The 130,070-nt window shown below is 41.9% G+C and overlaps 1 protein-coding gene across 2 annotated transcripts; it reads right to left on the reverse strand.

Annotated features, from left to right (window-relative positions):
• Nucleotides 1-17,431: 17,431 nt before the first annotated feature.
• On the reverse strand, nt 17,432-120,737 carry KCNJ6 (potassium inwardly rectifying channel subfamily J member 6). Of its 2 annotated transcripts, XM_083438717.1 has the most exons (4): nt 119,570-120,737; nt 80,082-80,142; nt 36,433-37,350; nt 17,432-18,272 (listed from the first exon to the last, which is right to left on the reverse strand). In XM_083438717.1, the coding sequence occupies exons 2-4, from the start codon at nt 80,104-80,106 to the stop codon at nt 17,947-17,949; spliced, it is 1,269 nt and encodes a 422-aa protein (XP_083294843.1). In that variant the 5' UTR covers nt 80,107-80,142; nt 119,570-120,737; the 3' UTR covers nt 17,432-17,946. The 2 variants fall into 2 exon arrangements, with proteins under 2 accessions (XP_083294843.1, XP_083294844.1); XM_083438718.1 differs by lacking the exon at nt 80,082-80,142.
• Nucleotides 120,738-130,070: the final 9,333 nt, after the last annotated feature.

Here is a 130,070-nt window from a genome sequence, read left to right on the forward strand (position 1 = left end):
TTGCAAATTGTATACAGTTTTGCATCCACTATTTCCTTTTGTCTAACTTAGTTCATAAAGCAGGTTATATATGTACTCAGTACTCCAGATCTGAAGCTGGGGCTAGACTAGTCTAAGGGCACAATCCATCCCCATAAAGGTTCAGCCTACTTGGAGGAATTGGCAAAGGGCTTGATGGAGCTCTGTGAACCCTCAAGCTTGTAGTCTCATGCTAGTGCCATTACCAAGAATTAGGAGACACATGCAAGATGGGGATACAGGTAGAGACTGCATGAATCTTATTCCCATAGTGCATGTATGTTTGCCTTGGGGAGTTCACTCAAACAAGCTGTACTGAGAGTGTTGCTGGTCCTTCCATGCAGCTATGCCTGTATTAGGGCTAGATTGTGTTAGAAGGGCAGGTTTTGATCTTGGTAGCTGAGTAGATTCTAGCATGCAGAAGGCATGGCACAGCCCTTGAATGAGTTGCAGAAAGGGGAGAGGCGGTAAGGATTGGGGGAAGGACTGCCCATATTCAGTCATCTTTCACAGCAGTGCAACACCCCATACCTGCAGCTGAACTCTCATTGCCTTTTTAATCAGTTTGGTTTACAATAGGAAGTTCCAGGTTTCATTTGTATCGCCACAATTACTGCTGTTTTTTTGCTTCAAGCAAAGTCAGCTGATGCATTTTCTTCCAGCACTGGCTCTGTATTGTGCTTTTGTGCCTTATACCTTTGAGCCATCTTTGTCTTCTTTTCTTTTCCAGTTCTTCATGCAATTGTCCTTTTCTAACTCCACCCTTTTTGAAATATTCCCAGAATTTTTTTTACTTCCTTTCCAGCCTGGTCTCCCTTTGGTTTGGGCATTAATTCCATCTCAAAATTGCTATAGTATTGCATTATCACATGCCCCAGATAGAGCATGTGGCCCTATTCAATAATTTGTGTATAATGTATAGCTTCTTCAAGAGTTTTGATCATTTGCTTGTCATTGCACCATTTCTTGATCATCTAGTGTTAGTAAAGCTAGTTTGCTTTATTTATGCTATGCACAATGAATAGCAACTGGAAATGCAACTAAAAATTAGTGATCAGATGAATTACAATTGGAAATGTAACTAGAAACTAGTAATCAGAGAAGTCCACATAGATTGTTTCTTATTTTTAGCATTTTCCCATTGACAGCCCAGCAGGTATTATCAATGCATTTGCCATGAAGACCAAAGTAAAAAAAGGACAGATGCTTCTCCCCTAAAATTGTATCTCTTGACCAGTTATCCTAGTAAAATAACAAAAGAATAAAATGGAACAGTTGCAAAGTAAGAAATAAATGAAACCCAAGCTTCTAGATCAAATACTTCCAATCATTCCTGATGGAATTTCTTTTTCATGATCCCACATCTTGTCCTAGTGATTATCCAAGCTAGCTGAAAAAACCCAAATTCTTCACTTTGCATATATGCAGAGACCTAGTTCCTCACTGCTAGGTTGAGTATCTTAATTTTTGTAAAGTCTACATAAATGTTTAGAGTGCTTGTTCTTTTATGTACTCAACAGAAGTTTGAACATGGTACATGGGAACTGTTACCACAACTGAAGGTACAGTAATTAGTTCCATTCGTTTTACTGATTTGGGTCAATTTTGACTTTTCGATGTCTACAGTTCAAGGGATTTATAAAAATGTACAAAACCCAACAGTATACTGGGGCACCCAAAAATAGCAAGTACACCCAAAGCTCTGCATTGCTCCCTCAAAATTTGCAAAGCTATAATCTACACAAACTCAGTAAGTATTGAGTTAATTAACATCCCACACACTGCTAACTGTATGCGTAGGGTCAGAGACAGACATAGGAATATGTATTGTAAACCCTCAATGGTCTGGTTCGCACATCACAGTAAGCCAGATTGTGGCATACTGTAACTGCATGAAGGTACTGTCTCCCGCCAATGAGCTTGCATATGCTTTGTGCCTCCTTTGGCTTTTTAGGTCAGCAAGGGACAGAAGTTTTTTAAAAGTTACTCAGCTTTTCTATTACAGTTTATTTAAATAAGACAGAAGTAAAGGCCAGCACAGCTCTTACTGTTAAAAGAAAGTGCATATTGAACAATCGGCAACATAACGCAAAACATAACACTAGAAATCTCATTTTCCACCATGCATGTGCTGATGTGTTAGCACATAAAATCCCTCCTAGCTTACCCGCAGCAAAAAAAGAAAATACAGAACAATAGCTTAATAATTCTCACTTAGAATTAGATCTGATTTAGAGGACTGAATACACAACTAGCCAGAGTGTGTTTATGTTCAGATATGTTCCATTTGCAGAATTGGTCTTTTAAAAACCACCGGCATTAATGCAAATATGATGTGTTATGCACATTATTTTATTGTTTAATGCTATTGTAACAGTATACAAATATTTCCCAGGGCAGTTTACAACCAAATTTTTTTAATATAAAAAAATATACAATCGTGTAATCACAACTGACATTAAAAACACAATTAAAATGAACGTGCTTTCCAAATCCACCAAAGGAGTCAACAAACAATTTTAGCAGCGGGTTTTTCTTGATTAAGTTGTTGCTGTTCCAGAATGAGCATAGGGAGCCTTCTAACTTGGGTAAACCAACTTTTCCATTTCTGCCTCCAGTGTCCGGGTGAAAGGGACTTTGCCCTTGTACTCTTAAGTGGTGGAGTAATGCATAAACAATATTGCAAGGCTGGGGGCCGTAGGGTCTAAGTTTATAGACTTCCAAAATCCACCATCTCTGACGGTTGGCCATTCTGCCTACATCTGGAGCGCCACAGGTTATTCCCACCTGCTCTAATAAGAAAACGTAAGCTACATTGTGACTATCAATATTGATGAAATATTTACCCCCTAATGTAAAGGAATTAGATTCTGAAGTTATTTTTTTAAAAAAATCACTATGGAAATAGCCTCAGCAATATTTTTTAAGAGAAGGATTTCAATTTTTCAGAAATCTATTTTTAAAGCATTCACTTTCCTATTAAGAGAATTTATTCTGTGCTTCCTCGCTACTGCCATCTAGAGGTGGGTGATTTATAGCGCATGAGGGTACATAAAAACGGTGTGATGTGGTTTTCACCACCAAACCAGACAAAATTGATACTGATCCTTCAACTATGGTTTGTTTCAATAAAAAGAAAAGCTTAACTGCTGGCCTCTATAGCAGATTTTTTTTTTACCCTTTATTATAGTGCTGACAGTGTCCATTTTTGCTGTAGTTGCAGCTAAACTGCATCAGAAATTCATAGATGCTAAAATGGTTTTGGTCATGGTAAGGAAGAAGATTCACTACTTTATTACATTTATGATGTTTTTAGTCATCTTTTTGAATGGATTGCATTTTTTAATACTGTGGCCTATGATTTTAACAATAAAATTTGATTGATAGAAAAAAAAATCTGACCAGAGATTTAGATTTAGTTTAGTTTGAGAGATTGGATCTAGATAAATGGGCCGACGATTGCAGTCTATGCCTCAGGTTCCTGTAGCTATGATGCATGCCTATTTTATGGAGATGTTGTGAGGAAAACTGGGTAAAAGACTATTTGTTGTTACATGGAAAGGATGTTTAGCAAAATATTTTTGGAAGGAAGCAGTTTAATTCATCCTTTCTCACATATGCACAGTCTCCCCCACCAGAAGAAATTATTCAGTTATCGTCATTGTGACATGTTGTCTAAGCCACTGGATGAATTCTAAGATAGGAGACACATTAGATGCCATTATGGCATTATTTCAAATTAAAGGATTACTATATAAGCATTTTGGATGGCAGGAGAGATTATCAGTGATGCATTACAAGCAAGGAGAGCTGACAGTCTGATTTGTTAGGTTTTAAATAAAACAATTCCTATCCCTAATGTTGATTTCTTGAGATACTTTTTTAAATTTAAGATTTATTGAGCTATTCTTTTGGGCATTTGAGAAAACCTGGTTTTTTTACCTGCACTGTGGAAAAAGGGAATGAAGGGACTGTAGGCATTAGTGAGGTTACTGAAGTTTAATTATCATTTTCATTACTCTTACTGATTTGGAAATAATAGTATCTCTTATCATTCTAATATCCAGTGGAACCTAAAATAGGTCTAAAATGAGAGGATGTGTGTTTTAAATTGTGCAAATTCTATTGCTCGTAATGCATCCCAGAGTTGAAATTGGTGGGTTTAAAAATCTACCAAAGCAGTTTACAAGTAAAATCAAGACCCAATGAAAAAATACATATTTTAAGTACAAAACCCAATCGGGATCCTTCCCAGAAGGCAATTGGTGGTTGATGACCTATGGGATGGGACCAAACTGTCCGGATGGAAAAGGAGCAGACCTCAAGGATTACCTTTGCTTGTGACCTCTGCAGGCTATACTCCTGCACTCGTTGGTTTGCTATGTAGTCTTGAGAAATCAGCTGGATGCTAGATGACTCGAGCTATACTTACTTGGAGGGAGACAGTGAAATACACAAAATGTTTCAAATCTAGAATTTTCTAGAAGAACAGGAACAATAAAGGGGACTCTCAAGAGGAGTTCTTTAGTTGTTGTTTTGAAAAATACCGAACTGATTATTTTGGTAAGACAATTCTCCATGCTAGCTCTAACAACAAATACATCATTATTTCTTCTTCTTCTTCTTCTTCTTCTTCTTCTTCTTCTTCTTCTTCTTCTTCTTCTTCTTCTTCTTCTCCTTCTCCTTCTTCTTCCTCTTCTCCTCCCCCTCCCACAAAAGCAACTCTTGCTGTGGAAGACCTATTGCATGAGCCCATGGAGAGCTTCTGTGAGTCAGAATAGAATAGTACTGGGGAAGACTGCAAATTCTTTGTTCTGGTCTAGGGCAGCTTCCTATGTTCCTAAATCTGAATTTCATGTTCTTGAGTGTTAAGGTTTCCCATTTCTAACATAAGCACCTTACAAGTAAGGTCTTCCTCTAACTACATTTCCCAGAGATGGAGAAGCATTGAGTCCCAAAGGCAGCTTCCATTTAACAGATTGTGCCAGGCCAAGCCCCAAGCCCCTTTTTATTTTTTGCTTTTAATATTTGCAAGAATTAAAAGTGCTGCTGCTTAAAGGCAGTCTTAAGCAAGCAGAGGCTTAAGAAATAAGCCTTATGTCTCTTGACGTAGTTTATGACGGAACTGAACCCTCCCCCAATTGTTTTTGTATGACAAACTGGATATGTAATCCTTTTTCTGGTGGTTTCATCTCTCTTAGTCTAAAGTGTTTTCATTCTCACATCTTATCCTATTACTATATAGGCACGGATCCAGAGAACCCTGATTCAATAATCACAAAGGAGAATAATACTTGTTCTTTTTGAACCGCAGCCCCCCCCCCATATGGTGTCTGGAATGTCACGACAACGTTGTGATGCGGCAAAAGAGCCAAGCTGTTCAAAGAGAATGACATTTTGACTTGGCTACCAAAGAGCTCCTTGTATGAACTAAAATACAACGGCTTGGAACATAGTAAGATGCCTTACGCTGACTAGGGCCATTGGTCCTCCTAGCTCAATGTTGTCAACAGTTTTGCTGCAGCTCTCTACAGTTTCAGATGAGGAATATTCCCATTCTTGCCAGAAGATGCCTCACAGTGAAACGGGGGCTTCCTGCAGACAAAACAAGCTCTGTCACTGAGCTATGGCTCTTCTCTACAATATTCTCTACAATATTCTCTGGATGTTCCCACTGGTGGAACAGAGGGAGGGAATGTTCACCTCTTTCCCACTGTAGGCTACTACAATCCCTGAATGTCTTCAGATTATGGGGTTACCCTACAGAACAGCATGGGAGCTGGCTCTGGGACCTGTGAGAGAACATGGGGGCATGGTGGAGATTGCCTCCATCTTGCCTTTCACCATCAGATGTTTCCACGGGACAGGGGTCCCTTCCATTAACAGAGAGAGCCCTTCTGCTAATGGAACAACTCAGGATCCAGCCAATGTGTGTGCATGCATAGAGCTTTATGTGAGTGCTGATCACAGTGGCAGGCAGAATGATAGACTTTTACTAATAACGGGTGGTATAAATGTATCTAGTTCTCTCTTCTAAAAGAGGAAGGATGTTAGAAAAGTTACTGACAGCATTATGAGTACATGTCAAAATATGTTCAATTTCTGTTTCCAGAACAGGACTGAATCACTTACAGCACTGCAGTACCTTTGCCTTGGTTTGCATAATAATGCAAAAGCCAATATTAAAATCTGCAAATATACAAAATTTCCATCATCTAATAAAAGGGGCAGCAGGGATTTTTTAAAAACATGTAAGGTATTAGCAATATGTACTGGATTTTTAGCGAGCAAACATCCTACAGAGAAAGGGTTAAACATCTCCTGGCTCTTTAGCTGCTGCTCTGATTAAATTTGGGATCTCCTGGGGATGTATAAATGTTTTTTTTAAAGGAAAATGTTGGGGAATATATTATATGTCTCCCACACCGTCTCTAGTTGGGCCCTCAACTGCATTTTGGAATTGAGGATTACAGTTTGTGCAATCCATCAACAAGCACTGGTTCACATAGACTGCCTTCAGAGGTAATGCTAAGCCATTAATTTTATTTCACAAAATTTATTATTGTGAATTGCTTAATTCTGATGAAACCTCAAAGTGGTTTAACTGACTACAGATGCAATCAAACTCCATGTTCAGGTTCTAGTTCCTAGTATCTTAGTGTTTATATCATTTTTGAGATCATGTTTAATAGAAAGAAGCCAGAAAAGGTTAGGTGTGACTGAGTCTTATGGAAATCTAAGGAAGAAAGTAAAGGCTTACCTTAAGTCACATTGATTTCAATGGGGTTTGTACTCTGATCATATTAACAGGGAAATTCATCTCACTAAAACCAACAGGACTTCCTCTCAGGTAAATTTAAGCTTTTGTCATAACTTTTTCTACTATAGCCTGCTGCATTTCTCTTCATGTCTAACCTTTTTCTCACAAGGAATCCATATACAGTCGTACCTCAGGTTACATACGCTTCAGGTTACATACGCTTCAGGTTACAGACTCCACTAACCCAAAAATAGTGCTTCAGGTTAAGAACTTTGCTTCAAGATGGCGCGGCGGCAGCAGGAGGCCTCATTAGCTAAAGTGGTGCTTATGCATTAGCAAAGTTCTTAAGCTGAGGTACTATTTCTGGGTTAGCGGAGTCTGTAACCTGAAGTGTAACCCGAGGTACCACTGTAGCTTGGTTGTGCTCAGGTAAGGAAGAATCAAACATTGATATGTGGTGACAGAGGCCCCCCCCCCCAGAGAAAATTGCCACCACAAACATGACAAACCACCCAGAAAAAAACTAAACAAAAAACACAAATGAGCTTCCATTCTAGAGCTTCCATTCTAGTAGTGACTGTGGATAAATACTGAGCAATGTTGTGTGGATGCTGCAAAAAAGAAAAAAAGAAAAAGTGTGTGAATTGCCCTGATATCACAGTAAACCTCTGTCATTGATGCACCTACAGTTAATACTTCCAATGAATTTACTTAGTTCGACAAGACCGACTTGTGTTTTCTTGCCATCTCCCAAATTAGAAATGCATTTTCCTGTTTAGCTTTGCATGGACAAGCATGCATGGGAGTTTGACTCCTTTTACAGGATTTTAGTAATCTGCACTGTAATTTGGCCATAATTCTCCTTCAACTTTATTAAGAAATCTTGTTCCAAGTATTTCAAGGGACAGGTTTTAACAAACAAAAATGATATATTTCTGCTCAAAATAAAAAAAGGCAACATAGCCATCTGAAGGTTAGCAAGAGGCAATAATGGTTTTCTTAAAATCCACTCGTTTGTAGTGCAAATGCTCACTTCCTTCATATTCTCCTGTTCATTTCAAAACAGATAGATAGACAGACACACACACACACGCATGCACGTACGCACGCACGCACGCACGCACACTCCACTAAAGCATAATCACTTACTGGCATCTGGGGCCCCCTGTTTCTTTGATATATTATATGAGGGCTGTCCCAACACCCAGGGGTGGAGGAAGCTGCTTGGGTGCCTGGGGCGGCGCACCTGGGGGTGGGGTGAGTCATCCATAGGGGTGGGCACACCGCAGGGCCTCCAGAGTCTGCCTGCCTCCTTCCATTCAGCCTCCCTACAGCTGGGGAGGAGGCAGCGGGCTGACCATTTGGGCAGTGGGGAGCCTGCGCGCGTCCAAACCACTATGTCTCTCCCAGGAGAGACACGTGACTCGGGTGCGCTGCAGGCCCCACGGTGAGTGCCACCCAGCATTTTGTCACCCCCCTCAGTGGTGACACCCAGGGCGGCCCGCACCCAGCACACACCCCTTCCTCCGCCCCTGCCAACACCCACTGCCAAAAGTAGCCACCTCATTCTAGCTCTGTAGAAGCATCCTTTCACCAGGTACAGAAATCATTCAGGGTAGTGCTGGTGTTTGCTCAAGCATGCCAACTCCACCCTCCCTTATCATCCTAGGAGGTGCTCTCCATGTGTGAAGTGGGGATGCTTCTGTACCTTTGAATGTTTCCTGCATGTTTTTAAACCCCATTTTTCTGAGGTTCTAAAATGCATGGGGAGCTCTGCGCATTTCTCTTGGTGCTCCAAAAGGTGAGGTTTAATATGGAGTATGTGACAAAATTCGTAGCCACATCAGTGCCCTGTGAAAGGGACTTGAGCACTGAAATTACTGCAGACAAGCTTGAATATGTCCCTTGGCTCTGCCAGCATTAATACATTAATGTGTTTTAAATTCATAATTGAAGAACACCAGCTGGCTGGGAGAACAGAACCATTGCACTTCCTGTTCCTGTTCCATGAAGACTCAGTTGAACTCAGAGGGTGTCAATAGATTGCCTGCTTCATAAATCTGAAGTAGGGTTGCAATCCTAATTGCCATTGTGAGAGAGTAACTGACCCTGGGTTCATTGGGGCTTGAGTAACTGGGTTTTTTTTGGGGGGGGGGGTTGGCTTACTATACTATCCTTTGCATCTTTATTTGGGAGTGTGACTAAGTTCTGTTCCATTCCACTGCTTTCAACAAGAATTTGTAATCCAGCTTTGGCTGGATTGTGACAAATTGCAGGGTAATTTTTTTAAGGCTGAGATTTTTACACTTAAGAATAACTGGGAAACAGTTTCATCAAGGTGCTGTAGAATGTGAATCATAGAACTGTAGAGTTGGAAGGGACCCCTAGGCTCATCTAGTTTTAAAAAAGTGGTTATTTGGTCATTGAAAACTTGGTAATTGGACAAAGATTTTTTTTTTTTTTGAAAATTGGTCAACTGCTCTACTATAGTAGATTGGACTTTATTTTAAAAGGTTTGTCCTCCTTTGTGTGGGATAACAAGCTTCATATAACCAACATGCTTAAGTCTAATTAATACATGAAGATCATTTCCCCTCACCTTGGGAGGAAGGTAATCAAGCTCATTGTTCGCCTCTTAGTCTACCTGAGAAGCTCAATGTGAGAAGGTCTGAGCTGGTTGCCCCAGTTCAGACTGCATGGCTCTAGCCAGCCTCCCCTGAGTTCCTATGCCAATAATTTAGGAACTTTACTGTAACTAAGCCAAGTTTTACTGCCTGTGTTTTCTGACTGCTATATGGATAAGCACATGAATCTGACCTTTGGAGAGGTTGTAAGTAAACCATTTTTTACTTACTAAACATCTGGTCTTTTTTTATGTTAAGGGAAGAGGGTAACTCTGGAAGAAGCTCACAAGTGCATATTTAAAAGGCCTAACAGATTATATTTCCATACTTTACTTTGCTGCATGTTTTATGATTTTAAATTTTTCCTTGCAACCAATACTTTGCAATCTGAATAATATCTCTCAAAGTCTCTGTGGAAAATGTTTTTTAAAAACTAGGAAATTCAGGCCTCAATTGAGGAACTGACTTGTGCTATAGAGATAAATATAATAGCTTTACAACCTGTTAATATCTGCAAGAGGAAAAACACTTGAAGCAACAAAGAATTAGAAAAAAACAAACACTTGTAAATATATTGGAAAAACTTTTCATCAGTGACTTGGGACTACAGTGCCAGAGCCCTTACTTATAATTAATATATTGAGGGTTCCTGAAGATAGGGAGCAGAGGCCTCTCAGTTCCCTGGACCTTCATCTTTCATTGTCTGCTATGGGGTATCACAGTAGACATTGTTAATTCCATTGAGGCTAGCAGGGTGGCAGACAGGCCAACAGTAGATAGAGCCAGAGTCAGACGTGCCAGCTTGACCATGGATGCCTGGGGGCGTGGGTGCATGGCCCTGGCACCAGAATTTGTGGGTGCACGGGACCCTTCATGGGGAATTCTGTGGGTGCTGGGGCACCCAGGGTCCCAGGGAATTGGCACCTATGGCCAGAGCCAATGATCCTTCACCCTGATGAGTTCTACAAAGGCAACCTTGTGAGGTTAAAGAGGAGGAAGGTGACAGGCATTGCCATGCTGTGGACTGAGTGCAGGTAAGAAGGAAGGCAGCTGGGGGCTGGCTGAGGCTGCTGGTTGAGACTGAGGTTGCTGAGGCAGTGTGCCATCTGGCTTACTGGGCACAGGTTCTCCATCCTGATGTAAAGGCAGCATCTGTTGAAAAAAGGGGTGGTGAATAATGCTGACCATGTCATGAGAAAAATAATGCAATACATATCTGAATCTGTGTTTTCACTTTTCTTCCATATAGTGGGGATATTGAAATGACAAGACAATGTGTTATTTCCTTATGTATTTTTTTCTTCTTCATCAGATAGGAACAGCATAATCATAGCCATGTATACTCAGAAGTGTCATACTGACTTGAGGTAAGTGGAGTTTGACATGCAGCCTGAATTATCAGAATGGCTGTTGCAAACTGCATGTCAGTATAGGTTGTAAATAAGTAAACATATGCAGAAATCCACAGGGATGCAGCAGTTTAGGGTACTGTTTTGCTCCTGTTGTGCTTGTGAAGTGAAAAGGAAACTGGATCTGCAAAATAAGGGTGATTTAAAGTATCTTCAGAACACAGGAGTGCCCGGCATGCTCTGGTCCATGGGGTCACGAAGAGTCGTACACGACTAAATGACTAAACAACAACAAAGTATCTTCTTAAGAAGGAATTTAAGTGGCATTAAACAGGGGCATTAAACAGAATGATTTTAACTGAACAACAGAAACCCTTTCTTGAACTTGCTAGTTTGCTTCTCAACCTGAACATTTATGCATGAAATGATGGTGTGAGACATCTACAATTCCTGAATTTTAGTTATGAGAATTGTCGGAAATGACATCAAATGCACAACGCAAACTTTCCTAGAAATGGACCAAACCAAATAGGGTGCAGTCCATGAAGGCATTCTCTAGTGCCTGGCCTTTGGAAACGAAAATGGAGCTATCCCAGGGCTCTAAGTGAATGTTTCTGGTGGACTGTGACCAAAGTCTATGAGCAACTGGCTTTTTAAAAATAAAAGAAAGGAAAGATAACAATTCCCCAAAGGAAACAATTGGAGACCCTCAGAGCCAACTGCACCATTCAAAAATGAATTTCACTGAACTTCAGTTAAATTAAGATTCTGTTCTTTTGAGTGTCAGACAAATTGGTTACATGTTAAAAGTAATTAATGACATATTTAAGTAAGAACTTCACTAAGCAGCAATAACATATGCATTGAAGCCAGAAATTTGGCTCCTGTAGTACTGAGTTTTGTTTGTAGAGGGCACCAGCGAACCTTCCAGATCACTGGTATGTATTGAGAAAAATCCTAAACCTGCATGCATTTAAGCCCAGGTGGAACTTGATTTATGCAAGTGGTTTTCATGCTCTAAGCGGGTAAGTTATTTACATGCATAAATCTTTGCAACACTATTGATCAAGATCATTTAGGGATTAGTTTTAGTACTGATGTAACTTTTTTTGCTCATGGCCAGAGCTTAATTAACCATAGAACATGAAATTAATGGTGGGCATTAACTGCAGTTAATTAATGTAATTCTGGTTCCATTAAAATCAACAGCAAGCTTCCCTTGATGGTTTTAATTCCACCAGGGGCCACAGAAAGATGAAAACCTGCACATGTTCCATTCAAGTGTGATGAAGATGCTTTTCTCTAGAAAGGGTCTGTACGAAGCAACGTTGAAATGAAAGCTGCACAGTAGTGGTACACAGTGGATTGCACCTTGCGGCACATGAATTGCCCTTTTGCTTCTAAAATTGTGGAAGATAATTTGAGGCAGGGAAATGGAAATATACAGGAAATACACATATAGGAATTTCAGCCGGAACTTGAGGCATACATTTTAGCAGCTGCATATGAAAAGCACGTCTATATGCTTCTGAAAATTTGTCTATTGGTACAAGGCAGTGCATGTCAACTTAGAAGTAAGTCCCACTGTGCTCAATAGGAATTACTCCCAATAAAGATGTACAGGATTGCTGCCTTAGATGGTGTAGTCATCCCTATTAAACATAAGATCCCACAAGTGTTATTGGTCAGAAAATCCACCCCGTTATTTAATAACCAAAGACTGCCAAACACTTTTTGTTCTCCCACACCTTGGTATGGATTAATTCTCTCGCCCTCCATTTATGTGATTTTAATATCTGGTTTCTGGTTTTTTTTGGGGGGGGAATTGTATATTGCTTTTCATTTATGTTGTGAGCCCCTTGTGTGAGGGAAGATGTGGGGCCAAAAGGCATAATATAAATACGTAAATACAGAATATAAAAGTAAATTAACTATGACAAATTTCTGGATCAATATGTATGTACTGAAAGAATGAAAAACACTACTCATTGTTGATTGGCTTTGAAAATCCATTGTTAATTAACAGCATTCCATTCTTCTCTGCTTTTCAACATTTCAGTGGAAATAATTGACACAAAATACATTGTTAAACTTCTTAATCAGTCATTGTAGAAAAATAGAAGTGTGTGGGACATTCTTAGTACAAAATTTTGGTGATGCCTCCCCGTTGAAAGCATCAGAAGCTTTGAGTTTTAAGCTTATATTACAAAAACGAGATTCCGTAAACTTTACATTGGATGCGTCATTGATAATAACAGAGACAATTTGAGAGAGACTTTTAAGCTTTGTGCCCTACTCACAACATTACAGCTTACACATGCATGTGTCAGAATGATGCAGATTCACTTTTTATGTGCTAAAGGTTGCAAAGAAAGCTCTAAGAGGACCTTCAGACCGAATTTTCATATGGGACGCTTTTAATCTTTTTTCAAACAAAACAAACCTTACTAAACCTGCCACAATTGATTACAGAAAGGACCCCAAAATCACAAGAGCAAAAAGCTTCTTTTCCCAAATAAGCTCACTTTTTTGGTTTTTGTTTTTTTGAAAATTCTTTCTCATGCATTCTCATTAGTAGAGTAAGTTGGATCTTTAGTAGAACCTTGTTGGAGCTTTCCACAGTTCTTTCTCCTGTAGATTCTCTGTTATAAGGCCAACTCTGATGTATGTTAACGCACCATCACAAAAATTTATGGAAAAGTCACTCTTAGTCCTCAGAGTTGTGACTGGAAGGAGAGGGCTAAACCAAGCCACCCTTGTCAAAAATATTTAAGATAAACAAAAATAGTCCTCTTTTTCTACACTCTGGGCCATGGGTAGGCAAACTAAGGCCTGGGGGCTGGATCCGGCCCAATCGCCTTCTAAATCTGGCCCGTGGACGGTCCAGGAATTAGCATGTTTTTACATGAGTAGAATGTATCCTTTTATTTAAAATGCATCTCTGGGTTATTTGTGGGGCATAGGAATTTGTCAAACCCCCCCCCCAATATAGTCCGCCCCACCTGGTCTGAGGAACAGTGGACTGGCCCCCTGCTGAAAAAGTTTGTGACCCCTGCTCTGGGCCCTCTCCCCTTAGTTTGGGGGCATGGCGGTGGCTATAACAATCCTATTATTATTATTAATAATAATAATCTAATAATTAAATTTCTATACCATTCTTCATCAAAAGTCCACAGGGTGGTTTCATAGAATTATAGAATTGTAGAGTTGGAAGGGACCATGAGGGTCATCTAGTCCAACCCCCTGCAATGCAGGAATCTTTGGCCCAACATGGGGCTTGAACCCTCAACCTTGAGAGTCTCATGCTCTACTGGGTGAGCTACTAAGGTGGATGGTTTATGTGAACTTAGCCAGTAACTTCCTCTGTCATGCAAACTCAGCCTTATAGACAGGTGCTTCATCCAGACAGGGAGACCCACAGGGTGTGTGGCTGTGGCTGTGATTGGGATGTTCATCTATTCCATTGAACCCAACATGGATGCATCACCTGGAATATATACCTGCACCTGGGGATCCAGGTTGCACATAGCAAAGTGCTATTAGAGTTGTGTTGGGATCTGGGTGAGCTATATAAACTTAAATAACTGGCACATTCCAACATGGTGATGGCATACAAAGGGCTTATGACTACATATTAACATTATCTACAATGAAACCAGCTTCCAAAAGTGGAAATGAAAGGAAGTAGTAATTCTATATCTTCCTGGTAAAACTTGTCAACCTGACACACACACACACACACACACACCCCACACCACCTTTTGGGGCATGGCCAGGGCAGTTAAAACTTATTTTGTGCAAGTGACCAGGAAATATTTTTCCAATTCTAATAAGCATAAGTGCAGCTGGTTTTATCAATCCAGCTCAGTGGCACAACATCTTCGGCTAGAACTGAACACAGCTCCTGGGAAGTGCAAATGACATATTTGTCATAACTCCATAAAACTTAAATAACTGGAATGGCATTAAGAGAAAATCAGCACATTGATGCAAACTAAATGTGAAAAATCTATCACAGTGCAAAATTTCTACCTGCCTACTAGTTTTCTCCTGAGTCATGTATTTTAAAACATGATTATATATATTTTCATACAAAAAATAATTGAACTTCTTCTCAATTTACTTTTAGTTTTCAGATTAGGCAGGCATAAACACAAAATTAAGGCTGTAGTTTGTTTGTTTTGTTTGAAAGGGCATTTGTACTATGGAGTTACAACCATTGTCCTCTATTTACACTGCCAACCTTCTGCCAACCTTACTCTGACTGAGCAGTAATATACTCTGGATGCTACCAAATTCAACAGAGTCAGTTCAGGATAAATGGTTTTGATTTGAATTGCACTACTTTATTTCTACAGAGAGATTTCCACATGCACAAATTACACAATGTGAGTTCCTTTGGGAGCTTAATCTATCCTCGACAAAAATCTATCCTAGTCTCACTGCCTTAGCAACTAAATGTGTACCATGCAGCAAGTTATGTCAATGTACCATTATGCCACCAGCAGACATGACCATTAGCAAATGCTGCTTTAGCCCCATTCATAGATTCATGGATCATGGTAAACCATGGTCTGAAACAAACCATGGCTGACAGTGAATGAGCAGTGTGTTTACATTGCTGCTATCCTGTGCCCACCCCACCGAGCTGGGAGGGGAATGAACTATATGTCTAGTTTAGCATTATACTTGAAGCAGGACTGGTCTATTGTTTCTCTCCAAACAAATCACAAGTAGTGAGCCAAGAACTGCCAAGAACAAATTTCGCCTTCTTGATTGGTTTGAAGAGAAGCAAACCACTAGTGATGGTTCTCATGCGGTACTAAGCCACCGCTAGGGTTGGCCTCATCCTGGCTTGGCAAAGTGAGGAACAGAGAGGTGTGATTATTATACTACTTATTAATGGTAAGTCGTCGTTTGGTTCAGACTATGGTTTACTGTGATGTGTGTACCTGGCCGTTAAGTTGTCATGCAAAAATGCTCAGCAACCCTGCAGTACTCAAGGTCTACTTATGGTGAGGGCAAGGCATAAATGGTTAGAATAGGATTAGTATTAATGCATTAATGCATAATAAATGTAAAAGGCTAATTCCACCTAACATACATATGGATTGATGTAACACATTTGCCATGTAAATGTTGGTGTGTGATGCTATGGCTATCCATATTTAATTGGGATTTGGGTGCCAAGATAGTACTTGGTAAGTTTTCTTAATGACCAAACAATAATAAAGAACTTTGGGGTGGGGCTGCCCAATGATTAAATCAATGTCTATGTCTATGCTACAATGTTCTTATCTGGTAGTATATTAATGGCTTGCCAGAGCGGAGTGCTCTCTTAGCCATGAATCCATGGATACGTAGCTAAACATTTTATTAGGTCTATTCCCTACAAGATAGCCTGAAAGCTTTTTGGTGGAAAATCTTTGCAAATTTTTCTTCTTCAAGAAAATATTATGGGAACAGAATAAAGACCTCTTCTATTTTGTTCTTTTGTTTTTGTCATAGCTAAAATGCTGATCTGAGCCATGAAAATGAACACAGTACTGTATGATATTGCTTGCTATGCCTTACACTGGTGTTTTTACTCGTTTTTTTGTTGGGAATTGCCCAGTGTGGCTGGGGCAACCCAGTCAGATGGGCAGCAAGTAAGTAAGTAAGTAAGTAAGTAAGTAAGTGATGAGGACCAAAACAATCCCAAACCTATTTCCTCAGGAGATAATTCAGCTTTGAATGCATGAACTGGTGGCAGTTGGGTCAGGGATGCTGTATAGCTGTTGCATCTACTCATTTGCAGTTGTCAACCACTGGGAGAATGTAACACTGGAAAGCACTTAAGGCACTACTCATTATAAGTAAAGATGGCAGAATGAGGCCTACAGATTGTGCTCATTGACATCACAGAAACGACACATGTGCAAGGCTGACATGCTGGCAGATCTTTGCAGGGAGTATTCAAGACATATGAAGTACCTATTACGATAATGAAATCCAGCTGAAGTCCAGTTGTTTTTTTCAGATAGAACATCAGCTGGAAATGTTCTCTGCTGAACTATGGTATAACATTCAAAACTTTTCATGGCTTATATAGGTTATATAGCTATAGATATAGCAAATTACACAGGTGTTTTTTGTTTTTTTTAGCTGAATGGTTTTGAAAACCAAAGTTTCCCAAAGTATTGCACTTAAAGGGTTAATAGCCCGACACAAAATCTCTGATAGACAAATGTCATACAAAAGGAATCCTTGCCTTGGACAAGAATCTGCCACAGTTAAATTCTACCTGTCCTGCCCAAGTAACCAGAAGTGGTTGTTTTTTTTTAACCATATAACATTACAAAGAAAACGATTGTTTTGTAAACAGTTTCACAGTTTATCAGGAATCATGTTGTAATTTTTCTGCCCTTATCCCCCCACCCCAGACCTATGGCTTTTTAGAGTCAGCTAAATCATCGCTTAAGAAAACAGTGAGGTACTCTAAGCAGCTGCCAGTCTGGTACAATGAGGAAATAGACATGCATTCATGGGGCAGTTATAAATGGGTGCCAAACTCTAATAAACGTCTGGTGTTAGAAGAGAACTGCCTTCCTCATGACAGGTGGTTGGGTTTTTGTTTTCTTTTTTGCATCCCATTATTTTCTAAATTATATCTCTAAACCTACATTAATTACACACGTATGTACATTATTTAGAGGTTCTTTACTACAGTACTTTTGTACATGCTGGGTTTATTACTAAACTGAAAGAGAAAGAAAATACATAAGGCATATGTACAGTATCTCATTGAATTTCAGGCCTTTCTCTTCACCTCCTTGGGTCTAAAAGCTGCAATGCAGGCATCTCATTCAAAACTGTCTTAGAATACAGTATATAAAAAACTGGAGTTAAAGCTCAGGACGTGAATGGACTTCACTTACAGTCACTGTGTTTTGCTTTTGGCCCAGGTTAACAAACTTCTGCCCTTTACCTTAGAAACCAGCCCCAAACCACACACCTGCATGTGTGAACACTGAGTTCTCCAGCTGAAAAAATAGAACAAGGATAAGAGATTACATGGCAACATTGCAGGGATATTGCAGCTTTAACCCAAATCTTTGCTTGCCTACAGGCAGGGAGGCTTGTCACACCTTAATCGGTCCTCCCTCTTTCCCCTATTAAAGGAAGATTAGTGGTACTCTGTCCCCACTGTTAAGTGCTAAACTTTGGACTCGTTCTCTAAGTTGGCCACATCACCATTCCTTTCAGTTTGTTCTTCGTGGTTCTTGGTTTCCTCTTCAGTATCCATTTCGGCACGCTGGTCTAATTGGCTGGACACAGACCAAGTGAGGGGTAATTCTGCACGGCTGGCCATCTCTGCCAGTTCTTTGGCACTATAAGATGGTGTATTGGTCTCATATGTATCATGAAAGCTATTGTAATCAACTTCATAAAATCCGTCCTCTAGCGTGAGAACAGGTGTAAAACGGTAACCCCACAGGATCTCACTGGTAACATAAGAACTTCGGGCTTGACACGTCATCCCTGGGGAAGAAAGGAAAGAGAAATCAGAAGCAACATGGCTCCTAGCAGGTCTGTTGTATGTTAAAGCTACGGTGCACACATAGCTATGATGGACAGGAACGTCATGCTAGATATGCAACACTAAATTTGCTGCACTGACAACCTATTAGTATGTGAAAATAATGATATAATAGTGAGTTTAGCAGGCCAACTTTATTGTATCCCTTTCCCCTTTTTCCATTACTGTATTATGATAACAGTTCAAAATTCTCTCTTCAGCGCAATTCTCTCCCCCTCCCCCAGTTGAACTCAACAAATATTTTCTCATTGGAAAATGGCTAGCAAAACGTTTGAGACCTTTAAAAAACAAAAAACCCCAAACACCTTATTTATCATTATGCTAATTTACCAATTCCCAAATGAAGAAGAAGTAGAATCTACTTGGTGCCCTCAGGCTAATGGTTTTAGTGGATGCCTTTGCTAAAAGAATTGAGCTATAACAGGGATGTACAACCGCTTGACCACGATTGACAGGTGGATCCCTGGGTGATATCTGCCCCGCTCCCTTGCTCTGTGGAAGACGGTGCTATTGCTGCCTGGTTTATTGTTTGGTGAGTGATTTATGCCCCCCCTCCAAGAAGCTCAAGAACTTTGGTGCCACCCCCCCTAAAATTAGCTGAACAGCTTTGCCCTGGCCCCCTAAAAAAGCTCAACAACTTTGGGTCCTCCCCCCCATGGGTAGATCACTGCCAGTTTTTTTTTATTCTGGGAGCAGATTGAAGTCTCTTGGGAGTTGGACGTCCCTGAACCACAAGATTCATCTATTCCCCCTTGCCCTGCTCCTGCATCCACAGTGGCCTAGAGGGTCTCTGAATTTTCTGGAGCAATTTTTTTCAGGTAGGGCCCATGCCCTGCCCCACTTAGTGGAAGATTCTGCTCCATCAAAAATCCTTCTGTGAGCACAAGGACATCACCAGGCTTCTGCTCACAGTGTTTAACTCCCTGGGTCTTCATTATCTACCATCACATTCAACTAAAGATGATAAAATTATCCACGATGCTTCATTTTTTAAGGCATGGATCTAGTTTTTATCCCATCCTGAGGTCTCTGGACAAATATTTATGCATTTATAAAAATACCAAAATTTCATTAAAAAATGCAAAGCATTTTTCAACTATACATATTTATAATAGAAACCATGTAAAAATAAAAATGATAGATCATCAGCAAACTATCACATAAAATTATTTCTCAATTTCTGCATCAGCCTGGCAGCGTAGAATACCGTACTTCTTAAAAAGTATAAAAATTAATACTTTTATTCTAAGTATAGCTTGCATCATTTCCTCTCACCTGTTGTGCCAGTCATTGGCCTGTCAGTGGAAAGGCAACCTCAAAGTTACAGAATCAGACAACTTTGAAGGTTGCTCCAGAAAATCTTGAGGACATAACACATTTGCATCCAAAAGTTTAACACAGGATTCCTAATGGGTCCCAAAACAACCATTCTGGTGTCTTGGTCTTTGTCCTGAAAAGGGCTCTCAAGTAATGTTTTCAAAAGAATTATCATAGAAGTGAAAATGGAGCCCAGCATTTAAGCACAGGCAGGCAGGTGGGTGGGTGGGTAGGCAGGGTCAACTGTTGGAACAATTTCATGCTGATGTGCAGTTTTAGATTGCTGCTCCTGATCGCAGAATCCTGAGCCCAGACCTTCTCCCCGATAAACATTTCAGGAACCCTGAAGCCCCTCTCTGGAGTTGGTTTGATTTTTCCTTCATTATGGGCTCCTCGGGTGACTGGACTAATTTCTGTTCTTCTCCCGCTGCTGATTATATGCTGTCACTTTGCTAGACTAAAACTTGGCTTCCTTACTGACAAAACAGTACATCTGTCATTGTTCTTTGGCAGGAGCCAGGCCCAGGCCTGTCTAGCCAGCCTTTGGCTTCTCCTCAAACCATGCTCCTTCCTAAATCATTAAATCATGTCCCTAGCTGGCTCCACTGTGCAGCCTCAAGTGGTTTTGCCTGAATGGAATGTATCCTGGAACTGAGTATGCTTGGATATGCCTGCAAAAAACTCTGGGAATTGTAGCTCTTCAAGGGCAAACTACAGTTCCCAGGATTATTTGGGGAAGAAATATGTTTCAATGCACTTTAAATAGGTATATGGTGGGTACACAGCCTGACAAGTGTCTGAGAAAGGCTATTCAAACCAATAGGCTACAGGTAGTGGTGGGGAGGGTGTTGCCTTTGTGGCATGTACAAAAAAATTGCTCCTTACATTATATATATATATATATCGTTTTAATGTTTTAATGGGTGTGATCAGCAGTATATTACTCCTGCCTTGTTGGAACAGACATCAGGATAAGATCTCAGATACATTGTCACCTGCAAATTGGAACGTTCCTCAGGTAAGTTGCATCTGCTTCCCCCCCTGAAAAATCCATGTGGATTTTGAGTCTTGACACACCATCCCTTTGTGTGTATTCCTCCTAAAGTGATCCCGTGGAAGAAAAAAATGTTGCCTTGCAAGGAAAAGGCCTGGAGAATAAACAAAAATATATTTTCCTTTGAACCAACTCATTTGGAATGAAAAGCAGTGGGGGGGAAACAAACAAACGGGACTTCAGGTTCATGTATTCAGGATGAGATCTGGAGTCATTTTGAAGAACTCCAAAGAAGAAGAGAAGAAAATACAAAAGGCAAAATGTGGTGAGTTAACTGTCCTTTCAAAGCCCCATATGCAGAAGAGTGCTAGCTTGAGTAAATATTCAGCTAGAGATGCCAGGAAGAGAAATCTTACTAAATGATGTATTTCTATTAGTACTATGGTATTGTTTATGTCTCCTCTTTCAAATCAAAGATTCTATTTTTTTTAAGGGGGGAAAGGGTAAATGTCCAGTGTTCCCTTAAAATCCACCTTCGCGTCTAACATGGCTGCATCTGTCTATGGTCGGTGATGAGGTCACGGAGGAGCTAATGCCAAATTGGTGTCAAAGAACAGCTGCTGCCATCACCTCTGAACTCCATGACTGACAATGACTTCTCTAAACAATTTCCTGTGAGGGTATGCAGCCAACAATACTCCATGCTGAATGTGCTGTGATGTGACCTGATGACAACTGTCATAGTTACATGGGGAAGGGCCGTACCTCAGCGGTAGAGCAACTTATTTGCAGGCAGTCAGCTCCCAGCATCTCTGGGCAGGGCTAGGAATGTCCCTTCCCTGCAACCTTGGAGGAGCCACCACCAGCTACTGTAGACAATACCAAGGTAGATGGACCAATAGGCTGACTCGGTATAAAGCAGCTTCCTATGTTCCTATCATTGTTGTGGAGTGAACAAAGTCAAGTGGTCCAAGACAATGAATCAGAGAATACAGAGATCTCTGTGTGATCATGTAATCACATATAATGTCACTGGATCTCACCACCTTAAACAGATGGACATTTTGAGATGTGTCCAAAATTGGAGCCACAATTGGGGTGGCTACTTATCCACCGCCAATAAAAATGGACCAGTTCTGCATTAGGTGACTTATATATAAAGATGCACATTTAGAAATGATTGTTGTAGATTACCTCTCCCCTGAGTGGAGAAGACTGTGACTAGGTGCCATATTCTCTCTTCAGTTTGTTGACAGGCAGATTCAAGGCCCTTGTCTCCCTTCTTCTGATTCTTTAAACTGGCCTTGGACTGGACAACCCTAACCAGAGGACTCCTACAAAGAGAGGATTGTCCTCTGATGGCAGCCCTCTAAAATGGAGGCCTGCCCTTTGTAAAGTAGGACACAGGGTGAGCTCTGCTACAGTGGTTGCACTTGGTAAGACTGGACACAAACATGGATGAGTTGTTTCAATTCAGCTGTAACTTTTGTCACTCTTTAGAGATTTTCATATTGCCCTGTTATTTCTAGATTAAATTAAACTTTTTAAACAAACAAACAAACAAACAAACTAACTAACTAACTAACTAACTAACTAACTAACATCCAACTGAGTTAATATACCTTGGAGAAGGGGGAACCTTAAATAGCACTTTAAAGCTATTTGATGTAATCTTGGCACAGTTATTTATTAATTATTTAGATTCCTACTTCATAATTCAAATAAAACATTATCAGAACTGCTTGCAATAAACTTAAAAACACAACTAAGTAATGAATACTAAAAAAAAAAAAAGAGAACTAAAACCAGCAACTCTATAAAACAGATCAGCATGAATTTACAAAAAAGGCCTGGGAAAATGGTTGAATATTTTGTTAGGGGCAAATGATGAGATATATAATACGTTTTGTACTGACACCTATGAAAGGTGTAGGGTGTTTTTTATTATTACAAAAAACCTAACTAACTAACTAAATAAATGGTATGTAGCTGCAGCTGTCTTTATTTTAGATAACATTTTTACATTTGTGGCACACTTGGTAACTGAGAGGGTTGACAAGATGTCAAATTCATTATATCATACAGGTGGATTCCACATCATGTATAAATCTGTATGCAGGAACTGGGAGTGCTTAGTTGAAAGAGGCCACTGTAGATCAATAGCCAGAGACGCGCCCTCAGCTCAGTGTCACATCATGGCTGCTTCCTCTTCTGTTTGTGGTTCAGGACGTTGCTGGAGCCCCTGCCTGGCTTTCATCAATTCTGTGGAGCGAAGTGCTTTGTTCAACCAGACAGATGTTAATGAGACATGATGTCTGGAAATGTAGCATAAAGCAAAGACGTGCTCTTCTGCCCTAGATCGTTTGGATACATGGCAAGCGGTGAAATTTGCCATTTAGTAGGGTCAGCCAGGCAGCGCAGAGGCAACACTGCGGCTTTAAAGTGAGGGAAATGAATGACAAAGAGGTGTGTGCTCAGAAATGATCGCAGGGAGCAGCAGTGTGGGAAGCTGGCATTCCCCAGAGAGGCGGAGCAAGGAGAGGCATAAGCAAAGGAAGAGAATGAAGGAAAGGGAATCTGGTACACTGGTTTTCAAAAGGAGTCTAGCGGAATCCTCAGAAGCTTGAGGAGCACTAGGCTCTGCTCACTGAGCAGAGCAGTAATGGAAGGAAAGATTCTCTGAAAGACAACTGCCCCTACAACCTGAAGGTGCTAGAGAGTGTTGTGTGAATTTCTTTTTGGGGGGTGGAGTGGGGAGAGGAAGAACTCACCCTTGTGTTGTTGGCAATGGTGAAGCTGCCCTTTATGAATCCTTTAAGAAATTTGCTTTCCCCACCACCTTACCTTTGGGGACCCAAACTCCACTCCCCACACAAAAAAACAAGTCAAAAGCTATTTGAGAAACTTCATCCTATCCCTAGTTTCAGTTTAGCCACCAAAATGAATAGAAGCAGGTAGGATGCAGCAGGGGAAAATGTTACTGCTAGTCTTGCTTGCCTTTTCCCACTTCCCCTGCCTTCCTGAGATTTCATCATCAATTGCTCGCACACTTTCAAGCCACAGCCTTAAGGACTTGACGCTTCTAAATGCAAGGCAATATCTTAAGAATGATGAGTCAGACCAAATCAGCAGTATGTTCACAGGGCCAATAATGATAGCATAAGGGTTCTGACACCTGGCAATGCTTGATTGGCCACCTTACATATTTCTAGGGGGTTGACCGGCTGAGTCTGTCACAAGCTTTCCTAGTCACTTAATAAATCGTTCTAGAGAAGAGTGAAGGGAGGAGCAACCAACCTTTCCAACATTAACTCCCCCCACCCCATCCCTTTGGTTACTTGAACCCTTGGTGACCAGTCAGATTGGCGGGGTACAAATAAAACAACAACAATAACAACAGCAAAAACTTTTCACTGAACCACAAAGTGAAAAAATAAAATAACGTTGTAATCTGAAATGTGCTAACTTCAAAGATAACACCATGAAAAAACAACAATGGGACTTAGTATAATGAAGGTATGTTGGGGTGGGAGCATTAATGTGAAATGTATCATTATTTCTGTTTCAGAAAACTAACATGTGGAAGAAATCTGTTCTCTCATTCCATCTGTACTTTGCCCAGTCGGTGAACCCCTCCGTATTTTTTTTTTCTGGTGCTGCCACTGAGGCTCCAACCCCATACACACATATACATGGGAGTAAATCCCACTGAACTTGGTGGAACTTAATTCTGAGCAGCCATGCCTAGGATTGCACCAAGTGACTTCCTTTGGGAAGAATGCAGCATAATATCATGAAAGCAGCTAGATCGACACAAGTGCTCCTGCTTCTGTATGTGTGTGGGGGTAATGTGGCGAGGTGGGAAGAGGGTCTTAATTTCCTCTACCATCAGTGAAACATGGATTGAGGGGGCCTCTTGCCTGCCTTATTTTTCTGTACGAATTCTGTCTCATCTTCTCTCCAGCTCTCTGGCGGGAATCCAGATAGAACAAGGCTCTTTTCATAAAAGCTTACTCCATCCTTTGGCCCTGGTTCAGGCCCCTGTTCCTCTCACTTTGGCTTCAGTGCAACTATTCCAAATAATTTGGAAGAAATTTTAGGGGAAGCTGAAAAGCAGTCTACAAAACATATGGAAGCACCTTCAGATGGTCACTCCCTATGGCAGGGGTCAGCAAACTTTTCAGCAGGGGGCTGGTCCATTGTCCCTCATACCTTGCGGGGGGCTGGACTATATTTTTTTGGGAAAATGATGCAAGAGCACCACGAGCCCCGGTGGCTGCTTAACTGTGTCTTGTAAGTGGCAGGGGCTGGTGAGGCGGTGGGACGATGAGTGGCAGGCGAAAGGGCTCCAGAGAGGGGCTGCTTAAAATGGCGGCCGCTCAAGAGCTGCTGGCACCAACAAAGCCCAGCCCCCTTCCTCCTCTAGGCAGGGCAGGGAGAAGCCAGGAGGAGGGAGGGAGAGAGGAGCCGCCGCCGCCGCCGCCCTGTGAGGGAGAGGGAAAGAACGTGCATGCTGGTGATCCACGTGGTGATTCCCAGACTGTCCATGGGCTGGATCCAGAAGGCAATTGGGCCTGATCCAGCCCGCGGACCTTAGTTTGCCGACCCATGACCTAAGGAGCACTGAGATTGTTGCCATAGCCACCTTGTCTACATGGGTGTTGTAGACAGTGAAAATTACTAACAGCACAATCCTAGATATGCCTACTTAAACATAAGACCCCTTGAGTTCAATTGGCAATACCATCTTGGCTGTGAGTCCTGGAGGACCTGCTTCCTGCCCTGTAGGCCTTTTGCCCACCTGGCCTGGGAGAGGAGGGCCCTGACTGACTCTAGCTACAAAAGACGAGGCTGCAACCTATTGGGCTGAGGTGTTGGTTAGGATATTTTTAAATTCTTGGGGGGTGGAGTGGGTGGGACGGGGTTGTTGATGTTATTAAAATAATCTTTGGCATCTTTATTTTAGATCTTATTATTTATGTGGAAATTGTTCAATTTGGTTGTGTGCTTTTTGATGTGCTTATTGTTATGACTACTTTTATTATATTTGTAATGCAAATCTTTTCATGCTGTAAGCCACCTTGTGCATGGTTGTACCCAGTGCTTTTTTTCTTTAAAAAATTGTTTAGGGGTACTCTCATTTTGACTCAAGAAAATAACAATTTTATCGTTCAAATTGGGAAAAATAAATACAGTAAATGGACAAAAGTACGAAGATTCACAAAATGTTTAGGGGTAGCGTATCCCTGCACCGCCCCCAAGAAAAAAGCACTGGTTGTACCTATGGAAAGGCTGCATACAAGTAACATGATGTATGTATGTAATGGTGAGTATACGAGACAGCACTTCCACCTGCAACACTCACGCAAACTGAGCAGGGCTTGGGAGAGTGAACTTGACGGTTATTAGTGGTACTTAACGGAGAAGGCATAAGAGAAAACATTGCCCCCTTTTTTGGTGCTAGCTAGTATTTATTGTGCTTTCCATGCTATTCCTCTGTTTTCTGAAGAAAGAGAGTGCCTCACAACCAACTCCAGACAGCATTGTTCTTAATGACAACAGAAGTCAAGCAATTGCAGAGTATCTTTCTCTGTGCTTTTATTATCATTGCCAAAGCAATGCTAATTTGGGAAGTGTTGATATAGGGGTTGGCATTCTGAACCCATGGCTGAACTTGTCTATTTTTCATTATCCTGACATTATCCTGTCAGTACTATGTGAAAATAAAAGAGCTGCAAGATTGAATGAATTGATTGGTGTGGTTAATTGATTAAAGTGTTGTTCTTTGATTAAAAATTCCTCAGTGTGATTTAAAAAGAAGGAGGAGAAGATGTTGATGATGAGGAGGATCTGCACTTTATGAGAGGAAACTGCCAATCAGTTTCACAGGATGATCCTATTGTCAACTGTTTCCTCTCTTAGCAGTTAGAATAATTACAGACATTTTCTGTCGTCACAGTAAATAGCTAATGGATGCATGTAGACAGATAGAAGAGTTTTCTGTAGCCCATGTAATTTCATTGAACTTTGGCACTGGATTCCATTGTTACTGATATTGTGCTTTCAGGACTTCAGGAATCCTCAGTGGATAAAAAGACCTAGAATTTTTGGAACTTCAGTTTAGCTAAAATAATGACTTCCTAAAGCAGAGACATCACCTTGCCAACAAAGGTCCATATAGTTAAAGCTATGGTTTTCCCAGTAGTGATGTATGGAAGTGAGAGCTGGACCATAAAGAAGGCTGATCGCCGAAGAATTGATGGTTTTGAATTATGGTGCTGGAGGAGACTCTTGAGACTGCAAGAAGATCAAACCTATCCATTTTTAAGGAAATCAGCCCTGAGTGCTCACTGGAAGGACACATCCTGAAGCTGAGGCTCCAATACTTTGGCCACCTCATGAGAAGAGAAGACTCCCTGGAAAAGACCCTGATGCTGGGAAAGATGGAGGGCACAAGGAGAAGGGGACGACAGAGGACGAGATGGTTGGACAGTGTTCTCGAAGCTACCAGCATGAGTTTGACCAAACTGCGGGAGGCAGTGGAAGACAGGAGTGCCTGGCGTGCTCTGGTCCATGGGGTCACGAAGAGTTGGACACAACTAAATGACTAATCAACAACAAAAACAGAATCTGAACTATACCATAGAATTTATTTGGTCTTTCCCCGTAGTTATTGACATGGACTGATTATCATAACGTGAAAATTACCTTTGTCATCTGAGGGGTGGTGAAGGAAATTTAACTGTCAGCAGGGAGGAGACAATTAGCAGACTTCAGAGAAGCAGTGGGACAGTTAAGACGTAGTTGCAAGAGAATAAGTAGGAAATGATGGATAGATCAGATCAGGCTATAATAAGCATATGGTGAAACTGAACAACAAATTACCATGAGATGCTGATGTGCTGTCTGCTGAGATTATGTGAACAAAGCAATGAGAAAGGTTTAATACAAGCCTTATAAGATCTCCTTCTTAAGATGATGGATACAGGTACCCATACTTTTGATTGCAAAGAAGTTTTTTGCATATGTTATTGTTGTGTGCTCAACATTTATTAGCAAATTGTGTGAATTTTGAGTATTGTAGCAATGTTTCATGTGTTGCTTTAATGTCACTTACAGAGCATATCGGTGGGAAATCAGGGACAAAAACTCCAACAAGATAGCATGCTATGGATTTGTTCCATACTATACATCACTCTAGTCAGTTGTGTCATGAGTTCTGGTGCAGAAATAATCAGAACATCAGTTTCATTTCATGCTGTTTAGTAATACACTATTGGGTTTACTCTGCAAGCAAGCAGGTACCAATTGGCTCTCCAAATGGAACCTTGGTTCTCGAACTTAATCTGTTCCGGGGGTCCGTTCAACTCCCAAAACAGTTTGAAAACCAAGGCGTGGCTTCTGATTGGCTGCAGGAGCTTCCTGCAGTCAATCGGAAGCAGCGGAAGCCGCGTTGGACATTCGGCTTCTGAAAAACGTTCACAAACTGGAACACATACTTCCGGGTTTGTGGTTTTCAGGAGCCGATTTGTTCGGGAGCCAAGCCATTCAGGAACCAAAGTACCACTGTACCTTCAGTGCCTATTTATTTATTTAAGAGTTTATATTCTGCCTTTTGATGAATGTTTCAAGCTAGCTAACAACAGACTATAAGCAGTGTAATAAAAACAAACACAATTAGAACAGCGGCAGGTGGTATTAAGACAATAACTTGGAATCCAGATTTCTATGACTCGAATTATGCTCTGGTTCAAATGAGGGGAGGTGCTATTTACCAATTTCCCCTTTCTCTTCTGCAGATCTGCTCCAGAGGGCCAGGGAACCCCCCAGAACAGCATGGATGGTGGTGCTACGGAGGAGAAATTAGCAAAAACCACTTTTCCCATGCCACAGATAGGAGGCTCTGGTGGATTAGAACTCTTCTGTAAACAGAAGGAGCTCTTCATGGACAGGCAAACCCAGCATCCAAGCCACTAAAGTTAACAGATTGGGAGTCATTAAAATACTTCTCACACTCTGGTAATCATAGTGTGGTTACTCCCACCCCAGTGTTGATAATGTTCAAAAGAGATTAACTACATGGAAGTGGCCTGGAAAGAAACACTGTCAATGGAAGTCACCATTTTGTTGGCCCAACGCATCTGATTGCTTCTAAGTTTCAAACATAGCTGGCATAAGTTAACAGGACTACTGAGCCTGAGTTCCAACTTTGGCACATTTGCTTGTCTTTGTCTAGGGATCCACAGGGACAGGGGCATCCTATTGATCCCACTAAACTTTTAAATTGCATTTGAAACTATTGATCTTGATGTTACATACAATTTTCTTAGCTAAAGACTGCTATGCAGTAAAAGCCTTTATTCAAGTCTATAAGTAAACAAGCAGCTTGTCATCAGAAGTGTGTGTGTGCGTGCGCGCGCGCACCCAGGAGGGGGGTGATTTCTTCAGTCATCTATGCCAATCCATACAACACCCACACACTGTTCCAAGCATGTAGAATTTAACAACTTGACTTGAAAATTGTTCATTTTCAGCTATCATGGAAATATATAACAGTTTCTTAAGCTAGCAGAGGAGACAGTGTCATTGAAGTCGAGCCAGTTATGTGGGAGTAAGATGATTAAGGTGGATGTTGTGTAGGTGGAAAAGGAATACTATAATTTTTATTTTTTTTTAAGATTGTGCTTCTAACACGTTTAATATTCTCTTCCAGAACGTCTGGAGTTCTTATTATGAAGGTATTGCCAACTGTGAATCTAGGCCTTAATTCATTGTCACACTACAGTCTGGGAGCCTAGTTACAGCTAGGCTAAATAAAAATGGTGCCCAGAAGCTATAAAATGAATACATCTCTCTCTCTCTCTCTCTCTCTCTCTCACACACACACACACACACACACTCCACTTGTTCTGCAAAGGGATACATTTCTAGCATGACCATAAGGCAGTTGAGATGTCTTAAGTCAGTGGGACAATAATTCACTGAAAAAGTTTCTTCTTCCTCTTCCTTAGACTGTGATTTACTTAAATTCTAGCTGCCTTCCACACAAGTCAGGAAGATGAACGCACACATACACACACACTGCTGTGAGTTTTGGGGAGGGGTAGGTTGTATGATTGAGCCCCCTTTTAATGGATTCAATTCCTAGAATAGCCAGACTAGCTTTCTGGTGAGGTAATGGTCCTCTAACTATGGAGCATTAAGAAACAAAGGAAATGACAGCAAATGGATGAGTCTCCCTCCTTTCATTTGCTGGTAGTTAGAAAGACAAAGGCCAGAGTTGAGAGTTTGAGTTATGTGAACTAGAAGATAGAAGCAAGGCTGCAGGCTGGGCAGAGGCGAGATAAGAGCTATGCTTGATTTCTGCTGGAATCAAAGGCTGTGGCTTTGGGAGAAGCAAGATCCTCTCAAGGTATTAATGCTGTGAACCTCTCCATTGTAGGCTCAAGTTGTACATATGTGTAAATAAACCACATAGCATAAAGACACCCCAGTCTCTGCTATCCTTCATTCCAAAGGAAACACAAACCCTGGGTAAGCGCCTGGAAGCCTCTGGAATTTTGTACTACTCAGAGATTGGGGTAGTGTGCAACAATATAATTGTTTGCAAGTAGCAGTGTGAAAAATCTGAAATCCCAGAATTTTATTTTTAATTTAGAGGGGGACCCGTAGCTATGATGCAGTGGTACTGAAAATGTTATCATTGACATTAGTGGCAGATTTGTTATTTGATTTGATTATTCGCATTTCAAATCCAAGGAAATCTACAGGGTATAAATGGACCATAAGATTTAAATGAGATTATGAAAAACAAAATAAAATATAAACATAAAGTTTTTCTTTTCTATAAACTTAATGGGACTTTGGCATCCATCACTGCCTATCAGGAAAAGCTCAGAGCCAAATCTCTGTCACAATCAATCAGAACTTACTGTCTTGCTCTAGCTCTTAAACACCTCAATTATCTTTTACCTGCAGTAAAAGCTTTTTGAAAGAAATTGTCAAACAAAGTAGGTTCTGCTCACCTCTGAAACAAAATATGTTTGAAACACAGAGTGCACCGCCCTTGTTTTGTGGAGGGAGAAAACAATTCCTGAGGGCATTAAGTCAGAATAAAATTCTAGTGCATTTCAATGAGGTTTTATCATATTGTTACTTTTTGTTTTATTTCATGGCTACCTACAATTTGTGTGTTTTGAGGTATTCTGCTTGGGCCAAGCAATCCTATGCTTAATGTATACTAGATCTGGACATGATGATGATGATTTATTCGACTTATTTGTTGCTTACATCAAAAAGGCCTTTAAGTGATTTGCAAAAACGTTAAAAGCTAAAAAGCAACACATTTTAATAAAGCTTTTCCAAAGAGCCACAAACAAACCCAGCAGAAAAACAACTAAGACCTCAGCAGCAAGAACATTTCATCCAGCGGGCCATCAACCAACTTGTCATGATCTGTCAAATGCCTGGGAAAAGAGATATGTTTTAACTTTGTGCCAGAAAGATGTTGTTGATGGTGCCCAGCATTGCTGCTGTTATGCTGGTGGAATGGCTGCAGAATCCTAAATCAGCTTAGCTGGGGAAGGGAAGATAGATAGGAAGAAAATACAACAATGGTGGGACAGCGACATTAACTGCCCCCATGTCCTTGGAAATACTCTCAGGCACAGAGTTGGGTGCTATCCAGCAGGGCTGATCTTTCAGGCAAAATAGCAGTGGGAGATTGATCTCATGGGTGCTGGGGGGAGGGATGAGCCCCCTTGTTCCATTACAGGAAAGACCTTTTCTTCAGCCCATGCCCTGTCAGATCCTAAGAATGTATTTCCAGTCTTCAGAGCTAGGAGCCTACTTCTGCCTCTCCTTCCAGGGCTTTGTTTTCCTCTGCTGGTAATAGGCAAAATGGTGGGTCTCTTGCCTTTCCCAGGGAGGTCCACTTCAGCTCACCAAACATTCTGTTCTGGATGCTACCAGCTCTCTTAAGCTACTGTAGGGGAGTGTTCGTATTAATAGATGTCCACCCTTCCAGATGCTTGGTATACCTGATTAAGCTCATTTGTAGGTGCAGATGGCTGCATTCAAGCCACCTGACCAGATCTTAGCAGATGGGAAGCAGTGTTCTGCTTAGCAATTTCATAGGTCAATTTTTTGGGGGAGTTATAATCAACACACACTTCTGAAATGACAGTTTATTTTCTTTCTTTAAAATGTTCCTCTGAAAAAGTGACCTGAATCTTTTGACATTAATTCACTCCACTTGCACTGTTTGGGTTTCAGATATGCAGTGTTTAAATACCCTGATACTTAAATCAGTGGAAAATTCTGCTGCTCTGGATATATTGTAGAAGCTTTTCTTCTTTCTATTTCTAATTCAGATGCTTTCACCAGAATATCTGTATTTATGACCTTCATATTTGGTAGCAAAATTAACTTGTCTTTAAGTTCCTTGGTGGAAGAGAAAGATAAGTTGCTGTTTTTCTTGCTGCCGTTGTTGTTAAGCCATTTATATCACAGTATTAGGAATCAATAGCTATGCTATTTGGCATGTCACAAAGTTGAAATAAACACTGCCTGTTCTTCAAATTCTGAATGTTGAAGTAACAGGATCCACAAAAAGACATACCTCAAACAGTGATAATACAGGATCAGATTTGAAACATGAGGGCCGCAAGCCTAAGTACTGGTTTAGAATTCAGGGATGAGAAGCTAGTGCCCCTCCAGATGTTGTTGGACTCCAGCTCCCATCAGCCCCAGAAAGCATGGCTATTAGTCAGGGGATGATGGGAGTTGTAGTCCAACAATCTCTGCCAAACCACAGGTTTTTTCATCCACACTTTATGTTTTCACATTGTACCCAGTCATAATGATGGTGTTCTTTATATTTAATTCAATGAAAAATAATAATGTGATAAGTCAGGTCTGCCAAATATTTTATAGTTTAGTTAGAATAGATCTGATTACATTACATTTCTGTGCAGAAAAAAAAGTTGAACTTACTCCTGGTACAGAATATTTGTATACTGTGAGACTCTACTTTCCCTTTTTAAAAAGAGCAGGTTTCTTGTTTTTATTGGCAGGAAAATAGGCACAGTATGGGGAACCTCCCAAATTTGTGGGAATTTCAGTATCCATTGGGAAGGGTTTCAGTGCTCTACATAGCTTCTTGCTCCCCACTCTATAATTCTATGATCTAGCTAAGAGTTCCTGCATTGCAGGGGTTGAACTAGATGACCCTCAGGGGGTCGTTATGAAATGTGAAATTGTGCTTAACTGCATACAGATTATAGGATTTGAGTTACCTTGATGTGAAACTTATGGCTTTTTAAAGTACAGAGGACACATAGCTCTGATGGTAGAGAACAACTGAAGTCATTCATTAGCACACTGTTAAAGGGACAATAATCCATCAGTCAACAGGGTGATAGTTAAGAGTCGAGCCAGCTTTGTAAGGTGGCAATCTATTTGATGGCCTCATTTGGTATCTAAATAACGGTCTGTGTGCACAGTTTACTGCTTTCCAAACACATTTTCCACAGCTGGTGAGCATGCTTTTTATGTAAGCGCAAACCCTTCTACAAACATTACGCTAGAGCTGTTCATCTGTCAGAAACATAAATGAAATTTCAAACAGATTTAGATGATTAGCTATAAAGAAATTACTTTTATACAGGTTTTTTTTAAAGAGTAATTTGAGCCTTAAAAAAAAAAAAACTCACATGTAATTATCTTATTTTTAAGCAAACAAAAATGTTTTTGACATAGTACAGAAAGCAGGGTGGAAAGAGTGTCCGTAACCCCCTGTGGTTACACATGGTTCAAATTCTTACATGTGGAACCACAACGAAACTTGATTGCTTTAGTTGGTGGATGGCAGGCACACACATCTGCTTCCAGTTCCGTTGTTGATGACAAAAACTACACTCTTGGATTACTTGATTGGGCTGATTTGGTTACAAGCAACACACAAGCAACACACAACTGTGAACTCGATTGGGCTGATTTGGTTACAAGCAACACACAAGTGTGAACATGCTAAGCAGTCCTCTCACTGAAGCCATGTGTGCCAGGGAGCTAAGCCATGGTCTGACTTAGCATTATGTCTGAACTTGGTTTAGCATTATGTCTAAAGCCTTGGTTACAGCTTGTGGCTTGTTTGGAATGAGACAAACCATAAACCCCAAACTATGACTGAGCTCCTGGTAGCATGGCAACAACAGGAGTGGGAAAGGAACAAAGTGGCCAGGATTGTCCCACTGTGCACCAGCAGTGCATGCTCGCTCATTCATGCTAAGCCAAAGTTTGGCTTTCAGTTATATTCAAGGTAGACTACTCTCTAATAAAGTCTGCCAAACCTTACTGAACCAGACAGTTTGGAGGATAGACCCAGCTCCGTCCAGCTGAACTTCTCTGTGGGGTTGCCAGTCCAGAAGATAAATGTGTTCTTTTAAAGTTTGCATTTTTATTTTTTTGAAAAATGGGACTATTTGTAAGTAGTACCAGCAGGGCCTGGAAGACAACCTTCCTTTGACAGACGGACAGACAGACAGACAGCCAGAGAAGCAGACAACTGTAGTAATATTCCACTTCACAGGATAACTTGTGAAGGTGTTGGGGTTGGGTTGTTAGTCTGCTTAATCTGCTCTAATTGTGCATGATTTAAATGGATAAGACATCTTGTTGTAAACTTGATTATTATTCACGCCTTCCCAGTTTTATTATAGGTCTTATGTAAGCCATCAAAGAATTATTTCCAATTCATCATTATAGTTCAAGGTAATCACCATCAACATTTCTAAACTACAGATTTAGGATTGTATTTTATTTCTTGTTGCCAATGTTCTCAAAGCAACATGGATTTGCAATATGCCTATCTTGACTGGTCACCTGTGCCTTTGCCTTGACATTTAGCAGGGTTTGTTTGTAGCTGCCTTTCCTTTTACTGTGCACACACCTGGTTTGTGCCATTATTCTCCTGCACTCTGCCTTGATGAATTTTTGATGAAATGCACTTCTGGGTTCCCAATGCCTATTACTGTCTTTTATTTGGAGAGAACAGTTTGCAGTGGCCCTGGCTGTGCCTCCTGTTTTTGCAGTGTCAGATCCATCAGTCTATTCAGACCAGCCTCTCCCTATATGACTTTGGTCACTTGGTTTTCTTTCTTGTTTGTGAATGCGCCTGTTTCTCTGACATAATCAGTAAGCTGTATGGCTCATCAAATTGAGTTTCCCTAGGGGGTAAAGTTAGCCTAGTTCTTCCTGAAGATGGCAGTTGTGATTCTGTAGCAACAACAATAGTAATAATAATAATAATAATAATAATAATAATAATAATAATAATAGAAGAAGCATTCTCATTGCTATGGCACCCGTGTGTTTTCTTAATGCCATGAAATGGAAGCATGACATGAACTACATGTGGTGGCTACCTGGGGAGCAAGAGAAGGGCTATGGCTTAGAAATCTGCTCTGGGCTTTCAGTCAGCACCCCCCCTGCAACTGTGGTTTCTGCTCCTATGGGGCCAAGACTTGAAAGGAGCCATCAGGCCATACAGTCCATCTACCTGCTGCCCCATCTCCAAGGATCAGCCTATGGAATCCAAAGCACAGGGTGCCACAGTTTGAGGGCATGTACATGGAAGACTGTCTTACAGAAGAATATGAATATATGAATTTTCCATCTAGCCCAGAACCACTTGCTACTCTGAGTGGTAGCAGCTATCTGAGGCTTCATTTTGAGGCGCCCACCCTGTGGAATGCCCTACCATCAGATTTCAACGAAATAAACAACTATCTCACTTTTAGAAGACAACTGAAGGCAGCTCTGTTTAGGGAAGTTTTTAATGTTTGATGTTTTTAATCTATTATTATTACCATTATTATTATTATTATTATTATTATTATTATTATTATTATTCTTGGAACCACCCGGAATGGCAGGGGAAACCCAGCCAGATGGGTGGAGTATAAATATATTATTATTATTATTATTATTATTATTATTATTATTATTATTATTACCTTCACAATCATTTTAAACAAACAAACTCCTTCTCAGGCATACTATGGGAAATATTTCATCTCTGACATGCTGGAAACTGGATCTGTTTAGGGATTTCCATATGTGTTTGGGGGGCTAGCTGAATGTGAAAATGTCCGAAAATGTGATTCTCTCTTTGAACCGAGATTAAACCAAATGTAAATATTGAATTGATCTGAGCTTGCAATTAACCAGAGTATGCTTTGGATTCTAAACCTAATAATGCATAGTCTGTAGCAAAAGAGTATCTGATTCCTGTGATGAAGTGAAGATAAAGCAATACTTTTCTTTTCCTGGCAGAATGAACCACCAGGTGGGCATCAGCAAATAATTTAGCACAACAGTTCTCAAAGAAAGCTAATTTGCTGCCCTGAATCTCACCTAGAATTTATCCTCACCGGGCAATGAGTCAGAGCATCAAACAGTGATGGGTGGATTGCAGGTCTTGGGGAAGAAAGAAGCAACTTTTTTCTCTCCCTCACCACACACTCCATTTACTTTAGAACTTCAAAAAGATCCAGTGCCCTCTAAACCCTACTCCGAGTTGTTATTTGTCCTGCTTGCATCATCACCTTTCAAGAATGAACCTTTTGCTCAACCTACATTTTTTAGGAGGCCGGAAGACACTCACTGGGACAAAACTGGAGAAGATTAGCATCTTGTATTTTCTCTCTGATTATATCTTACCTCTTTCATAATGCTTATGCACCTTTTAAAAATAACGTGTTATGAAAAAGTTGAACCTGAGAAAACATTACCTGTTGCTTCCACCATTCCTTCTAGGATGACCACAATTTCTAATTCCTCTTTGGGCAGTTGAGCTTTGGAAATCTCCCAGAATGGACTCTGTTGATTTATTTCATGGCTGATGATCAGCGGTGAAACCAAAAACAGACGATCATCCCCTGTATAATAACCTACATTAATATCTGTCTGGTTGAGTGGTATAAATTCCCCCTCCTTTGTCTGTTTTGACTTGATCAACTTGGCTCGTATCGATGCTTCCACAATGTGTGAATTTCTAAGGTCCCCAACACGGAACATCAGACACAGCTTTCCGTCTCGCATGGAAATTACGGCATTGGTAGAAAACACCAAGGTTTCCGCCCTCTTCTTGGGCTGGGATATTTTCACAAACATGCAGCCAACCATGAAAGCATTGACTATAGATCCTAAAACAGACTGAACTAAAAGCAGGATAATTCCTTCAGGACATTTGTCTGTGATGACCCGAAAACCATACCCAATGGTGGTTTCTGTCTCTATGGAGAATAAAAAGGCGGAAACAAACCCATTGAGGTTACTGACACATGGGGTCCATTTCTTGTCCCCTATATGCTCCAAATCTCCTCGGATGTAAGCAATTAGCCACCAGATGAATCCAAAGAAAAGCCACGTCACAGTATAAACCATGACAAAAATAAAAAGGTTGAATCTCCATTTGAGGTCAACCAAGGTTGTGAAGATGTCAGTCAGGTAACGATAAGTCTCTCTCACATTTCCGTGGTGGACGTTGCATTTTCCATCTTTCCTAACATACCTCTGGATTTTCCTCTTGGTACATTCTTTTAAGTGCTTCGGCAGATCTTCCCTGGCTTGTTTGGGTAACTTAGGTGGATGGATTGTAACAGGGCTCTCCACGTCCTGCTCCATTGAGTCTCCTTCCAGCACATTAGCTGACAGGAAAGAAAAAAGAGAGCATAAATACTGATGTGCATACATAAACTTGATTAATCAGCACCTTGATATTCACAATACCCCATGCATGAAACAACCAATGCTTTTGTCATTGATAACTAAGGATCCTTCCATGCATCCATTTAATTGTGCATTCAAGATGATTTGTGCTCATTATAGCATCAGGGCGGTTATACTTGAACCCACTTTCCATACTGTTTGCACCTGCAAAAGTTATGAGGTGGCCTTATTACTTTGTTTTCAGCCAGTGACTTCCTGCTGAAATCCTGTCTGAAATTGTGTTAGCCCTTTTTTTTATTGCGCCTGCATCACAGACGGTCAAAAAAATTAATAAACATGCTTACCACCTATATATATGGGAATCGCTTCTTTCTCCCATTTCCTTATTCTGTTTTCTATACTCAATCATACATATGTTGCCAGTTTCTTCATGAATGCATCCTATGTACAGGCATTCATACAGTGGTACCTCGGTTTACGAACTTAATCTGTTCCGGAAGTCTGTTCTTAAACCGAAACCATTCTTAAACTGAGGCATGCTTTCCCTAATGAGGCCTCCCACCGCCGGTGCCCTTCCACCGTTTGGATTCTGTTCTAAGTATGAGGTAAAGTTCGCAAACCGGGACACTACTTCAGGTTTTGTGGGGTTCATAAACTGAATCGTTCTTAAACAGGACTGTTCTTAAACCGAGGTAGCACTGTATATATAAACATACCTAGTCTTCATAAATTCCACATGGGTTGGTAAACCTGAAATGTACCACTCCAGGGTAGAGGTGAAAAGCTCACAAACACTAATTACTGAAATAGGCATGGAGGTCTGGTAGTTAGGGTACCACTTTTAGGGCCAATAAAGAATTTTGCGGTTGTGCAGCCAAGCCTTTTCTGCTGCCATGATTGAGCTCCACAATGCCAAGCTCCTAGGAACACAGCCCTTGAGACTTCAGCCCACTAATGTTCCTCTGGACACTTCTCCCTGTTCAACAGGCATTGGTATTGGATAGGGAACAAATAGGTTTCTTTTTCTCCTCCAGCTTCTGTGAAAAGTTTCATTGGTGTGTGGGAGATAAAAAAAGGAACCCATTCCCTTCTCATCATGGTATGTGATGCCTGGTCACTTACTGTTCCTCCCCCCTTTCCGACTTACTAGACAGTGAGAAAGGAATAGTTGGATCTCTTTTTAAAAAAATCTTCCCAAAATGTTTTATGAAGGTTGCCAGTGTGTATGGCAACCTCTGCAAAAACATTTGGGAAAGGGAAAAGAGGAAGACATTCATTCCTTTCCAGCTCCCTGGTCCAGCCTTTCACCCTGTCACCTGGTGCAGGTGGTGACAACCTCCACAATGTCAGAAAAACCCCAACCTAAGTTAAAACTAAGTAGGAATGCTGCACATGGAGCACTCTGGGAAAATGAAGATGGGAGGCAGAGCTATCTGAAGTGCATCAGCTCTGTACGAAGATTTTAAAAAATAAAGAAAAGATGTTCTGGCAACTGCTGGTGTGGCCAGTAATGTTGGTTCCTTTTGGACTGTAGGGCCAGGTCCTGTGTGCTGGTAGTCTGGCTCTAAAAGTGCTGCTGCTTCAGATTTCCACAGCAGCCTTTTTAAAATCTCTCTTTTAAAATAGACAAAACATGGATGAATCATATAGGTTTGAAAGGACAGAAAAAAACATAAAAGGTGTGTTTGTTCTGTAGTAAACATTTTATGAAATATCAGTACTCTGTTCTCTACACCATGTTGGATACTAAGCGGACAGATGTCTGAATGTTGTTTTTCTTTTGAGACTTGTTTCTTTGTAGTAGACTTGTTAAAATATCTAGATGGAGGGAAACTACTTCCAAAAGAATACACTCTCGGCTTTCCATTGTCTCAGAACGTTTCTAGCTATCAAGCATGTACTTTCTTTCCCAATCAGTTGTTTATTTCAAAGTAAGGTCTAACACCTCAGAATGCAGTAATGTTTCTGTGTTTGGGTCTATCAACTTATAGGACACTTTCAAAAAAACCTGCCTATTTCATGAGGGGCTATTAGGTTTGGCAAAGCAGCTCTGAGGGTTCACCCACACTTCCTCCTGTCCCTTAATTTCTCACCATGGGTCCAAGAGGTTTCTTTCCCCCCATCCTGCTGCTAATGTTTACTGCTGAACTGGAACAAATGTAAATTGGGTATTTTTTTTGGCAGACTGATGCTTGTTCCAATTCAGCAGTAAGCACTGGGTTTTCCTGGGGAAAGGAGTGGGACAAAAACAAAAAACAAATAACCATCAGATCCATGCCTAGAAATCAGGGGAAACAGGATAAATCACGGGACAAACAGAAGTACCCTTACAGTGAGGTCTTTACTACATTTGGTAACAAAGCTGCCTCCCTGGATTACTCCACATTGGATAATGAAATGGAATAACAAATGCACATCTCTGTCTTTCCCCAATATAACAAAATAGCAGGGCATAGGGATTAAAATGTGGAGCTATAATGGCTCTGAAGTAACTCAGGGATTTATCAGTTACGTCTGTACCACCTCCTGTTGCAGGTCCCCCAATTACATTTCCTGCTACATAATTTCTATCTAAAATTGTACGAAGATTATCAGAATAGGTACTGCATACTAAGAACACAAGAATGGCCAGCTTCTAAAGCAGAACTACTGATCTCCTGTATTAGAGTCCCGAAGAGAGCAATTCCCCAAGATGCTTCACTAACTCAAAGCTTTCTCTCCCTCTCTTAGTCTCTGCCCTAAAAAAATAAAAAATAAAACCCTTCTAGCTATCTCTCTGGTAGGGATGGGAGCAAAATTCAATTCTTTTTTGCATTTAATCAAATTTACATTTTGGTTTACATTTACATTTGGGGGGGGGAAACAAACTCCAAAAGACGGCCTTTCTTCAGAAGTCACAGTCTGGTGAAACGGAAAGCTCTTTGACTGCCTTACTAGCGCAGTCAGGGGGCATAGTGTGCCCTAAGGTAGCATATTCACTTCCTATGTGGCCAGTATGGAAGACAATGGGGCATGCAGAGCAGGGATGGTTCACTCTGCTCTATCAGCCTGATGCCCAGAGCAGGGATGGAGAGGGAAGGGGCTTTGGGAGAGTGTAGGAGGCCAGATGTCCGAGGCACCTAGTGGACCACAATTGCCCCACACCACCATTATGAGGAGCTAGAATCAGGAAACAAAGGTATCTTGAGAAAGACAAAATTGAGCTGTTTTCTAGCATCCCCCTTGAGGAAAGCTCCTTAAAAAGAAAATCTCTTCTGCGCTCCTTCTAACAACATAGTCCAGGAGTATTTCCTCCATCACCAATCAGTGGTTACTCTGATGCAGCAAGATGGGCTTCCAGATGCACGACCTATTAGCAATGTGGTGCCTCTTGACAGTTCCCCAGGGCAGTCTCAGATCCCAAAGGCACACGCTAGCTTGGTAGGAGTTCCTCAGCTGGGCATGTATTAGGGTGGTGCACCTGTTTCAGGTGGGTTTAGAGCTATGCACAAGTTCAAACTTGTCAACTTTAGTGAATGCAGAAAGGAGTTTTTAAAAAGAAGCAGAAGCAGATATAACAATCTTCTGAAACATTTGGGCTTTGACACCTCTGACTACATAGCTTTTAATTTTGCTCTTTGTGGTTAGTTTAGTGAGGATGATTATGCTGAAATTCCTTCACAGTTCCACCCACCACTAGCACAACCCTCCAAGTCAGGCCTTAGTGATATGTAAAGAGACATTTTTTGATTCAAGATATCCTTATCAGTCCATTTCAGCCCAATCTCTCTGATGAGACTGAGGATGACTAGAAATGAGACAAATAATTAAGGGGGACGAGGATCTACAGGGGGTCTAAATCTGTAGACTGCAGTTTTGCTAGGGAATTACCTTTGAATTTTTGAACTGAATGCTCCAGAGACAAAATTAGGGTATTGCTGAAGCCTACTTTGTAAGATGTAATGTTTGCTTTAGAACTGGTATTTCCAAGGCTAATTTGCAGCATTAGTATGGTAGATTTAATTTGGGAATCTCAAATATGAATCCTTGCCACACTGTGTGAAAAGCAGTGTGTGTGTGAGTGGGAGTGTTTTTATAAGTGGCCATTAATTATATGAAACTCCATAATGAGTGAATGCGCAAAGTGTATGATTTTTCAGTTGGATTTGCCCCTCATCCACCGAAGCAGGACTGGGAATGAATGGGAGAAAGAGAGAATGATGAATAATAGCAATTCCCAGGTGGATTTGCAACCAAAGTCCTCACTTTGCAGCAAAGCAATCTACACATTAACTTTGTCCCCACGTCAACCTGAGAAATCCCATCACAATAGGTCATAAGCAGAGACAGGTGTTTTTGTAGAACAATAGCTCCAGGTGATTTTTAGCACATGGTCCAAGCCACATGATGATATCCTGATTTCTTTAAATCCCACCTTTTCAAGGTGGCTCACAAAAATTAAAACAAATACAAATAAAACACACATAGTTAAAAACATACAAACGATTATTGTGTAAAAGTAATTTAACTATGGAATTAAAACAATGTGAAAAACCTATCTACTGAAATGCAGGTAATACTACCACTTCTAGTACTAATGCTGAGGACATGGTGGGGCTCTGTTACTCCCTTGATCCTCTGGTTGCTCATGTTGGTGCTGCTTCCCAGGAAGTAGAAGGGAGGGGTGAGGCTGTTGCGGAGCTGCAAAAGCACTAGCAGGAGTGGCACATTGACTCTGCCAGTGGGTTTTCACCACACCCACCTCGCTACTGCCTCACTCCTCCCCCTGGTAACCAGCAGTGACACAACTGACTGGAGGCCAGGTGAGTGATACCACCCCACGAGGTCACCTGCTACAAAGCGATTGAATGCCATAGGATAACCTGCCTCAAGCTTTTAAAGGTCACTTGTTTGGGGTTGATGTCTCCTGGACAGCAGTTGAACCAAACCAGTTAAGCAGCCTCACGTTGTCTGTGCTCCAGACAATCAGCGCAGCCAGTTAAGAAGATCTCTTTCTCCTCTGGGTCTCTCCTTCAAAATTAACTTGAGCCAAATCCATAAATGAGTGACCTAGGAGCTCTATATCTGTAGTTTGCCAGCAAAACAATTACAGAAATTAAGGTTTCAAGGTAATAATCTTACATGGCCCTCTCTTTCAATCTCGTGGTAGCTGAGGACCCGCCAATTAAGTTTTTATTTATTTATAACCTACTCTTATCCTGCATTTTGGCATAAAGCAGCAAATACAGTATGTATTTATTTTAAAGTTTTAATTACTGGCTTGTTAACTCACCATTTAGCAAACAGATTGGCTTATGATGTTCCATCTTATTTCAGCTGCTTCAGCTTTGAGAAATGGGGAAGGTGAGGCTCATGGTAGAACCTCTGCTTTGCTTGCAAAAGATGCCAGGTTTGGTCTCTGGCATCTCTTGGTGGAGCTGGGAAAGACTTTGAAGTCTGAAGGCCGTTGGGGCAGCCAGTCTCTGCCAGTTTGTATAAACATTACTGAGCTGGATAGTATAAAGCAGCTTCTTATGTTCCTGTAATGAATATTGTACATTTTATGGAAATAGGAGTTTAATGCCTACTGTCTCATGTGGAAGCCAGTTTTACTCCCTTTTAAAAACCCCTGATAACGGTGCTTAAATATTTAACCTTCCAATTATTTTCAGTCTAATTTGGTGGACTTGATTTGTACCAGATCAAAGCACACCTAAATCCAAGACTCCTAGATGTATTCTGTTTAATGAATCGTGCGCCAATGAATTATATCACTTTTAATCACTAGCAGGCTGAAGAGATGTTCTCATTTTTCACTCATTTGAGTTATAAGAATGGATAAACACAAAATATGTCTATAAGGGATTTAGTCCTATTTCATCATAGCAATGATTTGCTAACCTAGTCTTGTGGACTTGTGCAGAAAAAGAAAATAGGAATCAACAACATATCAAAGTGGTGAAATTACAGTGGTGCCTCGCAAGACGAAATTAATTCATTCTGCGAGTTTTTTCGTCTTGTGAATTTTTTCGTCTTGCGAAGCACCACTGTGTATTGACGGTTTCCCATAGGAATGCATTGGCGGTTTTTTAAAAAAGGCGCAAGATGTTTTCGTCTTGCGAAGCAAGCCCATAGGGAAATCCGTCTTGCGAAGCAACTCAGAAAACGAAAAACTATTTCGTCTTGCGAGGCATTCGTCTTGCGAGGTACCACTGTATCCATAGATAAGATTAACTGAACTTTAATAATCTTCTGTACTGCATGGGAAATGTTACCCAGCCTATCCACAAAGCTTTGGATCAACAATATATAGGAATCCATATTTTCACAAAAAATATGTAAAATGAACTAGACACGGGTGAACATAAAAACTGTCCTCTTGGATCAAACAACAAATGCTTATCTAGTTCTCTATTCTGTCCCTGCTAGATGTCACCAGAAAACTCATAACTGGGTGCAGTGCTAGGTACTGCACTTTAAGAAGGTTATTAACAAACTGGAACATCTCCAGAGAAGGGTGTCAAAGGTGTTAAAAAGCTTGGAGACCAAGTCCTATGAAGAACTAGGAATGTTTATCCTGGAGAAGAAGAGATGACAAAGAGGCAGTATGATAACCATCTTCAGGTATCTGGAATGTGACAGAAATTTGTTTTCTGTTGCTCCAGAGGAAGCTCAACTGGGATCCAATCTTAACAAATCAACAACAACCACAAAACCCCACAATCAAGTCACAGAATTCTTACCCACAAGTTTATTCTGACAACAATTGCTTTGTGATTCAGCATCAGCATTTACATCCACTTTGGGGGGAAGCGACTATTCGCTGCTAATGAATCTCATTCTCAGGAGCACAGCAAAATGCTCATTTGGTCTCAGCTGGATATGAGAAGAAGGCAGATATGCCTTGTGCTTCTTTAAAGCCAAGTTGCTGGGCTGGGTGGAGAACCATGCCTACCAACCGGATTTGTTTAATAAGAACAATACCAATTATCTCTCAGTGTGTAAAGGTTGCTAATGCATATTGCATATGTCTACAGGAGCTTATCTGCTTTCTGTGTACAATGAAAAGTAAGAGAAAGTAGTGTGCACTTATTATTTCCCCAGCGTTCTAAAGATGCAGGGAAAGCAAACTCTTTTTTCCAAGTCTGAAATACATTTATCTTTGGAAGGATGCTGTTGTGTTTGTTTGTTTCTTGCTATGAAAATCAGTAGAGAAATGAAACAATTTACAGTATTATGATCCGCTATAAATGCATAAGCAGTAATGCAACAGCCGAGCTACGTGTTCAGCAACCCCATAAATGGATTGTACCATTTATATGCAGGTGGAACCTCAGCTCTGAATACTTGTTCAGGAAAATCCTCCACATAGAAAAGGAGCTCATTAGGAAGAAAGCTAGGTTAGAATTCATCTTCTTGACATGCCAGCAGGACATTGGCATGACATTTTGGCCATGGAAGAGTAACTCAAGGCATACAGCGTCCTATCAGCATTCTGAGCTGATGTAGTCTCAAGAGAACTGTTCCACGGGGATTTTCTGAATTTGCACTTACTTATCCTCTCTTAATAAGGAAAAGTAAGTATCAGTCCTTCCCTTCTCCCTTTTATTGTCATAACTACTCTCTGAAGTAGGTTAAGCTGAGAGACTGTGACTGGCCCAAGCCCATCTAATGAGCTTCATGGCTGAGCAGGGATCTGCATTCTGGTCTGTAAACCCCAGTCCAACTTTCCAGAGGTCACCAACCCAGTGCCTGTCAGCATCATGACACCTGCAAAGGCCTTTGTTGATACCTGCAGGCAGGAGCCCCTGACTCTGAGTGTTCATATTTTTTAAAGTACCGGTAAGTTGTTATGCCTCCTACAAATAAAGTTACAAAGCAAAATGTGTAGGTAGCTTTCTAAGTAATTTCTGTGAAATGAGCCAGCCTGGCTACTTCTGCCTGTCAGTGTTTTTAGCCAGTGATTATTGAAGTCAGAGCTGTGATGGATAAGTGAGTTGTTTTGACACCAAGTGATAGGGTTTCAATTGCTGCTGTTTTCCCCGCCCCTTTCAAAGCACCTTTCCTGCTCTGTTTTTTAATGTTTGATGTTTTACTAAGTTTTATATATGCTGTAAGCTGCCCAGAGTGACTGGGGAAACCCAGACAGGTGGGTGGGGTGTAAACAACAAAACAACAACAACTTCGACAGGTTGTCTTATCTTATATAGAAATACAGTTATGGTGAGGGGGGAAGTTTACCAAGATGTATTTTCTATAATGTGTTATGCAGTGTTATTTTTCTAGAAAAAGAGGTGCAGGCAGAGCACATGAGAGGTGCTGGGACTGAGTTCTGGTGGGTTCCAGCTTAAAAAAAGCTCTAATGTTACACCATGCCCTTGATGGCAGCCATTTTGTGTTATGCCACACCCTATGGCACCCATTTTGTGGCTAGAATCCCCCCTCAGAAGTCAAAATGTGCCCCCTGGTCCTAAAAGGTTGGCAACCCCTGACTAACCACTTCACCACACTAGCAGGCTTAGCGTAAAAATAGCCCAGGGAGACAAAAGGAGCCAAACAGTTATAATATGTGCCCAAACTAAAAGGGCCCATCTCTTGGTTTTTCTAAAAATAGTCCCTTTCCCCTGGGAGCGAATCAACTTTTTCACACACAGGAGAACTGGGTGAACTGATATATTTGGGAATCATCTTCATTTCATATTGATGCATGGTTTTTAAAAAACCTGCTTAGCCAATACATCTTAAGAGATATCTAGTGCAGCTCAGCAGGGGCACAAATAATTCAAAGCTTCCACAGCTTTATGAATTCTAGATAGGAAATACTAGTTTTACTTTTTAAAAGTTTCTCAGTACTTTGCTTGGGGTCAAGGGACTTGCAAAAAATATATGTGCTGTTTAAATTTGAAGGAACAATGTGTTCAGATTCCCATCCCCAACTGAAGGTGTATAAATGTAGAACCTGGTGTTTGCAGTGAGGTTCAGAAAATAGTACCTATTTATGTTTTTCTTGCATTTCTTTTCACCTTTGCCCCACTTATTCCCCAGATATTAAGTATCAATCTACATGTTCAGCTAATTTATTCTTAGCCGAAGTTATGGTGGCCTTTCCGGCTGGTAATCTGGTGCTACAATCCCAAGAAAATGCAATCTGCCACCAGTCTTTGCCTTCTGAAAGACAAAGAGAGAGGGCAGGAAGATAGAGCAGATGGTGTTCTCAGCAAAATGTCATTTGGCACACCTTGGTTGCAGTGTGTGTGTGTGTGTGTGTGTGTGTGTGAGAGAGAGAGAGAGAGAGAGAGAGAGAGAGAGAGCTCTGCAAACAACATCTGGCAAGCCATTAATAGAACAGCTGACTGTGATAAATTTCTATTAGCTGCAACTGACTTTAGCATTACATGGTTGACCTGATATTGGGCAATCAAACTCTCAATCTCATTCACATGGAAATTTCAGACAAGTTCATGTTGAAGTAGCACTGTAGTTAAATGAGCAACCTTTTGCTTTTAATCTATGCGATCAGTTGTAACAATATTGCTATGCTTGATTGCTTTCCTTCTGATTTTTTTTAAAAGGGGGGTGGGTTATTTTTTATACATTTAATCTGGCTAGAATGTATCTGATGGGAACATATGTGGCTTTAATAATGGGTTTGAGAGATCTCTCAGTGGCATTAGCTTAGACTAGAACTTCCACATTCACAGGTAGGCTATCTCTGATGACCAAACACTGGAAAGAAACAAGGGTGGGAATGACTGATTTACAAACTGACCTGCTTGTTTGTGAATGTGCTGGATGACCTGGACATTTGGTCTGATGATCTAACATGGCAATTCATACAGTTTGAACTTTTTCAGACTGGCTCTCATTATTTTAAGCAAAAGATATGTGGGTTCTTCAAAGCATCATGACAAATCACAAGGCTGTATCTTGTTCATTTGGATAAGGTTTGTGGCAACAGAGTTCTTGCAGCTAGCAAGAAAGAAGGGGTCACTGAGGCTGCGGTTAAATTTGGTCATAACCTTCTTATTTACAATCATTACTGGTAAATGATCATGTGGGATCAGTTTTGGGGGAGGAAATCTTGATCTCTAGGCAGCATGAAAGAAAACACATACCTTCCTGGTCCTTTAAGGAGAGAGAAGCCTGGTATAACCCAACATTCTGGTGCCAGTTTTTAAAAAAATTCTTACAGGCCTTTTAAAGCTGACCCTTTGATACAAAGCTTGTTCAATGCTAGTATTATCTGAGTTTTCTTTCTGTTTCATATTGATTTCTTTATTGCTGTTTTTTTAGAACTGTATTTTATAGTTTAATCCTTTTTATTGTGCTGTACGTTGCCCAGAGAACATTAATTGTTGGATGACTAAGGCATACAATAAATAAATAGCCAGGCATTTCAAAATCATGATGGCTGAGAGCAGCCTGAACCATCCCAAGATCTTTTCCCCAAAGGTTCACGATGACCAGGAGCTGTTCTTGGCCATCATGAGACTACTTTACCTTTCGGCAGCCTGTTCCTGCCTCCAAAGAAAGTGAGTGGACAGGGCCACCTCTCCCTGCCCTGGAATCCTCTCCTGCCCAGCTCCATGGTCCACTGTTCCTCAAGGTCAGCTAATGTTTAGAGACTCAGCTCCTGAGTTGAGGTTTCATTTCCCCAGAGAGGCGTATGTCTGTGTATGGAAAAGACCAAACCCAGTGTGATCTCTTTTGGGTCCTGTTGATAGGTTTGCCAGAAGCAACCTGGAGATTTACTCTGCCCCTTTAAAATTAACAATTATGCAGGAGATGACTTTCATCCTGTCTGTACAACTAAGGAGAAAGACAGAGATAGAAAATGGACAAAAAGGACCAGGGAAATATTGGGCCTAAGATAGCTTAAAGGGACAGAGTGAATCTCTAGGTTGCACCTTGGCAGTCTATCCTACACCTGAGATACCACCTATATCCTTACATTGTATTACAGCTTCCATGATAAGTTCATAGTACTTTTAAAGTGTTTGCCATGGATCCAGTATTAATTCTGCTATGTGCAAAATGCATAAACTCTAATCTTATGGTATTTACTGACTTCTTGTTGACTTGACTATAAATGATTCTCTGGAAACTCTCCAGCAAAAATTTCCTTTCATTTTTTTCAGTGTCAGTTAATAAAGCACTGAAGGATCTATGGAAAATACTTACACAAAATGCTAGTCCATTTCAATCTACAGCAATGAGATTTTGGAACAGCAAGTCTTTAACTGTAGATTAGTCATGGCAGAGGGTACACTTGTGAATTGTACACTGCAGAACCTGACATCATGTTTAAATAAGACACACACAAAATGAACTTGAGAAGTTCTAAACCTCATAATAAATACTCAGCATTTCTGTAAGGGCTGAGATTGACGGAGGGGCTTGTGCAGGTTCCCCTAGTAAGGCCATGGTTTATGCAAGGAACACTCATTTCATAAACAGTATTATAAACATAGATGAAAAATTCTTCAGATCATTGTTTTTGGTTGTTTCACAGAACACAAATACACAAGCAAAATTAGCAGACATCTTATTGCTTTTATTGGAAAGCACAGTCAATTTACCTTATAAAGAGTAGACCTGTTCAAGAACGTTTAGCACAACCTCCCCCACCCAGATGGCCTTCAGATACTTTGGACTACAAGTTCCATCAGCCCCAGCCATCATTGTAGTCCATTTGGAGGGCTCCAGGTTGGGGAAGGTTGTGCCAAAGGTTCTTGAACATATGTACCCTTTGTAAGGTAAATGTACTGTGGAGATACGATGGTGGCAACCTCCCCCCCTTTTCAATTGCACAAAACTATGCCAAATAGTAAAGGAAAAAATGTGTCCGGTTCTGGTTTTCCTGATTAGTCTCATATGATAATGAGGAAAGCTTTTCTGTCACTTCTAAGCACCATAATTTTTGATGCCATGCTTACAGTGAACAGTTGTTCACACCCTTTTGCTACAAGTAACCTGGCAACTGCTAACATAAATCCAACCAGTATGCTTGAGACTATCCGTTTAGACAAGAATTAAACTGGGAAACTTTCTGTTCAGAAAAGATATCATTTTGGTAATGAAGTAACTGACTTCCTTTCACAAGCAACATAATGATATTTCAGTAAAGTGACCAGATGCAAACTGGACAGGTGTTCTGGACCTTTAATATTATGATAGAAGAGGGCAAATCATCTGGAGCAGCTTTTCACCTCTTTGCATGACAAACTGGCAAGAATCCCCTCTTCAACTGAAATGGCAAATGTGTGAAAGCCTTGTCTGCCTTTGCACCTGCCATCCTGGTTTTTAATGTATTCATGAACCAGACAGTATAGGAAAATTCAAAGAAGAAAAAGACTGGATCACCCACACCATTTTATTAAATGATAGTATTTTTTTTTAAAATGCTTTTTACTAGATTTGAACATTCAGTAACTCTGAAGTGAAAGAAGTCATAATTCATTTTTATACCCTATTGGTTTCTTGAATAATGGACTAAAGCTGAACATTTCTCTTTATATGTTTGTACCTACTTTTGGTCTTTACAGCATGTTTGATATAAAAAGAGACAGAATAAATGTGACACACATGCCCTCTCTCCTTCTCTTTCCTTTGGTAATCTCATCAATCAAGGTCTAAACATTACTTCCATGCTTCAGAAAGCTTTTCTACAAAAAATACAATTCACTTGGTTTCTGTTCCCTGATATACCTTTTTGGCTGCTAAGGAGTTAAACTGTTCTGCTCAAATGCTTAAAAACAACAAACAAAACCTGAGCAACTATTGGTAAGGCACCTTTGTGCCTTAATAGATAAGCAAAACTGTGAAAGGTTCTTAAATCTCTGTTATACACACTTTTAATCACAGGCAGAGAACAGCTTGCAGGAGAAATGAGCAATAACTTAAGGGGAGATTCAACTGAGGTGAAACCTGGGATTCTATTTTGTTTTTGTTTCTCCAAGTGTGCCATAAAGTCTTGTCTGGAATTAGGACTTAGAATTGTTAGGTTCGTAATTTTATTTTTGCATGCTGTATGAATTCTGTCAGCCTTCCTTTCAGATCAGATATTTAGCAGCTTCATGGACTGAGATGAACAGTCAGCAGTGAAATGATTTCATCAAGCCTAAAATAAACACGAACATTCCAGAGTAGAGAACATTAACAGGGTTCTATAGCAACAAAGATGAAAGATTTGCAAAAAGAAAGGGTTAAAATCAAGATGAAACGGTTCTTCAAAATGAAATTATTGAATTAACTTTTTAAAAGGGTGGCTGTGCTAAAAGCCCTCTGGTAAAGAATTATTCAGTGCTTTTGAACTGAGACAGCTCTACACTACAAACCTACATTGGTTGAATAGAAGTATAATTGTCATGGTTTCCCCCAAAGAGTCCTAGAAATTGCAGCGATGTGACCGACTGAGAAGAGGCCATCTTGCATGGGCTCTTGGAGAGAACCAATACCTACTGTATCCATTTAAGCTTGTAGCATGCCTCCCTTTTCCCCTAGTGGCAAAACCCAATGGCTTTTCTTCTATAGCTAGGACAAGGACACATTAAGAACTGCTCTCTCTTGTGAGAACCTGCTCTGAGTGTTAAGGTCAGCTTCAGAGGCTTTGATCTATTGTCCTGTTGCCATTAAATACATGTCTGGTGGATATGAGAGGCATGGCCTCCTCCATGATGGCACAAAGATTATGGAACATCCTCCCTGGCAAACCTGCCTGGCATTTTCTACTTGCATTTGGACATATATTTATTTGTTTCAGCAGGTTGCGATTTCTGTTTGCTGTGCTATATTAATGGTGTAATCTGAATGCTGTTGCCACAAAGTTTTGTTTTTTAAAGGATGATTTGTATTGGTTTTAATATTCATGCTGTTTTAACTGGTTGCAAGCCACTTTGAATATAATATTTAGAGAGATGAAACAAATGATTTCTGTCCCTCTTGATGGGCTTCAGGCCAATCATAACTGGACAAATGAAAGGTTTTCATTCAGTGAAGGATATCAGTGCCTGCTTTTCCGGTCAGTGCATTTTTATGTCATATTATTATCTACCTTGCTTTTTCTGTTACACAGTTAAAGGTACTTTGCTGCAGAAAAATAAACTCAAACAAAACATTCTACTGAAAGCAGAGTATAAGGAAGATTTATTCAAAGAGCAGAGCACAGTTTGAAGAGGAATAATTGCATGAGTGAAAGGGAAGAACAAGAATCCCAGTAAGATTTAGGGGGCAGCATATAAACTTAGAGTTCACAAATGATTTCTGAAAATCAGCATGGAACTCTGGGAACTATCCATGAAACTGACAGTAGCTGATGGTGGGGTACCACTCATCTTACCTCCCAGCAGCTAAGGCACTGCTGCTTACATGCTGGTGTGGTTAATACTGTTGTGAGTTTGGGGTATGTGTGTTAAGCTGTATGCCAGAAACTTTTTAACACTCGTCTCGATCCAGCAAGCGTTAAAAGCTATTCAAACCCTAATTCCCGGAATAGCCAAAATAGCTTCCTGGTGAAGCGAGGGGGGGGGGGTTAGGGATTTGGTGAGAGGTGGCAAATGGCTGTGGTCCCCTCCCTCAATAAACAAAGCCAGAGTGGAGAGCAGAGTTTGCTGTGATGTGGGCCAGATGTAAAGCAGCAAGCTGGGAGAAGACAGAGAGACAGAACTTGTTATGTACTGAAGTTCTCACCCTGGGCCAGCAGGGGGATACTGTAGATAGTTATGCAAATGAAGGATCGAAAAGTGACATTCAGTGATTGGATAGTTTGTTATGCAAATGAAGGATCGAAAAGTGACGTTCAGTGATTGGATAGTTTTAGAAAATGGCAACAGTTACATTGTTCTGGAGCTCTATATAAGCAGGCTGACTGAGCCCCTCAGCTTAGTTCTGTTCTGACATCTGAATAAAGTAGAGCTGTTTGAAGAATCACTGTGTCGTCTGCTATGTTCGCCCACAACTTAACAGAACTGTTATGTATTCAGTGGCCTCTGTTTGCCTGAGCTTGAGTCTGGACTAAGGATTCTGAGCCCCTGTGTTCTGATTAGATACATGATATCCAATCACAAGTTCTTGGCAAGTTCTTAAAGAAATGGGAGTGCCTGATCACCTCATCTGTCTCCTGAGAAATCTCTATGTGGGACAAGAAGCTACAGTTCGAACTGGATATGGAACAACTGATTGGTTCAAAATTGGGAAAGGAGTACGACAAGGCTGTATTTTGTCTCCCTGCTTATTTAACTTATATGCAGAATTAATCATGCGAAAGGCTGGGCTGGATGAATCCCTAGCCGGAATTAAGATTGCTGGAAGAAATATCAACAACCTCAGATATGCAGATGACACAACCTTGATGGCAGAAAGTGAGGAGGAATTAAAAAACCTTTTATTGATGGTGAAAGAGGAGAGCGCAAAATATGGTCTGAAGCTCAACATCAAAAAAACGAAGATCATGGCCACTGGTCCCATCACCTCCTGGCAAATAGAAGGGGAGGAAATGGAGGCAGTGAGAGATTTTACTTTCTTGGGCTCCATGATCACTGCAGATGGTGATAGCAGCCACGAAATTAAGAGACGCCTGCTTCTTGGGAGGAAAGCAATGACAAACCTAGACAGCATTTTAAAAAGTAGAGGCATCACCTTGCCAACAAAGGTCCGTATAGTAAAAGCTATGGTTTTCCCAGTAGTGATGCATGGAAGTGAGAGCTGGACCATAAAGAAGGCTGATCGCCGAAGAATTGACGCTTTTGAATTATGGTGCTGGAGGAGACTCTTGAGAGTCCCATGGACTGCAAGAAGATCAAACGCATCCATTCTTAAGGAAATCAGCCCTGAGTGCTCACTGGAAGGACAGATCGTGAAGCTGAGGCTCCAATACTTTGGCCATCTCATGAGAAGAGAAGACTCACTGGAAAAGACCCTGATGTTGGGAAAGATGGAGGGCACAAGGAGAAGGGGACGACAGAGGATGAGATGATTAGACAGTGTTCTCGAAGCTACAAACATGAACCTGACCAAACTGCGGGTGGCAGTGGAAGACAGGAGTGCCTGGCGTGCTCTGGTCCATGGGGTCACGAAGAGTCGGACACGACTGAACGACTAAACAACAACAACAACAACAACATCCAATCACAGAATATTTCAGGATTTGGGCCTCTGCCATTGGCCCTTAAACTCTGAGTTATGATTCACAGCTTGGAAGTTTACAGCCAATCACATTGACAGTGGGAGTGGCCCAGGCCTTTAGAAATGTATATAAGCAGTTACTTTGCCCCTGTTGTCTAGTTCTGTTAATTCAATAAAGGTTCTTGCTGTTATTACTGTGTCTTGCCTTGTGGGCACCCACCAATACTTCAAGAACAATGTTCAATGTCTCTTTAAATCCAAGGCTGTGGGTATGGGAGAAACAAGACTCTTTGGGGATGTTAAGGCTCCATCATAGACTCAGGTTGTATCTATGTGTAAATAAACCATAGATCATAAAGACACCACAGTCTTTGCTGTGCCTCATTTTCAAAGGAAACACAAACCCTGGGTAAGCATCTGGAACCCCTGGAATATCACACTGCTTGGAGATTGGGGTGGTGTGCAACAATACTGTGGTTTATACTGTGGGAGCAAAGGCAGAGTGAGCGGGCTAAGAACTAGCTGAAGGCTGGAGATATTCTGGGGTGCATCCCTCTGGGGATCTGATGCAAGGCAGCAGATTGGCTGCCTGGTAGGAGTGTGAATGCTGCTTGCCTCTACTTATGCTCACTTATGCTCTAGTTGCAGTGGTGCTGACTTGGGCCCCAGATTGTGGGTGTCTAGCGCATGCACGCCACACCACACTGTCATGACGTCGTGACGTAATGGCGGTGCAGTGCAGGGTGCACACTCCAGCGGCAGCAATGGTGGTGGCCGGGCACCCATAGCAAAAAAATAATTTGTGGGTGTCCGGGCCCCCAGAGCCCCCTGGAGTTGGTGCCATTGTGTAGTTGTTTATCTGTAAGTGCAGATATTGCAAACATGTCTTTGGGCAAATGGGGAGCCCATACTACTATAATAGCAAGGCCACTTGCTTTAGAAGCTGTACATTTAAAAACTGCAGAAAATCAAGAGATTGCAAGGACAGAAAAGAACCAGAATTAGGGCATATTTATAGGCAGATGATCTTGTTGTGCCTTTTGAATATGCCTCAATGGAAAATTAGTTTAGGGACTGGGTGTGATACATTCAGTCTGTGGAGGTTGGTAATGCAATATTATTGATGCTGTTAAAAACTTCAGCTCAGGCGATGTAGCCTTATAAGGAAAACTTTGACTTCCCCAAACAATATTATCTAGCCTTCTCTGCTCTTCTCCGTTATTGTTCTTCTCTATAAACATTTCCTGATCATAACTGAGGTATTATTAATCTTATAACTGCTCATCTCATGCCTACTGATGTGGCAGGGTGGGGGAACTGAACTACTAAAAAGTGGCTTTTGCTAAGCACTTTAATCTGCAAGCCTTCCCATTGACTTGTGTGCACCAAGGACCTGAGATATTGGGTATTAAATCAGAATTTAATATCCTTCCAGGTCTTTAGGGGATTTCATGCTTTATCCTGAGCATTTGTCAGGTGTTACTCTTCACCTGTTCCGACGTGCGCCATAAAATTGCAAAGAAACCTGGGCAGTTTCTTTCTACTCTCAGTTCTCTTAGGTCATAGAGGTGGAGCTAGAAATGCTTTGTGTGGTCAGTTTACAGTGTAATCAACACATTATGGCAAGCAAGGTGAATGTCACTGATGCATAAAGTGATGAGTAATGGAACCCTCTTTTCTGCAAGCATCGCTTTGAAAGCATAAAAACAAAATACTCCCTCCCCCAACTTCTGTGGTTTGTATTCCCCTATTGTGCAACTCCCATGCTAGAGTGTTCATCCAGAAAAAAATGTTTTTAGAAAAGAGTAGCAAGGTTACACATTACCCTGTTCCCTGTCATTTTGTGGATCTTTTCTTTTCAAAAAAGCTCTTTGGAGATTTTCCCTTCCCCCCTGCTAAGCTGCATATCTAGCAAGTTTTATAAGAACATAAGAAACCTACAGCATGTGAAGTACTTGCTTTTGTCTGCTCTGAACCTTCCACAGTTCAGCATCATTAGATGGAGAAGTGGACAAAAATGTCGATCTCCCAACATCAAGGTTATGTCCCCTCCTTCCTAGAATCATAGAATCATAGAATCATAGAATCATAGAGTTGGAAGAGACCACAAGGGTCATCGAGTCCAACCCCCTGCCAAGCAGGAAACACCATCAGAGCACTCCTGACATATGGTTGTCAAGCCTCTGCTTAAAGACCTCCAAAGAAGGAGACTCCACCACACTCCTTGGCAGCAAATTCCACTGTCGAACAGCTCTTACTGTCAGGAAGTTCTTCCTAATGTTTAGGTGGAATCTTCTTTCTTGTAGTTTGTATCCATTGCTCCGTGTCCGCTTCTCTGGAGCAGCAGAAAACAACCTTTCTCCCTCCTCTATGTGACATCCTTTTATATATTTGAACATGGCTATCATATCACCCCTTAACCTCCTCTTCTCCAGGCTAAACATGCCCAGCTCCCTTAGCCGATCCTCATAAGGCATTGTTTCCAGGCCTTTGACCATTTTGGTTGCCCTCCTCTGTACACGTTCTAGTTTGTCAGTGTCCTTCTTGAACTGTGGTGCCCAGAACTGGACACAGTACTCCAGGTGAGGTCTGACCAGAGCAGAATACAGTGGCACTATAACTTCCCTTGATCTAGATGCTATACTCCTATTGATGCAGCCCAGAATTGCATTGGCTTTTTTAGCTGCCGCGTCACACTGTTGGCTCATGTTAAGTTTGTGGTCAACCAAGACTCCTAGATCCTTTTCACATGTACTGCTCTCAAGCCAGGTGTCACCCATCTTGTATTTGTGCCTCTCATTTTTTTTGCCCAAGTGCAATACTTTACATTTCTCCCTGTTAAAATTCATCTTGTTTGTTTTGGCCCAGTTCTCTAATCTGTCAAGGTCGTTTTGAAGTGTGCAGTCAGGCCACTATAATATGGTACCTCATGCTGTAAGGCAAGTAACAAATTATTATTATTAATAATAAGGGCATGTGGGTGAATAAAATGTAATTGGGGAATGCTTTGTTTGATCATGTGGAAAAGCTTAAATAAGTGTTCCTGTCTAGCAAGCGCCTTCTTTTTACAGTGGAACCTCAGTTCCTGAATGCCTTGGGAGTCGAACGTTCTGGCTACTAAATGAATGGAAACCGGAAGTAATTGTTCCAGTTTTCTAGCGTTCTTTGGAAGCTGAACACCTGGCACGGCTTCCATGGCTTCTGATTGGCTGCAGGAAGCTGCTGCAGCCAATCAGAAACCGTGCCTTGGTTCCCAAACTGTTTCGGGAATCGAACAGACTCCTGGAATGGATTAAGTTCGGGAACCAAGGTTGCACTCTACTTATGAAATATAATGGTTTCAAATTAACACTGCTGGTCAGCTGTCAATCTGGAATCTCCTGTTTTCACAGTGTATTTTTGCATACTTAGTCCTGTGTGTCTAATGTTTTCTACTGAAGTGTTGCTTTAAATAAAGTTATGGCCCATTCAGGAATGGATGGTGGGGTGGGGTTGCTCTGCTCACCTGACCTGTATATGACTAACTAGCTGCAGGATGCCACGATGGTTGTGGTGGAGGCGAGATTAGCATGTTGTAAATGTGCTGGCAGGACATGGGATTGGCTCTGCTGGTGTGTTTGCACCTTGCTGACCTGACTGACATGCTCTTTCCCCTCTCTATTCCAGTAGACTGCAGTGATTCAGCAAGATGGAGGTGAGGTGAGCGGCACAGCTCCAGCCCTCCATTTGCTGCTGGGCAAGTTCCTTCAGTCTGGGTCTTCTCTTTGTAGAAACTAAAAAAAACTATAAGCTGGTTTGACTCCTGAAATTAAATGACAATACTTTATTGCTTGTACTGCTTGTGATTCAGGGTACATTATAAAAGCAAACTGCAGTTTAAAATAATAAATGGGATGGACAGTTTGGTGACAACATTGATTTTCATCTTACAGAGATTAATACCTCGTGCGGACATATTGCAGTAAAGCCCAAAGAGATTTTTCACTCATTTCAGGAGAAAAATGATTATAATGTAACACTCTGTTGCTGAATTAATGTATGGCAGTGCCAACAATGATTCTATGCTTCTTGTTGAGACAAGTACAGGAAGAACGCAATCTCGTATTCTTTCCACACTTAAGCAAACCTTTTCTGGCCCAAAGGAGTGAAAAGCTGAACTAAGGTGTTCAAAACAAAGGAAGCCAGGTGCTTTGTCAAGCCCCTTAAAGGCCACAAAATATGCCAGACAATCTCTTTATGGTTTGGTGACTATGGCTTTGTCAGGCTCCATTAAGAGTATTCATTCTTCTGCAGTTTTGAATGTTTGCAACTATGCCCACAGGCATCAATACATTTTGATCCTTAAAAATACCCCAACACTTCAGCAGAATATAACTTGGTTCAGTAATAGACTGCATTATATGGGTTGATCTGTTAGGGGCATAATGAACACATTTTTTTTTTTTTTACCGTTAGTACATGGATGGAGACATAAATAGAGTGATCTGTGTATTTTCAGATGTATGGTTCTGTGTAACACTCCCCCCCCTCCCATCGCCCGTTGCATTTCTTCTAAATGCTGCTATAGATGAAGGGGAGAATCTCCCAGACAGTGTTCCTGCTGAATGTCAAAAAGTAGAATTCACCTAGACTTTATAAATATTTCCTGCAATTCTGTCCAAATTGGCTTCCAAAGTGATCTCCCCCCTTCCCCATATATTTAATACCGGGCAAGATTGTTGAGCTCTCAAATGGAATATTCGCATTACATTAGCATTCCAGATGAGCCTCTTGTACGATTACAAAAATGAGTGAATACAAGTATTCCCTTAGGTAGGTTTGCTAATGCAGATCAATTTATGGATATTAACCTGGATCCTGGCCAGATTTCTTTTTTTAAGAGTGAATTCCATGTTCTTGATTGTAAAACAAGCACTTTGTATTATCTCAGTCCTATCAGCAACAAATGACTATGTTTCCCAATGACTTCTATTTCAGGGAAAGCAGGGTGCAGGCCTGGGGGGCGAGTGGCAAATGCAGCCCTCCAGACTTTTTAAATCTGACCTGTGGGACTCTCCTGAGATTACACACTTCACAGCCATGACCCGTCTTCCCAGGCCATGCTCTTTACTGGTCCTGCTCCCACTTTGAGTAATTTTGCCTGGTTGAAATGTGTCCTTGAATTCAGGTAATGCTTCTTGCTTGCCTGGATAGATAGGGTATGTGCAGAAACTAGCCTACTGTACAAAAGTAAAATTCACATTAGTTGCTTTGCCCAGTTTTACATCTCCTTGGAAAGCTTACTGAACAGGAAATGTGTTCCTCTTCCTAAGAAATGTTCCCTTTCCCCTGATCTATTTGATGGGTTTGCAATTGAGTATAGGTAAAGCGAAGTTTTTAAAGATGGCTGTGTCTGCTTTTCAGGGGTACATGGTTTTACATTACATTATTTATTTCATATTCATTAAAAAGGTATCTGGGCTGCTTTTCAGCTAACACTTCAGGGTATCAAGCAATACATGTTTTAAAAAATCCAGCAAATTAGTGTCAAGCTCATTGAAATTCATGCAACAGTACAAACAATCAGAAGTAGAACCAGCAATAAAACCAGAAACTGCAGAAATTAAATTATCCACTTAAAAGCTCAGGAGACTAAAATTGTCCTCCCTTGGTGCCAAACAGGCAGCAAATTTGGTAGCAGCCAAGTGTCTATGCAATAGTGCTCCCCCCCCACAACTCATGATATCATGTGAAATAAAAAAAGGAAAGAAAACAACCATATAGTGAAGCTGATCTGTACAGTGGTACCTCGTCTAGCGTCTGCCTCGTCAAGCGCCCATTCCATCGAATGCCTGTGACAAACCCGGAAGTACCGGAACGGGTTACTTCCGGGTTCGCCAGTTGTGCATGCGCAGAAGCACTAAAGTGTGCAGAAGCGCATGTGCAGAAGCACAAAATTCTCCATGCGCGTGTGCAGATGTGGCGCTTTGTCCAGCATCCTTTTCAGCCAGCGACTGGGGCTCCAGAACAGATCCCGGTCGCAAAACAAGGTACCATGGTAAAAATAACAACACAGATGAGAGGCAAAGCTAGAATGGTTATATAGAGTCAGGACAAGGTTCACTGTGTTAGTATTTGCTTATTTATCTAAAATATTTTTTATGATACCCTTTGTTTGAATAACACCAGAGTATTTCACACTGTAGAAATATACTAGAGAAGAATCCACGTATTAACAATTTAAAACACAACAATTTTGCAGCTCATAAAACATTATAACAAAGCTATGCTTTAGCAGCCTGCAAATTACTGGGTGAACGGGCAAGTTTTAAGTTGGGATAGGGGAGAAATTTACATAGCTGTCAACTTTTCCATATTTTTAAGGGAAATTCCCTTATTCCGAATAGGATTCCTCGCAAGAAAAGGGAAAAGTTGACAGCTATGGAAATTTGATGCAGATCACATTTAAAGGTGAACCTTCCTGGTTTGCACTATCCAAAGCTGAAACACAGGCAACCTTCAAAATTCACACTTCTCTGAATTTTGCAATGCAGTTCTCCAGCCAAGTAATGTGTAGCAAATTGCATGTACTGGGGTGAAGTGTGCATTAAAATGCATATAGTGAAAATAACATACAATAATGTGTTACATTAGGGAAATTGTCTTTCAAAAATTGGTATATCAGGAAAAAAATGCTATACAAAAATGTGTACAGGAGGAGAAATTTGCACTAAAATGCTGATGAATGTTCATGTGGAAATGTGGAGAGCTGAATTTAAGATTGGAAAAACTCGTTCCTAGTTTTAAGACAGGATCAGTAACACAATTTCTGAATTCTGAATGAGCTGCAATTTGTCCTAATGAAAACATTCCAGTACAAAGCAATAAATCATAAGAGTGTAATCAATGCCTATCTAAAGGAGGATGGAGTAGGAAAGTGGCCAGAATTTCTGTGTTCCTTAAGTCCTCCTCAGTTTCAACCCTATGTCTGACTTTTTTTTAAAGAAAAGCACTCCCCCCTTTAGAGACTGGGGATTTTTAATAGAAAAAGATAAATGCCTGAAATTTGTTTTATATGTTGCGAGAGTCACACAAATAGTTCTGACTCTGTTCCTTTTTAAGGCTTCTGTAATAAAGATTGATAGATACAGGTAAGACATCATGTTGATCAGACAGATATTAAAAAGCCACCAGCTTGTGAATAGCTCCGTAGGAATCATTTAAAGTATCTGCGACCTGATCTGGTTCAAGGCATAAGTCTGTATGGGCTAACCTGTGTCCCTGTAGATGTTGCTGAATCGCAACTCCCATCAGCCCCAGCAAGCATAGCCAGTGGCCTAGAAGGATGGGAGTTGTGGTCCAGAAACACCTGCAGGGGCACAAGGTAGGCACATATGACAAAACGGACACTTGCTGATTTTGATCTGATTTTAGATCAGATGTATCTGATCCATACTCTCTGGAGCAGTGCGCAGATTATAGCGATGTGAATTGGCCCACAGTTTCTGGATTTTTTTTGCCACACATTTCAATTCTTATAGCCTATGAGGTGGTCCAAGTACTGCCTTTAATTCACTCTGCCTTCTTTTCCTTTTAGCCACTTGGAGAAGTTATAAAGTATTGCATCCACCTCTCACTTTGAAAAATGCATCTGAAAACGTCCCCGGAAGCAGTGATATGCCATGACATTCAGTCCCTCTCTGGGTAGTTCTGCAGAGGCTGCCCCCATGTGTTGACAAAGGGAGTCATCTCTCTGCCGCCCCCATATCCCTGGTAGGCTGTCCTTGAAGATAGCTCAGAGGACTGCAGCTGGGGCAGAATCTTGTGCCCCCTAAACTAAAGGCACTTCGAGGCAGAACAATTAATTCAATATTCCCTTAAGGAGCGACCTGCCCAGTATAGATTGCCATGTGCCACATTGAGAGAGAACATGAATCTTGGATATGTGCCTCTGGAGCAAACAATTCCAAATGACACAAAAAAACCGAGCTACATTTAGTTGACATACTTGGCTGTTAAAGTGAAGATGAGCTTTGCAGCATTTCCTTTCAAAGTAACCTCTATCTCAGTGATATAATAATGAAGCTCTGTGTCACTGGGTGCAAAATGGCATTTAATGTGCCAAATGCTATATAGCATATGTTCTCAGACAAGCACCATAGTGTTCTTTAATTTTTATTTTACTAGGAGATTTTGTGTCTGAGTAGAACTGGGATCCAGGTCTCGCCTGAACTCTTTGTGCTCTTTGTGCACTGACTGCTGGACTAAGTGCAAGGATCAAATTAAGGATCAAATTAAAATGTAACATAAAAATCTTAACAAATATTTAATTCATATACCTAATTACACTGTAGCTGGGATAAAAGGTCTCCATAAATCTTGGGCCATCCTATTGAGGATGATTCTATAAAGACACTTTCTGTAGGCTAGGAATGAAGAAGAAGAAGAGGAGTTTGGATTTGATATCCCACCTTTCACTCCCCTTCAGGAGTCTCAAAGCGGCTAACAATCTCCTTTCCCTTCCTCCCCCACAACAAACACTCTGTGAGGTGAATGGGGCTGAGAGACTTCAAAGAAGTGTGACTGGCCCAAGGTCACCCAGCAGCTGCATGTGGAGGAGCGGAAACGCGAACCTGGTTCCCCAGATTACGAGACTACCGCTCTTAACCACTACACCACACTGGCTGGTGTAGATGAGGAACCTGTGAGCTTCCTGCAGCTAGCTGCTTGGGTGTCAGGTGCGGTGTGTGCATCCTGCAGCCAGGGGTGGGGTGAGCTGCCCATGGGGGTGGGGTGCACTGCGTAGAGCCTCTCCGCCGCCCCCCCTCAGCTGTAGGGTGGCTGAGGGAGAGGTGGAGGGCAGACACAAGTCCCACACTGCTGTTTCAGGCAGCGCGGAGCCTGCAGGCACCCAAGCCACCCCGTCACTCCCAGGAGAGATGCGTGGCTCAGGCACGCTGCAGGCACTGTGGTAAGTGCCAGCCCCTGTGGTGTGGTGCCCAGTACCAGCTACCTTTCTGAACTAAAACATTTCGTGAGCCCAAATTTTTATTTTTATTTTTAAAAACTCATATTTTTGTCATTTTGTCACCCCCCTCAGTGATGGCACCCGGGTCGGACTGCATCCTCGTACCCCTTCCTGCGCCACTGCCTTCCTGATGTTTTTTGGACTACAACTCCTATTATTCCTGACCATTGGCCATGCTGGGCAGTGCTGATGGGCATCAGAGTCGATGAACACCTTGAGGGCCACAGGTTTCTCACCACAGCTGTAGACCCTTCTTCATAATAAGTTAATGCCATTTATCAAATCACTAAACACCAGCCCATGATCAAGAATCCATTCTCTGAAACATGTAGTCACTAATAAAAAGTCAGTGTAATAAGGGAACTGCAAATAAGGGGGCAATTTTGCTTGGTAGGTAGCAAGAGACCATGAAGATAAAATTTGTATCAGATTTTGTAGACTAGCTAGATGGTTGGTCGATTGAAAAGATGTTCATCAAGAGATGAACAAGTGAGTTAAATAATAAAATCTGCATTGTATTTTATCCCTTTTGTGCCGACCTTTCTTGTCATTATTTTATATAACTGCTCAGTAGTGTGATAATCAAAATATAATTCAATTCATTGTTTCCTCTGTGTTTGGCAGACCACATTATTTATGACTGTAATAACAGGCAAACGTATGAACTAATGATGCTGTCCTCTATAAAAAATGTCATGATATTGTATGAGAGAGAGAATGTGTAGCTCTGGAGAATTTCTAATGTATTAATGAAAATAATAGCTGTCTAGATGTTTCATGTTCAGCAGGAATTGGCATCCTTGTGGCTAATTTCACCGCATGACTCCTGCCCATCACATAGTGATTTTCCCTGTCAGTGGCTACTATTAATACTGGCTGCAATGTGGAAACGTGGAATAAGATGGGCAGGATTCCCATGGTGACCTTTTGCAATAATGATACAGCAGGGTGGCAGAGAACTTACTCTTCTTCTTTGGGGGCCACTCGTAGCTGAGTAAGATTGTCTTCCATGAACACGGTCTTAACGGTGTGTTGATAGGTGGCTTTGGAGGCCAATTCTGGATCCACATGCCCTTCCACAGTGGTGACATAGGTTTCTGGGTGGGAATTGATCACAGCACGTTTCTCCCATTCGTCCTGAGTTTGAGCATTTTCAAAGTCCATGACACCAGTTGGAGTGCTCGCAGGCCAGTGTTTCCCAATTGTCGGCGTTTATACTACATTTTTAAAGATTTGCCTTGAGAGAGTCTTTAAACCTCTTTTGTTGACCACCAGCATTACGCTTTCCATTTTTCAGTTTGGAATAGAGTAGCTGCTTTGGAAGATGATAATCAGGCATCCAAACAACATGAACAATCCAACGAAGTTGATGTTGAAGAATCATTGCTTCAACACTGGTGATTTTTGCTTCTTCCAGTACACTTGCATTAGTTTGCCTCTCTTCCCAAGTGATATGTAAAATTTTTTGGAGACACGGTTGATGGAATCTTTCGAGCAGTTGGAGATGGTGTTTATAAGTGGTCCATGTTTCACAAGTAAGGTTGGTAGTACAATAGCTTTGTAAACAAGCATTTTGGTTTCCCTGCGAATGTCCCAGTTCTCAAATACTCTGCACTTCAATCGGGAGAAAGCTGCACTCGCAAAACTCAGGCGATGATGGATTTCAGCATCAATGTCGGCTCTTGTGGAAAGATAACTGCCTAGGTAGGAGAAATTATTGACACTTTCCAACATTACACCACTGTGTTGAATTTGTGGCACTGTAGAGGGGTTATTTTGTACTTGTTGGTGCAGCACTTTGTTGTTTTTTTGGATGTTGAGCGATAGGCCAAGCTTTTCATAAGCTTATGCGGAGATATTTAGGATGGTTTGGAGGACATCCTCTGAGTGTGCACACATTAGATTGTCATTAGTATACTGAAGCTCTATGGCGGAATTTATGGTAACCCTAATCGTTGCTTTCAGCCTACTCAGATTAAAGAGCTTTCCATCTGTTCCATATGTGATTGCTACTCCAGTGGGGAGTTTCCCTTTGCCAATGTGTAGGATCATGGCAATGAAGATAATAAAAAGAGTTGGGGCAATAACACAACCCTGTTTAACAACTGATCCCACTGTGAATGGTTCACTTTGAGAGCCATTGTTATCTGCAATTGTTGTTGACATATTATCATGGAGGAGCTGAAGGATGTTGACAACTTTATCTGGGCAGTCAATTTTCAGAAGAGCAGTCCACAGGGCATTACGATTTACAGTGTCAAAGGCCTTAGCCAGGTCAATAAACGCCATATACAGGGGTTGGTTTGGCTCTCTGCATTTTTCTTGAAGCTGTCGAGCAGTGAAAATCATGTCCACTGTCCCCCTAGAAGGTCGAAAACCATTTTGAGATTCAGGAAGGGTAGCCTTGGATATAGTTAGGAGACTGTTTGCTAAGATCCTTGCAAAATTTTTGCTGGCTGCAGCCAGTAAAGAGATGCTTCAATAGTTTCCAAGAATTTACTACAAAGATGCCAGTTCTCATAATGAGTGCAATGTGTAGTCAAGTTCAGATTCATTTGCTCTTTGTTTCTATTAAAGCATCTAGAACTTTACATATTCTTGACACGAGAAGGATAAAAAATAGTCGCCTTTTTACATGTTAAAAAACGCTGTTGGATTGGACCCTTAATTTTATACCAAATCAGACTTTTTTCTTTTTACACTCATAGTACAGCAGCCATAAAAGTATGTGAGAAATGAGATTTTAACGAAATACTCCATCTAAAAACTGAAAACACCAGAAGGCATCTGAGATGTGAGAGCACATTCCAAACCCCTTTTTTATAAGATGTTTTGTGGTAGCAAAATAAATACATAGTGTAATATCCGGAGGCTACGTCTGTTGCTCTGTAAAATAATAGGCTATATAATGGTTTTCAAAGTAGATGCATTTAACATAATAAACTGAACTACAATTTCATGATTAGTTTCAACCATAGAATTCAGAATAGTAATTTGTGCATATGTATGGTGTATAAACGAACAGAATAATTTTGAATTGTATGAACAGAATACAAGACTCATTTTCCCTAGCCTCTCAAACTATGGAAATTAAATAAGTGTTCCATCTCATAGCCTCTTGATTTCTCTACATGTGTCTGTGTAAATATTAATTGGAATGTGGGAAGGTATCAGCTTGGAGCGAGAGGGTCTCCTGTGGTGGCCAGTCATGTGGATTACTGAGCCTCCAATTAGAAAGCAAACCTCGAACATCCTGCGAGTCCATTTTCATGGGTACTTTTGCAAAGCATATTTGGCCTAATTTAACACTACGGCAAATAAGCTAAAGCCAATTTATTTATCAATCCATTATGTGTCTGGAACTGCACAGAAGCAGACACACAGCGAAGTTCTGAAACTTAAAAGGAATGCAAGTAGTATTCTTACGCTCGGAAAATTAGCAGAACGGTTGCCCTACTCCATCATCCATGACCAATGAAATTAGAGAGTCATTGGTCTCAGGGAAGAGTATAATGAGGCGAGTGAGGAAGGAAGGCAAGGTAGCAATTTATTCAAATAAAGCCGTTCTACTAATGCCTTGTGTTTCAGAACCACTAACGCAACATGATGTATATGTTTAATTTCAAAGGCTACACAGAAAGAAGACTCCACCAGAGGGAGGGTGATTTGTTTTCTTTCCAGATGCATCTTTCCAGGGTTAAGCCTGTGCTGCAATATGTGCTTGTTGAAGGGCAAGTCTGAACTACATGTTATATAGACTACATGTGGCAAAGCCCTGAGACAGACTCTTCTCCAAAGGGGTAGCAGCAGTGGGAGGGGGCAGTGGGAAGCAGAGAGATGCTTGACCCTTTCCCAACCCTCCACTCTGTGCTGCGTGTCTCAAGCTAGTCCCCTCACTGCTGGGTTCCACAAGTGAGCCTGGAATCTCGCAAAAACTTAAAAAGCAACAGCTGAGGGAAGGGAACTGCAGCAGGAAATTGGTAGACAGGCATAGGATGAAAGGGCCTGTTTTCTCCCACCATTTCTCTGTTCCAGTTCTCCCACTCTGAAGCTGCCTTTTCTTATAAGGAGGGACAATTGTGTTTGATTACAATTCAGTGGTTCCCAACTGGTGGACAGCGGACCCCAGGTGGTCCACATAACCCACCCAGGGGGTCTGCAACACCATTCGCCTAACAAAAAGGACCATAGAAACTATTAGAATTTTCCGAAGTAGGGGTTCTGTGGGTTGGCTTTTGAAAAAGAAAGGGGTCCACAGTACTTAGCTAATTGGGAACCACTGGCTTATATGCATTCTTGAACCTTAGAACAATGTTCCCTATAGTAATTTTCACCCCAGCAAAAGGGAATAAGGGTCTGAGTATATTTAGAAAAACGTTTTGGCATGAGCTGATCTCAGCACAAGTCAAATACGTCAGTTGCTTTTCCTGTAGTTGAAATGGAGTTTGTCAGGTGTGTATGGCTGCCTATCTCTGCATAGGTTCCCTGTGTCCTCTCCACGGAAGATAATTTGGACAATCAATTAATAAGTCTTATTAGACTATAAAACACCTGGATATAAAAAAACACAGAAACAAGCAATGCTACATTATATGCAGAACCATGTTCTTTACCTCTGGAATGTGTACATTCCAGAGGCAGTTGCAGAGGGACTTTTCTCTAGGTAGATGTGATCTTGAATAACTCTGCTTAACCAGCTACCACATGTTATGTAGAATATTCAGCACCACAATGGACCTAGTCCCGCTATTAGGTTTTGTAAGGCACATATCTACATTCAAATTATACAACGAGATGCATGTAGAAGCAGGCAATTCCTGAAGGAACCAGCCTATGAATGCTTCCTCCTAAGCATATGAATAAGCACTCTGCCCACTGATGGCCTGCTGTGGAATCAAGGGGAGATGGGATATAATTTCCTCCCCTCCCTGCTCTCCCCCTTTCACAAAATGCTTAACTTTTCATTAAAGGAGAAAAATCAATTCTAAATATCAAAACCCAGCAGGCAAGCCATCTAAGAGAGCAGCCTCTATCTCTCTGGCTTTGCTCATTCTCCTGCCTAATTAAACAAATGCTCCTGCAGGCTTGGACGTCAGTTGCAACAATGTATTACCTTTAATGCTCTTAGGCACTTGCGCTGCCAAAGGGAACACAGCGGCTCACATGGAGCCCAGATTAGTTCATGTGCTCACACTGCCAGAATTTTAACTTCCTGTCATCTGGAATATTTGACTTTATTGAAATATTTCACCCTCCCCCACAGGATGAACCAGATTTCCCAGCAACCCAAAAGCAGTTACTTTGTCCAAATTACCCAAGTTTAAGGTGCCATGGGTATATAACAAACATGTCTGATTGCAAAATATATCCCGTCAGAATGTATGGTGCTTTACTTGACATACCTCTCAAAGATTCTCACTGAACTGTGATCTCCTTTTCCGCTTGTTATATAACTTACAGTGTTGTAGAGGTGTGTGCGTGTGTTTTAAAGTTCCCAGTAGCTTATCATGACAGCCCTATAGCTACACTCTAAGAGGAGTCCAAAGATGCAAGCAGCTGTATCGACACCTCCCCTTCCCCCTGCCCCCCCGAAACACACACCACGAATAGAAGCGGCACATAGCAGAACGACCAGTTTATCAGGTTATTCTATGCATAGTTGACTAGGGTTGTATGACTGCAGTGCTATCCATATTTCTTGGGAATAAGGTCCTTTGAACTTGTTGCTACGTTTTTCTGATTGCATAGGTGCAACTTTTAAAACACACTGAGCCTTAACAAAAGGTTTCTTGCCAATTAAAATGCAACCTCTTTAGTTTCTCATTGGCAATGCAAAACCAAAACAAAACAGGGGAAAAAACCTTGCAAAAAAGTTACAGTTTAAACAGCTAATCTGAGATTGGAATGCAATCAAAGAAAAGAAAAGATGTATCCAACCCCTGCTCATTCCCCTTATTCTCTATGCCCATCTATTGCAAAGAATGGAAAAATATGAGTGCCTCATTGACTAGCCGGAGCAATAAAAGTCCATCAATTACCCTGGTGTGTCAACAGATCACATCATCATTCCTGCTTTCTCAAGAGCTGCTTCCCTACATTCACTGCACCACAAATAACCTCTCCTTATGAAAAACCTGTCCTCTGTTATATGCGCCGTGACAGCAATGTCTTGGTATGATAAAAGTTAGCAAGGAATGTCGTGTTACATTCTTTTCTTGAGAGCGGCTAGAGCCACTAAGATTTTGTGACAAATACTTTGTTTAAAGTAGGCAGCCAAGCCTAATGGCTAATGATAGACCAGGGCAGAACACTAGAAAAACTCTCAGGAAGTAATTTAGCTGCTCTTTAAAAAGAGTATACAGAAAGAAATGCGCATGGCATGACCTTGGAGGCAAATGTGTCTGTCTTTGGTGATCACTAATGCCATGTTCTCTCTGAGCAGCTTCTTATATTGATGTGGCAGCAGTCAAATATTACATTTTGCAATCGATTCAGCTAGCCACCACAAGAGGACTCTTGTTTAAACAGAAGGGCACAAAGTCAAAGCTACAATCCTGTGCACGCTGGCTTGGGAGCAGGCTCTGTTGACCCCATTTCTTGTGAGTAAATGTGCGCAGGATTGCACTGTAAATACATCTAAGTTTAGGATTCACTGACATGCTAGTACAATCTGCACCTGGTCCTATGGTGAATGTTCTATCTCCATGTTCTAGTTCAATATCATATCAACTACACATTAATTTTGCAGCAATATTACTTGTGTCACCTGCAGGCATTGTGAGGCACATCGTGGCCTCTGCTGTCTTGTCCACTTGAAATAGCAGCATGAGAGCATTTTCTAGGGCGCAAGCTCATGAATAAGGACCTTAGACTCTCATTTCAAGAATCAGGCTGGAGCCTTTATCCAGGGGAAATTTACATGTGAAAAATGGCATTCCAGCCTACTCTCTCCAATTCTTATAACTCCTTCCCCTTAATTATTCCTGTACTGTTTTGTCTGTGTCACAGAAGGTGCAGCACTAGAACAAAGAGCATCACAGGAAGAATAAAGGGGAAATTCCAAATTAGATTCAGCATGGGACAACAGCGTAAACCAATCCGAAGGCAGCAATCCCTTGATCCCAAGCACATTTTTGGGAAGCAAGGTTCCTAAAATAGCTTTTAAGCAAATGCACACAGGATTTGGTCATTTGGTCGCAACCTGCAAGCAGTTTTGCAAGTGAACGTGTGGCTGGGGTTAGGGCAATGGTGAAATTGGGGCTGCGTGAGCACACGGGTGGAGCCAATCTGGCACTTACACTGATGTGTCCATGTAGACCTGACCTTACCAGCACTCTGTGCCACTCCAGTGCCATTCAGGGAAGCTGCAGAGACACCAGTGTTAGAACAGCAGCTCTGCAGCTCCACCCCACCCCACCCCACCCCACCCCACCGGCAGTTACTAGATTGGACAGATCAAATGCTCATCACAGCAGCATCAAATAACATGCCACGTTACAGCTGAAATGATCCTACTAGGCCCCATAGATAGTTTGGGTGGATATTCAATATTGTCAGAAATGCTATAGAGTTAAAAAGAAAATCAAATATGCATTATAGGCTTTGAATTGCTTTTCTCTAGATGAAAGTTGTATCACTTTAGTCTTTCTAGAATATCAGTGCTATTGAAGTCCCAAAACGTCATATTAAACATGTTGCCCCTGAATTATTTTTTCTTGTCTTTTTTATTTTTTAAAAAAGCCCAGAAGTAATTAGAACTAGAATCATTCCTTTTAAGTGTGACATGGAAGATTATGTAAAAATACCGGTAGATCCAGTTTTTCCTCTCCTGCCCTGGCTCCCCCCAGAAAGTGATGAACTGGAACTCCCAATTTCAGTTTCCCACAAGACTTTTATTTTTAGATCAGATTGGTACACAAGGCAAGTCAGGGGTCACAGGAATCAGTGGGTGCATGAGAGGCAAAAGCCGTTGGTAAGTACGAGCCAGGATGATGAACCAATCTTTCTTTTGAAGAACAGGGCAGGCACCACATTTAGCATGGCAAATGGCTGGAGTCCCTGGACTGGCAAGTTAATGGGTGTTCCTTTAGTGATTTGGCTAGGTGAGATCTGTCAGCTCTGGCACTGGTGTCTACTTCTAGGCAATGGAAGGATGCATCACAGTAAGGGCTTTATTTGAAACATTTAGGGCTTGTCCACGCTGAGCTTTATGGTGGATTCTCTGCTACTCATGTGTTTATGCTTTTTGTTGTGTCCACATATTAGCTACCTCATCAAAATGCCAGTCCAAACCCCCCACCCCCCATTTAATCCAGAAGTTCATGTTCTAATCCAATAAGGAAAATAAACCCAATTTCAAATTGCAGGCAGTGCAAGTGTGGGCACAGTGTCACACAATGTTTTGGTGGGTGGTTCTTCACTGTCACTTGGTGACAACACAGAGGTGGGCCTTCTCAGTTATAGCACCCAGACACTGGAATGTCCTCCCTCGGGTAATTCAGGAGATGGAAACAGTAATTACACCTCTTTAAAACTTCTATGTTTACCTAAGCTATTCTGGATGCTAACTCTTCCTTTTTGTCTGTTTTATTTGTGATAATAATTTCTTATTCATTTTTATCAAATATTTAGGAAAGTTTTTTAAATGCAGTCCTCCCCCCCAAAAAAGTTTAGGGTTACTCTCATTCTCCTACTCATAATGAAATACTGCCCCTCAATGAGGCCAAACTTAGATTCACAAAATGTTGGTATGCATACCCCTGCATCCCCCCAGAAAAAAGTACTGATTAAATGTTATTCTATTTCTTATTATTTTAATGTAAACTGCTCAGATTTTAAAATATTTTAAGTGGTATGTGTGTGTGTGTGTGTGTGTGTGTGTGTGTATATATATATATAGTGATGTTCTCGATCAGTGTTCTCTATGGCCACATACCCTCCTGTTTGCTCCTTGCCTGAGCACAACCCGGACATTTTGTTTTTGGTGGTCCAAATGATGACGGTGTGTCAGTTTCCACTAAAACCTATAACCAGCACAAGAAGTCTTAGGAACACACCAAACACAAATGCATGCATCTCTCCCCCTTTGTTTCCAGATACCTTTACACAGAAAATAAATAGTTCACGCATTTTATCGCCTCTGCCAAAGATTAGCTTTCTGGATTTTATAAGGAAGATAAATTAAACCTTGAAACAATTGGAAAGTGGCTACTGCCCACGAACAATGATTTTGAAGCGGGAACTGCCCACACTTCTGTCTATTCTCTTTATCTAGCCAGTCAATACTTCACATCCAAAGAACAATCTACATGACAGATTACAAATTCTAATGACCCCAAATAGGCAAGAACTCAAAATTGATTCCTAATTATGAGAGTTCAATAAAGGTCACCCTTCTAATAACTTTCTCTGGGCTTGTAGTGGGGAAAAGACATCGGGATGGCAGTGCTTCTTTCGTTTCCACACCGTGGATGCCTGCTGTATGAGTGCTTCTTGAGCCATGAATTAACTGGAGAGGCTGGTGAAATTTGCAAACAAATTTTGTCACTCTTACTTGGTTCGTAACTGGGGGAATGAGTGGCGCACGCACATTTTATCTGGGGTGAGTGTGGGAAGCTGCCATCTGATGCCTGGTGGGTGAGATGGCTGCTTCTGCCAATGCTGCTGGAGTTGCGGGCATCTCTTCCTCCAGGTTCCACCAGGCAGTCACAAGCTGGGCTGCCAGGATTCATGACACACAGGATTGTTGCACAGATGTTTAGGCAAGGTGCCACTGCCAGCTCACCAGCCCCGGCACTACAGCTCCCAAGTGGCATTGCAAGAATCCATAGGCACCAAAACATCTCAGCTGGTTTTAGAACTCCTTTGCTTTAAAGAAAAGCAATCTTCTCTACCTCCTGTTGATCATTCATGGAGGATGCTCATTGGTTTGAGGGGGGGAGGCATCACACATCACATCCAGATTCGTGCTGGTGATATTTTTATTTTCTTTTGACTCTTTCCTGGGAAGTGACACTGTGGGGACATACTGATATGTCTCCTTTACCAAACGGACAGAGCCTAATATAGCACGTTGCCTAACAGCTGATTCTGGGAATGGAAATGCTGTGATTTTTCTCAGTGGTGTCTTGCAATTCGGCGTGACTGTTTTTAAAGTCCTGGGTCCCAGATGGGTTCATGGCACAGTTAAATACTCAAACATTTTCTTATCAGAAAAAAGCCTGACCTTAAATCCCTCAGTTCTCTCTCTCTCTCTCTCTCTCTCTCTCTCTCTCTCTCTCTCCCCATCTACTGCTATTGCTGTAAAACCTTTGCTTTCAGCCAATTTACCCCTCTGGAACAGCTCCTGATCAAATAATTGATGATGATTTCCCTGATCAAGTATTTGTTCAACTGGCAGACCTCATAATTCCCACTTCCACAACCTGACACAAGGGCTGGTAGTTCTCTGCCTCGAGAAAGCTTAAATTCTGTGCCAAGATGATGCCAACATGTCACATTATGCAAACTGCTGCTATTTTTATGCAGATGCAGTGCTTTTCCTCTTATTGTGTACATTTGGATTTCGGCTCTGTCTATCTCTTTGGAAACAGCCAAATTTAAGGGTTTCTTCAAAAGTGTCTTACTGAAAAGTGTGTGTGTGTGTGTGTGTGTGTGTGTGTGGTAACCTCATTTTGTGATCTTCCCTCTGAGCAGAACATTACTTTCTACAAGGAAGTATAGGAATATTTTTTAATGTTTGAAACAACAAGAGACTATATAAAAAAACGGGACATTTTGAATATATGTTACCTGTTGCACCTGGACATAAGAAAAGTCTAGACAAAAAAATCTGTGTCATTGTTATTTGCATCCTTTCCTTTGGATGAGAGTGAGAAAGGGAGACTCATGGTACCTTTATCTCTCCCACTAATCTCCATTGCTTCTCCTACAGTGACTATTGCTGACCTGAAATACCCACAAAGGAGGCAGCCTCACAGTTTCTCCCTCACTCTTTTCGCTCAGTTGTACAGCACATGCTTTTTGTGCATAAGGTCTGTGGTTCAACTGCTGACATCTCCAGACAGGACTAGGAAAGGCCTTTGTCTGAGACCCTGCAGAATCATAGAAACATAGAATTGTAGTGTTGGAAGGGCCCACAAGGGTCATCTAATCCAACCGCCTACAATGGAGGAACATGTGTCTGCAACCTTGGTGTTATCAGCACCATGCTCTAACCAACTGAGCTGAGAGGTGCTGCCAGTCCAATCCAGAGAATACTGGACTCAAGAGATTGACAGTCTGATTTGGTATAAGGCCATTTCCTTCTCATGTTTCTAAGGCTGTGTACGCACCATACATTTAAAGCCCATCTCCCCCCAGCACACAAAGTCTTTGGAATGGTGCGCACACACTACATTATCTATTTTAAAACACAATTATTGGGGTTTTCTTTTAATCCCCAGGCAGTGCTAGGCATTCCCTGCTAGTGCACACTAAAAAGGATGCTGGGGTGGTGGTGGTGCTGTGTTGAATTCAGTCTAAGTCAGGTCCCTTTGAAATCATTGGGGCATCTTAGCCGTGAATTAGTCATGAGACTTAGGTGCAGCTAGCAGCCAGTGTGGCGGGACGCGGGTGGCGCTGTGGGTAAAACCTCAGTGCCTAGGACTTGCCAATCGCATGGTCGGCGGTTCGAATCCCCGCGGCGGGGTGAGCTCCCGTTGTTCGGCCCCAGCTCCTGCCCACCTAGCAGTTTGAAAGCACCCCTAAGTGCAAGTAGATAAATAGGTACCGCTTTATAGCGGGAAGGTAAACGGCGTTTCCGTGTGCTGCGCTGGTGCTGGCTCGCCAGAGCAGCTTCGTCACGCTGGCCACGTGACCCGGAAGTGTCTGCAGACAGCGCTGGCTCCCGGCCTCTTAAGTGAGATGGGCGCACAACCCTAGAGTCGGACACGACTGGCCCGTACGGGCAGGGGTACCTTTACCTTTACCTAGCAGCCAGTGTGGCGTAGTGGTTAGAGTGTCAGACTAGGAGAGACGCGAGTTCAAATCCCCACTTAGCCATGAAACTCACTGGGTGACCTTGGGCCAGGCACTGCCTCTCAGCCTGACCTTCCTCACAGGGTTGTCGTGAGGATAAGATGGACAGGAAGAGAAATATGTATGCTACTTCGAGCTTCTTGGACAAAAAAAGGGGGGTATAAATGTAATAAACGAATGCTCAGGAATAAGCTCCACTGTGTTCATGAAGAGATTTCCTAGTAAGTTGGTTTAGGATGGCAACCCATTGTTCATAGAATGCTGGAAACAAAAATTCCAGGATGAGGGGGGCGGGGCGGAGGCCGTGCTTGCATTTCGAACTTAAGCTGTGATTTACATGGATAATTCTGCTCCCCAGGCCATTCCATTGTTTCTTTACCCACTTGAGAAGTTTTTAGCTGTTAGCGTTGCTTCCAGCTATAAACCAGCTCATGCAGAATAAACCGCTGGCAGCTGCAATGCTCTCTTAGGCAAAGCTGCCTTTCCTCTGCTGCTGTTCTTCATTCAAGAAGGAAGAAATGGCTTATAAATAAATGATATATACTTCTTTCCTTGCTCCATCCTCCAGAACAAGTCTGTTACTTGGTGCTTCTTTTGACTCATAAATGCTAGTTTTCCACCCCCCCCCCCACAGCAGACTGCTGTTTTCAGTTTTCTAACATCTCTTGCTATATATAGCTAATTTGTCTAACTGAGAAGGGGGCAAAGAAACCCTTTACTTTCTGTAGGGAATACCAGCAAAGCAGCATATATCTCCATGGAAACATGTTTCTCAATCCATCAACCTCCTGCAGTACCTAAGACATAATCTGCAAGGTGGAGACTACTGTTTAAAATTAACATGGCACATGCCATTTCAGGATTTAATGTCAGTTTTACAGGGCTATTAATTAGGCTGCCTTTCCCAGATCATTAAGAAATTCTGTGTTGTTTTTTAAAAAATAAATTTCTCCATAGAAGGAATGTTCTCCCGATTCCCTCATTAAAATGCATCGTTTGACTTTTTGCCTGCAAACATGTCATAAATGGGGGTTTCTATAGTAACACGGGATACTGGCTTAATTTAAAACTGTAATCTTTACACAAGGTTTTTAGCCACCAAAATGTGATTTTTTTTATATATATATATATAAAGATTTGACCACATTGCAAAACTTTGCCCCATTAGAATGACATTCTGACCTTCCAAAAAAAAAAACCAATAAATAATACAGTAATTCAAGGGGGCAGGGAGGGGGGGAGAATTAAACTGTGCTTAATTGAGACTTGTGCTTCCATCACATCAGCTATTTTAATAGCTGATTCCTTTGAATTTGAAACTTGGGTTGCATAAATTCTGCATATATCACTTGCTGGCAAAGTCATTATTCTGCTTGAATTATCAAACCAATAATTTAAATTATCACACTTATTTGGGCTTTTTGGGAGGAAGGGTGAGATTTAAATTGTTGTTGTTGTTGTTGCTGTTATTATTTCATAACCTGAAAACAGTAAATTTAAATCTTGAAATCTGTCAAGATTTCAATGATCTGCTGTTGCCAGTTTGGATTATGAAAAGTTAAAGAGATTTTTAAAATATCTTAAATATATCAATATCTGTCTATCTATATATCCAAGCAAACAACAACAACAACAACAGCCAGACAGAGATAATTAGGCGATGAATCACATCTAGTTTTGTGTTGGCCCAGCTAGCATGGCCAATGGTCAGGAATTATGGCAGTTGTACCAATAACACCTGGAGGCACAATGTTGTCCATATTGGTATCTGTTTGTGATAAAATTCAAGATAAGACTCCTGATATTTTAATTTGATTTCCATCAACTCTTATATTTGATTCTATGTATAAAGTCGGGGTTGTATCCAACGCTGCCATTCTGCTGACACAACACCTTCCCACTTTTGCAAAGCGTGTTCTCCCTCATGGAGAGCACGTGCTGCGGTGGGGGCTGACAAGACACCTCACTGTTGCTGGGCAAAAGAGTTCGGCCATCTTTAAGCAGGGGCGGGCTGTTACTGGGGAGATTTATATGTTGCCATTTAGTGATTGACAGCCCTGTTTGTTAAATACACTGCACACAGTGACGAGCTTCCTCTTTCACTGCGTGCTTCGGATCACTCGCCCTCCCTCCCTAATGTTAGGCTGTTTGCTTGACCTTGCTATGCCTGTCATGGGGTCATCTGCTTTGGGGCAGGGGCCTGGTAGGAATTTTGTCCATTTGGCTGATTGGCTGGTGCCATTTGGTTTTTGCCTACTGCGTAGCAAATTGTCGCAACTTGTAAGGTTGCGGTTAGGCATTGGTTTGGGAATTGGTTGGTGGAGGGGTATGGATTTGGCTGTGTCTGCCCCTCCAAAATGCTGCTGCTGCAAGAGTTTTCCGTTAAAGGAACCCAGGGGCTTGCCATGCTTTTGTCCAAACCCCCTGGCAAGGGGCTAGGGCCACGCAAGAGCCCCTGGGAGCATTCTGGGGAGAGGTGAGGCATGGTTCCCAGTCCCGTCTCTCTACCCAGGTGACTTACCTTTGCTGACTTCGCAGGGGGTGCAAATGTCAGAGCTGTCCCCTGCAGGGTCAGTTAGTCGCTATCAATGCCTAAGCAACTACTCACGTTGCTGTATTTTTAATAAAGTTGTGGCCAACATTATGCCAAAAACCTTAAACAAAAATCAAGTGTCGTTGTGTTCTTATTTGGGGTGTCTTGGGGACCTCAACACGCAACAGATTTTCCTTCTTCTCTGCTCTCTCCTGTGTCCCCTCAAGATGTATTTCAGAGAGTTAGGGGACTGTAGAAGATTTTGGGGGGATGTGGGCAGAGGAGAGGAAGGGGAAATTGCATCATGGGAGTAGAACACCATTTGAGCAGCATTGGATCCAACCCTTGATTTTTCTCAATTAGTCATGGGCATTATCTAGGCATGAGTTACGTTAGAAAATGTGAATGACTTCATACTCCGTCCCTTTCAGTGAGAAGTTCTCCTCTGGTCACATGACATGAAAATGTTATGCGGATAGAATTCAAATATACACATTGGGTTCGATCTAGACTTAATCATGCTTAGACCATTGCAATAAATGAATCTAAGCACGACTAGCTCTGCATCCAACTCATCAGCTGCCATTTTAATGATCTTGATATGCTTTCAATATCACTCTTAGCACTGAAACATGCCAACCAGCCAAATATACTCCTAACTTGAACTGGCATGACAGAAGCAACATAGCAAGGTAGAATCTTGTGATGGGGAAAAGTGTTATTCCAATTCAGGTTATTAAAGTGAATATAGTTTATCATTTTTATAAAATCTGTAATAAATTGCAGTGATGCTTGTTTTTTCTTGACAGAAGTATTAAATCATGCAGACAAGTTTTCTATATGTATTTAAAGTGCAGTGGGGAAACTGCTCTTTAGTCACCAGTTCTTATGAGGAAAATTTTTGCTGCTATCGATTCACGAATATCTTTCAGCTCATATTATCTCCGAGTCAGAGCTTGCATAATGATTATACTTCTGCACTAATCCACAGTGAGCAGCTGTTCTGCATATCAAAAAGGCTTCTTTCAAAATCATTCCTCCCTGAAACTTTCACCAAGGTACCATATAATTTGTCTTGCTTCATTTATTTTCTGTGACCAAAATCCAATATTTTCGATGTCCCTGTAAAAGTAATAAAGTCGGCAAAATTGTAATACATTCAGAATATTGCATGAAAGTTTGTTGTGGCACCACATAGACTTAGCTTGTCAGATTTGGTTGCATGGTGACATTGCAAAGTCAATTCAGAATAAAGGAACAGCTTTGCTTCACTCTGAATGGTGATTGTTGGGAAGGGCTGCCATGCTGTGACTACTTTCCTCCCCACTCTTTACAGCCTTTCGGTGGGGGGAATCTTCAAAAGGGGGAGGGTGCTTTTTGCAAGGAGTAAAAATGATTGTTAAAAATCACTCTGTGTTCTAGCTCAGTTCCAAAGAGAAGTTAACAGCTTGAACATAACATGCTGAAAGCAAGAGCTCAACGTGTTCAGGCAAAAGCTAATGTTTCAACTGAATTACCTTCTAAATGCCACAATTTAGAGAGTGATTCTGAGACTGTGTGCATCAGTGGAGCTGCATTAACTTCTGTGCAGCTTCAATGGCTTAAGTGGTTTTAGGACTGCTCTTGCCTTGCAAAGAAAAACAAAAAACCTTTGTTAAGTCCTGTCTTTGGGATCTGTTTTCCTCATTTTGCCTGTGTTGCTATCTTTGAAGCAGCACCTTGCTGATATGAATGATATGAATGCTTGTCTAGCTTCAGTCATTCCGTAGTTCTCTCACACATCCCGTCATTGCAAATTGGCTTTAACTTAATTCAAAACACTCCTCATTTGAGATTTTGCTCTTCTTGTTTCATACAATAGAGACGCACAGCTCTGTAAGTTCTATCAGTCATCCTGAAATTTTCAGGATGGAATGAAGACAAAGAAGTTCTCACTAAGGCATCCAGCAACTGTGAAACATCTTTTTTTTTTTTTGCCTGTGAGGCTAACAGTTCTGTGTTTCACTGCAGTGTGGTGAAAAGGGTTGGAAGAATCTGTCAATTTCAGCTCTGTTTCTCAGTTCTCTACATTTTGCATCAATTTGCGAAAATCCTCTTGAAAATAATCAGCATCCTTTCGTGTGAATTTCTCAAACACATTTTAATATGCTGTTTTAACTAAAGTACACATTTCTGCAAGCACCCTCCCCTAATATAATGCATTTTTGTGTTATTAACACCAATATAATCACGTTTATGCACCCCTCCCCCTAATTATGCATTTTTGCAAATACTGTTTGGTTGGAGAACTGAACAACAAAATTCAGGTAAGTGTGAATTTTGAAAGTTAGATGTGTTTCAGTTCACATATTGCTTCAGCAAGTGTGAATTTGATAGGTTTGTCTTCAAATAAGACTTGAATTGAATTTCTCCCCCATCCTTAGAATGACACATGTGTTAAAGTAATAAAAAAATAATATAAACCAAAGTCATTTATAGTGAATTTGAACCAGGTCCCAGAAAAAAGAAGTCGTCCCAGAACATGTATTGTGACTGTTTTGCTCTGGTATTGCAGATTCGTTACAGTGGATTGTGGTGTCTCAATTGCACACTAGACTACCACTTGAAGAGCAGGACTCCCCCTGAAATCCCTGTGCATCCCCTCCTGAGAAGACTGCTTGGTGAGGAGAGGAAGGGGAATCCCATCATATTTGATTGCACAATGTTGCATCCCCAGTACAGATACTGGTAGGTATTCTGTGAATGTGTCAGAGTGACTTCAGTGCTAACTATTTTGTAGCTACAGCCAGTCTGCCTCCATTTTGGATGAGGAGATGTGACTCCCACAGATCTTTAAACTCCAGAACTTTTTATCGTTTTAGAATTTAGTCACAGCACACATATAACTCAGAGCAGGACGCCAGCCTTTGTGAGGGGGGCTTGATTCATTTAATGGAAGTGAGAGTGAATTAGAACCTGGATGAAGACTGCCTTCAGGAAGGAATCTTTTCTAAATAATAATAATAATAGGCAGAAAAAGCCAAGAAGTTGAACTTCCTATTTGTACTCACTCATTGACTCTGTCAATTTGGCCATCTCTCTGTATCTCTCTCCCTCTCTCTCGAGCTTCTCCTAGAGAAAGAAACAAAATAATAAAAAATAATATATGCATACCGGAAGCTGCCGTATACTGAGTCAGACCCTTGGTCCATCTATCTCAGTATCATCTGCATTAACCGGCAACATAACTCTCCAGGACTTCAGACAGGGGGCATGTCTTGCCCTGCCTGGAGAATGCCAAGGATTGAATGTGGGCTTTTTACATGCTAAAAAAGAAATATGCCCTTTCCTAAATAATCTTTGTCACAGTGAATGGAAGTAAGGCCACATTCACACCACATATTTAAAGCACCAGGACACCTTTGTGAGCACTCCTGGCTCTCACCCCCCAAATCCTGGAAGCTGCAGTTTCTAAAGGGTGCTGAGAGTTGTTAGGAGACTCCTATTCTCCTCCGAGAGCTACAGTTCCCTGCGAAGAAGAATTGATGGTCAAATTCTCTGGGATTTGTAGCTCTGGGAGGGGAAAAGGGGTCTCTTAACAGGTCTCAGCACCGTTAAGAAACAACAGCTCCCAGAATTCTTGGGGGATAGCAAATCGTTTTTCAAGTGTGCTTTAAATGTATGGTGTGATTGTGTTCTAAGGCAGTGGTGTATTTTACTCTGTCATCTACCTTTTTACATTTATTCATTACACTTGTACCATGCTTTATTTCCACATCCATTCCATATATTTAAATTACTTTTATATCACTTTCACAGTCATGGCTCCTCCTACCCCTTTCAAGAACCATGGGAACTTTAATTTTTTGGGGGTGTTTGGAGCAGTACCTCTGTGATAAATACAGTTCCCAGGATTTGTTGGCCTGAAAGTCATGACTGTTAAAAGTGGAATAAAACGGATTTAAATGTATGATACGGATACTGCTTTTTTACCCCCCCCCCCCCCACATCATGTTTCCTATGCAGGCAGCTTGCAGGGCCAGAACCACTTTGAATTACACCAAGTGTCTCCAGACCATTTTGTGAGTCAGGAGAAACAAATGGCATTGCCTGCATCTTTAAAAACAGCAAAACCTTTTCAGAAGGGTCTAGGGTTTTTTTCCTTCCTGTTAACCAGCTTTCCTTTTGGGATCTCATTCCCTAATCTCTGGTTTGCTCTTATCTTTTAACACAGAAGCCGAGCAGATATGGATATTAGTTTAGCTTCAGTAATTATACTGTTCTGTCAGGTTTATGTTGGGGGAGAAAGCCTCTCTCCTCTTGAAAGGCACTCCCCATGACAGTGCTTTGTTTATAAGGGCAATTCAATTAATATGGCAGCTTGCGTGGGTGGCTTATTATCTGAAAACATAACCAAAGTACTGAAAGTGACGAATCATTTTTTTTATATAAAAAAAATGTGGTACACAATAGAACATTCACTGCACCCAACCTTTCTTCTCTTTCGCTCATTTGTTTGCTGCATTAAAATACTCTTGAACTGGGAAACAAAAAAGAAGTATGCACACCTGCAACCTGGGTTTATTGTTTTCATGTTTTATTGTTCTCGTATAGATCGCTGTTGGTGGGACAGAGCAACAAATGCAATTTGCCGACAGTATTTCCGGGACAATGTGTGCTTGGTTTATAAGGACATGGGTTCCTTTCGTTGAAAAGATTACAAAACTAAACAGGGAGTCTCAAATTCTCCAAATTTAAAGATCTCTAAATTGAGTAGGAATGAAGTATTCCCAAGAAAAGTGGAAATGAAGTACAATAGGCTGTGTTGAATTTTTGTGGAGTTCCCTTTTCACTATGCAAGGAGATGTTTGGCAGTGGGTACACAGTCCCCAACCCCAAAAAAACCCCAGCACCCTCACTGTGGGGAGGGGGAAGTTTCCTTTCAATGCAAAATCACAATTCAAAAGAAAGACAACATTACACATCTGTCCACACGCCCCCAGAAAGTATGCTGAGGAGAAGCCTGGCCCCTTAGGAGCAAAATGTTTCCCTGTAAGCAAAGAATGGAAACAAAACCAGCTCAGCAATATCCACCAAAAGACAGAAACCTTCCTTGTACCCCCTTTCCTTGTCAGAATTCTGGGAGTCATGTTTGTACATTATTAAGAGATTCACTTTGCTCTGCTACAAAACAAAGTCTTGGTTGTGACGTATTGTTTTCTCACTGTGTGGGAATACTGGAGGAGGAATGAACCTGAAAAACCTTTCTTGCTTTGGCTAAAGTCCAGAACACAGAGTAAACAGTGATGTAAACTATTAAAGTGTTTGGTTGTTGTTTTTAAAAAACGACATTTTCTGTATTGAAAATACAGAAGGGCATGGGTATGTTGTAATTCTTGTTCAAATGCTGCATCAATAGTGATAAATAAATGCATAGATATTTCTAACTGGAGACTTGATGGGGCCCCTTCATGATGGTAAACTTCCCTCAAGGCAGGCAACAGAAGGCACAGTAGCGAAAAGGTGGTCTAGCTAGCAAGTGCTGCTGATAGCACCTGCCATTTTAATTCCCCCACAATGCCTCTGGGGCACCAAAACAGTGCCATGGTGTAGCAATGCTACATTAATTCCCAGAGTCATAATGGGGTAATTAAAGTGACAGGCAGCACCTATGACCTCCTGGGCTCCAGTGCTGTTGCTGTCAGGTCTTGCTGTCAGGCTTCCCATAGGTATCTGGTTGCCACAGTGAAAAAACAGGAAGCTGGACTAGACGAGACTTAGGCCTGATTCAGCATGCTCTTCTTTGCTCTGATTGATGGCTGTTAGTTTTCTTTTGTCTAGTGCTGAAAGGACCACAGAGCCTGTGTGGTTCAAGCAGTGGGTCCTCCTGGGAGCCCTATGGTGCTGACTCCTGGCGATGGGTCTGATAATGTTCAGACAGATTTAGAAGGTGACTGTTTTTATGAAGACAAAAAGTATGTTTTGCTGCAACGATATTGTGGGTAGCTTCATTATAATGTTACAAAGTGTTGCCTGGAATAGGGGGCATTACTCACGAGACACTGAAATTATTGTGGAATTTATATCAATCTCATCACTCCTCAGGAATGTTTTATGTGGTAAGCTTGTTTCTTACATTTACAGACAATAATTAAGATTTCCTTCATAAATCCTTGAGCACAGCAGCGATTGAGCTTTCCAACATAGTAAATGAATGTCAGATAAAAGTTGTTTGGCTATCAGATCTTTAATTTCATTCAGCTGTTGGAAATTTAAACTGCACAATCATTTATGAAGATTCTGACTTGGAGACGCTCAATATTTTCATTTCAACAACTTATCAATGAAAAGAAATAAAACGCTGCTCCCTATGTAAGCTTGCAATACAGTGGTACCTCAGGTTAAGTACTTAATTCGTTCCGGAGCTCTGTACTTAACCTGAAACTGTTCTTAATCTGAAGCACCACTTTAGCTAATGGGGCCTCCTGCTGCCGCCGCGCCGCCAGGACACGGTTTCTGTTCTCATCCTGAAGCAAAGTTCTTAACCTGAAGCACTATTTCTGGGTTAGCGGAGTCTGTAACCTGAAGCGTATGTAACCTGAAGCGTATGTAACCTGAGGTACCACTGTAAAGTTTTTGTCAGTTTGATCAAAGGCTGGGTCCAGTGTACCCCAAGATCTCTCAGTGAACATGTCCCTCACATTGATGGCAGTGTTTCAGGATGCTTTCCCTAGATTGCACAAGCTCAGGAGCTTCATGTGCATACTGGATCCCTCACCAAGTGAGTTTGTAGCTGAGGTGAGAATTAACCAGGGATTTCCTGGTTTGTAGCTCAGGCTCTTAACCACTTGCAGAATACTTGCCTGGGCATATCCTATTCACAGTAGCATGACTACATCCATGTGACTGTAGCATTCTAAATGAAGCACATTGCAGTTGATACTGGATTATGGGAAGCAGGTGTTTCTTCCCACTACAGAGCTCTTAAGCCTATCCTGGGTGAATTCCTTGTTTAACAGCAAGCATAACATTCCCAGTCCAGTATTTGCAGGACAAGCACATGGTTCACACACAGTATTTGCAGTAGACAAAACACATGGTTCGCACACAGAAAATTCCAACTTTAATCCCTAGCATTTCCAGGGAGTGCTGGCAAAGGCCACTTTCTGGAACCCTGAAAAGCCACTTCCAGTCAGTGTGAAAAAGACTGTGCAAGATGCACTAACAGTAAAAGGCACCTTCCTATGTTTTTCAGCATTACCCAGTAAGCTCACTTAGCAATATTTAACAGCATTTAAAAATACCAAGCTCCTTCATTCTCTCAGCACAAGCCTTCTTCCCCCTTCAACATTTTATTCATGCAACTGTTTTCTTTTCTCAGCCCCATATTCCAACATTCTTTTTCAAACTGTGCTTGCTAATACAGAATGTATTATTCCAGCAACAATTTAACTAGTGCCATGCAGAGATAAAATAATTTTTTCCTAACACCTACTCATTACTCCACTGTTTATACTGGCAAAGATGACATAAGCCCACTTTACCATCGTGACGGCAATGTAAAGCAGAAGTATGTAAAAAAATAACTTTATTTGCAAGAATATAAAGCTTTCTTCTTACTTCAGAATGAGCAGTTTAGGACACTGTGACTACAATCCACACCATGCAATCCTGTTGATTTCAGTGAGATTTACTGCCATGCAGGTTGTGCAGAAGGATTGGTTAGATAATGTATAAAATGATACGTCTGTCATGATAGGATTTATCCAGCATCTAGAGATGCTCTAAACAGCTGGAAGTTGCCTTGTAAACATGCAGTGCTAAAGCTTTTGAACGATATTCCCTCAACTGACTACTGTTCAGGAATTTCAAGGTGTGGGAATGAATATATGTTTTCCAATCAGTATGTAGTTTAGTTACTTTCCAAAGCAATTTTAATGCAAATGCCCTGTCATTCCATGGATGTTCTCTTTGGCAATATGAATTCAACCACTAGCTTCTGATTTGATGTGGTTTGTAGCAGGAAGAGAGACGCCTGTGAAATTTTAGTGCACAGAACACTGTCTTGGGATTTTTAAATTGCTTCTTAAACTGCATGGAAATGGTTTTATGCTTGATACGCTATCAGGAGAGAATAATAGAGTTTCACGTTATATAGCAGCTTTCAAGCTCAAGATATCCTTAAATACTTTACTTACAACAAATTTGATAGAGAATGCTCAGTGATGGTGTGTAGGCAAATGCAACGGTCATCATTATGTCTTACTCACAATAGCCTACACACAGCTGTAGAAAGTAAAGCCCTATTTGAGTAGGAGAAGATTTTGGCTAGGCTCTTAGGTTCCACGCCCCCTCATATGGTGCCATAGTTATGATTTCTAATATACTGCCAAAGGATATCTCCTTTCCAATTTGGACATTGGAGTGGGGAAGGATAGGAGAACATTGCATTTTTTAGATTGCTGTGAATACTGCAAAAGAAAAATCAAATACCATGGGCGTTTATGCGAAGAGGCTTGTTGGATATGACCAGAGACAATGGAGTGCACCTCTGGGGGTGAAGTCAAACCACTGAGTTAGGAGCACTGAAGTGACCTGCCTAGGTGGTAAGCCTGGGCAGTGTGTATGGAGGTCCTGGGTTCCCTAGACAACAAGACTCCTCTCTCAACTTTGTTGATGTGGTCCAAAAGGAAGCAGAGCAATACATTTGGCACCAGCTGGGCTGCAGGAGTTGCCAGAAGGAGGTGTACAAGGCACCAGCCAACCATCTTAGGGATTCTACCCCAGATTTGTGTAGGGTTATTCCTTAGCCTTTTATTCTCCCTAAAATATCCCCCAAGGCAGAGGAGATTTAGGATTAGAGTTTTCCTTCTCCTGATAGGCTACCTTCCCAGGTTGATGAGCCTCATCTGCCCCTCACGTCCCTCTACAACATGTGCAGAAACTGCCTTCTTGACCATTGGATCCACTATTGGTCTAGTCCACTCAATCTGCTGGGTCCTGTCTTTGCATGCAGGGGAAGTCCTTAACTCACCAAGAGTTTGAGACCCATCAGCTCTCCTCACTTGGTTTAGCCAGCCAGTCAAAACTATTTCCTGGGGTGTGGCCACTGTCACATACTGACAGCTTTTGGGAGCACACAGGTGAGAGCTGAGTACAGCGTGAGGACCAAAGATGGACAAACTACCCCAGAAGCAGCACAACATGTCCCCCAGCAGAGGTACTACCCCTCCCCTAACACTCCACCTACTGTTGGCTTATCTGCCTTCCACCCCACTAGACTCAGTTGGCACCAGGCACCACTGGTGCATAGAGCCAGTGGAGGTGCACACAACTTGATATGTCCATTGCATGCAAGGCTTCAGGTGATAATGATGAAGACACCACTGCACTGCTCAAAAAACAAATAAGGCGCAATAGCTGTATCTTGTATATATGGATTAAGCCACTGTATTTATTTACAAAGTTGGAAGTCTTGACGTTGGCAATAATTCCAAACAAGATCCGATTACAGTAAGCTGCAAACCCTTTTAAAAACATCAAACCTGAAGATTTTCTCTTATCTTTAAATTAAAGAGGGGAACCAAGTGCACTGTCCAGAAAGTGAGAAAATATAATTTAGAAATACTTTTGACAGCTAGTTGCAGTCTTCTTGACTTTAACATTGAGTTAAGTGATTGGGTTGAAACTGTTTTCTGTATCAATTTATATAGATCCTCTTTCATTGCTAGATACCTTTGAATATACTCATTTTCTACGGCCAGTAGCATTTTCTGATCCTCCAACATAGAGGGTGGATTTGAGTGTGCTTTTATTGAACCAAAGTTTGTAATTATTATTTTCAGTACATATTGTTCTCCCTGTCCTGTATGCTAGCAAAAGTACAAAGCAAATGTTTCTTATGACCCTGAAAATGGCCCACTTTTCACAGAAATATCACAGGAAATAATGGTGGAATAAACTTTCTTTGAATGTGTGTTTATAAGCCCTTTCTAACCTGATGCCTTCCATATGCTTTGGACTATACCACCCATCAGCCGCAGCCAACACACTGGTTGCTGTATATGAATGGTGACTGGGACGCCCTTCATGGGCAAAAAATTAGAGAATTGGCATGGTAAAAGAAGAATGCATTCCTAAATGCATTTACTAGTGAGTAAGCCACATTGAGGGAGGGACGCGGGTGGCACTGTGGGTAAAAGCCTCAGCGCCTAGGGCTTGCCGATCAAAAGGTCGGCGGTTCGAATCCCCGTGGCGGGGTGCGCTCCCGTCGTTCGGTCCCAGCGCCTGCCAACCTAGCAGTTCGAAAGCACTCTTAAGTGCAAGTAGATAAATAGGGACCGCTTTCTAGCGGGAAGGTAAACGGCGTTTCCGTGTGCGGCTCTGGCTCGCCAGATGCAGCTTGTCACGCTGGCCACGTGACCCGGAAGTGTCTGCGGACAGCGCTGGCCCCCGGCCTCTTAAGTGAGATGGGCGCACAACCCTAGAGTCTGTCAAGACTGGCCTGTACGGGCAGGGGTACCTTTACCTTTACCTTTAAGCCACATTGAACTGGACTGACTTCTGAGTAAACATACAAGCCTGCATGATTCTGAAGCCAACAAATTTAAAAGAACTTAAAAGGAAATAGTCAAGGTTACCTGTTGGAAGATGACTGAGAGGTTATATGATGCAGAATAGGGAGAAAAAACAAAAGTTTTAAAATATACACGATCACGTCTTTTCCTTTTTTAAAAACAGATGCATTTAGTTGTGTCTTTGCTGTGAAAGAGAACTTTTATTTGGTTATCCCCAAAGCCCTAGTAACACCTGGAGGTTCAGTCTGAAGCCCCAAGGCCCTTGTAATGTTGTGTGACTATGCTCACATTTGCTCTTGTCAAAACATAGAAAACATCTTACTCTTCCCTAGACAATGCCATGTTGATGAGTATAGATGCTTCTGCTCCTTGATGGATGGAGCCTCTCATTTCTGTAATTTCTTGCAGGGTTTCCTACTACAGGGATTTCAAAAATTCTGGAAAGGCAAAATATGATGGATTCTTTGGTCATGTGACCACGAGCATAACTTACAAAAAACAACAATGGACGTTGAAAGAATTTAGTTTAAAATATGCCTTTGCCTCAACTTTCAAGTATTTTAAAATCCTTTATGGGACTCCAACTCCCATCAGTCTCAACCAGCATCGCCAAGGGATAATGGGAGATGGAGTCTATTAACATTTGGATGGTTATAAGTTCCCCACCTTAGGCTACACTTGTTAATGGAAGGCTAGATGGCTAGGGAAAAGTCTGGATTGAAGCAAGAAGATTAGTATGAGTCTGTACAGCTCACTGAGCTTCGAAATTATCCAACAGCTAACAATAGTTGCTGTTTTGTACGTTCTTTAGTAATAAAGATACCATTTAAGCTAACAAAAGTTTTTTGTTTTAACTGTTTCTAAAACGTTCAATTTGATTTTGCTTCCTTATAGCATATATAAAACAGTTTCTTGTCAAATACATTAAATAACAACTTTGATATCAAAATACCCAGCCATATGTGTGTTTTGATTGCTCAAGAATCACGGGGATGAACTCCGCGATTCACCCAGTCACTGAGATCTCCATCTGAGGATCAAATGAGAAGTGAGCCCTCAGTGGGTCCTTGCATTTAGCATACATACTTTAAAAGGCAACCAGCACCTGCTGGAGTGGGCAGCAAGGGCTGATATCAGTACTGCAGCAGATAAGAAGGGGAGTTTAACCCATCCCTCTCAATGCTTCAGTTCTGACAAAATTTGCATCTCTAAAGCTGCTACTTGCCTCAGGAGGAAATCCCACCAGTGCCACTGGGTGATTTGTACCCAATCCAAATTGTAGCTTCAACCCCCCCCACCTTTTTCAGGATTACAGCTGGGGAGGAAAGCTGTACCTACTCCCTACCTACTGTGATCTAAATAATTATCCTTTACACACAGTTTCTAACTGCATTTTTATTAAAAAAATATGGATTTTAAATGCAAATACATATTTAACATCACATCTAGCTCGATCCCTGAAACTCTCCTTAGGTGACCAATTGCTATGAGATAAAGAGAAACAGAAAAATAGAGAGACAATGCCTTTTCAGTGGTGGCCTCTGCCTTTGGAATATTTTCCCCAGCTAACCTGCTGGTACTTATGCTGATGTCTATTAGATGCCCAGTTAAAATGTCTTCATTCTCTCTGGGATTTGCTACCTTTATAATCTCTGTCAGGTAAAAACAAACTAAACAAAAACAAAAACCAGAGCAGCAGGATTTATATTTGTTGTTGAGATTTTTTCTGGTTGTTTTTATTGTAATTAATTATTGTATGTTTTTAGATTGTACTGTTGTTGTTTTTATTGTTTGCTGACCTGGGAACACGAAGAGTTGAAGTATCAGAATATAAATCTATCAAATAGATAAATCTTCTAATGCAATGACTTCCCTTAAGGCCAAGCCTGAAATTCTCATGCTTCCTTCCTTTCCCCTACCTGAATGGTCCTCAGCACCAGTGGTGGTGAAAAGAACATCACTGACAAAGAGGAATGATATGTAGAGGTCACCACAACCCTGGTTCAGGAAATCTATCTAAATCTCACAATGCCTTCAAGGATTCCTATTGTCAGTGTTAGTTTGCTGGAGATCATATGAATCCCTCATAACTCGAGGACCAATATAGGAGGACACCCTAGAAGACATAACAGTAAACCTAGCCCGATCTTTATAATGATGGAGGTGGATTTATAGCTTCAGTCTGAACTTAGAGGAAATCAACATTTCATGGTGCTGTAAGACAGTTACATTCTGTGGTAATAAATAGGTTGCTCTGTATATGGAGATTTATGGCATTAATAAAGTGGAGTTTCCAGGGGAGCTCAAGAGTGGGAACCAACATGAATCAAAACAGAAGGCATGCATGCTGCTGCTGCTGCTACAAAATAAATGTGCCATTTTGTAGTAAGGGCTCCAGGTTGTCTACTTCATAAAGAAGGCCAAAGGTGTCTACAGGGTGCTATTCAGCCTTTCAATTAATTAGATTGATAGTACTCTGAAATACTATACTTAGCGGTCAGAGGCAAATGGTCAGTACATGAAGCAAATCTCTGCTGTCACATTTCATCCAATTAATTGCCAAGGCACTAAAACACCAATAGTTATTTGTTCATAAAGAGAGAATTTGTATTATGCTGGAATTGAGCTGAAAATGGAGAATTTTATTCCAACTCTAGCCCATCAAATGCCACTGGCATTCTCTGCATCTTTGTGGTTATTGGACTGGCCAGGCGGGTTTCAAGATGTACACAATTAGAAAATGCAAGTTACAAGAACAGACATGCATGGTCCACAATTTTCCACAAAACACGAGAGAAAATTTATTGTTTTCAAGCAGTCCTAAATACCATTCCTTGGTTCCCCCTAAAGGCGTCAATCTCAGGTTCTACAGTCAGCTACTATGGGAAATTGTCACAGGCATAAATCAAACTGAAACTTGCTTGGAATGGTGATTGTGTGTAGAACTCCATCTCTACTTGCCAGCACCAAAAGGGTTGTCATGGACTGGCTGGATGCAGAGGAGTGATGGAAGGCACCAGCTGGGAACCTCCACATGAACCCCCAGGGGAAGAAGGCTCAGAGCTAGGGAACTGGTGATGAGTGATCAGAGGGAGAAGACTGGGAGGAGGTGTCAGAAGCTGAAGGGGAAACAGGCTTTAGTGAGCAGGAAGAGGCTGTGGCAGAAGAAGTCCAGAACCAGAGGCAGAAGAGGAGGCTGGAAAGGAGGGGGGCCAAGAGGCAGTGTTGAGGCAGGCTGCTGAAGAATCCAGGGAGTCTCCCCCTTCTGCTGTGACCAGCTCCCCTCCCCCCTGGTCTCCTAGAACACACAGAGAAATGAAAAGAACAGATTGCATGCAGACACAGTCTATGACTACGTGGGGAAAGGAGTGGACTATGCAGGTGGGGGAAGTTGGGGACCTTCAGTCCTCACAACTGCCTCATTGGGGCAAGACCTACTGGGAAAAGTTGCTGGGATCACTAGGCCTGCTCTGCTTTGGTTTCTTTGAATAGAGTGAAATTCACTGACACTGTGTTTTTTTAAAAAAATGCTGCTGACAAGGGAGTGTGTGGCACAAAGTGTAGAGCCTCGTAGAGTAAAGACTGATGTTTGTTGTTGGTTGGTTATGTAGAACTGTGCCTATTGTCCTCAGGGAGTTTTAATTTGCTGGCTTCTTCTTTTGCTTCTTGGTGGAATTTGTCTGCTTTGTATTGGTAAACAGTATTTCTCCTGTGGGTTAAGGATACAGATGCTAAATATCATAACAGATTTTTACCAGCAACAGTAGTTAGTCATCTGATGGTTGTACCGTGGGGCCATTATTATTAGCATCAGTTTGAATCATCTCACATTGATGTGAAAACCACACTGCTCATTTATTCAATCATCTGGGTTGTTGTTTGGACTGCTTTAAGACAGGACTATCGAGAAACATGTGATTGTCCTATCTATTCTGCATAATACCCTAGAATAGTGTTTGGCAGCTGGTGGCTTACGAGTCAAGACCATCTTAGAGATGCTGTCAATCTCTCACCCCTTCCCTACTTGAAAAGTGCTGGAGCTATGGAAGTGGGGGAGAGAGGCTGAGAGGGCCCTCTGGTGTGCCAAGTTGGAATGCCCTGCAAAAGCCCTTTCCACCATCTTACTGCCTCCTGGCATGCATCCAAATTGTGTGGAGAGGTGGAAGCTGAATCAGAAATGCTGGACCACTACCTTTCATGCTTTTGTTTTTGTTTTGGCCTGGCTGGTATTTTTGGCATTTACTTCTTAGGAGAGGGATCACAGATAGCTCAAGGGCAGAGCAAATGCATTGCTTGCAAAAAGTCCTAGCTTCAATCCCTGTCATATCCTGTTAAACAGAACAGGTAGCAAGTACCGTATTTTTCGCTCTATAACACGCACCCAACCATAACACGGACATAGTTTTTAGAGGAGGAAAACAAGAAAAAAAATATTCTAAACGAAACAGCGGATGTATGATTTTTGTGGCTCATGCTGTGGCCACAGACATGTGATCTGACAGTGAGTTTGGAGTAGCCCAATGCAAAACTCCTGAGGACCCATGTGGATCCATGCTTTGTAACCATGTTTTTGCACCACTGCGGCCCCAGGCAACAGTGGGTGCGTGACTTTTTTGGTGCAAGCTGTAGCCATGGACATGCTATGTGATCTGATGGTGAATTTGGGGTGACCCAGTGCAAAAATCCTGAGGATCCATGTGGCTCCGTGCTTTGTCACCATGTTTTAAGTGGGGAGGGCAGGAAAAGCACTCAAGGGACAAGGAACACGCATGGGGTGGGTGGAGAAGGATGCTGTTAATAATGCAGAAGAGGGGTATAAGAGGAGAAGGCTCCTCTCCTCTCCCGCTTTGCTCCTTTAAAGCAAGCAGGCTCTCTGTCCCTCTCTCCTCCCCACTCAGCGGCTCTTCTCCCGCTTTGCTGTTTCAAAGCGAGCCACGGAGGAGGGAAGGAAGGGGAACCATGGATCCTCTGCTCACGACTGCAGCAGATCCCCCCGCCATCCGTAGGCATTCGCTCCATAACACGCACAGACATTTCCCCTTACTTTCTAGGAGGAAAAAAGTGAGTGTTATGGTGCAAAAAATACGGTAATTTCTTTATTTCTTTAAAGTATTGCTAGGCCACAATTTACTGTAAGTGACTCCAGGGCATGGCACAGTAACTACGTTTAAAAATAGCATAAGTGTAATAATATAAAAATGAGAGCAGATAAATATATGACTAAGCCAACTGGTTAAAACTACGGAACCGTTATGTCATCTTACATAGTATTGACAACTAGCAAACTAAAATGCCTAAGCAAAGAAAGCAGATTATGGGAAAGGTCTGTGCCTAAGACTCTGGAGAGGAACTCCAAGTCAGAGCAGACAACAGAGATTTAGGAGGACAAATCAGTCCTAGCAGTGGGGAGCATGTCTGGGACTGATACCAGCATACAGTGGTACCTCGGGTTACAGACGCTTCAGATTACAGACTCTGCTAACTGAGAAATAGTACTTCGGGTTAAGAACTTTGTTTCAGGATGAGAACAGAAATCACATGACAGCGGCGCGGCGGCAGCGGGAGGCCCCATTAGCTAAAGTGGTACCTCAGGTTAAGAACAGTTTCAGGTTAAGAACGGACCTCCAGAACGAATTACGTTCTTAACCTCAGGTAACCTGTTTATTGATCTGGTTTACATGCAGTGCTAAGCCAAAGCACAGCTTAGTGCTAATGATCAAACATGCAGACTTCCTGAGAGGAGACAGAAGCTGCTTTGCTCCTCCATGGTCATCTTGCTGAGCTATGGCTTGGCTTAGTGTGTTGGCCAAACCTGAGTTGATGGGTTATCCCCTCCATTCACATGACCTGTAAACCATAGGGACAACCCTTGGTGTTACAGCTTGTGGTTTGCCTGGAGAGAGCCAAATCAGGTTCCCAGGTTCAGACGACACACTAAGGCAGGCATAGGTAAACTCAGACTACAACTCCCATCATCTTTGACCACTGGTCCTGTTAGCTAGGGATGATGGGAGTTCTAGTCCCAAAACATTGGGAGGGCCGAGTTTGCCTATGGCTGCCCTAAGGCAAACTATGGCCAAGCAGAGCACTGCATTAAAATGGCCAGGGAGGAGCAAAGGAGCCGCAGTCTGCTCTCTAGAAGCCCAAACATTTGCTCAGTTGTGTGAATCTATGGCTTGGCTTGGCCTCACATGTGAACAAGGGTGCTGGGTGCACATTATGATTCTGTCTGCTTAAGGATGAGATACTCTTGAGTTGGCTGCAGCAGCTGTGTCATTCCCTCTCAGCCTGTACAAAGATAACTTGAATCACCAGTAGCCTCTCCTTCACAGGGAATGATCTCTCATCACGGTCATCTCTACCTCCTGTTAGAGATCCTAAAGGGAAAAATCAAACCTGCATGTTAAAATGAATGTGTGAGCAGTTTTCATCACTAGCAGCACCCTGGCCATGCTCTCCTATCTCTCGATAATGAGGCTGCCATCCAGGGTACCAATTAGTGCCGAACTGACAGTTTTTCTAATGCTGACACCTGCCCGTAAAAAAATCCAGCATTTCATTATGTACCTAGCAAGCTGTCAAGCTGTAATTGCTTTTAGTTCAGCTGGCCAGATCCTATAAAAGTGGGTTTCTATTTCATTACCAATCCTTTGTGACATCCCGTGGCTTGGAACTATTTTTAGTCCTTTGCCCAGTAGTGACTCTTTTTTTAATGTTTATGGGCTTCATTTCACTTTATTCACAAGTTATTAATGACTTCTAAAATTGCTTATTATGCATAAAAGGGGGAAGATATTATTAAAATTGGCTCTCATAATCACTTCAGCATGATAGAATCTACAATTAGTAGAGTTAGAAAACTAATGGATATATCATGTCGAAGCACTACTTCAGAAAAGCGTAATGTATACTCTGCAGTCCACGTAGCGTATCATTATCCTTTAAAAATATTATGCCCTTGAATTTCCCTTGAATAAATGTGGAATTCAGTTGTGGAATGTAAGCAGTGTGCTTAATTTCTAGAAAAACAATGCTGGAGTTCAGCTGCCTGAGGAAAATGTCACCTATCTAGAAGTATTTTTTCTTAATCTCCTATACGTGCAGATTATAGTACCGGTTTTCAAACGTAATCTGTTTCGGATTTGACTTCTGAAACATTCAGAAACCAACGATGAAAGGGCTGGCAGCAAAATCCACTGAAAAAATGGAGAAACACACCTTAGAAGCTGTTTGACTTCTGAGGTGCGTTCAAAAATGGAAGCATTCACTTCTGGGTTTTGGGCATTTGGCTTTGTAAACGTTTGGCAGCTGGGACGTTCGAAAACCAAGGTTTGATTGTAACTCTAGTTACCTGTGAAGTGCACTCTAAGAAGAGCCCTGCTTGACCAGATGAAGAACCTATCAAATCTACCATTCTAGTTGCCACAGTAACATATGGCCTTTGAACTTCAGAGGCCCCTGACAGGCTTCTCCTCAGTGAATTGGTACAACCCACTTTTAAAGTCATTTAAGTTGACCATTACCATATGCTGTGGCAGCAGATTCCATTAAATGGTGCACTGCATGAAGAACTATATATTTTATTTTCATTTTATTTTCAGTCCTCTACCAGATACCTGCTCAGGGGACAGTTTCATCTCTTCCTGCTTTCTGTGTTATGAGACTGAGCCCTGGCATAGTTCAGTGAGACAGAGCTGTCAGGTTCCTATAACCATAGATGGAATCTTATGTGATCTCTGTGCTACGAGGTCCAAACGCTTCCTGCCTTGATGTTTGGTAAATTGTGTGGTTTGAGGAGGTGGAGAGCTAGGAGACACCAGAGTTATATTTTCCCACATGTTGCCTTAATATGTGGAAATTACAAGTATAATAAACAGAGAATGACCATTTCTCAACTGTTTCACTCACCTGGAAATCAGTTGTTTGGTTTTAGGCTGTGTCTTGGTGAATGAGCTAAAACTCTTTTGTAGGAAATGGAATCAGAACACCTGCCATGTTTCCTTTTCTTTTTGCCAGGAAGCCCAGCTCTTGGGTACTTTTGGAATTTTGGAAAATTCATTTAAAAAAATCTGCCTCCTTTGCCACTTACTGCGGTGTGTGTGTGATGGGTCACCATTTTATTGGACAGCAATTGGATACATATGGTGCTTTTACAGAATGGAAGAATTGTACCTCAAGTAGCTCATTTTATGGATGAACTGTAGTTTAATTAGCTCATTATACTCAAGAGGTACAGTGTTGAATACTTGTCCAAAGAAAGACCAGTGATTGAAGCAGGCTTCTAAAAAATATTAACTAGCAGTGTGCCATTGTATGCAATTCTATTTTTAAATCTGAAATGCTACAATTTTTCATATTTACATTTTAAAAATAAGAAAAGTCTTGCAAAACCCCAGATGCTTTATTCAAAAAGCAAACACAAAGGTTTATTATGCATCCCATGCTATTTTTGGTGTGTGTGTGAAGGGGAAAGCAGAGATTAACAGTTCAGCCCTGTGAATGTCTAATCAGAAGTAGCAGCACAATCCTAACCATGTCTACTCTGAGATAAATCCTATTGAATTCAGTGGGGATTAATCCCAGGTAAATGGGGCTAGGATTAGAGTCTAGCTACTACTGAGTTAAACGGGACTTGTTGCCAAATAAATATGCTTATAAATCAGCAAAATGATTCAGTGAAACTAAGCTGCAAGGACAATTTCACTCATCTCTCCCTTCTATTAGTGGGTCAGTTTTGTGCATTTTTGGTTAAATCACTGTTTTTAAAGCCCTAGCAAAAATATGTTTGCTTGGACAATTTGTTATTTGGCATTTGTGCATGTTTTGCAAAAATGTATTTTGCGTGTTCAGACCCAGAGATCTCCTCCCTAAATAAAGTCACACTTGACTCAAATTTTAGTTTTGGTTTTTGGCAGAATTTAGGCCACAACTTTATTGATTACAGAAGGTGAGTGGTTGCATAGGCTCTGGTTCGACTAGCTCCCTGCACCTGCTGACCCAGGGCACCAGCATAGGTCAGCCAAGGGTGAACACCTGGGTAGGTGAAAAGCCGGGAACAGACTGTGTTCACCACCCAGATACCCCCCTGGACTCAGGCACGGGCACAACCCACTCTTGGGGGTTGATCAAGCCAGTTGAGACCCTGGATTCCTTTAACCAAATACCCTTCACATAGGGATGGTGAGACTGCTCTCCCATCCCTATCACCTGAATAAGTTGTGACGATTTGCTACGCAGCAGGCAAAACCCAAATGGCAACAGCCAATCAGCCAAGTGGGGAAATTCCTGCCGTGCCCCTGTCCCAACGTCAGACGACACACGACGGCATAGCAAGGTCAATCGCACAATGCCCTAAAAATAGGGAGAGGTGGGCGGGTGTTCTGAATGCACGAGCTGAAAGAGGAAGCTCTGGGTCACATGCATGGTTATATATTGGTCTCTCGATCCGTTTGGACTGTGCCCCATTGGCCAGATTGAACCCAACATTGAGGGACCTACCAATTGGGTGTTGTGGCTAACCAATCCAACCCACCCACAACACAGGAGGTCAGTCTCCAGGTCTCACTGCAACACGTGCCCTCTTTTCAGGAGGACACAATTTGCAAATTTTTTTTTTAAAGGTGAGAAACAACCAAGGCACGGATAAGGAATTTTGAGGCAGATGCAGAGAAGAGAGAGTACCTCTTAGAGATTCTGAAGAGAAGCAGTTCTCTACTGGTGCTAAAGAAAAGCAGAGAGACTCAGATGCTCTCCCAGCCAGGGCCTACTTTAAAGTGCTGGTTTTAACCTTTAAAGCCTGAAACTACATGAAAAATTGCCTATCTGCCAGATCCTCATTGGACCACTGCTGAGTGCACCTGCCAAATGAATTGAGATAGGCAGAAGAGGGCCTTTTGGTGGTGGCACCCTAGTTATTGAACAGCAGCCTTAGAGTGCCTTGCATGGAACCATCTTTATGGTATTCTCAACCTCAGCTCAAGATCCTTTTCTTCACCCAGAGCTTTCTAACAACTTAGTGTTTTAAATCTGGACTTCACACGTATCTGCCCAAAATATCAGGCTTTGGTGCTGCTTTTATTGTTTTGTATCATATTTTTAATATTGTGTTTTCTTCTGTTGGGTGGCCATACAATAACAGAGAATGAAAAATAAAGATTTCTATCCCTTCCCAATAGGTGAACTGTGCTGTAGTAGCTGATTATACCAAGCTTCAACTGGGTACAAAGGCTCCCTTCAGGACCAGAATATATGCATACCTTACCCAGAATTTGGCACTACAAAATAATAGAGTTGCAAAAATGTTTCAGTTTGGAGTCAGTAGATGTGAGCGTCTCTGTTGAGGTGCCAAAACTGATCTATTTGAATGCACCAGCTAATGAAGATGTTACTGTAAAAGGCTGAGTATTGATTGCGACTGTTTGATATGCCTGACAGAGAAATGATAGCAAGACTGTCTCTACTCCACCTGTAGTATAATCCCATGGTATCAATTTGTTTCCCTAAATTGTCAATTTTTGCAATACTTTGAAGTTCTTTTAAAGTAATTCCTTTGAGTCATCCTACCAGCAGAGGTGTATGTAAATGAAGCAAGCAGTGTACTAGATGAATCTGGAATCTAATGAGTGGAGCAAGCGTCGTCAGATGAGTTCGTGCTTCAGGTTATGTTTGTCAGACCGGCTTCCTGCCACAGCTAGCAGGAGACAGAGAGAAGGGTGATCTCCTATGTGGAAAACACAGAGCAGGCTCTTTTTGTTACTTTAAGCTAATCTGACCAGGAAGCTCCAGGACCTGCGGTGAATAGCAGTTATGATATTTCCCTTCCCTAGAATGCCACAGAGAGATGGATTGGGAGGTCTTAGGGTCCCTAATATAGATGTGCTTCTTCTAGATGGTTGTTCAAGGCTTGACATCCCTCACATTCAGAACTTGCTGTAGGGCAGGGTGGCAGTTGTACAACCTTAAGATCCAGCCCAGAACCCAGTTTAATTTGAAATTTGGGTTCAAGCTTTGGGTTTAGTCCCTTTGACAGAACACTGACATGGGAAAAGACTGGTTGAAGATCATAGGCATTGACCTTTTCACCCAGAACCTGGTTTTCAACAAACTTCAAAAGCCAAACCCTAACTGCACATGACTTCCTTTCCATGGGCTATATCATAGACGGCTTAGAGGACAAAGCTAGAACTTTTCCAACAGTCATTCATTCTTTCATCTGGTTTTTTCCATCCCACTGAAATGGGTTTATTTGCACTAGTCTTTTTTTCATTTCATCATCTGCTGATGTTGAAATATACATATTTTCTTATTCAGCCACCAACAGACATTTACAGATCAATTATCTTCTCTTTATGTTCTCCTTCAAAGTTAATGAATTTCCAGAGGGGTAGCCCTGTTAGACTTTTGCAGCAAAAATGGCAAATAATCTTGTGGCATCTTAATGACAAAGTTAATGAAGTGACTAATGTCCCATTATCACAAAATCCTCTATGACTGCAGTTCTAACTGTGTCTACTCAGAAGTAAGCCTTAGCAGGACTAAGTCCCAGGTAAGTGGGGTTATGATTGCAGGTTGATTTCAGTAGAAATTTGTCACCCTTCATTCAGGCATCAAGGAGGAACAGTTTGACACCCTGTTGATATTTTGCTCTTTGTGTCCTGGGTGGCAGGAACTACCTCTTCACTCAGTGTAATGCCACTTAAGCACATCAAAGTCATGGCAACATTTTCTTTCATAAACATTTATTTTATTCAGAAAGGGGTCGTCTGTGTGTGTTTGCTCAAGCTAATTTATGTTTAAATGTTTGTAGTAAACATGATTTAGTGTTTGACAGTTTTCAGTTCTGTTTTGTGCGCGCCAATGTATTCTTTTTGTGTGAAAAAGAACAATGTGTTCTATTCTAGAAAAGAACAACATAAGTTAACAAAATTTCAGGGTACGGTGGTGGTGGGAGGAAAGCAATGGGGATTTGGCTGGGAGTGGGGCAACAATGCGTTCCATTAGTTTTCAGGATTCACAGTGGATTAAGGGTGCAATCCTAACCCCAGTTACCAAAGTGTAAGGCCCAATGAATTCACTGGAACTTACTTCTAAGTAGACATGGTTGGGATTGCAGCTTTAGTGCATATAGACTGCCTCTAGCAATGAAGAGCTTAACCAAAGTCAACAAACACTTCATTAAAAAAGCAACGAAGTACCTGTTGGGACAGAACAATTAGACCTGTGAGGTTTATTCATGAGCTGCTCTGCACCCAGTCTCTTTAGGGGATTTGATAATATTTATTGTTATTATGAATTGCCCACCCTTCATCCTAAGTCTCCATGGTAGGTTTAGTAAATGGTGCTGAAAAGCAACACAGTGGCTTATATTACAGACTATAGGAGAAACACCAAACCCAGACTCCATCTCCCTTGGGTCTATTCCTAGCTTCTAAATTAGCGAACACACAAAACAATCTATAAAGCTTTTGAGCCAATGTCCCTATGTGTTCATTTGTTGCCAAATATAGACAGGCTTGTAAAGATTAGACATGACTGGCTAAACATAGATCAAACAAACATTTCCTCTCCTTTCTCTACTCTACATCTATATAACATGAATGCATTGTCTAGTAACCTGAAGACCTAGTAACCTGACTACCCGCTCCCCTTTTTGGTGATAATAATTGGATGTGTTTGAAGGAAAGAGCTATTGTTGATTTTGCTTCTGTACTCTGTTTTAAATAAACTCCAACTTTCCTTTTTGGAAATCAGGAAAAGCCATCCAGCACTTGCTCACATTTGCTTTGTTAGTAATAAGGGGAAGGGTTGTAGCTCAGTAATAGAGTGTCTGGTCCTAAATTCAGTCTGCAGCATCTCCAGGTAGGGCTGTAAATGTCTAAAACCCCATGAGCTGCTGCCATTCAGTGTAGACAATGAAGCTCTAGATGGGCCAGCAGTCTGACTCAGTATAAGGCAGCTTCCTATGTTGCTAAGAGAGAGGCATGAATGTATGCACTGAATCCAAATAGGACATGCAGGAGGGCTATGACAATAAACAGCACAACAGCTTTGCTTTTTTGATGCTTGCTCAACCGAAGAGTTGTGTTTTCCCTTGCCAAGGTACAGCAATCTGCATATTTCTAATTCTGAATTGCTGGCCTTTGTTTCTTTACCTGCCTTGTTTCCTAATGGCCGATTCCTGTAGAGAGCTACTTTAATAATGACTGGGAAGGATACTGTACGGTGTGTCATTTGTTTGAGTGTTTGCACTGTCTGTATTTAAGATGCTGAATACATTTGCCATTGTTTTTGCTTCTGCTTTCCGACTAGCATGACATACCTAGATTTGATGAAGACAATTCATTCTCCTGCCAGAATGCTGCAACAAGCTTGAGATTTCCAGGATGTTGGAGCAGGAGATAAGAAGGCTAAAACAACAGAACAACAGCACAATAGCAGAGAAGAATTGCCGGTCAAGCAAAATGAATCTATAAAGCCATAAATTCCAAAGGGGTGCCTGTGTTTGTCTGTTGTAGCAAAAACAACAAAGTTTACAAATCCAGCACATTGATTAGAAGCCATTTTGGCATATAAGTAGCATACCAATTCATACATAGAAATTTAAAAATAATAATTCTGGTATAAGCCAGGGATGGGCAACTTTTAGCTCTGCAGATGTTATTAGACTACAAGTCCCACCATTCCTGACTTCACAACATGCCTGTTATGACAGAAAGCTGACTAAATTCCCTACCATGACATTTTTGATTGGCTGTATGGAGTAGTTGGGAAAGGCCAATTGGAGACCACCCGAAAAATTCCTACTCAGCTGCTAATGGCAGCTGGCTATTCCCATTCTGAAAAAGGGGTGGCATGCCAAGCTAGGTAAAGGGGATGTGGTATGGATGGCTTATAAAGCTGACCCCATACCAAGAGACTTGTGATGTCTTTCCTGAATGACATGTCTCACAGCAAGGATGCAGGGGCTGGGATTCTTGGGAAAATGCATCCCTAGCTATTTTAATATGCACTGCCTGCTGCTTTCTAAGTCTTTTGATGCTTACAGGTTTGTTATCATTTAAATGTATGACTGCTGGGCTTCTTCCAAATACATTCATGCCCATTTGTTTGCATGGAGGTGATATGATGACAGCTGTTTTGTTCATGGGAAGAACTATGATGTCACAGCACCCAGTGCTTCAACCCATCACTTTCCTTTCCTCAAAAAGTCAGGTATCTTTTAGGGAAGCAGCTTGTTGCTCAAGAGCACCAAAACCAGTTTAGTTGTACAACCTGGATTTCCTGGCATGAATCACACCTGCAAAATAGCACCAAGGCCACCTTATTTGGGTTGGATATGATGAGTGCAGTGTCACATGCAAACATGCTGATGAGTGGAGCCTTTCTGCTTGACGTTAACATCTTGACTGTCAGCACAATGTCTAATTCCAAGTATGTCTGCTAGGGGCTCCAGAGAGAGTGCACACAAAAGCGGAGACAAGAGGCTGTCTTCTTTCATTCCCCTGTGTGACAAAAGACGTTCATGGTATTCATTTTGATCACTGCTGCAGGTCTCTAATATAGATGTGCTTCTTCTCATACAGCTTTGCTTCCACCCTCTTCCACCCTCTATGTTTAGCATTACCACTAAGAAATGTCATTCCAGGTGATCACTTTGTGGGCATCTCAAGATAAAAACTAGCATATCCCCCCTTTCTGCATTACTGGCCTTCAGGACATTTGTCTAAGAGGATTCACAATCTTTCTATCTGGTATAAAGACGTTTTGTTCAGATTGCACATAGTGTGAGATAAAATGACTTGCTCTCAGGGGTTGCCAACGTAATGTCCTCTAGATGCTGTTGAACTACAATGCCCATCACCCCTGGCCTTTGGTCATGCTAGCTTGGACTGATGGGTGGTGTAGTCCAACAACATCTAGTGATCACCATGTTGGCTACCCCTGGTGTAGTTGCAAGGGTGCCATGAAACTGGCTGAACAGCTATATAGGCCTGTACACCCACACGTATTTTGGATCTTGCCCAGCTTTTGGCACTATCATCAGCCTTGAGTTTCTGGGTTTCACCCATTTTCCAGCATAAGCCATATGTGAGACTAATACACACATATTTTTAAAAAGAGCCACTGGTGATTTGTGATTTTTTTTAAGTTTGGAAAGAATTCATTCACTTCCTTGGTGGGTTATTTTTTACACAAGAAAGTACAGTGCTTAGGTTTTAAAGGCTGTACCCATGCCTTGTGTGAATAAGCTTGGCTATCCCTACCATCAGATGCATCTGAAGTACGAACTGAGTGAAGAATTCTGTATTGATGTTTTGGGCAGTGTACACTTTCTTTCCACTTGTAGAGGCTACAGACCATTTTTTTCTTTACAGTATTTTTAAAAAGGTTTTCATTTCATAGCATTGGATTAGGATGTTTATTCCCAAATGCATAGTATTTATTGGCCATGGTTATGTTAATTTTTATTTACCTGTAATTCCTGCCTCTTGCTGATAAGCTTCCTACATATTCTGTTGCTGACTGTTCTTTTGTGCTTATTTTCCAATGCAACAATTTCTTTAGTTATTAAATCCTGGACTATCACTCTTTGAGTCCTGGTGGTGCTTAATTCACTGGTGCATTGCCCTTTATAGGCATTAAAAAAAGAGATGAGTAGCTCATTGAAATCAATGGGAGATTTTCCCATTGATTTCAAGAAGCTCTTGGTAGGGCCCTTAACTAGCTGTGCCTCCATTATGGCTCAGCATGGGTGTTTAGAAAGACAGACCCTTAAAATATACCCAGCGTGCGTTACATGCCCTGATCTTTTATATTTTCCTTTAGAACATTCATTTTACCAAAACAAGTTGTGATCTCTCTGCATAAAGCTTCTGTGAAGTAGATTTTACATTACAACGGTTGCTGGGGAAATTCTCCTCTCCTCTTCTTCTTTTTTTTTTAATATTCAAAAGGAGTGAACATGCCTGTCTCATTCTGGAACATTGCCCAATTGACAGTCCCTTTGGGAGCTCTATGAAGAGGCTAAGTTCATGGTAGATTTTTGTGGAACATATGATTTTCATGTTCATTAACCTATCAGAAAGGAGTTGATAACTCTCGGTGCATCCCTGAAGAGCTCCCTTTTAAAGTTGGAAAAAAAATATCTAGCAAAATAGGCAAAAATACATGGATACTTCCCTAAGCCTTGCATAACTCAAAAGTGGCATATTTCAACTAATAAATGAAAGGTCCTGAGATACGAGAGTCAAAAGCAGGTTCAAAAGCTTTTAGATCAAGAGTGCTATGAAATGGCAGATCTGCCATGGGAGGTAGTTGTGGAAGCTTTCGACAGATCAGATTCCACCCAAATAAAGCTGTGGCCCTATTGAATCCAATTACACCCTTCATGTTTCCCATTTGCCTCGAGGGGAACTATAAGGATCTAGCAATCACGAGTGACAACACCGAGGCACTGCAATCAGGAAATTGCACTGGCTGCTGATTTTATATTGCTTGTGGATGCAGATAACACCACACGCTACTGTAGCTTGTCAATCACTGTTGTAGTTTTAATTCACAGGCACCAGATTTCTATTTTCCTTTACCGTAAATGACTTCCCTTGCCTTCCCAGACTCTGTTTGGACTCTCTCATAAATGCATTTGTAAAAGAAATGCTGATGATACAAGAGGAAACAAATGAGCAAGGTCGGAAAGGACACCATAAGGGAATAGGATTTTAGAATGTGTGAGGGGAAATCTTACTTCCTGGACCACACCATGTTTTCACTGAATGATGCTCAACTCTCTTGGGCCACTGGGGCAGATCAGAGAATCTGACCACTGGAATAGAACCCCTCACTGACTGCCATTTATGAGGATTCTGTGCAAGGAGTACTGATGCTTGACTAAACATCAGTGCATAATGCTTCCCCCCTAAGTCTGCAGCCATATACTCTCTTACCTGGGAGTATGTTCCACTAAACCTACTGGGGTTTATTCCTGAGTATTTTTGAATAGAATCTAAGGTTGAAGAACACTGCCAATAGAACACTCCCTAGCAGACTTTATTTCCCAGTATATGGTCAACAGTGCCTTTGGGTTTGCATGTGTGTTTTATCGGTGATGCTGTTATGCAAGGATAAGAGGTGTGAAGTGATGGAAAACTTTGATTCGCTGCAGACATGGTTCATCCTCCCAAATTAGGTGAATATGTGGCCTGCAGGGCAGATGAAGTTACTTGAGCCACCAAATTATATAGCTTAGTAGAGAGAAAATCAGATTGCGACTTTTGAGTTCCAGTAGTATGCATGGTACAGAAATAATCAGGAGTTCCATATTTATGGTTTTAGATACTTAGTTTAGATTTAACCAAACTGCTTCTACAGAACATGATCTCCCTGGGCTGTGATATCTAAAGCCCCCCTAAGATTGATTTTAAGTTAAATGTGTTGAATTATCTCACCCTACTTCTGAGCCTAGCAGAGCTTGCTTTGTTGGAAGGCTCTGTAGAGAGGCGAAGCATGGATATATACAGAGAATAAATCATTCTTGTCTTAATGAGCAAGTGCCTGTCTGGTCTATTTACATCCCAGGATGGTGGGAAGGGATGCATTGGTGGGGCTTTCAACTCAAGCCTCAGGCCACACTCTAGCAGATAAGGATATCAAGAGCACATGCAATATATTCTACAAAACCTTTTCCTCATTTGTAATCGATGGCGGTTGCAATCCTGAACATGCTTACTAGGAAGTAGGCAACATTAGAAGCATAGGAATCTTATACTGACTTAAATTCTGAGCCAACATGCGTACAATTGCACTGCAAGGCAGCAGTCCTATTCACCAAGGGTGGGGAACATTTTTCAGCCTGAAGGCCAAATTCCCTCATGGGCAACCTTCCAGGGCCCTTTGCAAGCCTGTGGTGGGCAAGATCAGAGTCAAAGCAGGCAGAGCAATGCCTGTGCTCTCGCCTTTGTAGGGTAAGCTACATTCTACCCAATATGAAAGTCAAAGATTTGGCATGCACACAAATTTCTCCATCCAAGCAAGCTAGAGGAATGATCACAGAATCATTCCAGCCAGACAAAAGCACATAAAGATGGCATGGGCCAGGTCCAGGGAAGGAAATGGTCTGGGGAAGGTGGGTGGCCAAGAAAGAATGTGGGAGAATCCTGAGGGCCAAACAGAGAGGCCTCAAGAGCCCTCCTAGGCCTGAGGTTCCCCGATCCTGTTCTCTACATGTACTTGGCACCAAGTCCCATTGATATCCCTGGGCCTTCTGGGTAGACATATATACTGTAGAATGGTGCTGCATGTCATTCATGTTCTAAATGCCAATTCATTTCAAAAATAAGAAAAGCTGAGGAAAGAAACAGGAGAACACAATAAATATGAGTTGGGTGGAGGAAGATCTGTGATTTTGCTTCGAGCAACCCAAGTTTGAAAATAAATCACGAGTATGAAAAAAGTAAACTAGGTTTGTATGACATTTTAACCATGCATTAGTTTGGGTGCCTTTGGCAATGAATGCAGCAAAAAAAATGCTTTAAATGGATAACTAATAAAATAGTAAAATGAGGAATGGAGAGGAGCTTACCACACTGAAAACATATATATCCTTTTCAGTAAGAGGTGGATGTTAAAAAGGTAACATCTCCCATAAGCTGCAGTCCTACACACACTTACACGGGAGCAAATCTTGTTGGACATTGGGCTTTACTTCTGAGTGGGCATGCAGGGTAGATCAGAGTGAAGTTCTTTATTGTGGGATCAATGTCCATGTCCCAGAAAAATGACATATTTCTGTACTTTGAACATTCTTGTGTACTTAGTGATTCTTCAGAGTGATTATTCTGCCCCTCAAGCATCCTTCTGGTCTGAAAATGCCACCCTCAACAGTGTTAATACAGTGGTACCTTGGGTTAAGTACTTAATTTGTTCCGGAGGTCCGTTCTTAACCTGAAACTGTTCTTAACCTGAAGCACCACTTTAGCTAATGGGGCCTCCCGCGGCCGCCACGCCGCTGGAGCACGATTTCTGTTCTCATCCTGAAGCAAAGTTCTTAACCTGAAGCACTATTTCTGGGTTAGTGGAGTCTGTAACCTGAAGCGTATATAACCTGAGGTACCACTGTATAGATGTTTAAAATCCTATTTTAAATGAACTGAGGAAAACATTTAAATTGGCCAGAAAATTAATTTATCCTTATGACTGATTTGTTGACCACCACATGGTCCATCAAAATCAGGGGGATTATATCAGAACATGGTCTTGTCACTTTTTCTATTTCATGCAGAGCATACTCTTCTGATTTAAGAATATTGTGGTTCTAGTAAATACTGGCACAAGATGTCAGGCAGCAGGATATCAATCCTACAGAATGCCAACATCATTACTTTACAGTGAGCGAAGGTCAGTGGGTGGCTGCTGGCTTCCACCTCCTTATATTTTAAAGAAAAGCTTCCTGCTCTGCTTCTGTTGCACTGAACTAACAAGTTAATCTTGGCTCTTAAGCTTTTGCATGCAGCTTCCACACATGGCTGGTTATATAATGGTGCAGCAGCACAGCATGTAGAGGAAAAGGAGGAGGAGGAGGAGGAGGAGGAGGAGGGAGGCAGTAGCAGAACCAAAGCAATTCGCACCATTTCACAAACACAAATTCAGCTTGGGAGTGTGGCAATTAAAATGAGTCCTCCTGAGTCAGTCACCTGCCTTGGATTGCTTGTTAGGACAACATGTCCAGATGGTCCGTAATATACGGAACAAACATGTTCTCAACCCAAAGACATTGGGGATTCCAAAAAGCTTCCAATGAAATCCCTCACCTGCAATGTTTACAGCCAGGGGGTTAAGTGACAGCTCCCCTTATGAGAGTCACGTATTGGGTGAATGGGCAGGACTAAATGGACAGTTCTTGCAGAAGCAGAAAAGCATTCCACCCCCCCCCTTGTCCCAAAGCCCTGTGTTGGGGCTGGTGCTATTTAATTTGTCCCAGGGACTGCAAAGCTGAAGGGAAGCACACTCTGGCCTCTACCACTGGCTGGAAGAAGGAGGATCACTGTTAGGTTCCTTCCTTTGCCTCCAGGGAATATCAAAATGGCAAGGGGGAGGCCAGCCTGCCCCCCCTCTATCCAGCTCAAGAAGCCCACTTCCCTCCTCCTTGTAACCAAGACCTAGCACCTGCCACTACCTTTTCTTCTTCCCTCCCAATTCCATTTCCTTTTGTGCCATTTCTTTTCCTGAAGAGCAGGATGGCATTACTTTAAATAACGAAGTATTTTGTGTAAAAATGGACTGCAGTCAGGATGAAAATGGTATGGCTCGTAGGGTCCCAGGTTTGCTGATTATATGGAAATAGGTTGGTGAAAACCCAAGCAGAGAGTGAAGAATTGCAACAGGATTTCTCCACTGGCTGACTAGGCAACAAGACGGCTAGTTAGGTCCAGTGTAACTTCAATGTAAAACTATGCAAATTGGGGAATATACAACATATAAATTGATGGTGTCTGAACTGTGACTAACCGGGTCAACCATATTGTGGTCACAGTGGAGATCTCAATGAAAATGTGAACTCAGTGTGCAGTGAATGTGACAAAGGCAAAATTGGTGCTCGGTAATCAGAAAAAAGGGGTGGAAAAATGCCATTATGCTTTTTACATCTCTAATTTCCTCATCTTAGTAAATATGGTAGAACTGGAAAAGATGCAGAAATGGGGCAGCCAACATGCTCAGATTGGAGGAGGATAAAGCATTGGAGACTCTCTAATGTAGTAAAAAAGACAACTAAAGATATTTCTTAAATGATGATGTGTAGAAAGTGGGTAGAGGGAGGGGAAAAACACCTCCTTCTCTCATAACACTAGAATTCTGGATTATCTAATGAAACTGATGGACAAAAGAAATCATGTCTTCACGGAATGCATGCTTAACTTAATAGTCAATCAAACAGTGTGTGGTTTGCTGGCACAAGATGTGATGATGACTTCTGAGTTGGAGAAAAAGGGGATTTGACAAATTAATCGAAGGTAGGTTTATCAATACCTATCAATACCTACGATCCATGTAGGCATTTCCTGGTCAAGGAAGCTGAGGACTATAGAATAAAGACAGCACAACGCACCATAATTCAGCACCACAAGAAAATTTACAAAATAACACACACCCTTGAATAATATGCAAGACTACCAGCATAACACCTTTTCCAAGGCACTAAAGTAATATAATGAAACAACAGCATAGAATAATTATCTCCAGGCAATTTTGTAGCCCGAGAATGAGGAACCTGTCCCTCCTCAGATGGTCTTGGCCGTCAGTTCCCATCAGCCAACATGGCTAACAGTCAGGGATGATGGGAAATGTAGTCTAATGACACTGACAGAGCCACAGATTCAACTTTTCTGCTGCAGACAAAGACATCCAGGACAGATTGCACAATGAAATCCAGAAGGAAGTGTATAAATTTGAGCTGGTCCTCAGTGTCATCTTCAGAGTGATCTAGACAGAGCCTACTGTGGCAAGGGAACAGGGAGAAGCCAAAGGCAACTAGCAAGAGCTGTGCAGAGGTCCTGACATTGCTTCTCCTCTTTGATTGACTGGACATAGCAGAAGTTCCTGCAGAGCTACTACAATGTCAGTACAAGTCAATGAAAAGCTTTATAACACGGCAGCAAAATGACACTGGATGACAGCTGATGGAACTGATTTCCATTCTTTAGAAAGCTGTCGTGCAACGACCACTAGTAAATTAAAGTCGGGGGAGATCTCATGCCTTTATTAAGGGACCATTTCCACAGCTGTTCAGTTGCCCTGTTTGGTAGCGACTAAACAAGACTTTCTGCATCTTAATTGCCATCTGTCTAGCATATAAACTAAAAGGCTTTTTAAAAGCAGGTACCTTTTCTCTAGATAGTAAAACCTGAAAGCTAGGCTAGGTTTCCTCTCTGTCAGGCAAAAGCCCAAATTAGAGAACTATTCACAAAATATAGTGTAAAACACCTAGAGACAAATACTGCCCCCCCCAAATCTTTTCACTTAGGCTTTGACTGTTTTTTTTTGGCCAAGTTTCTGTCCAGTGACAACTTCAGCACAAAACAAAGTTACTACATGAGCCTTGAATAACAGTTTATATTCAGATATTGAAATACAACAAGATTAAAAGGAAAAAAATATTTTAAATGAGGTTTTTCTTGTTTTTAATGCTTGCTTATTACAACCTCTCCAACATAATCCTGCAAGAAAGAAGCTGGAATCTTCATTGTCCTCCACAGATGGCTGGAGACCAATGGATGATCACAAAATGTCCAGGTCTGGATTCAAATTAGATTACTGGGTCCTTTTACTCAGGGAAAAACTCCTTCCACAAATAGAAGAACAACTTTGGGTTCAGCATCCTCAACTGCAATGATCAAGGCATTGGCTTATTGGCCACAGCTACGAGATTGTGGCTCACCAGAAGACAGGACCCTAGACCAGAGGAGGTCACCTGGACCCCATCCTCATTTTTCTGGATTCTCCCATGCAGACTGGGAACACAAGGATCTGGCAGGAAATGCTCCAGAGCCCTCTTAGGGCCAATCAACACCATACATTTAAATCACATCCAAAGCATATTAATCCCCACAAAAGAACCCTTGGAGCTGGGAATTGCAGCTCTGTGAGGGGGAAAGTTCCCAGGATTCTTTGGGGAATGTCATACATGTGTGCTGGAGATGCATGGCATGGATCTGGCCTCAGCTACCTCCATAGAGGATGGGGAAGGGGAGCAACCTCTTATTTCTGACTGTGATGGTTCCCCTTCAGCCAAGCTCTGCCCAGCCAAGGTGCTCACAGGGACACACAATTATATCATAGCAATGGATCTTTCCCCCAAGCAGCTAGGTCAGAGAGAAGTCAAGGAGCCTATAGAAATCTTTCCCCAGAGCTGCTATTAGTGCTGTTTGGGAGAAAGCATATTGGCATGCTTAGGGTATTGGTGGAGTAGAGGTCATGTCTGGAAAAGGGCAGTGAAGGAAAAGGTGACAGCCTCTCCCAGAGCACCATCTGCTTGATCTTCAAAGCAGCCCTTCTGAGGGCAGTTCATAAGCAACATAAGAACCACAGGAGATCCTAACCAGTTATATCCTCTGTCAGATGTGTTTTGGCCCTTAAATTTCAATGAGCTGAAAGGGCCCTTAATAGGGTTAAATCTAGGAAGAACCACATACCAAGGGTTGATACACAGTTCTGTTTCACAAGCAGCTTTAGGGCAGTAGATGTAAATACGTAAGGTGGGAATGTGACAACAGCAAGTGTGTATCATGCAAGTCTAAGCCATAATTGGCGGCTGCTTCCTGTGACACGGATCTGCAGCGGCAAACCCAGGTATGCTTCTATGTAATGTGTGAAATGGCCCTCATAATTTCCCTTTTTCTTATGCGACTGAAAAAATTCTCCTCCTCATGGGGAGTGGGGGGGACGGGACCAGAAGGTGTCCTGCAATGCTGCAGCAGAAGCCTGAGCTGGATAAATGAATGGAGGGATCCTCTGATTAAATACTGCAGAACACAGTTGATTACACCATTGAATTAGCAGCTCGTTTTCTTGTCATTTCGTTTTTCCTTCCAGCCTTCGGCTTTTTTCTTTCAATCTATACATCATTGTTTCTGTAGGAAGAAACTTATGGGAAATTCAGCAGGAAAGAAGGCACTCAGCATCTATGGGTGAGGGGGAAAGGCATTCTCTGTTCTGAGCATCTGCAGGCTGTTTTTTCTCTTAGGACCAGATTTGGATGTCCTCATTCACCTACTTCCACTTTTGTTCTGGAAGGACCTGTCATTGGTACTTGCTTTTTCCCAAACCCATTGCAAGGCCTCTCCATCTGCTCTGCTGAAACACTAGCTCCACCAGGCTCCTTCCTCAGTTATCATCTGCTACAGGCATAGGCAAACTCTGGCCCTCCAGATGTTTGGGACTACAATTCCCACCATCCCTAGCTAACAGGACCAGTGGTCAGGGATGATGGGAATTGTAGTCCCAAACATCTGGAGAGCTGGAGTTTGCCTATGCCTGATCTACTGCATCCATTCCATATAGGAGAGGGGCAGAGATGAAATTGTATGGCATGTCTGTCAGCTCTGTCAAAATACTAGCAACTTTTGGTTTCTCTCCACCTTGAAATATTTCCATTCCAGTTGATCATTGCAATATAGTGCCAGAGTTTTGGTTTTTTTCCTCCTCCCTCCCAATCCATTTCCCTTTTGTGTTGGGTATTTTTAGATTGTGTGCCTGAGGGCTGTCTTGACATTTGTAAGTGGCCTGATGCCCCCTCCTCCTTTCTTTGCCTGAATTGCATAATGAAAATGCATTAGATAAGTAAGAAATAAATTTCCATCCCAGTAAAAGCTATGCTGATTTGCTGGCTGTGGCACAGCCTCCCACCTATTTTGTGAGAATTTTGTAGGAAAGTACCCTACTCTTGTCTCCCACAATTTTGTGGTGAGACAAGAGGATGGTATTTTCTCCCTGAGGTGGTAATTTCTCTCCCACTTAGCCCCTTCACTACAGAGCAGTCTTTTGCAATAACACCTAACAATCCCTGCGTGCAAGACACAGCTTCTTGCTCCCCTAGAAACTTATTTTCTCCTGTCATCACAGTAGGCAGATTCAGGCCACAGCAACAGTAACATATGGGCTATGTAATGTCACAGAAGCTCATATAGCTTTGGTCAGAGCATATCCCCCCCCCCCCGGCATTTCACAGGAGATAATAAGAGATGGTAGAAACTGTCTATAAACTGTCCAGAAAGTTGCTACAGGGGCCACCACTTGCCTGCTCTTCTTACCACTCACCAATCGTAATAAATTGGTTTCTTATTCTTATTTTACTTATACTTCTCCTTTGAGCATTTCCATGGTGGCTAACAACAGAACCTTATTATTATTATTATTATTATTATTATTATTATTTTATTATATTTTCAAAAATAAATATACACGCAAACAATAAAACAATAAAAGCTAATTAAAGATGTATAACATAAGCAATTGATAATAAAAACCAAAATTAAAGCACCTTCTATCAAATGCTTGTGATACTAAAATTGTTCAAAGCAAAGCTTACTTTATTATTATTACTTTCAATAGGAAGTAACATTTACCTCTCATTTCAGATGGCTAACATTCAAAACATGGAAATAATTCCTGGGTAGGTGTGATGTTTTAATGGTGCACTCTGCCATCTGACCCTGACACAGACATGATTAATATACTTAGCTGAAACAGAGTATAATTTTCATCTAGTTCTCATCTGGCCAAGCATCCGATGTGAGGGCATTGTTAAGAGTTGTAAACGAGAGGAAATCTATTTTTCAGACATAATTTTAATTGTTTTGTCTTTGGAGTGATTTGTCTCCAGAAACGAATCCAAATTTCTCACTGAATGAACAGTGTAAAAATATTTCGTTTTGACAAGAGAATTGAACATCTGTAGGAGGGCAAAATATGATTCCTATCTTGGCAAGTTAAAATGCTGGACTTATCAAAAACATTCTTTTTTTAAAAAAAGTATCAGTGAATTCATTTAGTTTGGAGGTTGGATGACTATAGCAATTTCTTTCCTCTCTTCTTCCATTTCAATAGCATTTAAATTGTATTTGAATAATTTTATCATTAGACTATTAGCTTATGTAACAATAAACACTCACACATATGCTGAACAGTTTTGTTATCAATGCTTATGATGGCTCTTTTTCATTCTCGTTTTTCAAGCTTCTATGGAGAGGGAGGCCATGGGAACCAATATCTTCTAGACCAATATTTTTAGCTGCTGTGTCTTATCTCTTTCCCACCCACCCCTTTCATACACAAGAAGACACGCTGTTCAGTACCAAATAATTAGGCTTACAGACAGCAGTTTCATGTTCCCAGTACCTTTGAGGTGCAAACTGTTAGCTTTCTATAAAGGAAGTAACAAACTGTGCTAGCAATATCAATTTCAAACTTGGGGCAGCCCAGTCCTGTTGGTTGGCAGGTATAGGTCCATATGTTGGACTGGATTGGGGAGAGATTTAGGCCCCAGAATCTGCCTAAGCGGCTATTTTCTGTTGGTTCTTTATTTCTTACAGGGAACAACCTAGTTTATGTGGAGGCACAGCAGAGATTTAATACTCATGACAGTGTTAGAACATGAATCCTTAACCCCTCACCCCCCACAACTAAGTTTTGGCCAATTTTCCCTTCCAAAGCAATGTATGGATCTGGTGTGGTTAAATGCTTTGCTGACCTCTGCTCCTTCCCTTGTTATACCCAGTGCTTCCTCCCCCCCTAAAATATATATATATATGTTTAGGGATATTCTCATTTTCCTATTCATATTGAAATACTGCCCCTCAATGAGACCAAACTTAGATTCACAAAATGTTTAGGGGTATGCGTATCCCTGCGTCCCCCCAGAAAAAAAGCACTGGTTATACCAGCTATGCTAATGCAGAAATTTATATTGCTGTAAGGAACTGAATCTTAGATTTGCACAAGTGTGCTGGACAGCATGAACATACCTGGCCTTGGCAACTGCCTGGATGTGAGACTACCAGGGAACCATCTGCAAGCTACTCAGTCTTTTTGAGGAAGAGTGGGGCACAAATGGGAAAAAACCCCAGGAATCCTGACATTGCACTGCATTGAGGTATGTGCTGTTGTGTGTGATGTGAGCATTTCATCACCCCACCAACCCAGTTGATTGTGCTTGTTTCTGAGGATGATCAGGACTGTTGTGTGACATTGATTTTAGTCAAATCAAAACGTTGACTTGCATTCTTTGGTCTCGGCAGAGTGTGGGATGAAGAACTGACGGGGCATAAGCAACATCCCTCCGGGCTCCATCATTCTGCTATTGCATAAGGTGTCACAGAAAAACCAGAGTTCATTGGGAAAAGCTGGTCAGCAGTCACAGATAGACAAGCACTTGCGGACAGTGAGAAGATGCATAATTCTTCCTTATGATTCTGCTGCCCAAATGCATTTTAAATCCCGTTTCCTCCTATCACCTTAATCCTCACCATTTCCTTCAAATTCCATGACCTGAAAATATATATATTTTGTTGTCAGCATTATGTGTAACTAGTATACATGCTATAATCTGGTCATAGAATCTGGAGTTTCTACTTGCAATATTCTACAGAATTCATTATTTTCTACAGATTTCAGAGAAACAAAGACATGTGTAGTCTCTAGCTGATTCCCCCCCATCTCTTTCTTTGCCTCTTTGATTAATTTCACTAAGTTACAGGGTGAGATAACTTAATGACCTATAAAAATAAGACATTTGATTACAAATACATATTTTAAATTTTTCTCCAGGTATATAAATCTTCAGTTCCCCCCCTCCACAAAAATGTGAATTTACTGCTTGTTGTCTGTTGAAGACTACGTAAAGTACTAAAAGACAGTGTGTTTGTGAAATGTAAAAAACAAACAAAACACGCACATGCATTTGCACAGGGAACAGAATCAAAATGACTCATCGAAAGATTTCTTTCCTAAATGAACACTATTATTTTCTTGTTTTCCTTTCTGTTCTTGATTGTCTTGTATGTCTAACAATAGAGAGAAATAATGGTAGCAAGAAACAGAAATAGAACCAGCAATGTCAATGTGAAATGATACTTATTTACACGGCTGTATTTTAGGGAGGCTTTCAAATAGTATGCAGAACAGACTACGCAATAGAGCTTCAGAAGCACACGAAGAGCATTTATTGCCTACCATCTCCTGCTTCTTGTAACCACTTGAGAGCAGTCACCAACCAAACAGTTTTGTTGAGTGACCCAGGGCAGAGTTACTTGGGAGTTACTCCAAATTCAGTGTATGAAGGGTTATGGCTGTAATCTTTGATCCAATTGCATATGTCATTTGACAATTGTTTGACATTCAATGTTTAATCAGTGCCAGAAGGCCCTTTAGTTTATCTGTAAGATGCCAAGTCTGGAGTAGGTGTGACCATAGATTTCTGTGGTGCTGGAATGAGATTGCTCTGCAGATTATAGCTGAAATCCCCAGACATGCCCGCCATTCCACCCACCTTCTCCATTTGTATAAAATACTATTGCAGCTTTTGCCAATCTATTGCCCTCCAGATTTGCGGGACTACAACTCCCATCAGCCCCAGTCTGGAGCAGAGGTGGATTAAGGAGAGTTTGACCGGTTTGGTCACCCTGGGTAAGGAGCCTTGGGGGTGCTGCAGGGGACGTGGCAACTATGATTTAGAATAGGGCACAAGTGGCAGGGGGTGCTGCTGAAATTTGAGACCCCAAGGTCTGCCACTGTCTGGAGGACACCAACTTAGCAAGGGCTATTCCACTGAAATGATGGTTTCATTTTGAATATCTTCAGGGCATAATTCTGTACTGACAAATCCTTGAATGAGGGGGCTAAAGTATTTGACAGGGACACAGCAATGTTGGAGGAACATCTGATATGCAACTGCCATGACAGGTCATGCTGGTCAAATGGCTAAACAGGGTAGCATTGTGGGTGGCGCATGGGTGGCTGCACACAGCAGGAGCACATTTATGCTGCATCCTCTCTACCTCTTTGACTCATGGACAGTGCAGCTCCTCCCACTGATTTCAATGAGGTAAGATTTTTTTCTTTGAAAATATAGCTAACCCCACATCAGTGATGGCCCCACACATGTCACAGTGACAAAGCACAGGTTATGATGTAACTCAGAACCCAATCACACTACCATCAGTCTATAAACCCCACACAGGGAGACAATAACTGAGGTGATAGGATGCTGCGTCTGGGATTATCTCTCTCTGGCCCAATACTGAACATGCTTAAGGGTTCACAAAGGGAACTCTGGGGATGAGAAACTCTGGAGAAAGGGCACCTTGCCCACAAAGGGAGCACTCTGCGCAAAGCAGGATAGCCTCGTTAGATGCATGGTAACTTGAGCCTGTTGCTAACACATCTATGCCTAGATCTCTAAAAAGTACCTTGCTCTTGACTTCCTCCACGCACAAACACATAATACCAAATTCCACTCCAACAACTGATGTTCATGCTGATGATCTATTACATTTGTATACCACCCTTCGTCCAAATATCAGAGGGAAGTTCTGGGAATACCAGAACAGAGCACCCCATATGGCTAAGGAAGGGAAGGGGGAACACGGGCTGTCATGCCTAACTGCTACAGAAGTCTTCCATGTTTTACTCACTCCACCCTTATGTCACAGGCAAAATTGTGCAGGAGTCATTCGCTTTCTCTGGATGCGGGTGGCAGGTTGGGCTCCATTGCCAGCCCTGTCCCTTACCAGTGGGTACAGGATCCTGGAAACATTTATGTGTTTTTTTAAAAATTCTCCTTGTGTGTTTTCCCATCTTCCCTCTCAGGCTGAGCCTGCATTCTTGGTGCTATTAAGCCAATCTGCCAGCATAGCACCAATGTGTCTCTGATCTGTGTGTGAGCCTGGAAAAGATGAGCTATGATAGCCATCTTCAAAGATCTTAAGGGTTGTCACATGGAGGAGGGAGCATGCTTGTTTTCTCCTAGGACTCAAGGCAATGGCTTCAAGTTACAAGAAAGGAGATTCCGACTAAGCATTTGGAAAAACCAGTAAGAGCTCTTCAGCAGTGGAACAGACTCCCACGAGAGGTGGTGGACTCTCCTTCCTTGGAGGTTTTTAAGCAGAGGTTGGATGGCCATCTGTCATGTATGTTTTAGCTGAGATTCCTGCATTGCAGGGGGTTGGACTAGATGACCCTTGGGTCCCTTCCAACTCTAAGATTCTATGATTCTATTCCATTTTCACACTTGGGAAACCATACATAGGCTCTTTGCAAGCCTTAATTAGTGCTTCACACTTCATATATATATTTGTGATCCTTTTTCTTTAGGAATTCATCTATAGCACACTTTTGACGGTTCAAGATTGCTACCTGTGGGAGAGTGTAATATAAATGCTAGCAACTTTGATGTGAGGTATATTGGACATAGAGTTTCTGTCCCATCCCAGATGCAATGATTTAAGTCCCATCCCAGATGCAATGATCCAAGAGAATACATTAGAGTCCCTCCTAGCCCTGTAGATCTGTAATTTTAGCACCATCCAATTAGTGGCATTGCTATACAACTACCAAATAAAAGCAAAATGTAAGTTTTGCAGTTCTGGGCATTCATGAACTTAACTAAGTGGTACCCACATATCCTTTTCATCTTCCAGACTGGGGCAGAGCTGTGCTTTTTATGCAGACTGCGCTATGTCTGTACAGTGAATGCCGCAAAAACTATTTCTTCACTATTATCTTGGGCCCTGAAAAGTTCAAGAGATAAGCCAGCATGGGAAAAGCAACTCCATTTCTCTTCCTATCACTTTTTAAAATTGCTTGATTGTTTCCACTTTCCAGCTACTGGAGCTGCTCTTCATTCCCAAGAACTCTTCTGATGCTGCACCACTGCTAGGCACAAAGCAGATTAATCCCCCCCCCCCCAGCAAAAGGGACTTGCATGCTGTAATATGTACAATAAGCCTCTCTCTTCCCCCACTTCACACCTTTCACTAGAATGCTAACTTTTAAACTGACCAAAGAGAGTTGGGAAACTTTCAAGAAGCCACACCACGTTCATGGGGCTGAATCGAGTGGCTTTTCCATGTTGCCCTGTCCATGGTGCTGATGCATGGTTTATGCATTCTATGCTTAAGAGAGGGCAACTTGATCTCGCTGCAAGACATCATCCCAAAGCCACAAACTTTCTCTACTAAATCAGTGGCGGCAAACCTTTCATTATCCCACCCCGCCCCCCACTTACAACTGGGAAAGATACCCCCCCCACCCCACATGTTCTATGGAATTGAAGTTAATATTCCCTGGGTCGCCATGGTGATAGTGAGCTCTGTTCCTTCGAGCAAGACAAATTAGGCATCACCTCATTAGCCTAAAGACTTCTTTCGCTTGCTGCTTTGCACATCACAGAACTCTCTTGCTCCTCAAAAGATTCAGGAGAGAAATGGGTGCCACTGCATGACTGTGTGACATTGCGTCACAGTGCCACAGATGCCTTGTTCTTTTAATGACACCCCCCACTCTATTGTAACCATTGCTCTGCTACGATGCAAATTCAGGGTGCCATCCAGCGCCAGTGAAATCAGGCAGAATCCTGCCACGGGTTTCAGCTGGCACTCTCAGCCCTGCCTTTTCCCGTTCAAGCTTCGTGGGAATATTCTCTCTTTATATCCTGGATATTGCCATGCAGGTCTTTATTTGGAGCATTCTGCTGTTTCCCACACCAGCCTCCCAGAGCTTGAAATGTGGGATTAAGTACCCTGCTCAGTTACATAATTAGATCATGGTTTGTCTCCCTATCCTCAAACTAGCAATCATTTGTTCTTAGTAAACAAACAAATAGGTCCAAATAGGTTCTCCAGATGTGGTTATTCTTAAAAATCCACCACAGCCTCGTAACTTGTCTGATTTCAGCCAAGAGGTCTTTGCCAGGGAAGGGAGAAAAGAGCCACAACTTTCAAGGATCTCGGGGCTGGGTGACTTTTACTATCCAATTATTGCTCCCCTCCCGATGCACATCTGGCTACATGGACAGAAACCAAGCCAACGAAGATACCCGCCCCTTCCCTCTCTTTCTGGTAAACAGGATCGGAGAACAATTGATTCCTTCAACAACACAACACACACACGCCTTCCCCACAGCCTTCTCCACCAACATATCCGGAGTTCCGACCCAAAGGGAGAGAGAAACAGATCTGGAAGAAGTGGCCGGCTGCGTTTCAAGCCTCCCTCCACCACCTCGCCAAGCCTTTCCAGGTTTTCACCGGCGAACCAAGAAGAGGATGCGAAACGGACCGTCCCTTTGCCGCCATGCCGTTGGCATCTCCGTCTCCAAAAAAGCACAACTTTGGGACGGGATCTGCTGGGGTGGGCGAGGGCGGAGGGGGAAGGAGCGAGGTCTGGATACCTCCTGGGCTTCGCGCACGGCGAGAAGGAAGAAAGCTGCATTGCCCTACCTGTTCGGCGCACGGCTTCGCTCACTCGATCATGATTCCTCCCTCCGAGATCGAGCAGGGTGGGCGCGGGTGGGTGGCTTTTTGGGGGCGGCTGGTCGCTCACTGGAGGATGGAATGTCGATTTCGAGCCAATGCCCGTCTCCAAGGAAAGGGCAGGCGAGGCGTCCCGCGTCTACAGCGGTCCCGCGCTGCTCTCCGCGGCGCCCATCCTGCGCGCTGCTCACCTGCCTCTGGATCCCTTTGGGTTTCCTCCACAAGCGCAGCCGGGCGAGAGGGCTGGAGTTGAGCGGGCGCCCGCTGGTCGCCCAGGCAGAGTTCAGCGGGATGGCGAAGGCATCGGATAGGCACCACGAGGGAAGGTGGGGAGGAGGCGGAAGAAGAAGAAGATCGGAGGGGAGCAAGAACAATAAAGCGCTGGCAGCGAGCAAAGTAATGGAGCGCTCAGGGACACGTCACGAAAGCCCGCAGCTTCAATGAATTCCGCTCGATCCCAGCCTGGGTTTCCAGTCGCGGGAACAAAACAAGAGCAGATAAAACTTCGCGCAGTGCCATCTAGCGCCGAACCGACAAAGTACAAGCTAGGGCAGGTTCTCCCCACGACCACTTTTTTTTTTTTTTAAGAGGGGAGATTGTTTCCTTTTCAGCTTGGAAGAGACTAAATGGAAACTTTACTGCGTGTGCAACCAACCCGCTCCGTTTCCTGGGAACAGGTTTTTATTTTTCCTGAGCTGAGGCAAAGGAGGACAGAAGCTAGATTCTTTGAAGTAGGAGGGGGACATGTGGAATTCAGTGTTTCCTTCCTTCCTTCCTTCCTTCCTTCCTTCCTTCCTTCCTCTCTCTCTTTCTAAAAAAGGCTGTGTGGATTATCCCTTTTGGCGAAGAAAATAGGACCATTTTTGGCAAGGATAAAGAAATTGAGAGACATTAAGCACGTTGGCTGTGGCGAGTTGCACGCTGTGGTAGGATTTTGAAGCTTTGCTTGACAAGGTCCTCACTGAATAACGACAAGCAAGAATTTAGAGAAAGCTTCTGTCTATAAATGGGAGAAGATAGTAATGAGACCTTTGTAGGGCAAAGTGGTGTAGATTTAAAACATGATACAGGAACATAGGAAGCTGCCTTATACTGAGTCAAACTATCAGCCCTTCTGGCTCAGTTTTGTCTCGCTGGCTGGCAGCAGCTCTCCAGAGTTTCAGGCAGCGGAGATCTCCCTCAAGATGCTGGGTGTTGAACCTGTGGCCTTTGGCATGCAAGACATGTGCTCCACCCCCTGGGCCATGGCCCTTTCCCTAATGATATTGGCTGTTGGGATTATAATCTGGGTGGTACAGATGAAGATAGAGCCCCCCCATGTTTAGTGACCTTGGCAGGAACTTAGCAGATGTGGAGTGGAAGCCCACGACATGTATTTCCCTCTGGGCAAATTAATATGGTGGTGGGTCTCACTAGTGCAGCACTTTGCAGTAGGCCTAACTACGCAGCAAGCATTTTTTTTAAAAAGATGAAATGTTTAGGGCAAGGGGCAGCAGATCTGTGGGCTAGTGCAAAAGACCTGGGGCTCAGCCTACCCCCAAGCCACCCCCTCATAATGTCCCTGGTGACAGTGCATCTCTGATCACCAGATACTGGGTGGGGACAAGCAACAAGCAAGACTGGTGAGCTCCATCATGCTCATCAGCTTCCAAAGGGTGGCTGTCTGAGCTTGGTTGAAGAGAGGCAAGCCCAGTGGTGGCTCATGCTTATTGAGACTAGTAGGGCTGGTCCTTCACAATTTTCAGCAAGGCAATTCTTGATGGTATGTCAACTGCTTCAGCCAAAGCTGTTGATCTACAGGGGTCAATGGATGACCATTGCAGGCTGGCATCTTGCTCTTAATGTGGAGGCATCTCTCTCTCTCTCTCTCTCTCTCTCTCTCTCTCTCTCTCTCTCTGTGTGTGTGTGTGTGTTTGCATGCTTGACCACTGCCAGTCTTGCTCTTTCATATTCCTGTTTATTGTTCTCCATTGCTTAAACAAGACCAAAATAGCCTTCTGTGAAAACTGAACATTTCTAATACTGGCAAATTCTAGATGGGAAACTGCCCTGTGATCCCATGGAATTAACTCCAAGCTTCCTGAAGGTGGTGTGTAGTATATTTGCAGCTGACAAATACCACTGTCTTGGTCTGCACTTTATTAGTGGGAAAATGGGGAAGAATGGCACCCTATTTGAGTAACTTGGCCTAAGTCTAGTATTTATGTGAATGAATCTGTACAGTGAACCCTGGATTTGATCTATGTTATAGTCCATGTGGGGTGTTTCTGGGCCTTCAATACATCCAGCATGTAGCACTGGCATGCAGCTCAGGAACAACAGATCTGCAATTTATAAACAGAATTTTTTTTAAAAAAGAAGACACTTGGGAAAGTGCTGTCTACAGGCTTCTGATGCTTTTCTCTGGTTTTAGTAATATAGTGAAGCAGAGTTTCTGTTAGTCAGGAGGTCAGGGTACATGTTGGTTTATATGACCACAGTCCCTAGCTAAAATATTTGACATTGAAAGGATGGTTAAAATGAGTGTTTGGAAAATGCATCTCAGTTGCATCTCAGTAATATGAACAGCCAATTCACATGACTCATCTGGCATGTTCAAACCATAAATGTGAATCCAGTGAATTTGTTGCACACACACACACACACACACACACACACACACACTGTTTGCCGCAACTTACATTTGTTGCACCATTGGCTGCCGTACTCACAAAAGTGTGCTGCAAAGTGGCTCACACCTTTACTTCACCATGCACTGAACTCTGTACGGATCCACCTTCCCACATTTTCATGCAGCAACTGTTTGGCTGAGTGTGCTGGCTCTGAGATTTGTGCATTCAAAGGGGAGATTTTCAACAGCAAATCTGGACCTTTTAATAGGAAAACACGAACATAATCCAACCAAAGATTGATATTCCACCAACGCTCCTTAGAGACTAGCTGAGATGCTCTATTACATGTTGAATTGCTCTTTCCGTGATAAATGAAGAGTGATCACTGCCTTTATTATCTTACAATATTGTATTAGCCTTGGGACTTGACCCACAAGTTCTTTATTTTTGCTCAGATGAAAAGCAGGGGATTTTGAACAGGATTCTTCTCTGATTGCAAATAATGCTCGCGTTCCACTGCACTGAAAGAAAATGTGACAGGTTGGGTTTTTTTTAATGCTGCCATTCATCAGTACCTCTAATAGTGCCATGTTTAGTTCCCTGTTCAGAATTGACAAGGAATTAAAATGGCAAGCAACTTTTACATGATATTTAAAGGGCCCAATTCTGCTATTGTGGAGAATATTTCATGCCTTGTGGAGATGAGATACCATCTGTTTGGGAAATTTTCAGAGCATGCTGCGGACCCAGAACGGGAGGGGAACAAAGACAGCAGTGGGTGGAAGCTAGCTAAATAAGCTTTGTTATTTGAGTCACACCAGAGGGAAATTCCTCTTGTCCTTTCTTCAGCGTTTCTTTTCCAGTTGCTGTGGTATTTGGCAGCTAGACTTCCAAGGCCAAGAGGTTTTAAGTCAGGAATCCCATGGAGGTGCTGCTCAGAATGACTTATGTAGCAAACAATAAATTGCATTACAGCTTTTATTCTTTGAGACATTAATTAAGATATGTAATTATCACAAATCCTCAATTTTTAAACAGCTGCCAGGATCTACATTTAGGATTGCTGCACTTGGATATATGGAATAATAGGGGAGAGGGGAAACCCACTGGTTAACTAAAGGTTCTCTGTGTGTAAAAGGTTGTGGAGTTATTGCTGTAATTCAGCTACAAAAATCTACCTGGTGTCTAGAATAAATCTTTCTTTGTTTCCCCTCTCTCCTTTGTTAAATCCAGTACACAACTTTCCCCATATTTTCCCCGTATATTTACATATGAACGTCACCATGAAACATTCCTTTTATATTAGCCCTCTGCCCTTGTGTTGCTTTTCCCTGCATCCTGTCATCTCATTTTAAATGGCAGGTGTTTGGCTTAGATCTTGTGTTCAATAATGAATTTGAATTGGCAATATGTAAAGAGATGGTTGTGGGCTGTACTGTTCAATGGCTATCATCGTTCAACAGAAAACGCCAAATTGCTTTGATTTTACTGCCTCCATTTCCACCGCTTTCTGGATGCTTGGCTCATCTCTCCCATGAAAGGCAGCTGTAAATGTTGCCACTATGCTTTGCTCTGCCATGCGACTGCTTTGTGATATATGATAATCAGATCATGTTGTCTCCCTAATTTACAACCTCATTAACCTATATGGGGGAGAGGGAGTGAGCAAATAACCCTGTCGATCATAATTTGTAGCCAGAATGAATGATAAAAAATCTCATCTCGTCCAATTGTTACAAAGAGGATGTGAATGCCAAAAGAGTGTTCACATTTAGGCTGCATTGGTTCATTATTCTGTAGCTGGATTCCTAACTGCAGCCTCCCCCCTCCCTATAAACTATATTGAAGTCCACTAAGTCACAGACTATTCAGTACTAATTCTGCCTCTCCCTATCTAACTGTTTCTCTCTCAGCTTACCTGTTCTTACTGTAACTTCTCGGTTGAAATCCCCATTATGGCTCTCTCGGGCTTCACCATCATGATAGCAAAATATTGCCAACCATGATCAGGGGCAGTAGATCACTGAATTGGGGGGGGGGGGGGATACAAGGTGCCTTCATGCCATTATTGTCAGTGTCCTAGAGGCATCTGCTGGTTACTTGTTTGAAACGAAATCATAAACTGAGGGCAAGTTTAATGCTGCGTCCGAGTTCCAAACTCCAAAATCAATTCCCCTTCAATTAATTTACAGCAGACCATTCAAAGCCCATCTAGATGCTCCCAAATATTTTCCCCAACCCACCAACAAAGTTCTTTTCAATAAATTTTATCTAAAACATTCAGAGCCCACCAGATCTCCCATAGCTATCCACTTTCTGCTAGTTTAACCCTCACAACATTCAGGTTCCACTCAAACCCTCCCAATTCAATTTCCCATTTAGACCCCTAAAATCTATTCACCGTTAATTTATTGACTCCCAGACGTTCACCCCCCCAACTTCATTTCTTGTTCTGTGGTTCATCATGCACTGGCATATTAACAGTGGAGGCTCAAAGCTTTAGGTCCTGCCTGCCACATTGAAAAGAAGAATACAATTAAAATACAACAACTAATACTCACGGATGGTGGTGGTGATTTGCCCTCAATATGGCTGTTTGGTGCACTGCATGTCTTAATGGCAACTTCCCCAGCTTGGTGGTAAACTCTGTAAAACTCACTGCAATGTGCTTCCAAACAAACACGCAGACCATTGGACTGCCACCTACTTTTTTATTGTTATCAGATGCGTGTGAAACGACGGATAGTGCACACCTTATCGAAACAGCCTCTTTTTCTAACCACCAAGAGGTCTGAAATCAATAATAAAAGGAATTATAAGCAGTGTCTCAAATTAAGCAATTAGAAAGCAGTCAAAACAGATGATTATGCTTTTAAGCAGCTACCTTTCACCCTTCCACTAATCTGTTGCCACATAAAACTTGGAAACTTATTTCCCTTTCTTGGTGAGGCTCCAAGTATATAATAGATGGTGTAAGAAGATATGTTTTGAGTGTTTTATTTTAAAAAACCCAACTCTGATTCAAAAAGAAATAGCATGCACAATCTTATCTGAAACATTATGTAGGATAAGCTAATACTTACCCAGAAGGAATCCATCAGCTTGCATCCTGCTGTATTCTCTGTTATAGTGAGAGACTTCGCCAGAGCCCATAATGGCTTGACTAGTCACTATGGGCTAGTTATTATGTCACAGACCAGCATGCTAGATAATGCCTCCTTAGCTCAATATTACCACTCCTTAGTAAACTTAGAATTGGAGATCACGTGGGCTGAGCCAACAAAGTTGTTCCTTCCTGTGCCAATTATCTCCCTCCTGGAGTAAGGCATTCTAGTCTTGGTGGGCGGTGCTGGACAACCCTATAGTTGGTTCCTTTCCTGCTACCCCTTTAACTCTAAATTTATTGGAGGAACATGGGATGAAGCCTTGGGGTTAGAGTGAGGGATGACCGTCACCCCCCCCTTGGAAAAATGTAAAAACCATACCTAAACCTGGAATTACTTCTGCTATATATACTGTCTAGCTCAGAGGTGGCTAACCTTCCACTCCCCCAGGCCTAGGGCCACATTCACCTTTGGCCAACCATTTGGGGATTGGTGTTGCCACCTCACAGACCCATGTGCCCACACACTCATGAACAGGACAGGCACACAGAGGCACGTGATCACACCTTAAGAAAACGCATTACAGTTCCCTTTGCAAACACCCAAACCATCTAACTCATGGGTAGGCAAACTAAGGTCTGGGGGCCGGATCCAGTCCAATCACCTTCTAAATCCGGCCCGTGGATGGTCTGGGAATCAGCATGTTTTTACATGAATAGAATGTGTCCTTTTATTTAAAATGCATCTCTGGGTTATTTGTGGGGCATAGGAATTTGTTCATTCCCCCCCCATATAGTCCAGCCCCACACAAGGTCTGAGGGACAGTGGACTGGCCCCTTGCTGAAAAAGTTTGCTGCCTCCTGATCTAACTCAACAAGCATGGTATGTGTTGAATGAGGAGCCCTCTGCAAACTTGCGGCAGTTTCTTTCAAGTTTTATGTGGGCCATTTGGCATTCAGGCTTCATGTGGGCATTTCAATTAAAGCAAATAGCCCACATAAAATCTGAATTGCATTTAGATTTAATTTTTTTTAATGGGCAAATTGCTCTGGTGGAAGGGGGGGGGAGTCATTGTTTCATGCCACTCACACAGTGCAGGTGGCATAGCTAGGGAGCTGGGGGTGTTCACTCTTGACCCTTTCGTTACATGTCCTCTCTTCCTGCCGCTTGTTATAGTAATTTCATTGTGATGTTTTCCCCTCCATAAGTTCTGAGCAAAGCAAAAGGAAAGCCAGCCTGGAGACATTCCTGAATGAGACTGGCCTGTGAGCTCCAAAGGTTCTGCATCCCAAAGCAGCTGTGAGGCAGCCAGAGCTGATTAGTTCTCTTCTATGCACAATGCAGTAAAAATGCACATGATGCGATTGCTCCCAGCAAACCTTATGAAATGTTCCAGGCAAGTGGAAAATGGGTTTAAACATCCCAGTTAGACCACCAAGGGACTGGTGAGAGGGCTAATTCAAAAGTCAGGTAGTCATCATCTATAAATGGATTGTGCTTGCTACAGGCCATGACAAATCCACACAATCGGCTTAAAATATAACTCAAACAGCTGCAAATAAAAACAGAGACCGTATATTGCGAGATAATCGATAACAGGGATACTGCCATGGCTACACTAACTGAGTTTCAGTTTAGACTTCCAAATCCCCCTTACGATTTATGGCAATTTTATCCAGTTCCTTCTTCCTAATCTATTTTTGCCACCAGATCAATTCAGAAACAACAGGTTCATCTGCTCTAACCTTTAACAATGTGCATATGTCTTGAGGGAGAGGGGTGAGCATATCTGTCAGTTTTGGTTTCTCTCCATGGTTCCATCCACATGAGGCATTGAAAGCACAAGTAAAACACATTGCTTTCCCCAAAGAATCCTGGGAACTGTAGTTTACCCCTCACAGAACTACAATTCCCAGCACCCTTAATAAACTACAATTCCTACAAGGGGGGGGGGAGCAATGTGCTTTAAATGTATGGTTGTGTATGCAGCATGTTTCTCATTTTTACAATCGTTAAGTTCAGTTCTCCACAGTTACACATACACACACATATTAACACCTCAGGAAAATTTTAGCTTGAATTTAGCTTGAATTCAGTTCTGCATAATATGCATGTTTTTTGCTAGCCATTTCCCCTACTATAATGCATCTTGGGACGCTATTTTCACTAAGATACATGTTTTTATGCATGCTTTCTCCTAGCATATGAATTACTTGGCTGGAGAACTGCACTGCCAAATTTGGAGAAGCGCCCCTTTTGAAGGATGGCTGCATTTTGTGTCATTTCAGGAAGGATTCATTGGGGCAAATTTGCCTTAAAATGTGAACTGAGCCAAATTTCTTCCCCATCCTTAGCTGAGAGGGATAGGATGGTCTCACTCTCCCTTCCGTAGGTATCACAGACTCAAAGCGGCATGGTCAAAGATCACCGAGAGCTATCAGCAGCCTTCTCTGCTGCCAAATGAGTTCCAGAGGAGGAGAGACTGATGGCTCCAGTGATGGAAAGCTTTCATTTAGCCTTACTGAAAAAGAAGCACATCAAACAGTTCACACACTTCATTGTCCAAATAACTCGTGTGCTCATTGTGCTTCAGAATGTGAGTTCAAGGGGCTCTCTCCTTCCCCTCTGCACTACTTCAGAAGAGAGGCTTTTGTAAATCAAGACCCTATTTGCACAAGAATCCCACACCATTTTTCTGGGAGTGCCCGAAAAAATAATTATAATGGTGAAAGCCATACAAGAGGCGTAAATTCTGCATGGGAGCAAGCTTTGTCCCACATGATAGATCTACATTCCAGTCCTAAACACACACACACACACACACACACACACACTCACAGACATTCGGAAGTGAGTCCTGTACATCTTGATGCGGTCAGCTCTAAAGTTGTACCCTTAGGATTGCAGGCTAAATTTCCCATTTTAATTTGTAGGTGAAAAGTACAGTTCAGTCAAGCAACTACAGTGGTCCACCAATGGTGGTGGTGAGCTACTTGCCTCCTCCTTTGATGCACCACCGCCATTGTATTGAAGCTGTCTTCTGGGTGCCTGTCTCCACATGAGGTATGGCTTGTCTTGCTATACAGTATATCCTGCCAAAAATGATCAGTTGGATATCATTCTAGAGTGAATATTTTAAGTAATTTATTTTATGTAACTGTGGAAAGGTGGAAAACTGGAAGTCCTTTTTATTTTTATTCTTTTCTTTTCTTTTCTTTTGGTGTCCCCTGCTTTGGACTGTTTTTGGGTCCAAGGATTGCACACTGTGTTGCAGCCAAAGGTTAACTGCTCTGGAGACTGTGCATATGCCATCTTGGCACCCAAGGTAGCCCTTCAATTAATTGGAAGTAGTTCGTATATGGTTTATCCATGCTTTGATATCCTAATCTGTGGATCTGAGATGCTGGACTCTGAGCCCAGAAAGCCGGAAACATCAGTAATGTTTGGAGTATCAACCACCTGTGTTCCCATCTAGTTAGGCAGTGTGACATATACTGCTTTACTCTATAAAGAATGTATGCTCTTTGGGCTGAGTGGGGACAAGCCATCTCCTTGCTGTGGTGCCTACTTGCTGTAGCATCCATCCCATGTCTGTAAGGGCAAGGGTAACTAACAGGCTGCTTCTGCTGTAAGTCTATTTCCCTTCTTTAATAAAGCATTAGAACTGATCATTCGGGTGTTTTAGACTCCTTCCCTGGCACTCCTGAGAATCATGAACTCCTGGAGCTATCCTCTGGCTCTACAGTCTGTGTGCAGGTCAACATGCAAACACACAGGAAGGTAGTGGATGGTTGGTGAAGGACCATGAGTGAGAGGCAGGGAAGGGAAGACCTCTCAGGGTGAGAGATTGGGAAAGCTCCCAGGTGAGAGCTGGAAAAGTCCACTGTGTGAGACAAGGGTTAGGTGCTACCTTGGAGAGAGGAATCTGCATTTTCTTTCTCCTTTGCTACTTCCTCCCTTACCATGCATGAGAGTCTGCTAAATGTAAACTGGGCTGAGCCTGTAGGTGGGCTTTCTTATGCCCAACATCGCACGTCGGAGAGGGATGTTTTCCCAGATGTGTTAAATATTAGATTTCACTGTATGTGAGATACATCTAATGACAGCTTTACTATGGGAAAATAAGGATGAACTGAAATCTCATAGCTTTTCATGTTAGAAGCTAGGGTAGGAACTGGACTTTTCCATCACCCATTCCTTTAAATGGGTAACACAGGGCTTTTGGCAAATGTATTCATGGGGCAGATTTGCCCGATCACATACTTGAGAGTAAACAATAAGAAGTGACCACGATCACCAACGCACGCTTCACTAAGAGTCCAGAAGCACTGAGCCAGCCACTATCAGAGATGGAACGGCAGACTAGATAGAACTTGGCTTGATCTAGTAGGGGCCGTTCTTCGGTTCATTGTGTTTGAATTAGTCATAATACCATTCTTTCTGTGTCTGTGAAAACCTAAGTAGGAGGAGCTGTAATGCTGCAAATGTCTAATAATGGGAAGACTTTAGTCTTTCAGTGCCAACTATAAGAAATCTATAGTGTTGCAAAAAATAATGTTTCCTTATTGCAATGTTCCTTTCTCTCCTGGAAATGAAGTACTATTTTTACTTCCTTTGAGCAAAGCCATTATTAAAAAAAGCAGAAGCCTCATCAATGAGGTTATATAAAAATGCAGGCCAAATCAGCACAGAGACACACAAACTGTCTACCAGCCCAGTGAAGCTGTACGGGTTCCTTGAAGTCTGTAACAA

The sequence above is a fragment of the Podarcis tiliguerta genome (assembly GCF_965153285.1).
Source record: "Podarcis tiliguerta genome assembly, chromosome: 4".
NCBI lineage: Eukaryota > Metazoa > Chordata > Lepidosauria > Squamata > Lacertidae > Podarcis > Podarcis tiliguerta.

What these genes read in the sequence shown, in the direction of transcription:
- KCNJ6 (XM_083438717.1), bottom strand. Translation starts at nt 80,106, where the DNA reads ATGGCCAAATTGACAGAGTCAATGA. An exon ending in CAAATTGACAGAGTCAATGA is followed by an intron (nt 37,351 to 80,081) that starts GTGAGTACAAAT and finishes CTTTCCTGTCAG; the next exon opens with CTAATGTGCTGGAAGGAGAC. An exon ending in AGGAATGGTGGAAGCAACAG is followed by an intron (nt 18,273 to 36,432) that starts GTAATGTTTTCT and finishes TTTCTTCCCCAG; the next exon opens with GGATGACGTGTCAAGCCCGA.